Source organism: Rhododendron vialii, chromosome 13a, assembly GCF_030253575.1.
Source record: "Rhododendron vialii isolate Sample 1 chromosome 13a, ASM3025357v1".
Lineage (NCBI taxonomy): Eukaryota > Viridiplantae > Streptophyta > Magnoliopsida > Ericales > Ericaceae > Rhododendron > Rhododendron vialii.
This window is the reverse complement of record NC_080569.1, coordinates 5373778-5499933: the sequence shown is the minus strand read 5'-3', so window position 1 is coordinate 5499933 and position 126156 is coordinate 5373778. Positions and strand designations below refer to the sequence as shown.

The 126156-nt window shown below is 38.5% G+C and overlaps 7 protein-coding genes, 2 non-coding genes and 1 pseudogene across 25 annotated transcripts; 9 read left to right on the top strand and 1 right to left on the bottom strand.

The window, feature by feature from the left end:
* The first annotated feature begins 13952 nt into the window (after positions 1 to 13952).
* On the top strand, positions 13953 to 19542 carry LOC131312695 (xanthotoxin 5-hydroxylase CYP82C4-like). Its single transcript, XM_058340630.1, has 3 exons — positions 13953 to 14635; positions 17129 to 17542; positions 18741 to 19542. The coding sequence occupies exons 1-3, from the start codon at positions 14090 to 14092 to the stop codon at positions 19368 to 19370; spliced, it is 1590 nt and encodes a 529-aa protein (XP_058196613.1). The 5' UTR covers positions 13953 to 14089; the 3' UTR covers positions 19371 to 19542.
* A 9113-nt stretch (positions 19543 to 28655) lies between these two features.
* Positions 28656 to 30825, top strand: LOC131312694 (uncharacterized). Its single transcript, XM_058340629.1, has 2 exons — positions 28656 to 30433; positions 30551 to 30825. The coding sequence occupies exons 1-2, from the start codon at positions 29532 to 29534 to the stop codon at positions 30603 to 30605; spliced, it is 957 nt and encodes a 318-aa protein (XP_058196612.1). The 5' UTR covers positions 28656 to 29531; the 3' UTR covers positions 30606 to 30825.
* A 5431-nt stretch (positions 30826 to 36256) lies between these two features.
* Positions 36257 to 36364, top strand: LOC131315391 (small nucleolar RNA snoR100). Its single transcript, XR_009196725.1, has one exon. It is a non-coding gene; the product is annotated as a small nucleolar RNA snoR100 (small nucleolar RNA).
* A 7762-nt stretch (positions 36365 to 44126) lies between these two features.
* On the top strand, positions 44127 to 55501 carry LOC131312691 (U-box domain-containing protein 33-like; annotated as a pseudogene).
* On the top strand, positions 50931 to 51038 carry LOC131315457 (small nucleolar RNA snoR100). The gene has a single exon (XR_009196785.1). It is a non-coding gene; the product is annotated as a small nucleolar RNA snoR100 (small nucleolar RNA).
* A 3733-nt stretch (positions 55502 to 59234) lies between the features above and the next one.
* LOC131312693 (nuclear transport factor 2-like) lies at positions 59235 to 65929 on the top strand. The gene is made up of 10 exons (XM_058340628.1): positions 59235 to 59570; positions 59689 to 59759; positions 60199 to 60336; positions 60842 to 61130; positions 61223 to 61476; positions 61776 to 61953; positions 62088 to 62209; positions 62290 to 62352; positions 64672 to 64738; positions 65245 to 65929. Exons 2-10 carry the CDS (start codon positions 59721 to 59723, stop codon positions 65547 to 65549), a joined length of 1455 nt encoding a protein of 484 aa, XP_058196611.1. The 5' UTR covers positions 59235 to 59570; positions 59689 to 59720; the 3' UTR covers positions 65550 to 65929.
* A 2881-nt stretch (positions 65930 to 68810) lies between these two features.
* LOC131312690 (uncharacterized) lies at positions 68811 to 78216 on the bottom strand. 5 transcript variants are annotated; one of them, XM_058340623.1, is made up of 17 exons: positions 77925 to 78216; positions 76519 to 76637; positions 76153 to 76416; positions 75937 to 76034; positions 75478 to 75640; positions 75277 to 75387; positions 73738 to 74688; positions 73483 to 73638; positions 73292 to 73391; positions 73096 to 73190; positions 72034 to 72225; positions 71791 to 71847; positions 71637 to 71708; positions 71311 to 71409; positions 70141 to 70272; positions 69843 to 70016; positions 68811 to 69090 (listed from the first exon to the last, which is right to left on the bottom strand). In XM_058340623.1, the coding sequence occupies exons 1-17, from the start codon at positions 77932 to 77934 to the stop codon at positions 68929 to 68931; spliced, it is 2955 nt and encodes a 984-aa protein (XP_058196606.1). In that variant the 5' UTR covers positions 77935 to 78216; the 3' UTR covers positions 68811 to 68928. The 5 variants fall into 5 exon arrangements, with proteins under 5 accessions (XP_058196606.1, XP_058196607.1, XP_058196609.1 ...); XM_058340624.1 differs by having other exon boundaries at positions 73483 to 73635; XM_058340626.1 differs by lacking the exons at positions 76519 to 76637; positions 77925 to 78216 and having other exon boundaries at positions 75483 to 75629; positions 76153 to 76170.
* An 11584-nt stretch (positions 78217 to 89800) lies between these two features.
* Positions 89801 to 93910, top strand: LOC131312687 (uncharacterized). Of its 4 annotated transcripts, XM_058340615.1 has the most exons (4): positions 89801 to 90225; positions 90904 to 91075; positions 91396 to 91524; positions 92434 to 93910. In XM_058340615.1, exons 2-4 carry the CDS (start codon positions 91035 to 91037, stop codon positions 93671 to 93673), a joined length of 1410 nt encoding a protein of 469 aa, XP_058196598.1. In that variant the 5' UTR covers positions 89801 to 90225; positions 90904 to 91034; the 3' UTR covers positions 93674 to 93910. The 4 variants fall into 4 exon arrangements, with proteins under 4 accessions (XP_058196598.1, XP_058196595.1, XP_058196597.1 ...); XM_058340612.1 differs by lacking the exon at positions 89801 to 90225 and having other exon boundaries at positions 90794 to 91075; XM_058340614.1 differs by lacking the exon at positions 89801 to 90225 and having other exon boundaries at positions 90813 to 91075; positions 91402 to 91524.
* Positions 93911 to 95671: 1761 nt separating this feature from the next.
* LOC131312689 (uncharacterized) lies at positions 95672 to 114454 on the top strand. 7 transcript variants are annotated; one of them, XM_058340620.1, is made up of 7 exons: positions 106806 to 107022; positions 107295 to 107394; positions 108262 to 108443; positions 109208 to 110192; positions 111201 to 111304; positions 112219 to 112371; positions 113172 to 114454. In XM_058340620.1, the coding sequence occupies exons 5-7, from the start codon at positions 111231 to 111233 to the stop codon at positions 114121 to 114123; spliced, it is 1179 nt and encodes a 392-aa protein (XP_058196603.1). In that variant the 5' UTR covers positions 106806 to 107022; positions 107295 to 107394; positions 108262 to 108443; positions 109208 to 110192; positions 111201 to 111230; the 3' UTR covers positions 114124 to 114454. The 7 variants fall into 7 exon arrangements, with proteins under 7 accessions (XP_058196599.1, XP_058196601.1, XP_058196604.1 ...); XM_058340619.1 differs by having other exon boundaries at positions 108262 to 108452; XM_058340621.1 differs by lacking the exons at positions 106806 to 107022; positions 107295 to 107394 and adding an exon at positions 98350 to 98480 and having other exon boundaries at positions 108262 to 108452.
* A 7570-nt stretch (positions 114455 to 122024) lies between these two features.
* Positions 122025 to 125830, top strand: LOC131312686 (uncharacterized). Of its 4 annotated transcripts, none has more exons than XR_009195943.1 (4): positions 122025 to 122233; positions 122657 to 122790; positions 123660 to 123821; positions 124590 to 125830. XR_009195943.1 is itself a non-coding variant. In XM_058340611.1 (3 exons), the coding sequence occupies exons 2-3, from the start codon at positions 122717 to 122719 to the stop codon at positions 124861 to 124863; spliced, it is 348 nt and encodes a 115-aa protein (XP_058196594.1). In that variant the 5' UTR covers positions 122025 to 122233; positions 122657 to 122716; the 3' UTR covers positions 124864 to 125830. The 4 variants fall into 4 exon arrangements, 1 of the variants encoding a protein (XP_058196594.1); XR_009195942.1 differs by having other exon boundaries at positions 123660 to 124116; XR_009195944.1 differs by lacking the exon at positions 124590 to 125830 and having other exon boundaries at positions 123662 to 123792.
* Positions 125831 to 126156: the final 326 nt, after the last annotated feature.

Genomic DNA, 126156 nt, shown 5'->3' with positions numbered 1-126156 from the left:
TTTCGGATTAGAAATGGCTAACCTTAATCCTCTTACTGTGCGTCGATGGGAAATTCTCAACCCTACTGATACTCCCATGTGGGGTATGTTTACCAAAGTGACAGGCCTTTGTTAGTCTGCAATTCTACACCACACGAAAATTCCATGCACGTACGGAACATGTGAGAACCACATATGATTCATCGAAAAGAAAACATCGTTTACGCAATTGTCCCGAGGTTCTGTTGCTGTTAATAATGCAGAGAGACGTGTTGAAAAAAAAGAACACGTAACAAGAACAATTATGGATAAATATGAATTAGAGGTATTCCTTCTTCGAACACATAATTATGAGAAAATTTTTAATTTTTCATTAATCAATCATAAACAACTGATTTATCCTAAGGCTTACAACCTTATTTATAATAGAAGGAACCGTACATATTAGGAAATAAAAATAAGAAAACAATGAAATTAGAAACTAGCCATTCTTCTTGGCCAAGCAAAAATTAAAAAGAAACTAAATCTACTAGAGAATTAGGAAACTAATTACTCTAAGACACTTATTTTCCTAATTTGAATATTCCTAGCAAAATATTAAAAACTATCGTTCCATTTGCGCAACATATATGTATGACGAACATGTCTTAGTTTACGCGCACACAAAGAGAGAGAGAGAGAGAGAGAGAGAGAGAGAGACCAAACAGGATCCACATGAATTTTCCATGTATATGCATTGCGGCTGAGAGACCAAACAGGATCCACATGAATTTTCCATGTATATGCATTGCGGCTGAAAATGACAAAGGAAAACCACGTAAATCTAATTAATTCTTTTGAATTAGTAAAGAGTATCGTTCGTTTACGCAATTGTCGGCATGCACAGCTGGTTTTGTCGTTGTTTGTTTACTAGTATTACTACCTAATACTACTAATTGGATACCCATCACGATTTGCTAATCACTGTGGTTAAAACGAGGCGAATCATATTTTGTCACAAACCCGCCCCGGAGATATAAAATGGTGGAAGAAATTAATCATGCATGGATAAACTGATTAATAAATAAGCTTCACCCTTTGTGTATGATTGGATTTTTTCTTTGTCCGTTAATTCAAATTGCGGGTTGGAACTAAGGAAGATAAACACGATTACTATGAGTTTCACTTAATTGTCGTCTTTTCCTTTTCCAATAAATTCGAAACGCAAAGAGAGACTTAACAAACAAGGAAATTCACGCTACTCGCTCTCACTCTCTAGAACTTCCCAGCCCTAGCCGCCTCTCTCCTTCCCTCCCTCCCTCCCTCCCTCTAGGGTTTCCACCCGGCGGGAGGGGGCCGTTTTTCATTAATGTTTTCTCTGCCTCCCATTTTACATTTCTGTCTACTTCCTCTACCGTCCTCTTTTCACCTCCTCCTCTTCGTCTAGCCTCCCTCTAGCGCCGCCTCCATCACCGCCATTGAACACATCCTCGTGTGCGACTTGTTCCCTGACATCCCGAAGCTCCGAGATCGCCTCAACTGGCTTGAAGTCGTCCGCAGCTGGGACCCCATCCAGATCCAATCGCAACGCCGTGCTATAAATGTTTCGGCGACCAGAGGGTCGGGTTGCAGAGTTGACTGGAGTCAAGAGGTTAGAGAACATGGTCCGATCTGGAGTTGATTTAGATAAGGGAAGGTTGGGTTATCTGATTCGGCGCCACCGATGGCTTTTTTCTTTTTCTTTCTAGTTTTCTTCTGTGATGTCTCGCTTGCAGGTGTTTCTCCCCTCGGGAGTCTTCCTAACCCTTTTGGGTGTAGTGTGTTTTTTTTTTCTTTGATGTTGGTGGTTTGAGTTTTGTGTGAGGTATTGTACCTTGATGGCCTTCGTAAGGAGTTTGGGGTGTAAGTCTTTCCTCATCGGAGTTTATCCGCTTGGTTGGTTATTCTCTCCTTATCCAAGGAAGAATATGCTATTTGATGTATTCTCTTGACTATCAATGAAATTTCTAAACTTTTTGGAAAAAAAAAAAAGAAAAGGAAATTCAAGTGTCACGTCGCCACTGAAACAATTTCAAAAATGCAATATATATATTATATTAGAAATCAATTTTTGTTATCCCAAATTTATATATGCCTACTACTTAGATTTTTTTTTTCTTCCAATTCTGTAAGGACCAAATTCCAGTCTTAATTGTATTGGCAATTTCGTACAACAAAACACGCGTTGTGGGATTATTTGCTTGCATAGTTTTTGCTAATAGTTTTACTTGGTGATTCTCGCATTCATATTGTTACGTTGTAGAATTTTTATGTATTGGTTTGGAAAGGCCAAGTAGTCTGGCAATGTTGTGACAAATTAATCACGAAGACGAAAACCAAAAAACACAGAGTGAAACTACGTCGTCCATGGGCGATGAAGGACAGAGAAAATATAACTTAGAAAGATGTTAACACAATTAACTGGCACAAACAAATCTGCAATTTCTCATATGAAAACATCCCGAAATAATTAGTGCTGTATCTAGGAGCTCCTTGATACCCCTTGCCTATAGAAAACTCAAATAATTAACGAATTCGAATACGGGTCAAAAATAAACCCCCGTAATCACATGCGGATCGGACGTGGACATTGAAAGGGTCGTGCGGGTCGCAAACGGAGGTAATCATAATCCAAGATTTGTCGTGGTTTCTGATGAATAGCCACCAATTATGCACCACAAAGTACCGGGGATATTTTTTGCTTGGATAATCAAGATGTTCAGGTCAACTTACGCGCGCGAACCTCAACCACTCCCATCTCCGGTCTCTCGAAGGTCGGCTATCGAATCCATGTCGAGACAGACAAATTTAGAAGAAATTATTTTCTTATGACCTGACCTTAATAACCAAAAATTCTAGTTAATTGTATGGGGAGCAAATCCACCAATTAACCAACTAGACTAACCCTTCGAGCTAGTAACTAGCGATATGAAGTCCAATAAAGTAAAGTTTATTCTTGAACCACAACAATGGTGATTGGTGAGAAACATTTTGTTCTAACACACACATGGTACACGCGAATGATGCAACCCTCATGGTGTTAGTAATTTATTTTAATCAACGGGTATCTGTAATCTTAACGTGGGGAGATAAATGAGTATTTAATATCATGGAGCTCGTAATATAATTGAGATAAGGACGGGAGTACAATTATAATTCTGTAGTGGGGTGAATTATAATTAGTGAAATAAGAAATAGAATCCTGGTGGGATTAAGTTTTCTTATTTTCACTGGGAGCCCAGACTTATTACTCCTTAGGTCCCTATCGTAGCCCTATATATACACGTTATGCTCTTTAGGTTAGGATGGATGTTTTTCTATTATTCAGTAAATAGAGGCAGGCTTAGAGAGAGCAAACAGATCACGAAAGAGTCCACACTTGGTTCGTGTTCTAGACGTGCAGGGAATACGATAGAAGATCGTAAGGTACGGTCGAACAGTATTCGTGGTTTATAGCAAGATGTGCTATAACAAGTTCAACCAGCGTTCGTGTAGCAGGGAGTTGAGGTAGAACCCTAATTCCGCTTTATAGGGTTTTACAATTTTTGTTGTCTAATCTGTACGCGTCATTACTAGGTCTTGGGGATTCGGTTTCCCAACAGTGGTATCAAAGCAGGCTGTAATCACGCGTATGGATTAAACAAGCCATGTTGTCCGTAGGTTATAGAGGGTAGAACGTAGAACTGTGTTAACCCTTGTTTTGCAGCGTTCTTACCCAGCTATTATGGTCACATGATTTTTATTGGTTTTATGTGATTGGATCCCACGATAATTTTTTCGTGGTTATTGTTATTTATTGGGTACCACGATTATTTTTCGTGGTTGTAATAATTAACGTAGCATGTGTTATTTATTGGGTGCCACGATTATTTTTCGTGGTTGTAATAATTAACGTAGCATGTGAACTCCAATGGAGGCATAAGATCGATATTTGTATGTTTCTTCGATTGTAATAGCATTCGACGGTTATTCGGAGATCGAAGATGGTAGATACAAAAGATTCAAGTTATTTGGCTCGCAACAGTTTTTTTTCAGATTCGTAGGGTCTGATTGCAGGGCTATTTCGACCCAGTAAACATTGGAATCAGAAAATCTGTTCTTCACGAAAGTTGTAGATAATTGAATTTCGAATCCAACCCAATTTGAATCACTTCAATTGGAGGTCAGATGAAGAAGATACGGCCAAAATACTGAAGGCTGTGCAGTTTACGCGGGAATATGTTAAATCCGAAATTTCTTGCCTAAACACGGTTGGATTTTGGTTTTCTTGATTGATTCAAACTATCTAAATCTTCTACACAAGTATAGCCGAAGGATTTCAAGTTTGGAAGGACTCTTTATTGCTTAAGGATTTCAAGATTGGAAGGATTCCTTGTTGCTCAAGGATTGCATCTTTGACCATAATAGTTGGGATGCATATTTTATTATGTTTCCTAAATTATGTTTATGCATGTTTCTATGATTGTTTGCATATGTGATAGTTTACCATATTGGGACAACATGGTAATATATGGCTTTTGACCTAGATCACGTTTTTGCAAACTTAAAATTTTTGATAACCCTCACAAATTTTTTTTTAAATAACTAAGTGGGAGAGGGAGTTTATTTTTATAAATCCCACGGTCTCCATTACTAGTATGTAGATGATGTAATTAATTTTGTGTGATGGTTTTAGAACCTTCCCCCCCATCGGGCAAAATTAATTATGCCCTCATCGGTACAGACTTCCTTAAAGGATGGGTCTATGATGATTGTTGTGTGAATTACTACACCATCTGAGGTAATTCATAACGGAACAATGGGTCATGGGGCTAGGTAATGGTATACACTTAGCTGTAAATAATAGTATCCTCACCATCTGAGTCACTATTATTATTTATAGGACCGAAGTTATATTGGCTATTTAATTTTGCTTGGCACGGTATAGTGTCTAGATAGTAAAATTAAAAGGTTGTGCCTATCTACACGAATGATAAAGAGTAGAGACTTCCCATCGAGGCATGCTCTTCACGGTGTGTAGGGTTGCCAATGTTTTTCTTTTAACATGTGGTAGAGGGAACCAATATTAAAATGAAATTCAAAATTTTTATTGCCCTTCATAATTGATTGTTATGTTATTTGATTCTCAGATTCAAAAATGGGCTCTTTCAATCCACTTGTCATTATTCTCAAAGAAAATAAACTTACTGGACCAAATTATGTTGACTGGAAAAGAAACTTGAATATTGTGTTAACTGCTGAGGGCCACAAATATGTGCTTACTACGGCGTGCCCTCCTATACCTGAAGAAAATGCCATAGAACAGGAAGCAAAGCCTTATAAAGATTGGGTTAAGGCTGATGAGATGGCGCGGTGTTATATTTTGGCTTCTATGTCGAATATATTGCAACATCAGCATCAAGCTATGGAAACTGCTTCTGATATGATGCTGAACCTCAAAGAAATGTTTGGGGATCAGAATCGGGCAGCAAGGCTAGTTGCTATGAAAGAATTGGTGAGCATCACCCATGTTGAAGGGACCCCGGTTAGGGATCATGTTCTAAAGATGATAGCTCTTCTTAATGAACTAGAGATCCTTGGAGCTGAAATTGATGGGAAAACCCAGATCGATTTCGTTCTCAACTCACTGCAGTCTGAGAGTTTTAAGCAGTTTCGCCTGACTTATTCTATGAACAAAATGCATTTATCTTTGGCGGAACTTCTTAAGGAACTCCAAGCAGCTGAGGGTCTTTTGGTTGCGAAGAAACCACCATCAGTGCTAGTGGCTGAGAAGGTTTCTACTTCTAAGCCGAAAGGCAAGAAGAAGCAGAATAAGTCTCAGAAAAAGGTTGTGGAGGCAGTTCATGCGCCTCAAGGTGAAGTGAAAAAGCCTATGGGCAAGTGTTTTCACTGCAAGCAGAAAGGACACTGGAAGAAGGAATGTCCGGTTTTTCTCAATAAAGTGAACAAACAAGGTAAATCTTTTTCACTAGTTGTTGAATCATGTTTAGCAGTGTTATCTACCAGTACCTGGTGTGTAGATACGGGAGCCACTAATCATGTTTGCAATTCATTGCAGGGGTTCCAGGAAACCAGAAGACTCAATGATGGGGAGATTTATCTACATATGGGAAATGCTACGAGAGTGGCAGCAGTTGCAGTAGGAAATATTTTTTTAAATTTTTTTAGTAATAAGAGTTTAATTTTGAGAGATTGTCTTTATGTTCCTACTATTAGAAGAAACTTGGTTTCAGTTTCTAAGTTAATAAAGGATGGATATTTGGTTTATTTTAGTGACTCTGTGGTTATTAAGTTAAATAAACGTTTTATCTGTTCTGGTTCATTGGTGGATGATCTCTACATTATAAATCCTATATTTCCTAAAGTGCAATTGCATGAATTGAATAACACTAATAATTTACCATGCAAGAGAAAAGAGCCTTCGAAATTGAACCAAACGTATCTTTGGCACTTACGTCTTGGTCATATTAATCTGAATAGGATTTCTAGACTGGTTAGAGATGGACCTTTAGGTTCATTAGAAGTTAAGGAACTTCCAGTCTGTGAATCATGTTTGGAAGGTAAGATGACCAAAAGGCCTTTTTCAGCAAAAGGATATAGAGCCAAAGAGCCGTTAGAATTGGTTCACTCTGATTTGTGTGGGCCTATGAATATCCAAGCTAGAGGTGGTTTTGAGTACTTTGTCACTTTTATTGACGATTACTCAAGGTATGGATACATTTATTTGATGCACCGTAAGTCCGAATGCTTTGAGAAATTCAGGGAGTATAGGGCGGAAACGGAAAAGCGTTTGGGTAAATGTCTCAAGACACTACGATCTGATCGTGGTGGTGAATACCTCTTGGGAGAGTTTAGGGACTACTTGTCAGCTGAAGGGATTACATCCCAATTGTCAGCTCCAGGTATGCCACAACAAAATGGTGTAGCAGAGAGAAGGAATAGGACTCTTATGGATATGGTAAGATCAATGATGAGTTATTCAGATTTACCAATTTCGTTTTGGGGACATGCACTAGAAACAGCAGCGTATATTCTTAACTTGGTACCATCTAAGTCAGTACCATCTACACCCACAGAACTATGGATTGGGCGCAAACCTAGTCTCCAGCATGTTCGGGTTTGGGGTAGTCCAGCACATGTGCTGAATGGGAACGCAGATAAGTTGGAATCGAGAACAGAAGTTTGCTTGTTTGTGGGGTACCCTAGAGGAACGAGAGGTGGACTGTTTTATAGTCCTACGGATAAGAAAGTCATTGTTAGCACTAATGCCCGATTCTTAGAAGAGGACTATGTGATAGACCACAAACCCAGAAGTAAAATTGTTCTAGAAGAATTGAGAGGAGAGAGACCGGCACAAACTTCTTTACCACCAATAGTGCAGGAGGAAATGCCACAAGAGATATTTGTAGAGGCACCTATTGACACATCGGTACCTCGTCGTAGTGGGAGGGTTACTGTTCCACCCAGTCGGTATACGTTGTTGGGAGAGTTTTTTGAAATGATCCCTGATGATCAACATGCTGAACCCTGTAACTACAATGAGGCACTTCAAGATAAAGATGTGAAACTTTGGCAAAAGGCTATGAAATCAGAGATGGAGTCTATGTACTCTAATCGGGTCTGGGATCTTGTAGAACCACCTGAAGAGATTAAACCCATTGGGTGCAAGTGGATCTATAAGAAGAAGAGAGGGGCGGACGGGAAGGTGCATACCTTCAAAGCTAGGCTTGTTGCGAAAGGGTATACTCAGAAAGAAGGGATCGATTATGAGGAAACTTTTTCGCCAGTAGCCATGCTTAAGTCCATTCTGATTCTCTTATCCATTGCGGCTCATCTCGATTACGAGATTTGGCAAATGGATGTAAAGACCGCGTTCCTTAATGGAAATCTGGATGAGTGTATCTATATGGTGCAACCAGATGGATTCATAGCAAAAGGTCAGGAGCATATGTTGTGCAAGCTTAAGAAGTCTATTTATGGGCTTAAGCAGGCATCTAGATCTTGGAACATTCGTTTTGATCAAGCAATCAAGTCTTTTGGTTTTGGTCAATGTCCGGATGAGTCATGCGTGTACAAGAAGCGCAACGAAAAAGTTGTAGTGTTTTTAGTACTATATGTCGATGATATCCTGCTCATCGAAAACGATGTGGGAGTGTTATCTTCAGTGAAAGTGTGGTTATCCGGCCAATTCGAAATGAAGGACTTGGGAGAAGCTAGTCACATCCTAGGGATTAAGCTTATACGAGATCGCAAGAATAGGATGTTGGGCTTATCACAAGCTACTTATATCGATGTCATTCTAGCCCGTTTTAGCATGCAAGATTCCAAGAAAGGGTTCCTCCCTTTTAGACATGGAATCAATCTATCCAAGGATCAGTGTCCTAAAACACCTGAAGAGATGGAGAAAATGAAGGCAGTTCCTTATGCCTCGGCAGTAGGAAGCCTTATGTATGCTATGTTGTGTACTAGACCTGATATTTGCTTTGCCGTTGGCATGGTTAGCAGATTTCAGTCTAATTCAGGGCAAGAACATTGGACTGCAGTGAAACATATACTCAAGTATCTGAAAAGAACTAGAGATCATATGTTGGTGTTCCAGTCAGATAGTCTGGTACCTCATGGGTACACAGACTCAGACTTCATGTCAGATAGGGATTCCAGAAAGTCTACCTCAGGATATGTGTTTACCTTGGGAGGTGGAGCTATAAGTTGGAGGAGTATCAAACAATCTTGCATTGCTGATTCTACCATGGAGGCAGAGTATGTGGCAGCTTCTGAAGCAGCCAAGGAGGCTGTTTGGCTTAGAAACTTTTTGTTGGATCTGGAAGTGGTCCCTTCAGTGCAATCAGCCATTACACTCTATTGTGACAATAGCGGTGCAGTTGCTAATTCGAAGGAGCCAAGGACTCACAAGAAGGGCAAACACATTGAGCGTAAGTATCATCTGATTCGAGAGATCGTACAGAGAGGTGATGTTGCTGTGACCAAGATTGCATCAGCGAATAACCTGGCAGATCCTTTTACGAAGAGCTTACCAGCTAAGACTTTTGATAGTCACGTAGAAGGAATGGGAGTGAGATGCATGGCAGTATGGTTTTGAGTCTTAGTGGGAGTTTGTTAGGAGATTATGTAAAAGTTATGTTTTTATATGATGGATTAATATTTAATTATTAATCAGTTTTATCCATTTTTGATGAGAATCTTTTATGGGCAATATTTGCATGATACTTTTGTATGTTGTGCATGTGTGTCTTTTATTCTACATAGTAGATAATCCAGTGTGTAGAGTACGGTTTACATACACAAGATTGGATCATCGGTTCTTGTGGAATATAAGTTATGGTTCACAGTCTTAGATGGAATTTGACACACCATCGGTAGGACTGTAGCACAATATTTTAGTAGGTTTTTCTTGACTACAGGGAAGGGTGTTAATTCCAACTCATTGTGCTAGTATACTTTGTGTGTATTGAACGGGACCGTATTAAGGTAATTGTCTTTATACTAACTTTATAAGATAATTGAAATCTCATGGTTATTATGAATACTTATGCTCTTAATTCAAAGATAATTATTAGAAGTATATATTTAATGTTGTTGACTTTGATTCATTAAAGAGTGAGATCTTTGTACGGTCAATAGTCTCGGTGAATTGGGTAGCAACATTATGTATATGACAACTATTAATTATTAATGGAATCCACGTCCCGATAGGGATTGATGATACCCCTTGAGTAAGCTTATAAGTTTCGATTATGTCAAACCCTGCAGGTGGATATTTGTATCCGACATATCGAATAAGTTAAGCGGATAGTCTCAAGTTAAGATGTTGATTAAGTGGGAGATTGTTAGTAATTTATTTTAATCAACGGGTATCTGTAATCTTAACGTGGGGAGATAAATGAGTATTTAATATCATGGAGCTCGTAATATAATTGAGATAAGGACGGGAGTATAATTATAATTCTGTAGTGGGGTGAATTATAATTAGTGAAATAAGAAATAGAATCCTGGTGGGATTAAGTTTTCTTATTTTCACTGGGAGCCCAGACTTATTACTCCTTAGGTCCCTATCGTAGCCCTATATATACACGTTATGCTCTTTAGGTTAGGATGGATGTTTTTCTATTATTCAGTAAATAGAGGCAGGCTTAGAGAGAGCAAACAGATCACGAAAGAGTCCACACTTGGTTCGTGTTCTAGACGTGCAGGGAATACGATAGAAGATCGTAAGGTACGGTCGAGCAATATTCGTGGTTTATAGCAAGATGTGCTATAACAAGTTCAACCAGCGTTCGTGTAGCAGGGAGTTGAGGTAGAACCCTAATTCCGCTTTATAGGGTTTTACAATTTTTGTTGTCTAATCTGTACGCGCATTACTGGGTCTTGGGGATTCGGTTTCCCAACACATGGTACTCCAATAATGCCTTTTGTCTGTTTTAGCTCAAGGGACTTGCATGTGACCCACATATATTTGTTCGTTTCGGGGATTCAAAACTCAAGCGCACGGTCTATAGTAAATTTTTTCTATCTCTCTTTACTTATTATTCTTAAAAACCTCGCTCAAAACCCAAAACGAACAGGATCAGCTTCAAGAAAAAAAAAAATCGTTTACGCAATTGTCCCGGGTTTGCTTTGTGTAGTTGGATATATACTCACGTTTTATGAAACATGGACTAAAATCAACAATGGGCTCAATTGTGGAAAATAATAGTTCCCCTTGAGGTTGAATTCCTGGACCACAATTAAATGGAGTACCCTATAAAATACTAAAATTATGCGTGGACAACATATTTTCAGAAACTAACATCGAGATTTTATCAAATAAGATAAGAAACACAAAAAAACAAAAAGTTAATATTCGCCGGAACCAAGTAACTTATGGAGAGAGAGAGAGAGAGAGAACCGCAAAGCATGTTTTGTTTTAGCATTTTTGTTCTTATTATTCAAATTTGGTTTGTGTTTGTTAGTGTTGCGTCAAATTTTTGTGAATTATTGATTTGTCTCCACAAAACGAATTAAAAATTCACAAAAGTTCGTTGCAAAACTAACAAACCTGAAAAAAAATTGAATAAGAACAAAAACGAAAAAAGTCCTAAAATTTGTTAGTGGAACAGGGTCCGCCTAAATATGTTCTCGTTTCCACATGAATTCCGAAAGGTCATTTTTTTGGGTTTTATCTTGGATATTTTTAAAAATATTTAGGTAAAAGACATGATTTTTTTTTTTTTACTTTTTTGATTCGTCTTGACGAGATGAATCAATAATTTACAAATGTCGAGTGCAAAATTAACAAACGCGAAAAAAATTTGAATAGAAACAAAACAAGAGAAATCCCAAAAAACCCTTAGCGGAATAGCTTAGAAAGATGATACTGTAAAAAAAACTCCCTCTGTCTTGATTTATTTGTCCAATCTCGAGTTTTCAACTTATTAAAGGAACCATTTGATCCATTGATTTGAAAATTTAGATAATCTCATCTATTGATTTTGAAATTAGACAGTCAATTTGAAACATGTATAAGTCAAAAAAAGAACAAACAAATCGAAACGGAAGAAATAAACCCCCTGGTATGGCCGTAATAACATGCCGGTCGGACGCGGGCATTGAAAGCAGGGTCGGGTCGTGCGGGCCGGTCGCATGCAAGCGGAGGTAATCACAATCCAAGATTTGTGGTGCATGGTTTCTTCTCCTGATGAATTCTTTGTTTGTACGGAGTAGTAGTTGTTGGTGTGTCCCTTTCAATGTTGATGTACGATTTGCGGACAACCGCAGATTAATTCAAGGCTATATACATCTAATCTACCCTCTATTTTGCTCTTTCGCTACTAAAACATTGGAAGCTAGGGCTATATATCTACCTAGTAGACGGAGGTTCCGTTCCAGAACACCTTTTTAAAAAATAAGTATTTATTTTATATTTTCAAATTTAAAAATAATGTAAATGAAAAATAATTTTTCGATTTTTTTTGCACCGTATAAAAGATCTCATAAGATCTATCAAACAAGATCCAAATTGCTAGAAAAATTATTTGCGTAAACACATTATTTTCGAGTTTGAAATTGCCTTCTTAAAAATAAGTACTTATTTCATGTTCTGGAACGGGGCTGCATTCTCTTTCGAAAAACCTAGCACACAGATGGCATGCAATATTGGAAATAGTCATACGTGACAAAAGTTATACATCTCGTGGAATAAATTTTCGCCAATCATGCACCACAACAAAATAAAAAAAAGGAAAAGAAAGACAGCACGCACGTACGTACGTACCGAACACCTTATCGTTGAACGGCAAACATGGTGATTGAAATCGAAGGGGGTGTTTGGTTCCCTCATTATTGCATTTTTATTATCTCATTATCCTATTTTGGATATTTGGCAACTTAATTGTAGAAGCCATTTCCAGAAAATGGATTCATTGATTTTGTGTTCAGAGGCAAGAAGCCAAAAAGAGCCCAAGAGGTCCTTGAGAAACATGTTTATTCTAATTACGCACGCATGGTACACACCACTGCGAAATGAATAATTAATGGTGCAGCAGCCCTCCTGGTACTGTACGTCCTCCATTAATGAATGCCTTGAGTTGTCGGTCTGTTTTATGCTTTGCCCAAAAGAGAATGGACCGCTCGAATTTATTACAAATCAGTAAGAATCTGAGCTGTCCGTTTTTTTTTTTCATGGATATTTTCATGTATTTCTATATCATGTATCTTACCGAGTCTCGTACAAACAATGCTAGGGACAAGCAGATGTGTACGACTGCACACACAACAATCAAGAGACCCCTCCCTCAAAGTGCACTATTGTGTGTGTGGATCCCTCGGTTGTTATGAGTGTGTGTGAAACTCTTTGTGTAATATTATGTGTGTCTGACTCTTTAGCACAGAGCCGGTTCCGAGATAAGCTTTACAAGACCTCGGACCTGGGCAACCTCCACCATGGCACAACCAGTTTATTTTTTTGTAAACCCAGCAAAAAAATATTTATGAACTCAAGAAAAATTGGCCAACCCCACACTATGTGGCAAAAAAAACAGAGAGGTTATAAACATAGCAGAAAAAAGGTTATAAATTAAACGAAGAAAGCCCCTTCCAATTAAAGCTAGCAAAGAGAAACGGGAAACCCTTCCTTCGAAAATTTAATACGGTCCTATATATCATTCTAGTAACACTTTTTCTCTTACGGAATTCATGAATACCAAACAGGTTATTTCGGATTAAAAAAAAAAAAAAAACAGGTTATTTTCTCTGTTTAAGTAGTCTTAATGTTTTTGAACTTTATAAAGCAATCTTTGAAATTTTGTTTAACGAAAAATTCAAAAGTGAAGGAGCATTGCACTAAGCTAGAAGGTTTTTTTGGAACGCAACCAACATGGTGACATATATGGGAATGAGTTATTCCTAGAATTTAGTTATTTGAAAATATATAATATTGTCAAGAGAAGTGATAAATTAATCAATTAAGACCCGTGATTTTATAAATCCTAGTTGGGAATTAAGATGGTGGTTTCCGTGTGATATGGGTTGCATATCGAATTTCGTTGACTATATCCCTTACCGTAGCTTCAATACAACGTTGCTTCAATACAACTCAGATTTATGGAATGGAGAATTCATCAAGCTAGCTAGCTAGCTTCATAAATGAACGCATACAAACAAGTCAAGAAAATCAGGGAAAATTATTCAATACTTCCGTAGCACCACATGGCATGTCCTATGTAGTATTGCTCCCGGCCAATAATTTATCGCTACCCCATATTAAGTGGGTCAACCCTTGTCCCAAACCACCCAATAAAAAAGGATGACTATGTGTCACTTGTAAAATTTTACGCTACGTGATTGGTTAGAAGCATCACGTGGACATGCCACATGGTAATCCGGGACTATTGAATAATTGTTCGAAAATCAAAGCGTATTCTTGTGGGTTTTGGTCCCCACTTAGCAAAATTTGAATCCGGATATGAAACTTAAATGTGCAACATTCTTTACACTCTTATTGACTATTGTTACACGTTTTTTAATTTCCCTTCTATAAATTCATGCCAGTCTTCAGATAATTGTATCTCAAACCACTTCCACACGATCGAAGGCCATGGATTCTCTCACTCACTTCTTCTCAATTTTGGGGCTTCTAGCTCTCTTGCTCCACTTTTACTTCAAAAGAATCATACCTAAGAGTACTGAAGCAAGCAAGGGCAGGAGAGTTATAGCCCCTCAACCATCTGGGGCATTGCCCTTGATAGGCCACCTCCACCTTCTACGGGGAAAAGTCCCCCTTGCCCGTACGCTCGGAGCCATGGCCGACAAACACGGCCCCATCCTATCAGTCCGGCTCGGTAGCCACAGAGCCCTGTTGGTCAGCAGTTGGGAGTTCGTGAAGGAGTGCTTCACCACCAACGACGCAATCTTTGCGTCTCGGCCGGTTATGGCCGTGAGCAAGTACCTTGGGTATGACCAAGCTGTGTTTGCTCTGGTGCCGTATGGACCATATTGGCGTGAGGTTAGGAAGATTGTCACTCTGGAACTGTTGACGAACCGCAGGCTAGAGAAGCTGAAGCACGTCCGAGAATCGGAAGTGGATTTTTGCACTATGGATCTGCACTTACTATGCACGAAGAATGGAGACTCGCCCACCCGGGTAATGCACACATGTTCAAGTTTTTTTTGTGGATGCTTTAAAATCTTTCTGCCATTTCGGATAAAAATAAGAAGAATCTTTTAAAAAATGCTTTTCAAAAAGTAAAACAAACATGGCATTAATAATTGGCAAAGTTTTGAAGTTCTGAAATTGCAAATTGTTTCCTACCCATTGGCAAACAGAGTTTTGATTCAGCTTCGTTTGGTTGTGAGTTTAGTTTAATTTAGTTTTTGTGGTAGGTGGAGAGAGAAATAGGATAATGATTGGAGAGAAAAGTAATGATTAGAGAAAGATAGAAAAAGATGAGAAAATAATAATTAGAGAAATATGATAATGATTGAAGAAAGAAATAAAATAATGATTAAAATATAAATTAAAACTAAAAATGAAATGACAACCGAACAGTACCGAAGTTTTGGAATTCCACTAGTACTGACAAATAAATTTGAGTTGTCACCAGGGGCGGAGACAGTGAATGACCAGTGGGGTCACGTGCCCCTCCTGGATTTTTGTCACCTACTGTATTTGTTTTCAAAAATTTTAACTTCACACCCACTTATACACCCATATTCACAATAGAGGTGAGGCCCACACATACTGGATGTGTAGTGTGTGCGGGCTCTACCTCTATTGTAAGTGTACTACAAAAAAATTGGGATCTAACAACGGTCAAAAGTGTTACTAAAAAACACAAAAAACGTTGCTAAAAGCAATACCAACGGTTCACCAACCGTTGCCCAAACCGTTGCGAGATATCCGTTGGTGTAGACATATAGCAACGGTTTTGACGAGCGTTGGTACAGATTTTTTTTTAGTAACTGTTTCTTTAGCAACGGTTGCTAAAGGCAAATATTTTTTTTTTAAATCTGGGGTAAAATATGACATAGCAGCCACGTGGCGCTGACCTGTCGCCCACGTGGCGCTGACGTGGCCTCCCCTGTCGCCCATGTGGCCCCACCTATCGCCTGCGTGGCGCATGGAAGGCAACACAATAATTTTGCTTCTCCTGGGAATCGAACCCAGGATCTCGCGTATGCGCGCGCGAGTACGAACCAACTGGGCTAGCCCAGCACTTGTGTAATATTGAGGCCCTTTTAATATTTATACTATGCAAACCGGTTGGGCTAACTTATATCATTAGAGTTTTATCGATTTATTCTTAATCCAACTTTTTAAATTCGGTTTATACTATACAAACACCTACTTTTTTTTTCGATTGGAACCGTCTATTTTTTACATAGTAAAAATAGCTACGCTTGTTCGGATTATTTTTTGTCCTTATTCAAATTTTTTTTGCATTTGTTAGTTTCTCGTTAATTTTTTTTGGGATTATTGCTTCGTCATGACGAGAGGAATCTAAAAAGTAAAAAATTTCAATCAAAACTTAATTTTTTTGAATAAAAACAAAAAATAAGCCAATAAGCCAATTTTTTCGTCTTTATAGTCCGATTTTTTAGTAACGGTTATGAAAAACCTTTGCTAAGTCCGGTTTTTAGTAACGGTTATGGAAAACCGTCCGGTTTTTAGTAACGGTTATGGAAAACCGTTGCTATAGTTGGGTATTTAGTAACTGTTATGGAAAACCGTTGCTATAGTCCGGTTTTTAGTAACAGTTATGAAAAACCATTGCTAGAGTCTTGTAATCTAGTAACGGTGGCATGAAAACCATTGCTATAGTCCTGTTTCTAGTAACGTTTGGAAAACCGTTGCTAAACACCATCTATACCAACGGTTTTTTTAACCATTACTAAAAAACAGTTGGGAGATCCCAAAATTCTTGTGGTGGTGAGTGTGTAAATGAATGTATAAGTGGGTGTGGAAGTAGAATGATTGATTTGTTTTACACCTAGTACAGATTCACATTTCCACCTATCCAATACTAAACTCGTGTATGCTAAATGTCTTCATGGAGCAACGTTGTAGGGTGGAGGCTTGTATATTCCAGTAATGAGCCTACCATTGGCCCATACGTATTTAATTAGCTACAAGCCTAGTATTAGGGACAGATGCATACGTAGGAGTACATAGTAGCTACAAGCCTAGTTTTTTTTATGTATTATGAAACTCCTGTAACATAGTCACTACTTCGTTCGTCCGGATTTAATAATTCCTCGTTCAATTCTAACCAGATAAAAAATGAGTTATATTTTTAAATTGGTAATAAATTTAATATTCAATATGGATCTTGTTTGATAGATTTTAATTAGCTCTATAAAACAATGTTTTTAAAATTACATAAAATATTATAAATTACAATATATAATCGATAGAAAAATGGTACGAACTCCCAAAAAGAACAATTAAATCCGGACGGATGGAGTATTCATTAAAAATACTTGGTAACAGTTAAATACACATATAAAAAATAGTCCCATAAATCAATTTTGAATATATTTTAATAAAAATAGATTTTACCTTTATTTTTTTAGTTTACTTGTGAAAAGTGCCCCATCTGAATGGTATTTCTGGCTCTGCCACTAATTGTCAATGCAGGTAGCCATGAACGAGTGGTTTGAGTACTTGACGTGCAATATAATCATGAGAATGCTAGCCGGAAAGCGATTTTCCGCTAGCACTTGCGACAACAGTGACACGGAAGAGGGCCATCTGAAAGAAGCCATCAGGAAAGCGCTGTACCTGAGTGGAATCTTCGTCGTTTCGGATGCCATTCCGTGGCTTGAGTGGGCAGATATCGGTGGCCACGTGAAAGCTATGAAGCAAACTTACAAGGAAATTGATGCAGTTCTTGGGAGATGGCTCAAAGAACATGTTCAAAAGAGCATGGAGATCGGTGATAATATTAATGGTGGTGAAGCCGATTTCATAGATGTTATGCTATCAGTCCTTGCAGAGGACACCCCAATGTTCGGCCACGAGCGGGATACCGTCATCAAGGCAACCACCCTGGTATAAGTCAAATTCAGAAACCTAAATTTATATGTGTTCAAATTGAATTTATCAGCTTAATTTCATGGTTCTCTCTTCCCTCCATATCCGTAGATATGCTAATATGCAAAGTATCAAAATGACCATTTATGTGCCTAGAATAGACAAGGTCTAGACAAACCTGAAGTGGTGGTCCATTTGTCGGGCGCATAAGGTGTTGGGTGGATAAGGAAGAACAATGGATAAGAGTTGGATATGTTATAAGGGATTAATTAATTAAGGAGGGGATTAGCTTATACAACAATGCTACAACTACACACAAATACACAAACACTTAAACACTCACAATAACGGTGGGCTTCACACACATTGAACACCTCCAGTGTGTGTGGGTCTCACCCTTATTGTGAGTGTATGAGTAAGTTTTTGTGTGTAGTTCTAAATTTATTGTTAGCCTATATTTGGTTTGACTAGTAGCTAATACGAGTGGATAAGCATGGATGATATAATTAAAAATTACTTAGTTGCTCTTATTAAATTATTATACTAAGAATACAACAATAACAACAAAAATTTGAGGGGCAATTTGGTCTTTCTCCCCACCTGAATTAGCTTATCTTGGGATGGGGTTCCTCCAAGGGGATAAGCTCTCCCCCCTCCTTTATTCCCTTTCCTTCTCCTACTACCAAACACCACCTTCTTTCTCCAACCCTCTCCCTTATCCCCCTACCTTCCCTATTCTCCTCCTAGACCCCCGTAAACATGCCGTAGGGGAGGGGAGACCTAGCCCCCCTCCCATACTTCACTCCTCAGGTTGGGAGGTGGGGCTAACTTAACTCACTCCCAAGGAGCACAACTTAACTCACTCCTAAGGGACCATGACCCGATTCATTTATCGAAAAGGAAAACAACTCTCTGAACACCACCGTAACGCCGATGAATAACCGTCTCATAGATTTTCATGTCATGGGAGGACGCCTGGCGGTTGAGCACGACGAGTGACCTCTAATGGCATCAGCACAAGTATATATAGGTTAACGAAGAGTGCGACGTAGGTAACTTCTTCAAGAGCCTTGAGCTTGAATCTACCAAACAAGAGTCGGACATCATTAACCACGCAGTAATCCGTTTACCATTTTAAACTATATATGTTTAGCTTGTATGATTTCTACTATTTGCCTTGCTGCCTATTCACAATTCACTTGACCATTCTTGCCAGATCCTAATCTTGACCGGGTCAGAAAGCACAGCAGAGACACTGACATGGGCTCTCTCCCTACTTCTCAACAACAAACACGTACTGAAAGCTGCACAAGACGAGCTCGACACCCAAGTTGGACGGGACAAATTGGTGCAAGAATCCGATATCAAGAACCTAATATACCTCCAAGCCATTGTCAAGGAAACGCTCCGTCTCTACCCTCCGGGCCCCCTATCGGGACCCCGCGAGGCCATGGAAGACTGCACCGTCGGCGGCTACCACGTCCCGAAGGGAACCCGTTTGATCGTGAACCTGTGGAAGTTGCAGAGGGACCCGCGGATGTGGCCAGAGCCCGACGAGTTCAAACCGGAGAGGTTTCTGAGTGAGCGTGCTGATGTCGGGTTCAGAGGACAGCAGTTCGAGTACATTCCGTTCAGCTCGGGCAGAAGGATGTGCCCCGGTGTTACGTTCGGGTTGCAAGTGGTTCACTTGGCACTTGCTCGTTTGATCCACGGGTTTGATTTGACGACACCGCTGGGTGATCCGGTGGACATGAGCGAGGGATTGGGCATTGCATTGCCTAAGATACATCCGCTTGAAGTCCTGGTTAAACCGCGACTTCCTACCCGGGTCTACTATGGATGTTGAAACGTTGGAAACAATTGTAGTACCGATGTTTATTGGTATTGTCAACATGGTACCCCTTTATTATGAGTAGAAAAAGGAGAATAATCCGTCGTTTGAGGACAATACATAATTGGCATGGCATGTGTAATACAAATCTTTAGCTATCAACGATCGGAGAGATTTTGCGTACGAATATACTCTTTTGTTTGTCTTTTTGACTTTAATATGTTCCAAATTATTTGTCCAAATAGAACTTGACTAGGAAAAATTTTCTTAATGCTCTTTCAGTACTTTTCAAAAAATCATGTATTGAAAAATGTGCACTCTCATTAATTGTTTAAGGGTATTTTTGGAAACTAAAAACATTTTGAGTGTAAGCATTATACTTCCTTAATAAGTTGGAATTCCAAAATTGGGAAAATAAATTGGGACAGAAGAAGTACGCAACTGCATTTATTGTTGACTTGTGGCTTTCCTCCTCCTGTTCAAGCACAGTAAAGTTGCCAATTGGTGTGGACAGCCAACCACCCCAGTCCTCTTCAGCCAGCCAAGAAGTAAATGGGTTGTCTGGCATCAAGAAGTAAACGGAGAGAGATAGAAGAGAAAATGTAACGCCCCGATTTTTCAAGGGATTTCAAAAACATTAATCCTAAAATACACTGAATTTTATAAACTATTAGGCCATTATTTATCCTTATACAAAAATTACAATTTCAAAATAATACAAAAATTTATGTATATTTATTTAACAAAAGCAACTCCAGAGCGACTCTAGTTTTGACACGAATTCCAAGCAACGTTGGCCCAGACTCCGTTCCAGGGAGTCTCACCTGTATCAACTGCTCCACTGTGAAATCCTGCACACTCTGGCAAATTGAACGCCGAAGCAAATGATTTGCCAGGATACAAACGTATCCTGAGTGATAATTCACTAAGTAGAAATCCTAAAACCCAATACCACAATATGCAGATCAACAATATAATAATTAATAATACACAAAAGGTATAGAATAATAACACATCGTCTTTTTCTTTACTATCCATCATCTTACATGTAATCTAAGGATTCTCTCCGCGAGATCCTTTCTTTCCACATCCACTAACTACAATCGTCTCATGGGTCCACCATTCCTCTTGCTTGTCCTGCACCAGGGTCCTAGGTGAGCCCACCTAAGTTATGTACCGAGCATGTTCTCACTTAAGACCATAACAGGAGGATCGAGTCATCCCATGACGTATCGTACATTAGGGTCGAACATCCACTACCCCACGCTAACTATAACCGTCTCATGGGACCCATTCTCTTTCTCAAAGAGAAACTTCTCATGACGTGTCATACATTAACGTCTCACTAACTATAACCGTCTCATGGGACCCATTCTCTTCCTCGAAGAGAAACTTCCCATGACGTATCATACGTTAGCGTCTCACTAATTATAACCGTCTCATGGGACCCATTCTCTTCCTCAAAGAGAAACTTTCCATGACGTATCATACGTTAGTGTCACAACACTGGGCCCCGCAGGTAACCCATTTCAACACAGGGCCCCATAGGTTACACTTGCCATCGCCATGGCTCAATTCACAATTTACACAGTACTCACACTTTCAACATTTTACCATTTTCCATTTATTTATCATCGTCTACATGATTCACTACTCGTAACCACCCCGGGAACCTATTTGTCCAATCTACAGCCACAACAAAATATCACACGGTTTAACATTTCAACTAAAAGTACTAACAATACATAACCATGCGATAAAATTAATCATGTCATAGAATTAATCATGCGAGTAACAAAAAAATATTCAGTCAAACAATTAATTACTACACTTAAAATTAAGTCTATTTCTCTCGTTTAGAAATTTTATAAAATATTTATACTATTTAAACATTTTCTTTAACTCTCATATTATTTATTGATTTTACAAACTAATTTTTTATTGAAAAATACTTATTGCTAAATTTAGTATTTACTAACTATATTAAATATTAATATGAGATTTTTATAACAACAAAATTATGAGAGGCTATTCTAGTTAATATTTATTAGAGTTAAAGATTAACTAATATATAATCTAAAATATTTCTTGTTTACAATCTAAATAAATTTTTACTAGTAAAATATTCTTGTGAATATTTCATAAACATTTATTTACCACAATAATTTATTAAACACGTAAACGTCCACTCAAATACAAATTAACAATGCATCATCAATAATAATTTCACAATCAAACACTTGTTAAACGATCATAAATTTTCACAGGGTATAACACTAATCATTCCAACACAATCGGACTGAATTTTAATATAAACAGAACTAAAAATAAATTAACAATTTAATAGCAGATCATCATCTTCAATAAACTTTAAATCTAAGTAGTCCATTAAAATGCAGATAAAGGTTTCAGGTTTCCGAAAAACTACCTCAAACGCAATTCTAAGTCCGGATAAGTGTTGTACGGTGTCCGTAGATCGCTGTGGCGGTTTTGAAATCTCGAGGCAGCATCCGGCGGCACTCCGACAGGGCCCGCAGCGGCGGTGTGCCCACGAGACTCATGGTGTGCACACACCTACGGTCACAACTCTCTCTCTCTCTCGTCTGGACTCAACAATAGAATTGGAAATGAAATAATATACTGGTGTTCAATTTTCGGATTTATGTGGGTATGTATAATAAAAGAGAATAAGATAGCAAGAAGGTGAGAGGATAAGTGTAAAAGTGGTAGAATGAGAAAGGAGAGTGATACTGATAACGATAAAAAGATAGAGGACAAGTGCCACATTTGGGGGGGGGGTTTTAATTCTAATGTATGTGGACGCATGTATGTACATGGTGAGAATGTATCTGGACGCTTTTATGTATAAGATGAGAGAGAGAAGTGGAGAGTTAGTTTGAATAGAATTCTACTTAGGGTTTAGATAAAAAAGATAAGAGATGAATATGAATCCCTGATTCCCTATATATCTAAAGTTTAAATACATATCTTATACAATAGTGTAAATAATATCAATTGTACACATAATAATATATTTTAATTATTCAATCTAATTAATTATTGAATTAGGAATTTAACAGAGTAAATTTGTATTAAAAAAAAATTGGGTCAAAAATTCGGATCGTTACAGAAAATGAGATTAATAATTAAAGAAAATTTTATGGGAGACCATGAGCAGAGAGAGAAATTAGGTTTTGAAATCCAGAACGAACACATTCTTAAGCATTTAAATGTCTAAATAACACCCAATGCAAAATATAATTCTTAACAAATAAAAAATAACTAATATTAATATTAAAATAAGGAAAAAATAAAATAAAAAACTCGAAACAACACGGGGGCCGCACCCACGAGTAGCTCCGTCATTGATTTATTGCCAATCATAGGATTGAGTCTCGAATTGAGCAGATGATTGTTCTTTGCATGTTTGTTTCCTTACTCCTATTAGTCTTGTAACAATTTCAAAATTAATGAAATTTTTATTGCCTTTCATAAAAAACGATGAAGGAGTAGGGCTCAAGCTTTGCCTATAAGTTGAGCCTTCTGCTGTTGGGTTTCATATCTCTTGGGTTTGAGACATGTGAGTAGTAGCAATGTAAAGCACAGAGTGATGTGAGAGTGTGGTGAGGTGAAAGACCTCACTTGTAATTCTCGTCCATAGACAAAGCGTGATTGTTCCAATTTTTCACTCTGTAGAGTACCCGATTTTGGGCACAACATTTATAAGCATATATACATATATATATACTGATCAGAATTTCGCCAACGTACAGCTTCATTTCAGGTTTGCTGGTTTTGTGCGACTGCAGTCTCCTCTCACCTGGTTTCTGTACCGAGAAGAAAAAGATTTAAGAAACATGAATGAATTCCCTAAACAACTGATAGGCTAAAGTAAGGTTCTATCTTCAACTATAGATGCCTCATTCATCAACAGCAGTTTCGCCCTAACAACAACAGTTTCGCCCTACGAATCTAAAAAAAAAAAATACTTACCAATATCCGATGAATCTGATTTTTTATAGAGCCTTATAAAAACATATTTAAAGAATTTATGGTAAAACCCTGCGATAAGGGTAGCACAGCAGTAAAATAAATGGCAAATCATTGGCATCTTTTATACATTGATTTTTGTCCAAATATGGAAGATAAGAACGTCATGCATTAACATGAGTCACATGACAGACAAATCAAGGGATAGATAAGCTCGAACAATAGCTGCGTTTTTAATACCTACTAGATTTGTAGTATTTTTTTTTTATCGACAAACGGTACAAGTATATACGTTCCCCCACCCAACAGTACTATTAAAAGTCCAAAGCCAGACGAACCAATAATTTTGTGAAAAATAATATTAGTTTTAAAAGCATATATATATAATACTACTAGTTTTGGTAGTTTTTTCTAACTTACAATGGCAAGTTAATATTGCTTTTGATATGTTCTAATTTTTTTTCATGCTCACCCTTCCAACCTTAAAATTCTGCGTCTATCCCCGTCAAAATACTACTACGACTAAAATTCCTTTAGTTGGTCTTTTTTCCAAAACTGGCCTTTCACTCTCCATTTTTATCCCCATGCACTCATTTCTTTGTCATTCTTTCATGAAATTACTGAACTGTCCTTTTTTCTACATTCACATTTACATGTGAGTGACAATTTGAAGTACCAGATATAAGAAATAGTAAATTTTCTTTACATCTTCTTCCCCCCCCCCTTTTTTTTTTGTCAGATGACATGCATCAACAGAAATTAGCAAGGTGTTAGTAGAGAGTAATTTAGGAAAAATAGGGTGGTCTAGTATTTGTTAGATCATGAGTACGTCCTCTGGAAGGGTAGGTGTGAACAGGAAAAAGGTACATACGTACATACATGAATCCATATAGTATATTAGCCGTACTTATACATATGCATAAGGAATAAATATAATGTACACAAACATCCACTTATGTGCACACACATAAGTTACGAATACGAAATTTACAATGTCACATTTAAAAAAAAATGCAATGACATAAAATGAGATTCATCGAATTAAAATGTTACCTAAAAAATTTGGACCGTTACAGTTAATTTGTGAACTTTTATTATTTTTAGTCACTTATTTTGGAGTCAAGAACATATTTTCCTAATATGTGAAAAAATAAAATAGGAGCGGGGCCGGGCGGGCTGGGTAAATCTGGCACCCTAATGGTGCAGAACGGGGGTACCCATGCATTATTCCCGCAAGGGCAGTGGTAGGGCTAATTTCGGGTCGGTGCACATCTTTAAGTCCAATCGTCAGATGCCCGAAATTTAGAGTTGCATCTCCGGTATCTGTAACGGGTAAATCACCACTATTTCCCACCTGTAAATTACTAGTACCTTCAAAGGGTCGTAGGTTTTGAAGTTCGATCACTTGAGTCTCCAGTCAGGTGCTTGGCGGCTCAAGTATCAATTGTACACTCAAAAATAGGAACATCTGCTGAAGTAGAAGACACTGGATGTTGCGAGTCACCGTTAGCATCAGACCTCATCCGTAACACAAAGTCAGGATTTGGCATCTCCTCCTTGCCATACATTGATTTTTCCGGGGCGGGACGATTGGTGCCGGAATTGAGTATTCGCCATCCACAAATCCCATCATCTCTTGACTCTCTAGAGGACTTTCCATCTGTGTCCTGCATAACAAAAAGTTTCTGTGGGTCAATCTTTAAGAAAAAAAAAAACAGGGATAACTATCAGACAAGTGCTAGCCTTGATCCTACTCCAGATATCTTCCATTGACAATAGTAAGTTGTAGCAATTATACTTGCGGGGATTTAGCATGTTTCCCAAACAATCAGAAACCGTAGTAAACTAGGATTATAGTATGATATACGAGATCCTGTTGTGAAATCTTAATGTATTCGCAAGCGTACAAATCGTATCAAAATATAATTATGTAAGTGCGAGATCGAACCTCCAGGGACTTTTGATTTTGATTTTTATTTTATAGAAAAACTAAACAATCCAAAGTGCTTCAACCCTAACCTAGCAAAAGGGTGATTGATTTGTAAACTAGAAATTAAATAAATAATGACAAAAGAAAACAATTAAACTTTCAAGGCAATAGTAATGGACATTACAGTAGAGAAAAATAACTAAGGTTTTAGAAACCACACTCGTAGACATTTATTAATTAATCTTATGCAACAATTTTTCTATGATATCTATGCAATGATTTAGATTTTAGAGGCTAATAATAACTATTATGGATAATATGTCGTTTAGCCCTTTTTATTCATAACAAAAGTATGTTTCGCCTCTAGGTCAAGGCCAGTTTAAATCAAAATTATCAACTGTATTCATGTGAACAAATTATAGTAGATGTTCCGTACTTAAATATTAACTTCGATAAACAAAACAATTCGATTAATTAGTGAGTCAAGAACAAGTACTAATAAACAACGTTCAATGAAAGCAACATGGCCAATCTACTACATGGCCGCGTATAATTACTGTTGGCCTCACAAAATGTTGAAAGCGTGATCACTGTATACGATTCTTGTATTTTACATACCTTTTAGCTGCGGAAAATTATACTTGGCCGCGTATAATTACCCTTGGACACTTGAAATTACATTTGGCTGCGTATAATTACCCTTGGATGCACAAAATGTTGAAAGCGTGATCGATGTGCACGATTATTGTGTTTTACATGCCTCATGGACGCAGTAAATTACACATGGCAGCTTATAATTACCCTTGGCCGCTTGAAATTACATTTGGCCGCACGAAATGTTGAAAGCGTGATTGCTGTGCACGATTGTTGTTTTTACATGCCTCATGGCCGCGGGAAATTACAATTGGACGCTTATAATTACCCTTGGCCGCTTGAAATTACATTTGGCCGCACAAAATGTTGAAAGCGTGATCGTTGTGCACGATTGTTGTGTTTTACATGACTCATGGCCGCGGAAAATTACACTTGGCCGCTTATAATTACCCTTGGCCGCTTTAAATTGCATCTGGCCGCTTGAAATGTTTAAAGCGTGATCACTGTGCACGATTCTTTTGTTTTACATGCCTCATAGCCGCGGAAAATTACACTTGGCCGCGTGTAATTACCATTGGCCGCTTGAAATTACATATGGCCGCACAAAATGTTGAAAGCGTGAGTGATGATCTCGCGTTTAGGAGTTGATGAAGTTGGTGGGCCGGGTCTTGCGTGCGTGAATTGGGCGTTCCACGTGATTTGGGCCTTTGGAGGCTATTAATACGGGCTTAACCATATATTCTTGCTATCATGTTGGATCCATTCGACAAGTCCTTTTTTTTCCTAATAAAATTCTTTTAGGTTTTTCGAATCGAAATTAATTCTTTTACTCCAGTTGTTAATTCTGTTTTTGTTCTTTGTCCTAATTAGTTTAACTTTTTATTTTATTTCATATATTTCAAATATTAACTGGAGAAAAAAAAAATCTTCGTATTTCTTTTTTTTTCCTCAACAAAATTAAACAAATCAAATAACTGAACTTTTTCTACAGTTTTGTCAAAATTAATGTTTGCCCACCTACTACAAATAGGAATAGTAGTAGTAGTTCTTTGCTCGATCTTGTGTTGTAGTATTTCCCAGCCGCGAAGGATTGCTCCTAATATCCGTCTGTACATAGTAGATCGAGTATTAGTAATTCTTTACATACGTACGTGGTTCGATCCCTTAGCAAATTTAAACCCTATTGTCCTTAATTAATTTATATAGACAATTAAACGTCCCAATTAATTAATTAATGTTTCCTTGGGAAAAAAGGATCGAATCCCTTAATTATTATTTTGTCCTAAATCTCTTATGACTCGGCTTTTGCATGTTTTCTTACCACAAAATGCAATAATACCACTTCTAATATTCTAAAGTTCACTAATTACCTTTTAATTACTCCCTCCGTTCCAAAATGAATGACCTTTTTGGGATTTCGTGTCATTTTAAAATGCTTATATCTTCCGATTTATGAAATTTTATGTTATTTTGAAAACTTTGTTTAATAGAACTAATTAAAATCTATCAAACAATATCCAAATTGCATATTTTTTAACACTCACATTGAAAAATATAAGCAATTGAAAATGACACGCTTTCACAAAAAGGTCTCTCATTTTGGAATGGAGGGAGTACTTGGTAATACTACTAATTATCGCCCTGCTGTTCAAAAAATAAAATAAAATAAATACTCCTACTAATTATCGATCGCCCCATTAGCACCCAAAGGCAACGTACAAATCTTTAGGTATAGAGGAACTAGGTGGGCGGCACGAGTACCATGCCCATCACTAGAGATTAAAAGACTCTTTTTAAAACGAGTAGGTACGGTGATATTATAATTTACGCGCGTCAATGCACATTAAGAGGAAAATGTGTACAATAACGTACACAGGAAAATATGTTGTCTGTACGTAGATACACGCTGAATTGTGGTCACATAGTATTATTCTTGTTTTTTATTTCGTGTCTCCACGGTCAAGAGTGTCAATCTGGGACAGTTGACGCTCATTTCGACTATTCCCCTGGTCTGAATTGTGGCTGAACACATGGTCTTATTCGTTTAACACAGTACAAGCAAAAACAAGAACCCGAAGGGCGGAGTACGTATATTAATTCGAGAATGACGAAGTCTTATGCCTCCAGAGTTGAGTACGTATTTGTAACATGAACAACAAAACGTCAAATGCCTCCAGAGATGCAAGAACTTGATCTTGCAAAACGTAGTGATTCACTCCCTTATGTTTAATCATAATCTCTTTCTTTCTTTCTTTTTTTGACATTTTTCAAGTAAATTCGTAAGATTATCCTTACTTATATGCACTTTTTTACACTTGAAAGGTCAATGTTGTAAAGGGCTGTTTATAATTCTACCAACTTTTGAAAGCGTCTTTTAATCATGTCTCAAACAACAAAATTTTCGAGAACGAAGATTGAGGTGCGAGCGCAATGCAACGATTGAAAGCAAAAGGACAGGGCATTTTGAAGTAGAAGAGGAGACAAATTAAGTATCTTTTGATTTCTTGGACTTATTTCTACACCAATTCTAAGTTCCAATTGTTTAGGTAATTTGATTTTCGAAATCTTTCTAACATGTTTAACCTCTCCGCTTTGAGACAGGGGATCGGAAAACAGGACAAACGGCCTAAGTAGCATTTATGCATGTAGAATTTTGCCAAATTGGCAGGATGCAACAGAAACATCATCCGTTGGCTCAAAATGTAAGCTTTATATAACTCCAAGTTATGATTTTTTTCTTTTCTGTGTGTTCGATGTGTTGGTTTAATTTAATATTTTACATTAAAGTGGTCAGCTAATATATTATTTACCTCTCTGGAGTGCCATTCATGATGGGCAAGTTAGAAATATCTAGGATTGGTTAGTTGATAACCAATTTGACTTGGTCTCCTATTTTTTCTCCTAAAAATTAGAACACTAACGTTACTGCCTATAGCTGAACGTTTTTCTCAGTTGACATAAACCAGAGATACACTTGACTTCCTATTTATTCTCCATGTTATTAGCATGAACGTGGAGTTCATAACAAATTCTGATAGATATCTAATCTCTATAAATAAGTTACTGATTTTTCCTTGAAAACAACTACACTCCTGAAAAACTACTTCTCTACTCAGTTTTGGTTGTTTACACGATAGACAATAAAATTCTTCTCTTCTTCCGATCGGTGTACTCTTTCACAAATACAAAAGCTTTTCCTGTTTCTTTTACTTCATACATTTATTTAGAGTGTCGGGAAACTATCGGTTCGTGAGTTTGATTCGCTGCACCGAAGAGAACTTGAAAGTCGTTGTATCTTGGGGAAAGAACGCCATCCAACCCCGTGCAGAAGGGGGTGTATCATTCCTTAGGAGGGCGTCATCACGTGCCTCGACCACCCCACAAGCTATTCTTATCTTTTCTCTAATAATATTGAATTGCCTTACTTGGTTGATTATTTGTTCTTGTTTAGGCATTTAATTTCTAGCAGAAATTTCCTAATCTTATAATTTTCCCAACAATCTAAGGAATGACATTTGTTAGGATTTTCTGTTAGGGTTACACTTGTTGTAGTATTGTTGAGCGGCTTTGTTTTGAAAAAAAAAAAAATGGCATTTGACGATTCGAGTTCTTGAAAGCCCGAGAAGTTCAATGGTCAAAATTTCAAAAGTTGGCAACAACAAATGAAATTTTGGCTCACCACTTTGGGTTTATATTCTGTGATTCACAAGGGTTTGGTTTCAAAAGGAAAAGAAAAATCATCGGAAAAAAATGGAACTTCTAAGGCTGTTGAAATTGTTGAAACTGGCAAGGATTCGATCCCGTCGAAAAAATCTACTGACGATGATGGTTTCGATGAGAAAGATTATTTGTGTCATGGTAGGATTTTGAGTGCATTATCTGCTAGTATCTATAATATTTTTTGCACTGCTAAGACTGCCTTTGAGTTGTGGGAAGCATTAGAATTTAAATATGGGGCCGAAGATGCCGGTCTTAAACGGTATTATGCGGAAAAAATTTTAGACTTCCAAATGGTTGATGGAAGGTCAGTGATGGAACAGGCCCATGAATTTCAAAATATACTCTATGACCTTAAGAGAAAAGGCATGGATTTAACTGATACTTTTCTAGTTGCTTCTCTCATTAAAAAATTGCCTCCCTCGTGGTCTAAATTTGCTAGAGAACAAAAGCAAAAGCACGATGACTATACTTTTGATGAACTTTTAGTGTCTCTAAATATTGAAGAGAAGCATCGTGAAAAACTAGTTGAACCTGCTTCTGATTTTTTGGCTAAGGTTCTCATTGTAGAAAATCTTCATAAGCCTACGCATCAAAGTTTTAAGAAAACCAACTCTACTAAACAGTTTGTGAGCCATAGCAATAATAATAATAATAAACAAAAAGGCGGCAATATTATTCAGGAAAAGGTAGTGGCTTGTTGGGTGTGTGGAAATACTAATCACAAAGCCAAGGATTGTTACTATCGTAAAGGCCAACCTCCTAAGCCTCGTGAGAATAATGTAGCTCCTAGACCACTAGCTAATGTCGTCACTGTGGAGGCCAACTCCTCTATCCCTGCTAACAGGTATTTTGTTAGTAGCCCTGAGTTAAATGCTGTTTCAAATCAAATGTTTGGTTTATAGACTCAGGTGCTAACGTTCATGTGTGCGCTGATAAAAATATTTTTCCATCTTATTATCAGGAATCAGGCACAAGAACTAAAAGCATGGGAAATGGGAGCATGGTCAGGGTACTAGGAGAAGGAAATGTTAGTTTGAAGTTGACCTCGAGCAAAGTTTTCACCTTAGATCGAGTCTTGCATGTTCCAGACATTAATAAAAATCTAGTCAGCACTTCTTTATTAGTTTGTCATGGTTTTAAGATTGTTTTAGAGTCGAATAAAGTTGTCATTACTAAGAATGGTAGTTTTGTTAGTAAATGTTGTTTAGTTGATGGTTTGTTTAGTCTTAATGTTGTGAAGTTCTTGGCCTATAAGTTCTTCAGTTTCTAATGTTGAATGTTGTGGTATTTGGCATGGCAGACTTGGGCATGTAAATACGAAAATTTATATTCGGCTTGTCACATTTTGAATAAAGTGTTTTACAAAGATTGTGATAAAACTCCTTTTGAACTTTGGAAAAATCAAAAGCTTAGCTAAAAATATTTCAAAGTGTGGGGGTGTTTGGATTTCTTTGAATTGGTTGGGCTGGTATGCACGTAGTGCTTGAGAAAAGGAATGTCGAGATTTTATTTTTGGTGAAATTACACGAACACCCCCTCATCTATCTGGTTTGGACACGGACACCCCCTAACCTTTAAAAATGCCCATACATACCCCATCATCTACAGAAAAGGAAAAAAAACCTCAACGCCGTTAACAGAATGAACGAAATGTCAAATATACCCTTGGTAAAATTACACGGACACCCCCTCATCTATCTGGTTTGGACATGGACACTCCATAACCTTTAAAAACGCCCATACACACCCCCTCATCTACTGAAAAGGAAAAAAAAAACCTCAATGCCGTTAACGGAATGAACGAAATGTCAAATACACCATTTGTTATGAAATGGAGCAACAAGCATACGCCACACTTCACTTGATAAGAAAATTCTCTCCACCCTACTCGATCATGGCGCCTCTGTCTCTCTTCCTCTCCCTCTTTAACTTGCATTGTAGGTCATGGCTAACCCTAGATCGTGAAGAAAACCTAAGTTTTGAAGAACATCGGATCGTATACACTGTAGAAAAGCTGTAGATCGTGGCAAACCCTACTTTGGAAGATATATTTTATATGTAAAAAAATCCTAGATTTTCTTATTAAATGACGCAAATGTAGATGTATATGTTCATATTATATGATATATGAATACATTAGAGTTTTTGTTTGGGAATAGTAGGGTTTTTTAAAAGGTGTTGTACAGTGGTGACTTCGATAACCTTTAAAAATTGGGTTTGCATTTGCTTGTCATCCATTTTGTATTTGAAATCCTCAAGGGGGCTTTTTCTCCACAACGGCAGTAGGAATCAACCCAATTTTGGGTTTGGTTGGAGTTGTAACTCTAACTGCAGCTATTAAATCTGTTGTTGGCCGGTGTGGCTATGGTGGCTACTATAAGTACTTAGTTTTGGTTGTTTACACGATAGACAATAAAATTCTTCTCTTCTTCCAATCGGTGTACTCTTTCACAAATAAAAAAACTTTTCCTGTTTCTTTTACTTCATACATTCGTCGATTATTTAGAGTGTTGGGAAACTATCGGTTCGTGAGTTTGATTCGCTGCACCAAAGAGAACTTGAAGGTCGTTGTATCTTGGGGAAAGAACGCCATCCAACCCCGTGCAGAAGGGGGTGTATCATTCCTTAGGAGGGCGTCATCACGTGCCTCGACCACCCCACAGGCTATTCTTATCTTTTCTCTAATAATATTGAATTGCCTTACTTGGTTGATTATTTGTTCTTGTTTAGGCATTTAATTTCTAGCAGAAATTTCCTAATCTTATAATTTTCCCAACACGATGAAATTCGATTTGATAACTAGCTTACTCATCGAATTCATTGTCAGATGTGCATTGGCTAAAATAACAAACAATCCACCATCACCTGAACACCCTATTCACAATCTGAATATCTTTTTCTTTCCAGAGTTAGCTAAGCCAACAAGAAATTTCCTTCTTATTTCCTACGTAAATCAAGAATTTACTGCATGAGAACCTGTCAACAAATTTCATTCCATGACTGTTCTTTCCTCCAATTTCCGCCATCATTCCCCAATTCTGCAGCTGTTTTTTTCACAATATACAGCAATGTGCAAAAGAAAACTTCTTCCTCTTGCAGCCGGCTCCATTTGTGCTATCATCCAAATTCATATCAGCTAATGCGTTTACGATATTTCTGATACCCTCCTCTCCAATACCCTCAATGCTTGCACTAGTCCCCAATCGACTCGGACGACTTGTAGAAGCCTCACTGCCGCGTTCACTCAAACTTGCAATAAGAAAGTGTCGCGAGTCCAAAGGCTGGACAGGCTTGTAAAACATAACCAGGTTGCACAGCCCATCCCGTCACATACTCCTCCCAACCTTCTACAACCATGTAGGTTTCAAAATAGAAAATCAGTTTCATGCCCCACTCCTTGTTTAGCGCATCCGTAAAATAAAGGTTCTTCTCAGTATGAGTGTCACAAGGGATCCTAACTGCCTTAAAATGGTTTCTCACTTCTTGCGTAGGAAAAATAAGCCTTCCGTACTCGATGTGGGTAGCAGTCACTTCCAGCTGGAACAGGAAATTATGTTGCTTGAATTCAGGAAAGATCTTAATCTTGTCAGCTATCTGTTCCCTTTCTCGCAGATATTCAATCAGGTAATGCCTACTAACCGAACCGAAGTTGATGGATTCAGGCGGAGGATTTTTCTCTTTGACGTGCGGTTACTCCTCGCGATGTTCACCAGGGGAGGCTCTTCATCCCTCTGGAAATAGCGGTAGACTATTTTCCTCTCTTACCCAGACGCCATCAAAGAACTTATGAGGAGAACATAAAAATAACCGATGCCCAAGACCGTGATTGGTTCATCTCAAATCATGCATTTCAGAGAACGACTTCCACTCGCTGTTTAACAGGAAGGCACATCCGTTGGTATTGTACTTGAGTGTCATGAACCAATCACGGCCTTGGGCATCGGTTATTTTTATGTTCTCCTCATAAGTTCTTCGATGGCGTCTGGGTAAGGGAGGGAAATAGTCTACCGCTATTTCTAGAGGAATGAAGAGCCACTCCTTGTGAACATCGCGAGGAGTCAACTGCACGTCAAAGAGAAAAATCCTCCACCTAAATCCATCAACTTCAATTCGGTTAGTAGGCAACTAACTGGTCATCACTTTCTTGTATAATCTCCTTGCCCGGTTTCCTAGAAGGTTCTCTAAAAAGGGAAAGAACACAAGTAATTAGTTATTCTTAATCGGATACTGAAAATTGGCAAGAACGGGGAAGAAAACCCATTGTACCGTAGTCTTATGTAGTGACAAACCTGCATGGTTCTTATTTTCATGGAAAATGTGTTTGTAAAACTAGGGGTTGTGCATATAAAAACATCCATTAACAGAAACAAGCTAAAGACCAAAAAAACTTTTCAAGAAAGAAAACCTTGAAAATCTCAGATGCTTGGAGATAAAAACCGAAAAAAGAAGTTACGCACCCCGGTTCTGATTAGATGAAGAAAAAGTAGCCCCCGGGTGTCGTATGTGGATGTATTTCATCTTCTTCTGACCCCTCGGGAACGGTAGCAGCTGCTTCCGGAAACGAGTAACTCCTGCACAGAAACACAGGAACTCTAGTGTTACTACACTACACCACAAATCTGAAATCGTAATATATATGTATTTTTTGAGAAAGGGAAAGAATTCAAGCAAAGCAACACAATCTTCTATGTATGCTTACATGGAAATCATCTGTTTGGGAGGCAAGAAAATGGCAAGAATTGAAAAGAAAAACACGCAAGGATTAAGACCAAGAAACTAAACATGTTCTTTGCTGGCAAGTACAAACATATCAGTATGTATTGCATAAGAAACTAAACATGTTCTTAGATGTCATCAATTTTCTTGGTGAAGAACTAGTAATGGGTACTTACCCCAATTCCAATTCTTCTTCAGGTAATTGTGTACCAGTATCAACTGATTCAGAGAAGATATTGCAGCCTCTGGGTGTCATATGTGGATGTATTTCATCTTCTTCAGACCCCTCGGGAACAGTAGCAGCTGCCCCCAGAAACAAGGAACTCCTGCACAGAAACTCTAGTGTTAGGCTATCTTATTAGGCTCAATGATTCGGGAGTTACTGCACCACAAATCTAGTGTTGTAATATGTATATATTTTCGAAAAAGCGCAAGAATTCAAGCAAAGCAACACGTTAGTATATGCTTACATGAAAAGAATTCAAGCAAAGCAACAAGAATTCAAGCAAAGCGCAATAATTCATGAATTCAATCTTCTGTGTATGCTTTCATGGAAATTATTAACCAATCTTCTGCATCTTCTTTTCCAAAAGGCTCCAAAATCTTCTTGTCAGACCCCTCCGGGAGGGTAGCAGCTGCCTTCGGCAGACTTATCAATGTTTCCCTGGTAAGAAAAGAAACACAAGTATTAAGTCAACAAAATCATGATAAATGAATACAAAAAAAAAAACAAAACACAGAAAAGCGTAGGAATTCAAGCAAAGCAACACGTTAGTATATGCTTACATGGAAAGAATTCAAGCAAAGCGCAATAATTCATGAATTCAATCTTCTATGTATGCTTACATGGAAATCATTTAACCAATTTCCACTTTTGTTATTTACGAGAAGCAAACATGTTAGTATATGTGGTTACAAAAAAAACTGTGGTAAAGAAACAATCAAACAAGTAAAGTATTCAGAAAGGAAATTCAAAAAACAATGATTCTAGGGAGAAAAAGAGGTAGTTACTCCAATGTCGGTTCCGAGATATCAGCATGGCCTTGTTTCGATTGTAAATTTTCTGCATCTTCTTCTCCAGAAGGCTCCAGAATCTTCTTTTCAGATCCCTTCGGGACGGTAGCAGCCTCTGGCAGACTTATCGATGATTCTCTGGTAAGAAAAGAAACACAAGTATTAAGTCAACGAAATCATGATAAGTGAATACAAAAGAAAACACAAGAACTCTTAGAGAAAAGAGAGAGGTAGTCACTTTTTCGCGATATCCTCATGGCCTTGTACTTTTATAGATAAATTTTCTGCATCTGCATCTAAAAAAGGTTCCAGAATCATCTTGTCCGGCCCCTCTATAACCACAGCATCCTCCGCCACCCATCGTTAACTCCACCACTCTGGTGGAGGATGTTGTGGTTATAGAGAGGCCGAAGAATATGATTTTGAAACCTTCTTTAGATGCAGAACTCTGGCAGAGGATGCTGTGGTTATAGAGGTGCTGGACAAGATGATTCTGGAACCTTCTTTAGATGCAGATGCAAAAATTTACCTATAAAAGTACAAGGCCATGAGGATATCTCGGAAAAAGTGACTACCTCTCTCATTTCTCTAAGAGTTCTTGTGTTTTCTTTTGTATTCACTTATCATGATTTCGTTGACTTAATACTTGTGTTTCTTTTCTTACCAGGGAATCATTGATAAGTCTGCCAGAGGCTGCTACCGTCCTGGAGGGATCTGACAAGAAGATTCTGGAGCCTTCTGAAGAAGAAGATGCAGAAAATTTACCATCGAAACAAGGCCATGCTGATATCTCGGAACCGACATTGGAGTAACTACCTCTTTTTCTCCCAAGAATCATTGTTTTTTGAACTTCCTTTCTGAATACTTCACTTGTTTCTTTGCCACAGTTTTGTTTGTAACCACATAATCAACATATACTAACATGTTTTTGGACTATCAATGAAGGATATATGGTAATGTGTACATAAATTGAATTGGGTCTCTAAGCCTACCCTTTCTGATGTCATTCGGCTTTGATTTGAGGGCATGATTCCGCAGCAAAAAAGGTATAGGGAGCTACTGTTTCAGTAGTATTTTAAGAGCAATCACTTTGTGCATATTGCCAAAAGTTAGATCTGTCTCCAATTCTCCCCCGCCCATACTCCCAATGATTGGGAATTACAGGGGTTCTGTTGTTATTGTTGTATCTGGTAAGGGGAAAAACACCACTATGGAGTCAATCTGAACATGAAAATTAGCATAAATCGAATTTTGTCTCAACTGCCAAGTCATGATCATTGGAATAATGAACGAAATGTTCACCGTATGATCTCTAAGCAGATGTGCATGAGTTCTTCCAAGAAAACCGAAACCCAAGATCTCTGTTGTTAGGCTATCTAATTATATTTACAGCAAGTTCAAAAACTATCTTCTTTCTAGAATATCTCCTAAAAAACACAAGAACTCTTGAGAAAAGAGAGAGGTAGTCACTCAAATAAACATGTAATGAGATATAATTGTTACCATCATGGTGGTAGCTCAGTTGGCACAGGTGATGGGGCTTAAGTGCCTCTCCCTCCATGTGCACTCGGGTTCGAGCCCCTCCAGTTGCAAAAAAAATATATGAGCTGGAGGGACGCATGGAGGGCCCTGTGCCAGCTGTGCGCCTAGGTGGTGCTGTGGTGACGGTCTGTCTTCCCGGACAGTAGCTATGGCTCTAACCGGACATTCCACAGCGGGTTGGGAGCCCTTATGGTCACGCCCAAGGAGGTTACTACGCCGGTCGCCCCCCTACCCTTTTTGATTATCAAAAAAAAAAAAGAAAAAAGATATAATTGTTGATGAGAGAGAGAGCGCAACTTTAGAAGGCAGGCGACGGTTATTTCAGTTATAAGCACTAGCACCTATCTACTTGACTTGGGGGCTTGTAAACTGGGGTAAATCCGGATAAAAATAAAATGGGGTAAATCCGAAAAAAAACTGGGGTAAATAAAAGAAAATATGGGTTTTGAACTAGGGCGGCAAACGAGCCGAGCCGAGCTTTACTGTGTTCAAACTTGTTTATTAAGTTTTACACGAACACGAGCTCAGTAAAAACTTAACGAGTTGAGCTCGAGCCGAGCAGACCTTGGCTTGACTCGAGCTCGAGCTTGTTCACGAGCCTTAACGAACCAACGGAAAATGTATATATATCCTCGCATAAGCCCAATACAACCAAAAATATTTTGATTGTGAAGGTATATATATTTCATTTTTCCTATGGAGCGGGGGTGTACTGGTGTGCGTGTGCTCCCGCTTCTCTTGATTGACTAGAAAGTGAAAACGGAAAAAACAAATTATGAAATAACAATAAAAATCCTAAACTTATGTATATATACCCGACTCGCGAGCCGAATCGAGCCGAGCTTATCCTAGTTCAAGCTCGACTTGTTTACAAAACGAGTTGAAAAAATCGGCTCAAGCTCGTTCGTTTAACTTCCGAGCCGAGCTTGAACGAGCCACTAACGAGCCGAGCTGACTCGGTTCATTTGGAGCCCTATTTTCAACCACCACAAAAAAGGACCAAATTTGTCAATTTTCTACCTTTTAACCTCTTCTCAATTGTCAATCCACATGTCGTAGATTCTTCTTTTCGATGTGGGTGCTTTCTCCTGGAATTCATCAATTTGGTTTTCCTCTTCTTCTTCCCTCGTCTGTTTTTGCTTCTGGCATTTGGAAAGATCCAGATCCTCTTCTTCGCCGTCGTGTTGAGTTCCGCAGCAGACCGAAGGCTATACATAGTGACTTCGATTGCCTAAAACCCTAATCTCGCAATTGGGATTTTCAACTTCGTATGCCTTTTGGCTGGACTCAACTCACTCAAGGGGTTTTGTACTGCCTTGCAAATGGAATGGGACTATGGGAAGGGTTGTAGTGCACCGCACCACACTGTTTAATGCAGATGATCTGACCGTCCATCTTGACACAAATGGTTCGGATTTAATCTGACATCCTACAAATCTGAACCAGATTGATTACACATGTAGTGGAGGTGCACTACAATACAACACCTAAGGGTTGGTCCATTTCAAGTGGAGATGGCAATTCAACCCGACCCTACTGTGCACCGCACTGCTTCAGCGGTTCGGGTAGATAGATATTAGTATCCCCTTCTGGCTTCTGATACCCGCTTGGAATTTTTATTTATTTATTCTTTTTGTTTGATAAATTATTTTAACAACTCATGATCCAAATTCAACCTAAAGTTATGATTCGGTGTAAATTGGACGTCCATTCAATTTGATGAAGAACTTAAGCAATATGGGGAAATTACCCCATGATATCCCTGCGTATTGCAATAGAGAAATGCTAGGTCAAAGTTGTCAATACCGTACCGGCCAGCGTACCGTTTTCACTACTGGAATGGTACGTACCGGTACCGGGCTGTATCCCGGTACCGTTCCGGATTTACCGCAATTAATATTTTATATATATATTTAATATATATCTACCATATTTAAGTATAAACATAAATAAAATGTAAAAAAAAAAAAAAAAGAGGGTAATTTTGTACCGGCCGGAACACCGGAATATGTCCGGAACAGGCCGGTATTGTCCGGTACACCCGGTATTAGCCGGAACAGGCCGGTATTTCAACCGGAACGGAACATGACTTTTTGTGTTCCGTTTACGCACCGGTACGGTACGTACCGGCCGGTACGGAACGGATTTGACAACTTTGGTCGTATCCGCCAGCGCTAATTATCTCCATTGTTGCGTCAACCTGCCCTATTAAAAATAGAGTTGGCAATGGGGCGGGTAGAGGGTGGATACTACTATCCCCGAATCTAAATCCATCCCCATCCCCTCCCCGATCTCCACTGGAAAATTATTTTTACCCTTCATCCCCTCCCCAAACGGGGAACGGGGATTCCCGTGGAGAATCGGGGATCCAACTGGAATCACAGGCAAAATCGATATTCTTAATCCGGTATCCCTCCTGCAACAAGACGCCAAGAACAAACAACACACGCAAAGCTCTTTAAAGCTTCGTTTCTTAGTCTCTCAACACGACATTATTTCATGAGTTTCCGACGTGAATAATATTTATCAGACGTGAACAATATTTATCTGATTAGAACTATCGATTTGAGCTCTTTTTTCTACTAATCTTCTATCCGTGATAAGTAAATTCAATTACTTCTATGTTAATTGACAGTGAGATTTAGTTTCTTTCTTTCTTCCTCACTTTTATATATATATATATATATATATATAATACTCCTATATAATTTTCATTTATGTATATAACTTATTTATTTTATATATATATATATATATATACATATACATATACACACACAAACAGGGCGGGGCAGGACGGGGCGGGGATGGGACGGGAACAGACTCATACCCATCCCCTACCCGTTCCCCATTCTAAAAAAAAAATTATCTCTATCCTCTATCCGATCCCCGAAAAATCTCCGAATCCCCAATCCATTTGGGGCGGGGCGGGGCGGCCGGAATTGCCATCCCTAATTAAAAATGTGTAAGAATCGCGGATAAAAAAAATAAAAAATACGTGTAAGAATCTAGAGAATATGCTACATTTGCTTATCATCCTCTATGTTTGGGCGTTGGTTATGCTACATTTGCTTTATTATCCTCTATGTTTGGGTGTTGGTATTCTTCATCTTGCCGCCGTTCATTTTTCATATCAAGCGGTAGGAGAATTATGTTTTACATTGATAGAGTTATATTGACGGACACTATATTAATTATGCGAACTGCAATAACTAAATCAAGTCTAATATAAAATAGCCCAAGAAAAAGTTTCATACAAAAATATAAAAGATTATTAAAAATGAGATTTAAGAATTTGGCAAGAAGTGACAATTGACCTCTGAGTATACAAGGCGTGAGTTCATGTAAATTTTTTTTTTTCATTTTGTGTATTTTGTTTGTCGTTTTTGAATTTTTTTTAAAATAATCATTATATTTTTTTGGATTAATCTCCCGTCTCAACGAAAGGAGTTTGAAAAGTAAAAATTATAACCAAAATAAAAAAAAAAAGTTCATTAAAGAAGAAAAATAATCAAACAATAGCTCTCTATTTTTTTGTCTAAAGTGTTGTCTCATTACAAATTTTTCCAACATTGGTCCATATTTTTATAATTTTTTGATTTGTCTCGTCGAGACAAACAATTAACCCTAAATATTATAATAAAAAACTAAACAAAAAGTTACGAAAAGTACCGACATAAGTTACGGACTTAAAGCACTTATTTCACATAGTTTTTTTTTTTTTTTTTTGTGATTTTTGATTTTTGTCCTTAATCAAACTTTTTCACATTTGTTATTTTTGCATCAAACTTTTATGGATTATTAGTTAGTCTTTACGAGAGTAATCAAAAAGGTAAAAATTTATGAATTTTACTCAAACGTTTTGGGAATTATCCAAGATAAAGCCTAAAAATTTCAAAAATTGCCAACTTTTGGGTTTTAACTTCAATATTTTCAAGAATATCTAGGTAGAAGTCATAATTTTTTACTTTTCCAACTTCACTCAATGAGACAAACTAATAACCCACGAAAATTTGACGCAAAACTAACAATTACAAAAGAAATTAAATAAAGACCAAAAAAAAAACCCCAAAAAGCTAGGTGAAACATGAGCTAAACTGAAGAGTTAAGCCAATTGAATATTTCAGTAAGAACTTCATTGAATACGTGTCTACTGCAATTGTTTTCTTTGATTAGATTAGATTAGATGTAGTCAAATTCGCACATAATGGCTTCCACTTTGGGTAAAAACCAAAGTTGTCAATACCGTACCGGCCAGCGTACCGTTTTCACTACTGGAATGGTACGTACCGGTACCGGGCTGTATCCCGGTACCGTTCCGGATTTACCGCAATTAATATTTTATATATATATTTAATATATATCTACCATATTTAAGTATAAACATAAATAAAATGTAAAAAAAAAAAAAAAGAGAGGGTAATTTTGTACCGGCCGGAACACCGGAATATGTCCGGAACAGGCCGGTATTGTCCGGTACACCCGGTATTGGCCGGAACAGGCCGGTATTTCAACCGGAACGGAACATGACTTTTTGTGTTCCGTTTACGCACCGGTACGGTACGTACCGGCCGGTACCGGCCGGTACGGAACGGATTTGACAACTTTGTGCTAGGTACAAAGAAAATTTATCCCGAAAGTACCCCGAAAACAGCAATCAATGATTGAGAATCACTTTGATAATTGTGTCACACACATCAAAGTGAATCTCAACCACTAGTTGATCTTTTCGGAGTAATTTCGGGGTAATTTTTCTTTGTCCTTAGCATTTCTGATTGCAATATAAGTGTCTCGTGATCAATCACAAGTTGTAAAAGGAGATCTCCAGATTAAGAAGACAAATCTCTCTTCTCTTAATTAAAGACGAAGTTATGCAGCAGTGGTCATCGAGTTAATATTGACGGTGAATTATAATTAAAGAAAATATATTATTGTGCATGCATTTGAATTATCAAAAATCAAAATCGAACAAAACTCTCACTATCTTGTATACATAATCATTCATGAAGTGGGTGGATGAATGAATACACAAAAATGACCTTCGCTTGTCGGAGAAATTTTTCATCAAAATAAGACTATGTCCGAGCAACATCATCATATAGAAGCATGAAATCGTGAACTTGATAACCATTTTTCATCAAAAGAATGCCATGGATCCTTTACTTTCATGGTTCGAAATGAATCTAGACCATTTCTTTACTTTCATGGTTCGAATGCCATGGATCGTATCATTTATGGAGAATAACTTTTAGATGAGATGACATAGAAAAAGTTGAGGTACTCTAGAAACATATTTGTCCCACAAACTTCAAACCTTCGTGATGGCTCCTCCCCTTGTGGTTTTACAATCCTTTATTTCACTTATTTGCTCATTCAGTAAGGAATCCTTCTAATAATTTTCTTCATAGCTTACAATTTGAAATTTTGGTTCCACATGATTGTTCTACTTCCTATTTGCTTTATTTTCCTTTTTTGTTTAAATTTTTATTTATTTTATTTTATCTCTTGCCCCTTCCAACTCAAAATGCTCGTTCCACTCCTAAAAGGCATCCAATGAGTATTGAGGCACCACGGGCTCAAAAATCAGTGATGGTAAGGCCTTATTCATGAAAATACTAAGGGAAAATGACGGCCCAAGACGTGTTTTGATAACCAATTCAACTATCCGTTAACGCGCCCATTTAAGCGACCAACTGTAGATTAACTAAACTGAACCAAACATGTAGGTTAACTAAACTGAACCAAACATATACGATAAAACTTCACGAATAGTATTACCTAAGTGCTCTACAAATCTTGCATCATACACATCATTTAACACTCGACCAGCTTTGCTAGAGGCACATACACATAGGTACATATATTGTGAACATACGCGTTTTTGACCTATCTTGGTCTCCAAAAAAAATTGATCTGATCTGCTCATTTTGTTCAAAATGGGTTGTTTCGGGCTCCTATAAAAAAATAAACTTTTTCCGAAATCGGTAAAGCATATACGAAACAACTAGCTTTCTTCGTAAACTAGGCCTCGATTATGAAGCAAAGTTAAATGTTTTGTAAATATTTTTACTGATATTGGATTGAATTTATTTTTTACAAAAACCTTGAGCTCTTTTTTTTTCTTCGTAATTAGATTAGCCCGTACGTAATCTTACATTCCCAGGAAGTAGTGGAGAGGTATGATATTCCTCTTCTATTCAGGAATTTGATTGCTCCTGAGTTGAGAAATCGACAAAGGAAAAGTTTAAAACCTAACACCCTATGTCTTCCATAATCAAATACTCAGCCATACAAAGAAGCAAATATCGCTTGTGATACGTTCTAATTTTTTTTGATGCTCACCCTCTCGATCTTAAAATTCTGCGTCCGTCCCCTTCAAAAAGACTACTACCGGCCTCCTACGCTTACTCAAAGGTGAGAAGAAAAGACAAAGTAAAATATGAAAGAGAAATGATTTTTTCACTCTCCATTTTTATCCTCATGCACTCATTTCTTTGTCATTCTTTCATGAAATTACTGAATTATCCTTTTTTCTACATTCGCATTGACAAGCCAGGGACATTTGATAATTTCACGTGAATAAAAAAACAGAGACAAGTATTAAAGCACAGAGTGGATAAAAAAAAACTAATTCACAGAGGCTCCGTAAACTAAATTTTACAGCACCCAATCTCACGCGTTCAAAAGTGTTTTGGACGATCCAAATTTTAAAAGAATTCTTCTAAGGTTCCCTGAAAGAGTTCTTTTAAAATCCGGACGATTAATTGCCGAGATGGACGGGTAAGATTGTGCGCTGCTGTAAATAATTTATTCACGGAGGAGCCGTGAATGAATTATTCTCATGTGAATATCATCTAATGTATAGATGGTGCATTTTAGAGATGTTACATATACTATATAGTTACCCTATATTTTATGTGGAACTTACCACGGGTCTTAAAAAATATAGAAAAATATTCATAAATTTTAAAATATTATTTTATAAGATCCCGTAGAAAATTAGTTTCAAATATGAAAAATTCTAAAATCAGTCCAATGGGCTGACACTAATAAGTGTGTGAATGTGTATTAAAGAGTGTAAAAAATACACAAAATTACGTATTTTTCTTGTTTTTAGTGAACTTATTGTCAGTCCAGTGCCGTTCAAATATTTTGATAAATGTTTTTTCTGAATGAATAGGAGTAAAACAGGACCCGAAGAGGGCCCACATGTAGTGTAAAACTATACTACTATATTCCATTTTTTTCCCTGAACGAGCAGTAAAGTAACGAAAGAACGGGCATGTATACGCAGAGCCAGAGCACTCGGGAACACTGCTGAGAGTAGTTCATACTCGCGTCCCAATAATCCTACGAGACCTTTCAAGTGCCTGCTCTTTTGCGCGATCTTTACTAGTAGATCACCGCGTGTCGGCCGATTCCGAATCCGAGTTTTTGTTGGAAGGTTAGTGTTTTTGTATGCCTTTTTTTCGTTGCTTGCGGTACAGTTATGTAGTTTTCTGGATGTTTCTGTAGGGTTTTGATTCGTGTTTGGAGATCGATCAGTCATGGCGGCGGCGGCGGCGGCGGCGCAACAACCGGTCTCTGCTCAAGTTGTATGTATCCTTCCTTTACTGTGCTTGTGACCTTTTCATTGGATAGAGCGTGTTTGCTTTTAAAAAGTTAAAACCGCATCTTTGTTTCTTCTTTTTTACCAGTATTGTTTTTGTTTTTGATACATTGAAAAATGTGACCAATGAGAATCTGAAAAAAAAAAAAAGTTGCTCTTTTAAGCGCATGAGGCTGAGTTCTTCTAAACTCAACTTACGGAGTATTTTTTTTTGGATTTCTTTTTAGATTAATCAAATGAGAGGAGTTTAAAAAGTATAAAATTATGTCCAAAAGGAAGAAAAAGTTCACTAAAATTACGTTGAAAAATTAAACAAAGAGTAAAAAATACTTAAATAAGTTCCAAATTTATAAGTTTAGAAGAACACAGGTACTGTGATTTTATTGTCGAGGTTTAAGTCTAACAGCTTATGATATTTTCCTTACGAGCTTAAAACAAGTTGGAAAAAAGTTTGATTTTTAAAAAGTTCCGTTCTTGTGCTTAATTTCTGCTTTTCGAGTAATTAGCTGCAACAAATACTTGCATAGACTGCTGAACTAAGTTGATTTTTTAATATGTTTTATGTGCACCGTGTTAGGTTGGAAATGCATTTGTTCAACAATACTACCGCATACAGCACCAATCGCCGGCGCTTGTCCATCAATTTTATCAGGACATTAGTAAGCTTGGTCGTCCTGAAGGTGATGGGGCTATGAGCACCACGACGACGATGCAGGTGAGCTCCCCTTGAACTAGGTAGAATCACATTCAAATTCAAGCTTTTCAGGATTGGTGGTTGTGATCCGTTTTTGCACTTCATTTGGTTGACGAGATGCCCAAAGAAACACGTTTGGTTTTAATTCTTTGTTCCAACACGTTTTTTAGGCCCTGTTTCCGAAAGGAAATAAGTACTTGTTTTTTAAGAAAGGCAATTTCAAGTTCAAAAATTATTTGCGTAAAAAATTATGTGCTTACGCAAATAATTTTTCTGTCAATATGAATTTTGTTTGATATATATCTCATTGAGATCTTTAATATGGTGCAAAAAAAATTGAAAAATTATTTTTTATTTATATTATTCTTGAGTTTGAAAATGTGAAATAAATACTTATTTTTTTAAAAAGTGTTCTGGAACGGGGCCTTCTTGGGAAGGATTCTGAAGAAAGACGATAAGGGTAGGGAAGGGAAGTAAAAAGAGGACGAGAAAAGGACATATGCAAGAAAGTTCTGATCTTTCATGCTGTTTTTCTAAATTTCGTTGATGCTTTATTACTCTATGAGCATGTTTGGTTTTTCTTGCCCTTTCTTTTAAGTTTGTAAGAACTGTCTTTGTCCTCCAAATTTTGTTTTCCTCTCAATTTTCCAATTCAGCCAAACAAAGACAAGTAAGATATATATTCTTTTTTTCTTTCCACACTGTAGTACGCCTTTTAGGTAAGGCGTACCCAAAAGAGGGAATTTTTCTATTCTAAGTCTCATCCTTGGCTGAATCTCAATTTGCAGGCCATTAAAAAGAAGATTCGTTCACTTAAGTATGGTGAATTCAGGGCAGAAATTGAATCGGTTGATGCACAAGAGTCTTACAATGGGGGAGTCCATGTGCTTGTTACGGGGTATCTGTTGGGGAAGGACAACATGATTCAGAACTTCACTCAGACTTTCTTCCTTGCGCCACAAGAAAAGGGGTACTTTGTTTTGAATGACATCTTTCGATACATGGAAGTTTTCAAACATGCTAATGGAAACCAGAGTTCTGGTACTGACATTGAGGCCCCTCTCACCCCAGAGCAGGGTAATGGATATGCTCCAATCTCAATGAATGCATTGATCTCTTTCTGTATCATTGATTGTGAAAAGCTTCTTCTTCTTCTTTTTTTTCTTGCGTTGGCAGATCCGTCTCCAGTGGTGGAGAATCATGTTTCTGAACAAATGGTGGTTCCTGCAGAGGTCAATGGGGATGTAGGACTCAATCCCTTGGAGTGCAATGTGATAAAAATAAAATAAAATCTTATAAAACTGATGGTGCAATGTTGCACTTTTAAGTTTGTACCTGTATGTTAGATTAGGTTATAGGCAGTGATATTGGTGAGTGGGTATAGTAGATGTTCCTGAATCTGTTTTTGGACCTTTGGTGCTGTCAATTTACAGATGCATTCACATGGAAATTTGTCATCCATAACTTTCTTTTGTTGTTACAGGTGATGGTTATGAAGGAGAGTGCTATGCCGTTGTCTTCTCCCGCACCTGTTCCTCGGAGATCTCCCGTGAACAGCCAAGCACAACATGTGAACAATACTCAGGCATCAGCATCAGTTGCTGAGACACCAGTTTCCGGTTCAGATGCTGCAGATAATGGGAATAATCAAGAGGGAGAAGGTACGCAGTTTTTCATCATTGTTGGGTTGGTGCTACTAGTCCCTTTCATTTAAGTCCGTAGCTGACTTGTGGTATATATTGGATGAATCTGTTTACTGAAGTCATATGCTTGCTTGTCTCTCTTGTTGACAGCTGATGGTTATACCATATATTTAAAGGGTCTGCCTATGAATGCCACAGCTTCTCTACTTGAAGATGAATTCAAGAAGTTTGGGACTATAAAGGCTGGCGGTGTTCAAGTTAGGAGTAACAAAGTATGTGCCAAGTTTTCTCACCGTTATAGCCACTTCTGATTTTGTTTCCCTTTGCTACTTATGGTCTTCTTTTGCCGCAGCAAGGGTTTTGTTTTGGCTTTGTGGAATTTGAGGTGGAAAGTGCTGTGCAAAAAGCCATTGAGGTACATTAGCTATTTGTATGAGATTTATTGTTGACATTCTTGTATGATTAGCTTTTGGTAATTTCGCTATGACTGTGTTGAGTTGAGTCCTATTAGAATTTAGCTTAGATTTTTTCTGAAAATTCTATTCTTTCTGCAAACTGAATGTGATATCTAGTCCACGAAATCGTTTTTTTCCTGCTCCGCTCATAGGGAAACCGGAAATGACGTGGTACTGTTATGTGATATGGCAGTGGACCAGTGGGGGATGTAATGTTGGGAGGTTGGTGAAAATAAAATGCCTGAATTGGTTTTTGCAGTGATTGCTTTGGTTTAGAGTCACAGCTGTAAAATGACTTTCTTGTGATCTATGTTTCGATTAACAATGGCAATAAGTATGTGTCTTGGTGGTGGTAGTGTTGAAGTAGGGTACTTAGAAAGACATAGCAGCTGCTATAGTTGTGCAAAAGTGGTGGCAGCTGCGATGGTTGCTGTGCAGTGATTTTCTGAATTTTCTCCCCCTTTAGGTTTATTTAAGCTTTTGAATTGCATTCCTCGATTCGTTTGTAATTTATGTCCTGACTACTTATCGGAGAATCGTAACCTGCCGCATTGTTTCAACTTTCATAGATTGGGTGGTCCAAATCCTTGAAGCACAAACGCTTGAAGCAAAATACAGTTTGACTAGCCATTCTTTTTATAAGTCCTCTGAAACCGAACCTAGATGTATTAGTTTCCACTTTAGTCGATCACAAAATGATGTCTATGATGTGGAAGTCAAAGCAATATCCTTTCGCTTCCATGTGTTGCACCTTAAAACGAAATTTTGTTATCAATGCCACCAGTGCAAATCAAGTGTTAAATTTCCCGCGGACATTTTTCCAAGAGTAATCTGAAAGTGATGCCTTGGTTAGGGACCTGATCTCTTTTATCATAATTTCAGGCGATCTTTGCGTAATCTTTTGTATTTTTATGTGAAATTTGCCTTTTCTTCATGAGTTCATCGCTTATTAAGCAAGATTGCTCTTTAATTGATGAGGGAAGCGTAGGCTGTTAGCTGGTAGCTGAAGCTATTGCATACCATGGCATCGTCATTTTGCTCTAGCCACTCTTACCCCTGCTTGATGTGTAAACTTCCCACATACATATTAAATGCAGTATTTGATGCCTTCACAATTCTAGAAAGCTTATAGTTTGAATTAATATGGGGAATGTCTTTATCTCCTTATGGGTTAAGATTTCCTGAATCAAATACCATACATTCATGGGAGTCTAGTTAACAGTATGTGATATTATTCCCTCTACCTGACTACCTCTCAATTTTAATGTGCCTGAAGGGGTCATATCCTTTTTCACCTGCATTCACGCTTGGAGGTGAATTTTGTAGCACATTCCGATCACTGATTGCTGACATGCGCGTCCCTTACCCCTTCTTATCTTACTGTTCGTCCAAACTTGTGTTTCACTCTGTTTCATTTTTATAATTGCGCCATACTTAGCATACTAGGAGATTCATGTGTATATGTTTCCTTTGAATATATACGAAGTTGAGATGTGCCATTATCTTTGATGGTAATTTTATAAGTCAGCTGCAGCCTGCATTTGGTGTGAAGTGATCAGAAATAAGATTCTTCCTTTAATTTCAGTTAGCCAAATCATCTGTTTGAGAAACAAGTATTTGTTATCTGTACTGCCTTACTGAGGAGCCAAAGTTTATGTTGCTTTGTGGTATGAGTACTGGCACTAGCATAACAGCTGCAGGGGTGGACGTGTGTATGCAATCGGGTCTGCCAATTCTTGTCCTTTCCATGGGTCCTGAGTTGATCATCCTTCACTGTGTTTTTGATGTGCAATCTATTCTAACATAGAAAGAGAGAACCCTAATCGGCGTTAACAAAATTTTAAAGATGTGTCACAAAAGTGAGTTCCAATTTTACCCTAATAGAAAATAAAATTTTACAACTAGTTGTAAAATCATTCTACCTCAACTAACCCACTCCCTGACTTGCACACCCCAGGTATTCTCACAAGTCACAACCTCTAGTTATATTGTCAAGTGTCACCTGCGAAATGTTGCTTTATTATCCTTATTTAGTCGGATTTTTGCTATCTGCCAATTTTTTGGTCCAAGTTAATCCTGTTTGTGGTTTGCACTATATTCCCTTTATCTTTCAGGCTTCTCCTGTTTCTGTTGGTGGATGCCAAGTGTATGTTGAGGAAAAGAGATCTACCAATTCTCGAGGCAAGTTGGGTTTCTGTTTCTAGTTTACTCTATAGTGATAGGGAACCTCAAAAGGGCGTCTTTTGCATTTTTGAGAAACAAAGAGGAATTAAAAAAATCGCGGTATCTGCAACATGGGACGAGGAACAAAATGCTGTCTAATTTCATATGAGACAGGAATATGAAATGTCCCTGTTTTTCCACTTGCTCAGTAATGGTGAAGGACTATGCGTTTTCAACTAAGTTGCTTGTTGGTTTAGAGAAGGAAACATTACCTGGAATTGCTTATTGCGTAGAAGCTAATGTGGAGGCAATTGAGTTACTGGTGTTAGCTGGTGGTGGAATGGGATTAGTTGGTGCTACCAACTTGGTGATTTCTAACATGAAAATTCTCTTTTATGATGCGTTTTAATTTCAGTTCTTGGTCAAATCCAATCCCACTTTCTTTTCTATAACTATGGCTTTTCTTTCATTACAGGGAATAATAGGAGGCGGTTCGTAAATGGAATGGGATCTGGATTCCGGATGAAGGGGGTAAGAGGGCGTGGAAACTATGGAGGAAGCGGTGAGGATACAACCGTGGTGATTTCAATGGTAGGACGGAATTTGGTAATAATAGGAGCAGTAATCGTGGTGGATTTTCAAACCATGGAGGTGATGGATATCAGAGGGCTGATAACCATAGGGGCAGTGGTGGGTGTCAATAGAATGGCCAAGACTCTCCCACCAGAATTCCTAATTTAGATGAAGATCAATGAGGGATTGATGTAGGAATTTTTTTTTTTAAACTTGAAAGATGAAGTTGACTTAAAGTGGATAGCGCATCAAGTGGGCAGATTCTTATCCTTTGGGGCAATTTTTTTATAGTTAGTTATTTCTTTTTGAGCCTCACCAAACCCCCCCCCCCCCCCATTTTTCTTTCTAATGTTGGGTGGTTTATAAGTTTATTATAGTAGAGTTCTCAATTACCTTTTGTTTTCTATTGTTGTAGTGTCCAAAAGCCCAAGAAGACCTCTATTCATTTTCCTTTACTAGCTTGTGATTTTGAGTAAACTTTGCATCACACCAAACATGTCCTTTAGTTAATCTCTAGTAGCCTACCCATCCTCTTTTGTAGTCATGGCAGCTTAAACTAATGTTTTTATCGGTATGAGCTGATGTTGCAATTTCCAGGGATTTTATAAACTTCTTTTTCTTCTTCTTGTAGCTTGTGACATGGCTGATGATTCAGCAATTGTGAGAACAGATGCAGGATTAGAGTCGAGTGAATTGCAAGTCTACGAGGGTGATTCTTGTCAGCATTCATCTCCTTCAACTTCACTGGTATGTCTTAAACAAGAAACACTACATGTCCCTAATTTCCATCCCGGGCCTTTGTTTCATGTCATTGTTTAGTAGATGCTTATACTCAATGTTTTGAAAAATTCAAAACAAAGTGAATCATATTTTCTCACGTATGTAATGGAGCAAAATCATATTTTCTTGTGCATACCAATGCTCTAGACTATCAATGAAGGAAGCACGGTAATGTGCACAGAAATTGAATTGGGTCTATAGGCTTGCCCTCGCTGATGCCATTTGGCTTTGATTTGGGGGCATGGTCGGCAGCAAAACAGGTAAAGGGGGGCCACTGTTTCAGTGGTATTCTAAGAGCAGCCACTTTGTGCATATTGCCAAAGGTTAGATCTGTCTTCAATCCTTCCCCGCCCATACCCCCAATGTTTGGGGACTACATGGGTTCTGTGGTTATAATTGTATGTAATGGAGCAAAATTGTGACAAGAATCGATTATAGTCTTTGTATTTTTCTAGCTTTGCTGAACCACTCATTGCAGTATTAAATTTAGCAGGAAAGAGGAGGAGGTGGGCCGAACTATGAACTTTATGATCAGCTTGAAAAAGCCATGGCAGAGGAAGATAAGTCCCTGCGAGAGGCCTTTGAAGAATCCATGAGGCGTAGGGATGCTTTAAAAGATGTCATTGACGCTGTCCGCATGGTATTTTGTTATTTTGGTTGAATCTTTTGTTCTAGTGTCTTTGCTATTTATTTATTTATGGATAATTTCCTAAGGTTTGCCCCTAATACTACAATAAAGTCTATGGGGTTCTGAAAATTAGATTCCCCCCTTTATTGACCCTGCGCTGAAGTTATTGATGTTGGGGGGAGTTGAACTCCAGCGTCCGTGTGTGCACAGGTTCATCAGTCCGCTCACCAAAGACCCAAACCAAAAGGGAGAGTCAACAAGCCAAAAATCGCACCAAATGTTCAATACACATTGTTTGGAACTCAACTAATTTTATTTTCCCAACAATGTGGGACTCTTAAGTCTTTACTTCACACATATTATTAACATTTAAGTCAAGAAACCTTTAGAGGCATACATTTGAGTGATCTTATATCGCGTGGTTTGAAGACTCTAGGATCCTTGATCCCAAACCAGTGAATAGTTTCTCCCCTCATTTTTTTTTTTTGATCAGCTAGTTTCTCCCCTCATTGAGAATAAAATTTTCTAACATCAACAATTGCATTCTTTTTCTTTCAATGAAAACTGTTAAAAGATCCAGTGATGGGTAGTCTCTATGTTTTCTGATAGATTATAATTGAATATCGAGTGTATGTTTATGGGAAATTTGAACATGAACTTGAATAGATTTCAACATGCAGCTCCATATTTTGTTTGGTGAGAGACAAAATTTGCTTAGTTTATAAATTAAGAATCGGAGAAAAAAATTTGTCAGCATATCCATCAACAATCCTTTCTTTCTTGTCTACCCATCACAGGAAACTAATTGTAAAGTCTTTGACTAACTTACAGAGAGAAAGGAAAGATTTTGAGGAAGCACTAGCAAGGAAAGCAAAAGAAGTTGAGAACATGAGTCAGCAGGTCGACAAAATCACGACCGTTCTCTGCACTGCCTTGGACGAGAGATTATCTCTACGGATCAAGATCGCAAACTGCAACCAGATGGTGCAAGAGTCTGAGAAGAACATGCTCTTTGCTGTGGAACAGTTGGAAAAGTATAAGATGGAACGCGACGATCTGCAGGAGCAGGCCTCCAACACGATCATGCCTCTGTCTTTCTCCCTTCACGAGATCGAAGGAGCAACTGGCAACTTTGACCCGTCGATGAAGATTGGGCAAGGGGGTTATGGACCTGTTTACAGAGGTTTCCTTCGTCACACTCAAGTGGCTATAAAGACTTTGATCTCTCAAAGCATGCAAGGCCGCTCAGAATTTCAACAAGAGGTATGCTGGGTTTTTTAGACTATTTGATTTTTGTTGAAAATTGTAAGTTCGAATGGAAGAGCTGAATAGATTTTGTTGTCATGCAAGCAGGAGTTGGATTCTAACTAGTTATCCGTATGCTTATATGCACAAATTTATTATCCACTGATAGGGGTGTTGAGTGTACTCCCCCCCCCCCTAGATACCAGGTAATTACCGGCCTATGCCCAAGATAGCCTCAAGTTCCTTTGAGCCCAGGACATCCTCATGCTATCACATTCTCTTCCTACATGTCCATTCCACACATACTGGATAATTACCGGCCTAATCCCTAGGTAGCTTCAAGGGGCATGTGAAATGGAATATTTGCCCATTGGTCCACTACTTAGTTTCGAGCTATGTCTTCCCATACTATTGCATTTTGCAGGTATTGATATTTTGTTGCCTGCAAAATATTATGCTATTTTGTTGATGTCATACCAGAATCGAACTGGTATGGTATATGGTTCTGGTGCATTAGGCAACGACCTTATTTGTTATGGTTTGGACCATTGTCTCAATAAAGGGCATGGAACAATTAATTGTTGGGGTGTCATTTAATGGGTTTTTGTGTCTTTGTTTATTCACTGTAAACACATCAAAAAAAGGACTTGTTTTGATGCACCAAACTGTAAACAAAATTTACCATCACATTACTTAGTATATTCGACCTACATGTTTGCACGTTGTAGTCGTCTCAATTCTTCTGTAGTTATTTTTTATCACAAGGGAACCATATGATTTTGTGGCTTTTCTTCGTTTATTCAGGTCCATACTCTGAGTAAGTTGAGGCATCCAAACCTTGTCACGCTCATTGGAAGCTGCCCAGATGCTTGTATTATCATCTATGAGTATCTCCCAAATGGAAGCCTTGAAGACAGACTCAGCTGCAGAGACAACTCAACCCCCCTATCCTGGAAAACTCGAATTCGTATTGCAGCGGAGCTCTGTTCTGTTCTCATCTTCCTTCATTCTGACAGCATAGTACATGGTGATCTAAAACCTGATAATATCCTTCTAGATGCCAACTATGTGTGCAAACTCAGTGACTTCGGGAAATGTTGTGTGGTAAATCGAAACGGGGAATCTAGCAACACGACACGGTGCTACGTGAATGTCCCAAAGGGCACTTTTGGATACAAAGATCCTGACTTCGCTGAAACAGGAGAGCCTACCCAGTCATCAGATGTCTATTCATTTGGAGTCATTTTGTTACGGTTATTGACTGGAAATAAACCAGTGGTGGGGTTGCCAGAAGAAATGCAAATGGCACTAGATGGGGGAAGATTGAAAGATATTCTAGATCCTACAGTGGAGGACTGGCCTTTTGTGCAAGCCCAGCAGCTGGCTCACTTAGCAATGAGGTGCTGCAGTAGGAATCGTAGTCGCCGGCCAGACCTTGCCTCGAAGGTGTGGAGGTTGCTTGAGCCGATGAGAGCTTCATGTGATATCTCATCGTTCCACGTGAGTTCCGATGAGAGTCACCGGACTCCGCCTTATTTTATTTGTCCTATCCTTCAGGTTGGTCCATTGGTTCTCATCTCAATTTCTTAGTAATTTGTATTGACCAATTTTTGCTAAATTCTCCCATATTCCTTTGGCAAAATAAGTGATTCTTTGTGGTCTTTATAACCAGCTTTATGATGCCAATTGTTTGCATTGATTCCCCCGCCGCCAAGCGTAGCTTAATAGTTTTAGTCTATGAAGCATTGACACACCTACCCACACAATGTTCTGATACTTTCCAGTTAGCAAATGAACTTTCCAAATGGAATTGCCTAATTTTCCTGCTGCTTATATTTCTTCATCATTTTAGTGTATAGTATTCTACTTTGCTTTGCGATTGGGATTGGGATTTGTCCACCCAATTAGGATACATGTGGAACCATATATATGATGAGTTTTCTTTTCTACATTTATTTGGTTTGGGGTTGTGGAGTTCACTAGAATACAGTATGTTGAAAGTTTCAATGATGTTGTTTGGGATTGAGATTCGAGAGTCTTGGGATGGAACCGTAAAGTGAGATGGAGACTATAGGGAAAAATAGAGACGTGAGGGTGAGAGGAATGCCAAGGTGCTTGGGACTCAGGAGACCATGGTGGGCACGGACCCAATTACCTTTCAGCAAGGGGCTCAGGTAGCGTTGTTGGTTTGCGTATTTTTCCATCTCACAGGGCACTCTCTTTCATTCATAATGTGTTTATTATCTCTCCCTCATGGATTTAGGAAATTTGGATCAAACCGCGTAAAAATGGAGTTTTTCTGTTGTGTATAAGCATGTTTAGTTATTTTATGGGTGATTCCGCTGGTAAATGTAAAAAAAAGTCCCTACATTAGCTAAGCTACGAGTTCAAATTGATGTTTATTCGGAAAACTCCTCATGTAAACCAAACCTGTTGTTCTCTGGGCCAACATTGTTCATCTTGTGGTGGCTTAAACTTGCAGGACATCATGCTAGATCCACATGTAGCTGCTGATGGCTATACTTATGAACTGGAGGCTCTGAGAGGATGGCTCGACGGGGGCCACAGTACGTCGCCCATGACCAACCTCCAGCTGCCACACTGCAATGTTGTCCCGAATCACCCTCTCCGCTCTACAATTCAGGAGTGGCAGCAACTGCAGCGGCGATGAGTAGTTTCAACTTTTGTTAGTCTGGTTTTCTTCTTGTTGATTTGTTGGATCTTCATACTTTTGCATCAGCATCATATCCAGTCCACATGTTTATATGAGAATAGGTATACTTGTTATATGTGTATCATAAATGTTACCAAATTATGAGATTCACTGTTGGCCAGAGACAGATTTTATAACCTGTGACTACATTAATGTCCCTTATAGCGAGTAGGCGTTCCGGTAGAGAATCAACAAATTCAAGTAATTTAAGCTGGGGTATTGGTTTTTGGTTGTAGATTGGTATGTAACTATTGGCAGATGTTGAATTTTTTCTTGGTTCATTTCGTAAGTTCCAAAGTAGGCCAAGGTGGCTGTATAAGGTTAGTGTTACACTTTGATCTTGAATTTGTGAATGGAAAGGAAAGTAGAAGATAAATAAAAGTACTAGTCCGGCCACCTTAGAGCCTAACCCTCAACAAAGGACAATTTTATGTGGTTGTGGTCGGTTGGTTGTGTACAATTCAGTACTCCTTATATACTGTATGTTTTTATAAAGATGCTTCTAGGCCATGTTTGATAACTTATTACTAGGGTTAAGTGGGGATTTATAATTAGTAGGGATTAAGATTGGGATTGATAATTGACTAGAGATTAGTAATGAAGGTGTTAGTCCACTTTCTTGTTTGATTTGCATTAGACTAGCTAATGGGATTGTTAAATGTGACAACCCATCCTGTAAAATACTACTAATAATCGTAATAACAACTATAATTAATTCGCAAAAGTAGTCGATCGTTTGCCTCATAGTTTCATTAAATGAATTTTAATGTACTTCAACTGCAAATTGTGTTGATCCGCTAGTTGTGGATCGGGGACTTGCGGCAGCGCCTCCTGACCCGCGTTCAAAGTAGTTGTTGCGTCTTGTAAAATCGGAAAAACCGAGGCAAAGAGCTCGGATGCCATTGGATAACTCTCATTTCTTTTTTCACTCTGCTTTCAAGCTGAGCTAGCAAGAAGACTTTTTTTAAGTGGCCGATTAGGTTGAACTAACCAAGAAATACATGGGAGTGAAGGGGCATTTAGCGAGTCTGACATTGGGATGGCCCTTTTGTATTAATCATAATAATATGATGCTATCTGTCTTTCACTGTTGGTTCTGGTGAACAGACATACCTTCGGTAATTTTTCGGTTGGAGTGGTGCCCAGGGTATTGCATGGTCTTTTCAGTTAAGGTCTATGTTGTGGATACGGCTATAAACGAATCGAGCAGCTCGCGAGCTCGGCTCGGCTTGTTCGACTAAAGCTCGGCTCGTTAAGGGTGTCTCGGCTCGATTAAAGAGGCTTGTTTAGTAAATGACTTAGCTCGATTTGATAAGGCTCGGCTCGTTAAGGCTCGAGCCGAGCTTGGCTCGTTTACAGCCCTAACTTGTGGAACATGACAAAGTGCATAACATATTTACCCTCAAAAGAGAAAGCAAAACAACACACGCAATTCTTCTTCTTTTCTCTCGTGAAATATTCAGAGAAGTGGGGAAGCAGTGTTTGGTCTTCCTAAATTCTTGGGTCCGTGTTTGTGCATATTGGGTATTGACATTCTCAACGAGGAAATACTCTGTTCTGTTTCATTTCGTCTTTGGGATGGTTTTCGTTTGTTTGTTTGTTTGATCGTGTAGGTGGTTGTTGAAGCGGAATGTTGTTTACAACAATCTCTTCAGCTTTAGTTAAAACTAGACAGGTCAAGTATTTTCAGTTTCGGGTCTGAATCGGGCCCTCTTTGATGGGTCAGTATCGTTCATAACATAGAGTTCATCAAAACACACGACTTTAAACGCTTTGTTTGAGCAAAATTATTGTCTCTTATCATCAACAAATTAGGGAGACTAGATCACAATGGCATTAGGAGATGTGTTAACAGAGAATTGCGTATGGACGCAGAAATTGGCAGCCATATAAAAACAACCACAGAAAGTGTGGCGGCGGCCGTGTTTCGATCTTAAACGAACTGTAGCAATAACGAAAGGATGATCAAACGTACTGCGGAGTTCTGCAGAACAAACTAAGAATCAGAAAGTAGGAACCTTGCGTAATACTGCAGCGGAGGAAGAATATGTATCTCGAACCTAGCATGCAAATTTCCGAAAAAAGACCAGCGGAAATTTTTAAGAACAACAAATATTAGGGACCCACGTTAAAGATTTTAAAATTATAGGAAAACAGAATGGTTTTTTCTATTTGAAAGATCACCTCACGTTAAATTTATAGCCATAGGATCATTTCTTTTTTAAAAGAAAGAGATACAGAGAAATTTTTTCTAATAAATTTATCCCTCTCTATACTCACCTTTTAGGCAATGTATATCTATGTAAAATAATGTTTGTCTTTTTATAATCAAATAGAAAAATATCTCAAAATGGTTTGTGGAGATTACAATTATTTCGTAGAGCAATCAGATAGTACGAGCAATTTTATTTAAATTGAGACTATGATACATTCAGGCATCCGCTAGTTTACAATAAAATACAAAGAATCGGGAAGATTCCAATTTATCCAACTGGGATGATGAATACGCAAGCCCCTCTCTCTCTCTCTCTCTCTCTCGGATGATGAATCGCAAGCCCCTCTCTCTCTCTCTCTCTCTCTCTCTCTCTATGAATACGCAAGCCCCTCTTTCTCTCTCGGATGATGAATATGCAAGCCCCTCTCTCTCTCTTCTTTCTTTTTTTTCTTTTGTCAAATGATAGGACGTTAGAGAGGTTAGCTGTTAGATGTTATAAACGGGAATCGAGCACCTCCTCTGTGAGCCCTTGAACTCAGAATCTTTCGCTTAAAAAAGATAGTAATGAACCAACCACACTTAAAAGGGAGTGTTTTCACTAACCAATAAGTTGTGGATCATAACTTTTTTGTTTTGTCATTATTTAATTTTTTTCGTATTTGTGAGTTTTGTGCCAAATTTTTATGTAATATTTGTTTGTCTCGATGAGAGGTATCGGAAAAGTTAAAAATTATATTTTTGACACAAGGTTTTTTTTGCAAATATCCAAGAAAAAGTCCAAAACCTCACTTTTCAAGTTTTTCCTTGAATATTTTCCAAAGGGAATTGATATTCATACTCCCTTTTTTATTATTGACACTTTTTTTTTTCAGCTTTGAAAGTGTATGCATTTTTTTGCTGAAAGACAAAAAAAAGAATACGAATATCAATTCTCTTTTTAAAAATACTTGTGCAAAAGTTAGGGAATTGATTTCTACATTCCTCTTTTTACCATATAAACTCCTCTCTTTTTTTGTCCTTGTCAATGTGAATTTACCTATTTACCCTTTCATAGGTTAATTTCTTCACACTTTTAAGAGATAATAAAGTAAATTCACACCAAATATAAAAACAAAAAATGGAATGCATATGATAAAAAAGAGAATGGTAGAAATAAATTCCCAAAAGTTAATACTCCGTACTACTAATTTTTTGCTTCTGCGATTATTGCTGTGTTCATCACTCCTTTTACTTTCTGAATGAACGAGCATTAAAGGTGGAAAAGTACGAACTTATTACCACTAGTACTGTTTGGCGTAAATGAGAGTGGGAAGATACTTTACTACTGTACAATACATACGCAGAGAGCCCTTGGGAACCCTGTTCTTTGTTTGAGATGTACTCTTGCTACTTATTTAGTTATTTAACTCACCAATTAATTACAGTCATTCAAAAGTGTTTTTGATGGTTTGAATTTTAATAAAAAAATTACTGGAAAATTTTTTAACTTTTTTTTGAATTTTTTTATTAATATTCCGATCACACGATTGAGTGCCGTAAACAAGATTTTTCTCTTTTTGTTTATTTAATTTCTTTTTTTTTGATCCTTTGTTTATTTATGTTTCAAAACACCCAATAAAAACATGGGCAGTACAAAACCAAACACTTCTCATAGTCTCTCGCCTCCCAATAATCCCACGAGAGGAGAGACCTTTCAGTTCCAAAGTACCTGCTGCTGTAACTACTACGGAGTACTATATAAATCTCACAAACCCTTTTCTCTCTCCTCCCCCTTCCTTCCCTCGCGCCTCTCTCTCCAACAAGATCTCCACACCCGCCTCCTCTCCCCCTGCCCTAGCTCTACACGCTCCCACCAGCAGCAGCACAGAGACAGACAGACAGACAGAGAGAGAGACAGCAGACAGAGAGAGAGAGAGAGAGCAGACAAGGCAAAGCCTTTCTCTCGCTTCACTCCCTCCGCGGGCCCTCTCCGATCCCGACCCAACTCTCAGGTACTCCAATCGCACTCGATCTGTGTGTTTTGCGCGATCTTTACTAGATCATCGCGTCTTGTCCGAATCCAACTTTGTTGGAAACTTAGGGCTTTTGTATGACTGGATGTTTCTGTAGGGTTTTGATTGCTGTTTGGAGATCGGTCAGTGATGGCGGCGGCGGCGCAACAACCTGTCTCTCCTCAAGTTGTATGTGTTCTTTCTTTACTGTGCTTGTGACCTTTTCATTGGATGTAGCGTGTTTGGTTTAAAAGTTGTCTTCTTTTTTTTTTTTGGAAATATCAAAAAATGTGACAGCTGACAATCTGGAAAAAGTTGCGTTTTAAGCGCAACTGAGTATGTTTTTGCCTTATTACGAGCTAAAAACAGCGTGAAAAAGTTATTTGTTTTTCGAAAGATTCCGTTTTGTCTGTTTTGTTTTTTTATTCTATGTATCGACGAACAAAAATCTGAAAAGGTGGAGGTTTAAGTGCGACAGCTTATATTTTTTCCTTACCAGCTTAAAACAAATTGGAAAAATTGATTTTTTCTTAATTTCTGCGTTTTGAGTAAATAGCTGCAACAAATACCTCGCATAGACTGCTGAACTAAGTTGATTTTTAAGTAAGTTTTATGTGTACAATGTTAGGTTGGGAATGCGTTTGTTCAACAATACTACCACATACAGCACCAATCGCCGGAGCTTGTCCATCGGTTTTATCAGGACATTAGTAAGCTTGGTCGTCCTGATGGTGATGGAACTATAAGCACCACGACGACGATGCAGGTGAGCTCCCCTTGAACTAGGTAGAATCACATTCAGGATTGGTTGTTGTGATCCGTTTTGCACTTCATTGGGTTGACGAGATGCCCAAAGAAACATGTTTCGTTTTGATTATTTGTTCCAATACGTTTCTTATTCTTGGGGATATTCACTGAGGATCCATCTGGTAATTAGAACTGGTGGAAAAAGACAAGGGTAGGGAAGCGAAGTAAAAAGAGGAGGAGAAAAGGACATATGGATGAAATTACTGATCTCTCATGCTGTTTTTCAAAATTTGGTTGATGCTTTATTACTCTGAGCATACTTGGTTTTTTTCCTAAGTTGTAAGAACTGTCTGTCCTCCAAATTTTGTTTTCCTCTCAATTTTCCAATTCAGCCAAACAAAGAAAAGTAAGATATCTAATCTCTTTTCCTTTCCACACTGCATTACACCATCTAGATGAGGCTTACCCAACAGAGGGTATCTTGCAATTCTAAGTCTCATACTTGGCTGAATCTCAATTCGCAGGCCATTAATGAGAAGATACTTTCACTCAACTATGGTGAATTCAGGGCGGAGATTAAATCGGTTGATGCACAAGAGTCTTACAACGGGGGAGTCCATGTGCTTGTTACTGGATATCTGTCGGGGAAGGACAACATGATTCAGAACTTCACTCAGACTTTCTTCCTTGCGCCACAAGAAAAGGGGTACTTTGTTTTGAATGACATCTTTCGATATGTGGAAGATATCAAACATGCTAATGGAAACCAGAGTTCTGGTACTGACATCGAGGCCCCTCTCACTCCGGAGCAGGGTAATGGATATGCTCCAATCCCAATGGTTGGATTGATCTCTTTCTGTGTCATTGATCGTGAAAATCTTTGTTTTTTGTTTTTGGGTTGGCAGATCCGTCTCCAGCTGAGGTGAATCATGTTTCTGAACAAACAGTGGTTCCTGCAGAGGTCCATGAGGATGAAGAACTCAATCCCTTGGACAATGGAGATGTTTCAGTTGAGGAAGAGGAGGTTCCCGTGGCTGAGGTTGTTGATGAAGAGGTTCCAGTGGCCGAGGTTGTTGATGAAGCACCTGATGATTCTCAGGTGGTCAGTGAATCTGTCTCCAAACTTGAGGAAGTGCCGAAGAAGTCTTATGCTTCTATTGTGAGTTGTCATTTATCACGTGTCCTATGATTGAAATGTCTTCCTCCTTTTTTAGATTTTGAGTACCTAACTAATAGTCTAATGTGCCATCTGATAAAAATAATAATAAGTACAATAAAACTTATAGTGCCACGCTGCACTTTTAAGTTTGTACGTGTATGTCAGATTAGGTTATAGTTAGTGATATTGGTGATTGGGTATCGTAGATGTTCCCACTGTTTTGGACCTTTTGTGCTGTCAATTTGCAGACACATTCAGATGGAAAATTTGTCATCTGTAACTTTCTTTTGTTTTTCCAGGTGATGGTTATGAAGGAGAGTGCTGCGCCATTGTTTTCTCCTGCACCTGTTCCTCGGAAATCTCCAGTGAAGAGCCTAGCACCACAGGTGAATCATGCTCAGGTATCAGCAGCAATTACTGACGCACCAGTTTCCGGTTCAGATGCTGCAGAGAATGGGAATAATCAAGAGGGAGAAGGTATGCAGTCTTTCATCATTGTTGGGTTGGTGCTACTGGTTTGGATATTATTTCAGTGCATATCTGACTTGTGGTATATACTGGATGAATCTGTTTACTGAAGTCATCTGTTTGCTTCTCTCTCTTGTTGACAGCTGATGGCTATTCCATATATATAAAGGGACTGCCTATGAATGCCACAGCTCCTCTACTTGAAGAGGAATTCAAGAAGTTTGGGACTATAAAGGCTGGCGGTGTTCAAGTTAGGAGTAACAAAGTATGTGCCAAGTTTTCTTACCATTATAGCCACTTCTGATTTTGTTTCTCTTTGCTACTTATGGTCTTCTATTGCTGCAGCAAGGGTTTTGTTTCGGCTTTGTGGAATTTGAGGTGGAAAGTGCTGTGCAAAAAGCAATTGAGGTACATTAGCTATTTGTCTAAGATGTCTTCTTAGACATTCTCATATGATTGGATATATTAGTGTATCATAGTACATTCCCTAAGTTCACATTCAAGGGATGGCTCATAAAAAGCTCCAGGGTATTCAAGTTTTGGTAATTTCACTATGGCTGTTATACTTGGCAGTTGGCATGTAATTGAATTACGAGATCACATGTTTCGAAGGTGGAGTACGAGTTGAGTCCTATTAGAGAACAATTATATTTTTTCTGCAAACTGAATTATTTTTTTGAACAGCAAAGAACGAACTGAATTTGATATCTAGTCTATGAAATCAATTTTTTTGTATGTGCAATTTATGCCTGTCCTAGTGATATTGGCATGATGGTGAATATTAATAGAGGTGATGTTTATGCCCATAGATTTCTGCTCCGCTCGTTGGGAAATAACATGGTACTGTTATGTGATATGGCAGCGGTGGATGTTATGTGTTATGCTTAAATTGGTTTTTGCAGTGATAGAGTTGGTTTACAGTCACAGCTGTAAAATGACTTTATGGTGGTCTCTGTTTCAATTAACGATGCCAATAAGCACTATGTGTCTCAGTGGTGGTAGTGTTGAAGTAGGATACTTAGAAAGACGTCACAGCTGCTATAGTTAGAAAAAGTGGTGGCACTTGCGATGGCTGCTGTGCAGTAGTTTTTCTGAAATTTTCTCCCCCTTTAGGTTTATTTAAGGTTTTGAATTGCATTACCCAATTTGTTTGTAATTTATGTCCTGACTGCTAATTGGAGAGTCCTAACGCGCATAGTTTCATAGATTGGGTGGTCCAAATCCTTGAAGCACATATGCTTGAAGCAAAATAACAGTTTTGAGTAGCCATTCTTTTTATAACTCCTCTGAACGTGAACCTGGATGTCTTAGTTTCCACTTTTATTGTTCACAAAATGATGTCTATGATGTTCACAAAATGATGTCTATGACTTGGAAGTCAAAGCAATATCCTTTCGCTTCCATGGGTCACACCTTAAAAACAAAATTTTGTTATAATGTCATCAGTGCAAATCAAGTGTCAAATTTTTGGCGGACATTTTTCCTAAAGTGATGCCTGGGTTAGGTACCTGACATCTTGTATCACGAGTTCGGGCATTCTTTATGTAATCTTCTGTATTTTTATGTGAGATTTATCTTTTCTTCATATTCATCGCTGATTGGGCAAGGTTGCTATTTAATCGGTGAGGGAAGGATAGCTGAAGTTTTTGCATACCATCCACTTAGCTCTAGCCACTGTTACCCCTGTTTTATGGGTAAACTTCCCACATACATATTGAATGAAGTATTTGACGCTTTAACAATTCTAGAAAGCTGATTCCTGGGGAATATCTTCATCTCCTTATGAGTTACGATTTCCTGAATTAAATACCATTCATTCATGGGAGTCTAGGTTGCAGTATGTGATATTATTCTCTCTTTCTAACTACCTCTCAATTGGGATATATCCTTTTTTCACCTGCATTCACATGGAGTTGAATTTCGTGGCATTTGTAGCACATTTCGATCACTGATTGCTGACATGCACCTACATTATTGATGTCCCTTACACCATCTTATCATCCTGTTTGGCCAAATTTGTTTTTCACTGTTTCATATTTGTAATGGTGCCATACTTATCATACTAGGAGATACGTTTGTATATTTTCCTTTGAATATATATGAAGTTGAGATGTTCCATTCTCTTTGATGGTAATTTTATGTCAGCTGCATTTGGTGTGAAGTGATTGGAAAAAGATTCTCCCCTTTTTTTCAGTTAGCCAAATCATTTGCTTGAGCAGCAAGTATTTGTTACCTGTACTAATCCTTTGCGAGGAGCCAAAGTTTATGTTGCTTTGTGATATGAGTACCAGCACTAGCATAGCATCTGCAAGGGACGTGTGTGTGCAATCGAGTCAGCCAATTCTTGTCCTTTCCATAGGGCAGAGTTGATCATCCTTCACTGAGTTTGTGATGTGCAATCTATTCTAATATACACAGGGAGAATCCGTGTGAACAAAATTTTGAAGATATGTCACACAATTGAGTTCCAATATTACCCTAATAGAAAATAAAAATTGTGCAAATACTTTTACTCTGATATGAATTTAGGGCAAAGTACAATCATTCGACATCAACTTCCCCCACTTGCACAACCTTGTATTCACACAACCTCTATTATTAAGTGTCACCAGTGAAATGTTGCTTTTATCATCCTTGTTTTGTTGGATTTTTGCTATCTGCCAATTGTTTGGTCCAAGTTTAATCAATCCTGTTTGTGGTTTGGATTATATTCCCTTTATCTTTCAGGCTTCTCCTGTTTCTATTGGTGGACGCCCGGCGTATGTGGAGGAAAAGAGGTCTACCAATTCTCGAGGCAAGTTGGGTTTATGTTCCTAGTTACTCTGTAGTGATAGAGAACCTCAAAAGGGTGTTTTTTGCATTTTGAGAAATGAAGAGGAATTTTAAAAATGGCAGTATCTGCGACATGGGATGAGGAACAAAATGCTGTCTGACTAAATATTTTCCATTTGCTCAATAATGGCGAAGGGCCACGCATTTCAACTAAATTGCATGTTGGTTTTGAAAAGGACACCATATCAACATGGGATGAGGAACAAAATGCTGTCTGACTAAATATTTTCCATTTGCTCAATAATGGCGAAGGACCACGCATTTCAACTAAATTGCATGTTGGTTTTGAAAAGGACACCATATCTGGAATTGCTTATTGCGTAGAAGCTAAAGTGGAAGTACTGGTGTTAGCTGAACTTGGTGATTTCTTACATGAAAATTCTCTTTTATGACGCATTTTAATTTCTGTTCTTGGTCAAATCCAATCGGCCTTTCTTATCTATAACTATGGCTGTTCTTCCATTACAGGGAATAATAGGGGCCGGTTTGTAAATGGGAGGGGATCTGGTTTCCGGAATGAGGGGGTAAGAGGGCGTGGAAACTATGGAGGAAGCGGTGGCAGAGGCTACAACCGCGGCGATTTCAATGGCAGGACCGAGTTTAGTAATAATAGGAGCAGTAATCGAGGTGGATTTTCAAACCGTGGAGGTGATGGATATCAGAGGGCTGATAACAATGGTGGCAGTGGTGGAGGCCGTGCAAACCGCGGTGGGGGGATGGGTGTCAATGGAACGGCCAAGACTCTCCCACCACGGGTGTCTGCTACTGCTTGAGGATTCCTAGTTTAGATGAAGATCATTGAGGGATTGATGTAGGATTATTTTTTTTTAATTTAAAAGATGAAGTTGACTTCAAGTGGTCGATAGCATTTGGTGGGCAGATTCTTAGACTTTGGGGCATTTTTTTTCCTAGTTAATGAACTCTTTTTGCACCTTTTCCCCCCGTTTTTCTTCCTAATGTTGGGTGGTTTATAGGTTTATAGTAGAGTTCTAAATTACCTTTGTTGTGTAGTGTTGTAGTGTCCAAAAGCCCAAGAAGACCTCTATTCATTTTGCGGGCTTTGCGTATTCGGTGAATTATTTTTCGGAGCATTGTCGCTCGTGGTACCTGGAATTAACATGTTTGCAGCTATAGCAATGTGTTCTTTTCGTTACATCTTCGTATAGCTCCGGTTTGATGGAGATGATGGTTTCTTTTGATTAGATCTTGAATGTGTTCTAACATATTCTTTTTGTATTTCAGCCTCGTTTTTTTCCAGGAAAGTATTTCAGTCTTGTTTCTTCTATTTCCTCGGACCTTTGCTGTTGAGCGGTCGCTTGAATACGTACGAGCAATAATCAAGCTGGGGGAAGTAAAAACAGCTGCAATCAAACTACAATCCCTGTCTTGACAAGAATATTGTAGTTTGAGAAGCTTGAGAAACTTACCATTTCAAATTTGTAGGTTTGACTCTCTTCGTGAGCCAAGAAATTTTTCGACCGCTTGAGATTTATTCAGTCAATATTTTTAGGGCCTTGTGATTAGTGAGGTGCGTGCTAATTGTGTTTGGATGACAACTTTGAAAATTTTGAAAAGAATTTTTGAGGTAATGATGGAAAGAGAAAGTAGGGTAATAATTAGAAATAGAGGTAAAAAAATGGAGATATATAGAGAAAGAAATGATAGTAATGATTAGAAGTAGGAGTAATTAGTATTTTTTGAGTTGGGAATTTTTTTTCTAGTAATGATCCAAACAAGGAAATTTACAAAAAAAAAAAAAGATTTAAGAAAAATGTTACTACCAAACATGTAGTCTATGAAAAAATGCATCCATAATCACTTTCATAATGGCTTCTCTAAAATCTGATTACTGAAAATAAACCGTCCTCTATGTTGAGACTTTGGGTTAAAATATTAGTGTGGGAGGGTGACATATCATAACGAATTAATTAAGCAGGTAACCAATTGGGTAATATATTAGTTCATTTAAAAACAAGAAAAGAAAAAACACTTCCCCTGCTAACCGTTTTAACGGTTTTCTACTTTTCTTGCTTCTTGAAAGCTATATAGTATCTCTCATCACTAACGTCACTTGAAACGAACAAAGCTCTCTCTCTCTCTCTCTCTCTCTCTCTCTGAAATCACTCAACCATCAAGAAAAAAGCAAGAAAAAAATGTCTGGAAACAGAGACCTTGGTGTTGATGCAGGGGATTCGGCTATTCAAGATCAACAAGAAAAACCAGGGTAGGTTCCTGCCACTTGTTGTACCATCATTACGCCATAAAATCATTGATTGATTGAATTTTTTTTTTTCCCCTTTCTAGGTAAATTATCTGGAGTCCATGTAACGGTGCAAAAACTAGAGTAAGGGTAATGCCTCAATGAAAAGGATAAGCTGTGATGCTAAATAAATATAAATAAATAAATAAATAAAAAGAATAAAGAAAAGGAAAGACTAAATTGTGCAGAAGATACTTTTTGATTCATTGGATGAAATTCTCATGATTTCCCACAAAGGCAAAACTGTTCTTGGCTTTTCTTAAATAGAACTGATTGTTTTGTATCGATATACACGCGATGCAAATGTATCATATATTTGTGTGTGTGCGCGTAGATACGTAAATAGAAGTGGAAGAATTGTGCTTGTTCAGAATGTGTCTGGATTATTGTTTTATGGAGTGAATTCTACAAGGAGAGAATAAGGAAAAAAAATAAGCTAAGTTTATTTCCCTTGCTATAACTCTCCACAAATCCATGATCCAAAAACAGCTTCAGTACATCAGTTTTCAATGTATCTCATCTTTTCTGCATTCCTCTCCGCGGTCAATTGCATTATTAGCTAATGTTTTCTTCCCCAATGCAGAGAATTATCCATCGATGAAAGGGCTGATCGATTTCTTCTGTTTGAGGTTCATATGATTCAGAGAGATGATAAAATGGGCAGGCTGTTAATTCCGAAGGAACTAGCATTAGACCATTTCCCTCCTCTAGCCAATCGCCGTAACAGTTACACGGCGCGCATAAAAATCACCACTCCTCAAGATTTCAGTTCTATTGTGACGGTGAGCTTCAATGTTACAGAAAATGCCTTTGCGATAGAAAGCAAGTGGTGGCGGGAGTATGTGAATAGACGTAACGATTTGAGGTCTATGGATGTGATTGGCTTCTACAGACCTGTCCCGGCTGCTCACAAATTCCATTACCTGGTTGATTTTGTTAGAAGAGCAAATCAGCAGATTACGAGCATGCCTGAATTCAAGCCTCAAAATTTCCTATTTCAGCTGAACTTCACCAATACTGCCAACAAAACGAGAACGATCTTCATTCCTAGAGAAATAGAAGTACGAAATCATTTCCCGGTTATTGGAATCCCTGCCGACAATTTTGGTTTAGTGAGGTTGCATTTTACTGATGCTCGAAACAATGATTGGCCCGTAAAAATGATGGTCGCTGCTCCTACTTGTACAGCTCAGCTATACATGCTGAAATTTTCAGAGAGATTTGTGATGGAGAACAATTTGGAAGATGGGGATTTGATTAGGTTTTACATCCCTGTCCGGCCTTTACACTCGCGACACTTCCTTATTGAATTTGTGAAAGGTAGTGGTGAGATGTTGGAATTGAGCCAAGTATCGGGGACTGCAGGAAACGATGGCAATGGGAACGAAGGCAGAAACAGAAAAGATAAAGACGAGGTAACAAGTGGAAGCGACAACAGACAAGGTGATGGAGGATGCCAGGATTCACAGTGTGGCCTCCCCAAGGAGAAGAAAACTGGCTCGTTGAGAACGCTGTATGGCAGGAAAAGAAAGCGGTAGAAGTGGTGATTTAGCTTCCTAGGAGAAATTCAGCATTGGGGAAAAAATATGGATCAATAATATCAAAATTGGGTCAAAAGAAGTGGAATATTTTATGGTCTATTGTCCTCACCCAGAAGAAAGACAGCAAGCTTACCCAAATGCATTTTATCATTCCAAAAAACAAGATCGAATTTCGTAAATGATTTTAAGGTCTCAAGGGCCAAATGCTGCTGCACAAAAACTACACTTCCCACTGACAATGAACTCAAATATTCTCATAAAATAATGCATGCTAAAAGCCTAAAATTTGTATTAGGATTCTGTACAAGATGTAACAGCGTACAAGTAGTAAGGTGACTTTAGTCAATTTGTTCAAACAGCATAAGCTTTCCCCATCTTAGAAGAGAGAGTTTCAGACCCAGGCGCAGTGATCAAGTTGCCATTATAGGACATGTAGAAGTAGTTATGGTTTATTCTAGTTACCAAATCTGCCAAATGTGGAAAGTGCCCGACATTGAGCTTGAAAGATAGAACCTGCACAGAGAAAACAATGAAGGAAATTCACATGCCCGTGTCTATGCAATCACATATGCTTTCATGTATGTTTTCTGATGGGTCTGTACAAGACTTTTTGGCTCATGAGTTGAGTCGGTAGCGACCTCAAAGATTGAAATATCATTTTGCTATGTGGTCTCGGTTAGCTAGGAAAACGCACGTATGAAGCAGGAACATCATGGAAATGTCAAAACGAATTGGGAATGTATGAGAAGGTGATTGCTGAATATCTATAATAGGTGCTGAAACAACTTGATGAAACAAGAGGTTTTGCAGAATTCTGACCTATTTCGGTGCATTCCAGTATGTTTCACTGGAAACTTTGAAAATTGTGTAATCGCCTAATACATATTGCCGTCCAGAAAAAAGAAACATAAAAGTTTCGGGCGTTTCAATGGAAAGAAATTTCGTTCTTGAGCAGCCTATATTACATGGACTCAGATACAGGTAGGGGGTCGGGTACAGGTATATGTCTCAGACGAGCCAAAATACTCATTCCTAAGTATATTATCTATCCTATTCTAGGATATATGGTGCTTAGAAGGTGCATAGGAGTTCTATGCATTTTTCATGATAAATGTCAAAAACAAGATAAGTTTTTCTAGGTGAATGTCCAAAATGCGAATCACATACCCTTATCCTAATGTCAAGTATCCGACCATGCTTACACTATTCATTTGCTAGATTCGATAGAACAAGTACTGAAAAAAAAAGGGCGGATAGAAGATTACTCTGAGAAGAAAAGCAATGCAATCATCAAACTGTTTCTCTATCCGAGCCACTTCCATTTCACATCTAGCCTTGATGGCAGAAACTGCTCCACCACTAGTGAGTGTCTGCTGCACAGAATAGAAGTCCAGAGCTAATCCCAGAATACTGTTGATCCGGCTCGCAATCAATGCCCACTGAGAGCAAACAAGACAATTTAACAGTGGTCGGATTCATTTTAACAAGAGATACGCCATCCAAAGAATCAAGCTATAAACTCATGCTGCAAGTCAAAAAAAGACAAAAGGAGATAGAACTAACCAGCTTATCTGGAACAACAAAGCATTGGCGCTGAATTGACAATAAGTAGGCCTCATGTACTTCTATGACTTCATCCAAAGATGCAGCGGAGGCCATACCCTCACAGAGTTCGCGCCATGCACTATGATATACCTACTTAGCAAATGCAGGTCAGAGATCAAATAGAGTATGAGGCTCGTCTCATATACATTCTGCTGAAAGTTACCCACAAAAACCCAAAACAAGAAGGAAAAAAGCAATACTTGAAAAGCAAAACCCATATTCTGTGAACGCTCCATCTTCCAAGGGATGTGCCTATCATAAATATTTATGTGGGGCCACAACCAGTCTACCTTACATCAAAACCAGATGATGCAGGGGCATAATGATGCTAATCTGGAAACAAAGGGTTATCTTAATTATTTCAAAATGTCTTTTTGGTTTCTAGTCGAAGCGTCTGTCAATTTTTTAGTCAAAGTATTCAGTACATGTTTGTAATTAGCTACAGTCTAGTAAGTTGTGTCTTTGCTTTAATAGTGATCTAGGTATTTGGGAGGTCATGTTGGAAATTGTCTATACTTTATTTAGTCTTGGAAGCATAATCTTTGTAATGCCTATAAATAGGTGATCTAATGAAATGAGAAAGGGAGTTGAGTTGATTATTGAATGATTTGCGAGTGGGTCTTGCTTGGAGTGAGTGATTTCTCCTACAATCAAGCAAGTGGCTTGGTTGCGTCGAGTGACATCCGTGCTTAGTAGCGTCGAGTGGCATCCCGGGACTATCCTAACCTCATAGGTTTCGGCTTGCATCACTTGACAGATTTTAACACATTGAATTTTCTATGGAAACTAGTTTCCTTTATTAGACCAGGAAAATCTGAAATCCTAGAGTGGATGCAGCCAAAAGAAAAGATGCTAGAAACAGATTTTGGTAATATCACTCGAATGTTACTTGTTAACTGCATTAGTTACTTTTCTTAATCATTGAACGTAAATGTATTTGCTAAAAAGAGGATCCTTTAAAGACATGAGGGGCTTATTTAGCTCCTAAGAAATGAGGCAAATCCAGTAAATTTTGGTGATTTTAGCTCCTATGTAATGTCTAAACACAACTTTTATGAGCTCACACAGCAATTGTAAATAGCAGCCATCATAGAACAAGACCTGTATCAGGAGCTAGAAGGATCTTACTCTGTCCATCACATATTGGTGAAAAGCATCTACAAAATGTAGAAGTTTTTGCTCCACTAACCAGTGACGCTTACGATTGATTGTAGCAGTGCCTCTACCCTGAAGAACAAAAATAAGTTAAGCAACAGAAATCACAGTTTTGAAATACCAAACTAAAGCTGACCCTTCATTTCCACGTCACATTGTAGTGGTATATAAGAAGAACTGACACATTTGAAGCCAAAAATAATTTGAAGCCAAAAAGAACAGACGCGCACACACACGCAAGAGAGAGAGAGAGAGAGAGAGAGAGAGAGAGAGAGAGAGAGAGAGAGAGAGAGAGAGACCTTCCACATCCATCTCCGAGTTTTATCAAGCACAAATTTTGCACGCTTGACCTTCAACAAGAAACTCATGACCTGCATCAAGCACAGAGCATTTACACTCAAGTGGAGATGCAATATAGGCATTTCAAATACCAATTGAAGCAAAAACAGCTACCTGGTTATATTTTTTTATTGCTTCCATATTAAAAATGAGCTCAAGTGGCCAAGAAACCTGTAACATTCACAAGCATCACACAGTAAGTAGTAAGATCTGAAAGAGAGTGACCATGCATTTAAAAAAAATAGACTAAAGCATCAATAATGCACTACAGTTATAATAAGCATGGAGAGAGAGAGAGAGAGAGAGAGAGAGAGAGAGAGAGAGAGAGAGAGAGTCATGCTTAGCCAGAAAGTGGACCTTGTATGCGAAATTCAGTAAATCAAGACCATCAATTCCAAAGCTCTTCCCACGACTTTTACGGGGGGTTGAGACAAGGGTAGCTGCATTCGTCTCCTCATCAGCACTTAAACCATGATTTTTGCTGATAGACACAACTAAGGAATCTGGAGCACTCAGTAGCATGCCATCAGCAGAATTCGCAATTGATTCCTGGTGTCAGATTAGCACGGTTCATTACTCTGATCCACACAGCAAGCAAAACGTAACAGCTCGAAAGGAAAACAGCAGATGACATCATGGATATAGCCAGCAATACATTATCCCAATAAATCAAACTCAAATATTCTAAAGACCACATAGCACTCTCATTGATTGCTTATGTTAGCTTTACATGTTTTTTTCCCCCATGTAGTGCAATGCTGTTACACTTCAAAAACACCTGTCTTTGGCTGGAGCAATGAGGAAGTTTGAATCAGGATTGGGGGAAAAATAACAGAGAATAGTATATATTCTGAGAAGAAAGAGTAAGGACAGAAGGAAAACAACAAAGAAACTTGTAAGAGAAAAAGAGGTGGTGATATAGATTATCATGACATCAACATTCTGCAATCTGCAATTCATGACATACATAGAAGGAAAAATACTGCCCCATTGTACATCAATACATGACAATGATACATTCTGCTCAAACTGTAACCATCTCTCATTCACAAAAATAGTATCCAACTAATCGACTCCTTTTCTGAGATGAATATGAGCAGCAATTGCAGTCAGGCAATCATCACTCCTAAAGTCAAAAGTTAGGGAAACTAACAAGTAACACTAGATCATTCTCTTGCAAAAAATAATGGAACACTACAGAAATTTTGTAAGCACTAAGTATAGAAATACGTATCCATGGTCTTATGTTGCAATCTGGCTCATGGTCACTGGCCCACTGTACTTTTCATGACCTTAGTCAAACCCAAACATGCTACTGCAGACTAGGACGAAGATATGGCTCCTACAGAATAGATACAAAAAGAGGTATCAAACTAGCCTACCAAACCATAGGAGTATGGCATTCACACGAGCATTTACCTGTAATAACATGTTCAACTCAAAATCATCATCCCACGATTCTCCCTTATCCAGCTTGTCAAAAATCACAGTCAAGAAATGCTGCAGCAGATCACCTGGATGGGGAAAGTGCAATGTCAAATTTAAGAAATTGAGAATGTCAACAAACAAATATCCAAAGCACCAAAATCCAAAAATCCAGGAATCCGGAAGATACCTGATCCTAACAGGTATATAGCACGTAATACACCCAGCTCATCCATCAGTCTCCATTCGTTAAGTAACTTTGACAAAATATTCCTGCCAACGTAGTCAACCTGAATTTGTCGAAAGAAAAACATTTTGGATTTGTAAACAGTACGTATGAAAACAGAAACTTTGGTTATGCAAAGAAAAACAACCACTTACCTGCTTCTTGATGTAGATAACAAGGCATTCCTGTAGAATAACCACAGGTAGTGGAGTAGCTTTTGGCTCAACACGTTGAATCCAGTTGAGAACTCTTGATGGAAGACTACTATTTTTCTGGAAAGGTAAGAACTCGGAAATATAAAGCTCCTCCTGCTTCATAATTTCAAGTAAGTCTTGGAATAGAAGGAACTTCAATAAACATTTTAACCAATTAAGTATCAAACTTCTCTGACAACATTAATCCAGCAGTACCTGAAGAGGAGGAAGAAGAGTAGGAAATGGAAATAATACTTCTAACATTTTTGTGTCATCCTGTGAGCGAAGATGGCCAGATTCTCCAAACTGAAAACCAGAAGTATAATTTGTTCCTTTTGCTGCACAAAAAGGTTCCCCTTTCCCACCAAAAATAGTATTTCTTAAGCCCTCATCATTAAGAGGTGGAAGATAGAAATTACTAGACAAATTCAATGCACTCCAGGCATCCTTGTTCTCATCAAGAGAATTTTGGCACACGGTGATGACTGGATTTTCAGGACAGAATGATTTTTTGAAAGAAAATGTATCCACCTCACCCGCATCAGAGCTCTTGTCCTTCATATCAACCAAGAACTTATACCAAACCTTCTCTGAGCATGTTGTGGCTGGCAAATTCTCACCATTCTCTCCTTCAAGTTTCTCTATGTCCACAAAGGGTCGAATCAGAGGGGCAATTTTGGAGTTGAATGGTTCTTCTTGCAAAAAGTACTTAGAGATATGATCACCATGCCCAATAAGACCTGTTAATGATAAACAAAAGACCTCTGATAAGGTTAACCCAGTCTTGCTCGGAACATTATTGGAACTAACGCTTCTGCAGTTTCCAACTTCATCATTAGCCCCTCTGCCAGACCCCCGCAAAAACATCATAGGAGCGTGTTGAATTAGCTGCAACGATTTTCCAGCAGAAACAATTTCCGTTGCTATTTCCTTAATAAACAAAGGACATACTTGAATTTCTCTATTGTTCTGGTCTTTTCCTTTTATAGGGCTAGACACAGAGATGGATTCTCTTCCTGCCACTTCCTTCTTGTCATCCGTTAAAGGTATGCATGTAGGGGTACCAGAAACTTTAAGTATTTCATAACGTCTCTGTCTCAACAGATAGCTCTTCTCCCAAAAATCAGCCTCCTTGACAGAAACTGCTTTGTTAGCATAAAAGAACATCTGAAAAGAAGAATATAGAGGTGGTCTGAGAACGAAAAACATTCAAATAAACACAGAATTCTAGGAGTAGAACTGCTGACGGTACTTGTTTGAGAGCAAAACGCAGATTCAGATAAAAATAGATGCTAATGATGCAGAGACATAAAATTCCTGTACTCAGTTTAGCATGGATAAATTACCATAAAAGGATTTCCGGAATCCCCCCAAAACAAAAGTGTTACTTCAATCATATCTATTAGACTGTTAACCAGCAACTCATCTAAAAGTTAAGTTGTTAGAGAGAGTGGTAAAATAATATTTATGCTATCAACACATCCCCTCAAGTGTAGCCAATCTTTCCTTTGTAAGCGGGCTAAACATGTGCAAATATTTGATAAATTAGGTAGGTGGTGAGGTTCAAACACAAGATCTATTACCTGCTCTGATACTGTATTAGATTGTTAACCACCAACTGATCTAAAAAGCTTAAGCTGTTAGAGAGAGTGATGACATTATTATTGATGTTATCAACAGTATCATTGGGTGGACAAACCATGAAAGTAAGGTGCTTCAAACCCTCAAATAATGTACAAAACTTGCAATGACTACCTCTTCAAAGGGATCATCAAGTGTTCCTTCAAAAAGCCAGGAATCAAGACCCTCGATATATGGCAATAGACTTCCAACAAATATATAAAGTAGCATCCGGTATGCATCCTCCTGAAATGAGCAGATATGAACCACAATTTAACCAAAACATGCACAGAAAAGTAAGAACGGTAAGACATGCAGACTGGGAAGTTTCACGACCTCACCCCCTTGCACAGGACAAATTTCATTGAGCTTCTTGTAAAGATGGTCAAGAATATGAACAGCAATTTCAGTAGCTGGAACAGAAGAACCAGTCTCCAAATACACTTTAGGAATGGCTCCATGCACTATTTGCTGTAAAAAGTCTGCACCTGAGCAAAGACTAGTAAAAACCAAGTACCATCAGATGTCTCCATAACAAAGATTGACAAGCCAGACAGGTTCAGGCCCTTAAATACTATACAAAATCTCAGCTGCCACAACGAATGAAAACAAAAACAAAAAGGTATACAGAAAAACAAAATACAAAATCAGGAGATCCTTGCTACATGAAAAAGAAAATGCACAAAATGAGAAGACAAAAATATCTTCTCTCTACCCCTCAACCATGGATGGCTCCTTGGCCAATATTATAATTTCTCAAAACGCTAAAAAAATTTACTAGCTAGCTGCACAAACCTTGATAAAGAACTAGCCAAACCCAAGAGAGTTGGAGAAGTTACACCGTCGAAGTTGCTTATATTTACTTCCTCCTTCAAAGCTACATCTCGTAATCTCTGCTCCAAAAACAAGAAAGTTCCCAAAGAGAGAACAAAGATCATGCTAAAGCAATGAAAAGGGGGAATAACTGAAAATTATTAAACAACGATCCAACAATGAGCGTCAAGTATATACCTTAAGCCAAGCCGAAACAGAGCATGAAAATGCCCTCAAAGTAGGTGACGGTAACCTGACAGATTTCTCCACTTTATTGACTACCACTTCTACCAGTCTTAAACATGTTGCAGCATACATGAATTGATTGAGAATGACATGTAGACTTTTCTGCGAAAGGTGAGTAACATATATCCCAGTTTTGGCAAGGTAAGTCAGTCTAACATCGTCCCAATAAAATAAAGAACTGGATAAACCTTGTAATATGTGCAGTACACCTCGCACCTGAAATAATAAAATCAAAGAATGAAACTAGAATGTGGAAGCAACATGGATACAGTAATACAAAAGTATTTTATGGCTAGATGTACTAACAAATGAGCATACCAAGTCAACTTCGCATGTTCTCAAAAAGGAGATTGGTGCTGCAAAATGTACACCATCAGAGAAGGCACCATAGATCTTGTTGATTAAACTTACAGAAGGTTTCACCTCCGCCCCATGCACTGAATAAAGGAAACACAACGATATGAGAGCCAAACAAAGTATGTAGCAAAGTTGAATGAGTTCCAAATGGATAATGGAGAGTATCACAGACACCAAAAGCCAAGTTTACACACGATGGGTAAGTTTCCAAGGCCTCTTTTGGTACAACAGCCTCAAGAAGCAGCAGGTGTAGTGATAAGCCCAATGCCATAAGGGTGAAAACACCCACCAAACTCTCTAGCAGGATTTTGTTTCAGTAGTAGTACCTTCTATAACCAATTAAGAAATCTACCAAGGCAAGTGTGCAAACAGATACTTGTAACACAGAAGCTAAATCTCAAAGAGTGCAAGGAGTAGAGGAATTATTGACTTTGGAAGTTTCAACCTTCGCATGCATACTATTGTGAATCTGTAATAAAGCGGGAATGTATGAACTCGAAGGCTAGTAAGATGGCAGTGATAGCACCAAATCCATAAGAAACACCGTTAATGTGCAAAACTTCCCCAGCACTAAAGTCATACTCCCAATAGGTTAAATATAGGAACTTCCAGAAAAATGATTCTCCATTGTGTGGTGCCGCTGCGCTTCTTCCCAACCACATGCGAGAGATGTCCCTTCTTTATGCACATCCATATACATTTCAAAGACTGTGATTCAAACCCGAATTAGGCTAAGTGACAAGACGGAAATTTGGTGAGAAACCACAAACCTTTCTTTTCTGTTTTTTTATCACAATCCAAAGGGCCTATTAGGGCAGCCGTTCCCAGTTTGAGATCCACATAGGGCCTGCTTATTCGACAGAACTAATAGTAAAGGTTGATATGCAATCCCATGGCGTTAATGCCCCCAGATTAATAGTACCACACCCCATAGTACTTTATATCCTACACTTTGTGAGATTACATATTCAGGGTGTTCAATCCAGGTCATAAAATTCAACGAAACACCGGATATGCAATCCCTCGTGCATAAAATCCTATCTGAACGAACCCATCAAGTAAGAAGAAGAAAATCTAGTGTGAACCCATTAAGACAATGTTTATTATTCCCTCCATGTAGTTCAAACTGAACCCCAACAATCGTCGAAAATCACATATAATTTCTCACAACTCTGGTTGTTGAAAGAATCGCGAGTATAACTGCTAGGGCACAAGCAATCAATCGCCCATGCGACACTCCTCCAACAGCATATATACGTATAAACACGTGTGCAACTTTATGTACCTACTGATATGCGTACACGAATTCGAATGTATGCACATGTTACTGAGTGTGTGTGAGAGCGCGCGCGCGCTCAAAAACTTACCAATATCCATGAGAACAGAGGGGGTTGCGAGTGTCTACGCGCTCCGATTGAGTGGATCAGCATCTGAACCTCGACATTGTCGCATCGCCATCAAGAGGATGCAAAGATTTGAATTTTTAGAGAGAGAGAGAAGCAGAGATGGGTGAAGTTTCTGTCTTGTGCTCAGTGAGATTTCGGGAAAGATTGTTTACTTCTCCGTACGTCGTTTCTCCGGAGATGGTGAGAAGACGGCCGGCCGCTCTCGATCTTGCTCATATGTCTGTGAGCAACGGCAGAAAAAGAGACCCGTATAAAGTTTGGGGAAATATCACTTTGACCCCACGTACTTCGATCGAAACTCACTTGGATCCCCTGAATTACTGTATTTCCTTTACGATGGGCACATGGTTCTCTCAGTCAGGCTAACTAATTAGTAAAATCCCTTATAATTATACTAGCAGTTATTATAATTTTTTAATAACCAAGTGTCTCGGCCAGTTTACGCGTACCTTGACTAATTAAGGAGTATCAATTTTTGGAACTAAAACGGTGTAGCATGGGGCACTGCTGCATCCAAGGGGCAGCAGGCCCTGACCAACAACTTAGAATTTTTTTTGGACAAACGCATTATTTTTAAATTCTCATTTTGCGGACATAACAATCTTTTTAGGATAGATATAGTACAATTTATTTACATGCCTACTGATACCGATCAAACTAAAAGGGTGCTGCTAAATATAACTGCGAATTTACTACATATAGCTAATTCATAAAAGGGAAACTAAAAAGATGATTTGATGTCCCATTTATCAATCACAACAGTTGAAAACTTGCCAACTCCCCAATTCAACGATAATTGTTTAATTATTCTATCACGAGTCTCGTCTCTATGATTAGGAACAAACAACACAAAAATTCAAAATTTTTGATTCTCCTCAATGTTCAGTTAGACGCACGTAATTCAAATTCTGGATCCAAATCCAAATGTCCATAGTAATACAGAAACTTTGAACTTTGAATTATTCTCTCGAACACGTTTTTTATCTTACCCACACACAAATTAAATGAAGATTCCTAAATCAGGATGTGAAGGCCTAAAGCACACAAATGAAATCAAATATGATAGTTACATATACAACACAGATGTGCACGAGCCTTCGTGCTTTGAATGAATCGATTGATAGGAAAAACGAAATCGTGAATTGAGCCATTGTGCTTTAAGCATCGGGGAGAGAGAAAGAGAGATGCGTTGTAGTATTTTGGTGAGAGAGACAGTGAAGGAGAGAATGAGAGAAAGCTGTATTTTGTTTAGGAAAATCTGGGAAAAAAATGTATTGTGCTTAATTTTTCAGTTTAGTTGCATTGCCAAATTGTCATCGGCCCATGGCCTTATAATGTTATATTTTTTCATATTTGGGCGTTGGAGCCAACTTGCACTTGCAGCTCAATTAGTTCGAGGTCGTTGAAATTAATGATCAGGTAAAACTCCCACAAGTGTTTTTGTCTTGCATTAGAATTAAAAGCGTTTCCCTCCCCTCAGGGGTGACGCTGTGCACATTCGGACCGTTGATCTCGGCAATCAATAGTTCGGATTGCACGGTGCTGTGCGTGTTGATTGCCGCAATCAAAAGTCCAGATGTGCATAGTACCATGCACAAAATTGTGGTGTCACACACTACATAGGAAAATGTTGTGAAATATTGATGATATATAAAAGATTCTCTAAAATGCTTCTTTATGTTGAGTTTTTGTTGTTAAATAATATTGCAACCAATTGTTTATAAAACCGTCTGTACTGAACATAAAACTTTTGATGAATTATTCAATCAATTGGGTAATTTACTCAAAAGATCACTTTTCAGTATAACCGTTTTAACTGCAAGTTTCAACTAGAATTACCCTGTTCTAATTTCTTGATTCTTGAAAGCTTCACAGAAAACAGAAGCTATATATATATATATCTCTCGGCAGTCATCACTCTCATGATTTCATTCCCCCCACCTGAAACGAGCAAAGCCTCTCTCTCTCTCTCTCTCTCTCTCTCTCTCTCTCTCTCTCTCTCTCTCTCTCTAAACTACTCAACCATATTCAAGAAAGAAACAAAAAAAATGTCTGAATACTTAGACATTGGTGCTTATGCAGGGGATTTGAATGTTCAGCAACAAGAAGAAGATGTAGCAGCAGCAGAGTAAGTTACTTCCACTTGTTCTTCGCCAAGAAAACTCACGATGTTAGGATTTCTTCAAGTATTGATCTTTTTCGTTTGTGGGTACCCGATACATGCATTCACATTTCCGCAAGTTTGTACTGATTTCCCAACTTGATGCAAAGAACCATATACCCGAGTTACGATCGTGCAGAAATTAATACAGGGTATGATGCGGGCGTTCTACTTCTACCTTTCATTCTTGAATTACATCGCCACCCAAAAATAGATTCAAGGGTCTTCGTTTCTAATTAAGTGAACTTTGTAGTTGGATCATTACACCCATTGGAATCGTAAACTCAGCGATTAATCTTTGTTGAATGTTAATGATGTTTCGTGTGTTAACTCTACATGCAAAAGCAGATACCTTCTATTTCTTTGAATTAAACTCTTATGATTGCCCAAAGAGAGGACTAATCGTAGAACAATTTTTCTTGGGTAATCTTGGATAGAACTGATTCTTTAGTGATGCTACTTTAGGGTGTGTTTGGATTATGGATTTGTATAAAGTAATTTACGGAGGAAAAGAATGCGAGAAAACGAAAAAAAAAAGATGTTCAAGTAAAGATGCTGATTTCATTCTGATATCTATATTTCACGAACACCTTATCATGTGTTCCTCTCCAATGCAGAGAACATCCTGCCAATGAAGGGGCTGAACGAGTATTTCTGTTTGAGGTTTATCTGATTCAGGGAGACGACGAAATGGAAGCGCTCTTAATTCCAAGGGAACTGGCATCACACCATTTCCCCCCTCTACTGAATCGTGGATACACTTATGTGGAGCATATTCAAATCACCGAACCTGATGGCCTAAGTTCTGACGTCACAGTGGGGTTTCTTGGCGTGGAAAGTGCCTTCGTGATAGCAAACGATTGGTGGAAGGAGTATGTTAACCGTAACGATTTGAGACCTTTGGATGTAATTCACTTCTCCAGACATGTCCCGGCTGCACACAACAACCATTTCCTGGTTGATTTTGTCAGAAGAGGAAATCAGCAGAATATGATCGTGCCTGAATTCAGGACTCAAAATTTACTGTTTCAGCTGAGCTTCACCCATTGGGCCAATACAACGCGGTTGCTTTCCATTTCTACAGAAGAAGTAAGACGTCATTTCCCTGCTATTGGTGAAAGTGTTGGAAAAGCGAGATTGCATTTTACTGGTGCCCGAAACAATGAGTGGCCCATAACCTTCTTGATCCTTGTTCCTACTCCTACCACCATGATGACATTGTCTGACAAGTTTGTGACCGAGAACAATTTGAAAGTTGGGGATTTGATCGGGTTTTACAAACCTGTCCAGCCTTTGCACTCTCGACACTTCCTTATCAAAGTTGTGCAAGGAGCTGGCCAGATGTTGGAGCTGGGCCAAGGATCGGGGTCTGCATCAAAAGACGGCAATGGGGATAATGATGGAGATGGAACAGGCGGAGGCGGCAACAGAAAAGGCAATGAGAAGGGAATAAGAGGATGCGACAAGCGACAAGGTGATGGTGGTAGCAGTGGGGGCCACCCCAAGAGGCAGAAAACTCGCTCGGTGAGAGAAATTTATGGCGCTGAGTTGAAAGTTGCAGCAGTGGTGATTTAGCTCCCTTGTAAACTCTTGAAGTAGTATTTAGGAAGAAAGGGTAGTACTGGAATCGGCTATTGGGGACGCAACCATCTGAACATGAATTCGATATATACATCGGTATATTGAACAGTGGTTATTGGTTTCTCTGTCAAGTGTCTATATGGTATGAATGGGCTAACTAATGGAAGGACCTAAACAAATGAACTAAGCACCAGTTAGATAAGTTAAAGCAAAACAGGCATGATCAGATTTTTCATTAGGGTTTTTTTTTGGCCTTGAACATGATGGAATTACTGAAGTCGGTCATAATTTTAAGCGCGGGTGGAAGATTAAGTCGAAAATGAAGTTACCAGTTGCCAATTTGAATAGGAATAAGGACTGCAAAAAACAGTTCTTTGTAAAAAGCATAGGTTAAAGTTGAGTTCAAGTTTGCAAAGAATGTCAAGTCCATGAAATAGCAGTCCCACGTCTCTCTTTAGTGATCTCTGGCTTTGCATTTCAGGTAAATGAGGTAGAAGAATGTCAAGTGATTAGAGATATATGTGTGCTGTAGGTTTAACATATAGCATCGGGCGATACTACTCCTGTAGCCATCAACCACCATCAAACTTGAGATTTCATCTCGGCTCTCGTAGATCTGAGTCTTCCATTGCCGAGATATCTAAAACCTTTGATTGCTAAAATGGACGGCTTGGATCGTGAGGGTCCCTGGTTCCGGTCGTCAAACTTTATTAGTTATTGTGCCTAACTGTCACTGATTCAAGGCCTTATAACTGCTTGCTTGTGTTTTTAAGTAAATGGATTGCTAACTAGCTCTTTTATTCATTTATGAACTAAGTTGAATTTTGAAACAAAGGAGAGTAGGTCTGCAGAAATATAAAATTTATTGTTAGGACAAGTATAGTGTAGTCATATATAATGACATGTACGATGCTCGATCGGTTCGTATTATCGTATAGGCATATAGGGCTTGCTACTCATTGGTTTATTTGAACTTTTTAAGTTTGTGTTTTTCTAATTTGAAGAATAGTGCTCATGACCTGAAAATATGACAGAAATGTGCATGACATGCGCACTCAAAAGAATTATACTCTCATGCACAATACTCGGGTTCAACCCTGACTAAAACTAATAACTACTAACACTTGTTGCCCTTCCAAATTAAAAAAAAAAAAAAAAAACACTCTTGTATTTAAGTAGCAATTCCATTAAAAGCGAGGAACAAAATGGTGGATTATTGTTATGAACGAGCTAACTGACTAATGAAGGACCTAAAACCAAGGAACAAAGTACCAGTTAGATAAGCCAAATCAGAACATGCATCATCAGATGGTAGGTTTCTTGATCGTGAAACAGAAGTAGTGAAATTGGTCATAAGTTTTAAGAGCAGGTGAAATATAAGGTCAATGATGAAGGCTCAGTAGCCAAATTGACTGGAACTGAGGTCTGAGGCCTAGTTTGTCAAAAAAGTCCGGGCTTTTTTCTGTTTCGTCATTATTCAATTTTTTCCGCATTTGTTAGTTTTGTGTCTTTTTTTTTTTTTTTGTAGATTATTGGTTCGTATTGACAAGAGGAAAAGGTGGGCTAAAAGGGCTAAATTTTGGATATTTTTTTAAAAGTCATAATTTTGAAATCCAAATACATGATCTCCAAAAAAGAAAAAAATCTGACATTTTTTTTGCTACTTAAAAGGGAATGGAGGTTGCGGCTAGGCAGGGCTAAAATGAGACTAATCAAACTAATTATTACCATTTCAAAAAGATTGTTTGGTTCTTAAAATAAGAACTTAAAAATGACAGAATTTGGTCAAAAAAATTCAATTTTTTAAAATAAAAGGACTCATAAATATTTAGTAACCTATTGAAAAAACAAATTTGAATTAGTTTTTGGCAAAATAATATTTTTCTTAAAGTTCTTGTTATGCCAACGGATAATCTTTTTGAGACAGAAGGAGTGATCATTCATCATCATGTTTTGAGTCTTGATGGTATTTAATCTACTTTTGACTGAAAAAAAAATTATAATTTGCAGGTTGCAGCCAATAATATTTCCATAACAAAAGTAGCAACAAAAAAAAAATGGCAAACTTCTTCTGAATTTTCATAGAATAAACTACAATAAACCACCCTCAACTATGTCTCATTTTCACTTTGCCCCCCTAAAACACTTATCGCTGCAAGCCCGAGATCGGGAATGGGACCAAGATTTCCTTCGCACGGGTGCCGAACTATAAAGAACAAGATTTTGAAATTTCAAGGTTCGGGAATCAGATAGTTTTTTCGGTTTGGATTTTGAAGAAAGTTTTCTGGGTAATGAGTGAGATGGATAAAAAGAGAAATTAGACTAATAATTAAAAGGAAAGCTTACGAGAAACCGAGCGGAGAGAGAGGTTGGGTTTTAGGACCCTAAATGGACACATTCTAAAGCATTTAAATGTTTAAATAACACCCAATACAAAATACAATAATCTATGTGTTCGAGCAAAATACAACTAATATTAATATAAAAATTTGAAGAAAAAAAAAACCCCGACACTACGCGGGGCCTAAGCGAAGCATAGATCGGTCTCTGCAGGAGATGGTGCCTTAAAATAGCTCAAAATTTGAATGAATCGATTGATAGGAAAAAGGAAATCGTGAATTGAGCCATTGTGCATTAAGCATTGGGGAGAGAGAGAGAGAGAGAGAGAGAGAGAGAGAGAGAGAGAGAGAGAGAGAGAGAGAGAGAAATGCGTTATATTTTGGTGAGAGAGACAGCGAGGGAGAGAATAAGAGAAAGCTGTATTTTGTTTAGGAAAATCTGGGAAAAAATGTATTGTCTTAAATTTTCAGTTTAGTTACATTGCCAAATTGTCATCGACTCATGACCTTATAATGTTTTTTTTTCATACCTGGGCGTCGGAGCCAATTTGCACTCGCAACTCAATTAGTTCGAGGTCCTTGAGATTAATGATCAGGTAAAACTCCAACTAGTGTTTTTGCCTTGCATTAGAATTTAAAGTGTTTCCCTCCCCTCGATCGGGAGTGATGCCGTGCACATCCGGACCGTTAGTTTCGGCAATCAATGTGTCCGGATTGCACAATGTTGTGCGTGTTGATTGCTGCAATCAACGGCCCGGATGTGCACAATACCGTGCACAGCACGGTAGTGTCATACACTACATAGGAAAATGTTGTGAAATATTGATGATAAAAGATCCTCTAAAATGCTTCTTTATGTTGAGTTTTTGTTATTAAATAATATTACAACCAATTGTTTATAAAACCTTCTGTACTGAACACAAACTTTTGATGAATTATTCAATCAATTGGGTAATTTACTCAAAAGATCACTTTTCAGTATAACCGTTTTAACTGCAACTTTCAACTAGAATTACCGTTATAACCGTTCTAATTTCTTGATTCTTGAAAGCTTCACAGAAAACAAAAGCTATATATATATATATATATATATATATCTCGGCAGTCATCACTCTCATGATTTCATTCCCCACCTGAAACAAACAAAGCCTCTCTCTCTCTCTCTCTCTCTCTCTCTCTCTCTCTAAACTACTCAACCATATTCAAGAAAGAAACAAGAAAAATGGCTGAAAACATAGACATTGGTGCTGATGCAGGGGATTTGAATGTTCAGCAACAACAAGAAGCAGCAGCAGAGTAAGTTACTTCCACTTGTTCTTCGCCAAGAAAACTCACGATGTTAGAATTTCTTCAACTATTGATCTTTTTTGTTTGTGGGTATCCGATACATGCATTCACATTTACGCCAGTTTGTACTGATTTCCCAACTTGATGCAAAGAACCATATACCCGAGTTACGATCATGCAGAAATTAATACAGGGCATAATGCGGGCGTTCTTCTACCTTTCATTCTTGAACTACATGATCGCCACCCGAAAATAGATTCAAGGGTCTTCGTTTCTAATTAAGTGAACTTTGTAGTTGGATCATTACACTCATTGGAATTGTAAACTCAGCGATTGATCTTTGTTGAATGTTAATGATGTTTCGTGTGTTAACTCTGCATGCAAAAGCAGATACCTTCTATTTCTTTAAATAAAACTCTTATGATTGCCCAAAGAGAAGACTAATCGTAGAACAATTTTTCTTGGGTAATCTTCGATAGAACTGATTCTTTAGTGATGCTACTTTAGGGTGTGTTTGGATTATGGATTTGTATAAAGTAATTTACGGAGGAAAAGAATTCAAGAAAACGAAAAAAAGATGTTCAAGTAAAGATGCTGATTTCATTCTGATATCTATATTTCGCGAACACCTTATCATGTGTTCCTCTCCAATGCAGGGAACATCCTGCCAATGAAGGAGCTGAACGAGTATTTCTGTTTGAGGTTTATCTGATTCAGAGAGACGAGGAAATGGACGCGCTCTTAATTCCAAGGGAACTGGCATCACACCATTTCCCCCCTCTGCTGAATCATCGATACAATACTTATTTGGAGCGTATTCAAATCACCGAACCTGATGGCCTGAGTTCTGACGTCACAGTGGGGTTTCTTGGCCTGGAAAGTGCCTTCGTGATAGCAAACGATTGGTGGAAGGAGTATGTTAACCGTAACGGTTTGAGACCTTTGGATGCAGTTCGCTTCTTCAGACCTGTCCCGGCTGCACCCATCCACCATTTCCTGGTTGATTTTGAGAGTAGAGCATATCAGCAGAATATGATCGTGCCAGAATTCAGGGCTCAAAATCTACTGTTTCAGCTGAACTTCACCAATAGGGCCAATAAAGGGCGGTTGCTTTCTATTCCTACTGAAGAAGTAAGAAGTCATTTCCCTGCTATTGGAATCCCTTCTGAAAGTGTTGGAAAAGCGAGATTGCATTTTACTGGTGCTCGAAACAATGAGTGGCCTGTAACCATCACGATCCTTCCTACTCCTACCACCGTGCATCACATGATGACATTGTCTGACAAATTTGTGACTGAGAACAATTTGAAAGTTGGGGATTTGATTGAGTTTTACAACCCTGTCCGGCCTTTGCACTCACGACACTTCCTTGTCAAAGTTGTGAACGGAGCTGGTCAGATGTTGGAGCCGGGCCAAGGATCGGGGTCTGCATCAAAAGACGGCAATGGGGATAATGATGGAGATGGAACAGGCGGAGGCGGCAACAGAAAAGGCAATGAGAAGGGAATAAGAGGACGCGGCAAGCGACAAGGTGATCGTGGTAGCAGTGGGGGCCGCCCCAAGAGGCAGAAAACTCGCTCGGTGAGAGATTTATGAATTAGAAAGTTGCAGCAGTGGTGATTTAGGTCCCTTGTAAACTCTTGAAGTAGTAATTAGGAAGAAAGGGTAGTACTGGTATCGGCTATTGGGGACGCAACCATCTGAACATGAATTCGATATATACATCGTTATATTGAACAGTGGTTATTGGTTTCTCTGTCAAGTGTCTATATGGTATGAATGGGCTAACTAATGGAAGGACCTAAACAAATGAACTAAGCACCAGTTAGATAAGTTAAAGCAAAACAGGCATGATCAGATTTTTCATTAGGGGTTTTTATTTTGGCCTTGAACATGATGGAATTACTGAAGTCGGTCATAATTTTAAGTGCGGGTGAAAGATTAAGTCGAAAATGAAGTTACCAGTTGCCAATTTGAATAGGAATAAGGACTGCAAAAAACAGTTCTTTGTAAAAAGCATAGGTTAAAGTTGAGTTCAAGTTTGCAAAGAATGTCAAGTCCATGAAATAGCAGTCCCACGTCTCTCTTTAGTGATCTCTGGCTTTGCATTTCTGGTAAATGAGGTAGAAGAATGTCAAGTGATTAGAGATATATGTGTGCTGTAGGTTTAACATATAGCATCGGGCGATACTACTCCTGCAGTCCTCAACCACCATCAAACTTGAGATTTCATTTTGGCTCTCGCAGATCTGAGCCTTCCATTGCCGAGATATCTAAAACCTTTGATTGCTAAAACTAACGGCTCGAATCGTGAGGGTCCCTGGTTCCGGTCGTCAAACTTCATTAGTTACTGTGCCTAACTGTCACTGATTCAAGGCCTTATAACTGCTTGCTTGTGTTTTTAAGTAAATGGATTGCTAGCTAGCTCTTTTATTCATTCTTGAACAAAGTTGAATTTTGAAACAAAGGAGAATAGGTCTGCAGAAACACAAAATTTATTGTTAGGACAAGTATAGTGTAGTCATATATAATGACATGTACGATGCTCGATCGGTTCGTATTATCGTGTAGGCATATAGGGCTTGCTACTCATTGGTTTATTTGGACTTTTTAAGTTTGTGTTTTTCTAATTTGAAGAATAGTGTTCATGACCTGAAAATATATGACAGAAATGTGCATGACATGCGTACTCAAAAGAATTATACTCTCATGCACAATACTCGGGTTCAACCCTGACTAAAACTAACAACTACTAACACTTCTTGCCCTTCCAAATTTAAAAAAAAAAAAAAAAAAACACTCTTGTACTTATGTAGCAATTCCATTAAAGTGAGGAACAAAATGGTGGATTATTGTTATGAACGAGCTAACTGACTAATGAAGGACCTAAAACCAAGGAACAAAGTACCAGTTAGATAAGCCAAATCAGAACATGCATCATCAGATGGTAGGTTTCTTGATCGTGAAACAGAAGTAGTGAAATTGGTCATTAGTTTTAAGAGCAAGTGAAATAATAGGTCTATGATGAAGGCCCAGTAGCCAAATTGACTGGAACTGAGGACTGAGGTCTAGTTTGTCAAAAAAGTCCGGGCATTTTTCTGTTTCGTCATTATTCAAAAATTTTCGTATTTGTTAGTTTTGCGTTATTGTTTTTTAGATTATTGATTCGTATTGACAAGAGGAGTAGGTGGGCTAAAAGGGCTAAATTTTGGATTTTTTTTTATAAATGGGTAAAAGTCATAATTTTGAAATCCGAATACATGATCCCAAAAAAGAAAAAAATCTGACATTTTTTTTGCTACTTGAAAGGTAATGGAGGTGGCGGCCAGGCAGGGCTAAAATGAGACTATCAAACTAATTATTACCATTTCAAAAAGATTGTTTGGTTCTTAAAATAAGAACTTAAAAATGACAGAATTTGGTAAAAAAAAAAATTCAATTTTTTAAAATAAAAGAACTCATAAATATTTAGTACCCTGTTGAAAAAACAAATTTGAATTAGTTTTTGGCAAAATAATAATTTTTTTTTAAAATTCTCGTTACGCCAACGGACAATCTTTTTGGGACAGAAGGAGTGATTATTCATCATCATGTTTTGAGTCTTGATGGTATTTAATCTACTTTTGACCGTAAAAAAAATTATAATTTGCAGGTTGCAGCCAATAATATTTCCATAACAAAAGTAGCAAAAAAAAAATAAAAAATGGGAGCGACTATTTGCAGTCCTGTATTTTCTCTCTTAACCCACTACATTTCGGTAAATAGTTGTTAAAAATCATACATAACATTTCGGTAAATAACTGTTGAAAACAAGATTATATTTCGGTATCTACATGTCAAAAATATGTTCAACCTTCGGTAAACAACTGCCAAACATACATTTTCGGTAAATAGCTGTTGAAAAAAATATTATGTTTCGGTAATTATATGCTGAAAATATATCTCAATCGGTAACTAATTGTCGAGTATAATTGAAAATTTTTAACGGGTTGAGAGAGAAAATACGGGACTGCGAATAATCGAAAAAAATGACACAAACTACTTCTGAATTTTCATAGAATAAACTACCACTATGTCTCATTTTCACTTTGCCACCCTGAAATTCTTATCGCCGCAAGCAGGAGATCGGGAACGGGACCAGGATTTCCTAAGCGCTGGGCCTAACTATAAAGAATAAGTAGATTTTGAAATTTTAAGGTTGGGAAATCTAATAGTTTTTTCGGTGGGCTTTGAGAAAAATTTTCTGGGTAATGAGTGAGATGGATAAAAAGAGAAATGAGACTAATAATTAAAAAAAAAACTTACGAGAAACCGAGCGGAGAAAGAGTTTGGATTTTGAGACCATAAATGAACACATTCTAAAGCATTTAAATGTCTAAATAACATCTAATGCAAAATACAATATCTATGCATTTGAGCAAAATATAACTAATATTAATATCGAAATTTGAAGGAAAAAAAACCCCGACACTGCGCGGGGCCTTGGCCCCCATGAGGCAAAGCCTAGATCCGTCTCTGCAGGAGATGGGAGATGGTGCCTTAAAATAGCTCAAAATTTCTGATCATGGCACTTCGTGACTGTAGGAATCTCTCTCTCTCAGCGAATTCGTGCTACGAACTTCGAAAAACCCATAGCAAAGTTACTCACAGAGCTTCGATCGTCGCTCTAATCTCACAGCATATAAATTAGGGCTTAGGGTTTTTTTCACGAGGCAAAATGTCATCGCGCCAGCCGCCGCCGACGGAGGCGCAAGGATGGTTGCGGCGCCGGAGAGTGCAACGGCTGAGAAGCGGTCTAATCGACAGAAGAGAAAAAAAAAGAGAGGAAGAAATTTAATGGGAAAACACTCCCAGTGGAGAAGATTCAATTCCTAGGGTGTAATAGGTGAAAAAGGTTTGTGATTTTACATAACCATTCCCAGGTCCAGTGATCTGAATTATGTTAATTGCACATTACTCGTTGAGTAATGAAATTGATTGCGAACACAATTTTATTTTGATTCGAAGGGTGTGAGTTGACGCGCACCTCAACTAACCGCTCAAAAGCAAGTTATTCCTGCGAGACTAAAGTATTCATAAAGAATTACTTTGTTGCTTGCTTTCCACGCGAGACTCGAAAATTTATAAAAAGAAAAAAATTACTTTTCTGTGTTTTGACCTCAAAAATTAAGTCCGATCACCACCCATCAACCGGATTAACGCTTGCTTCAATTTTGTTTTCTCTTTTGAGGACATGTGGTGGTTCCAGAAAAAGAAAAAAGAAAAAAATTGGATACGTCGTAAAAAATGATCATTTTTATACTCTCCTTTTTCCAATATATATATATTTTTTGAAACAATGGAAACATGATCTAGCTAGCCGCCAAGTAGATAAGTGCTCCTACTTATAACCGTACAATCCCTTATTACCCTGCCTTCTGTTAGTCTTTAGCAATCAAAATCTATTATCTTTTCTGTAACTAAAGATACACCCCACCTCCAAACAAGATCCAAACAAGAAACCCATCTCTGATCTCTCTCATCCTTTAACTCGTCACACATTCAAGAAAGCTTAAAAAAAAAATGTCTGCAGGCTCAGGGCTGAAACATATAGAAGGGAGGCAGAATGACCCAGAAGATGACGAAGAAGGCGATGATCTAGGAGATTTCTCATTAGAAGGAGTTGAATTGTATTCATCTCCAACAGAGTTTGCTACTGCCAAGATGGCTGAGAAGCAATCCGGAAAAGAAGAAGCAGAACCAGGGTAAGCAATCCTGACACTTGTTCTTTACCAAGAAAACTCACCATCATTAGGGTTTCATTTGATTATTATCTTGTGGGTATCTTCATACGCATGCGCGTTTGGCGTTTGTACATACAGTACACACTGTTCTTTTTACTTGATGCAAAAAGAAATAGTAGTTGGCTATCATATAGGAATACCTGATATACTATGGGGGGTTTTGTTTAATGACCTCACTCCTTACCACCATTATAGAAATTCAAGGGTATTGATTACTGATTTCTTGAACTTGTTATCCGATTTTTTTACGCCTATTTACTGGTTGATGTCGTTTTGTGTAGTAGAAGAGATCCAAAAGGGAAAAGAACAGCGGATTCAGATGTTCAACACGAGCAGAAGCAAGAAGGAACAGGGGAGATTGTTGAAGAGATCACATTAGAAGGGTGTTCTGGAAAGAAAAAACAGACAGGGTAAGTACCTGACACTAGTTCTTCGCCAAGAAAAGTCATTGTGACGTTTGGGTTTATTGACTAATTCGTTTGAGATATTAATATATGGCTGCACATTTGAATGTGAATATATGTAATAATGCTGATTTTTACTTTTACATAAGAACATTAGCACTTGGTTTGGAATTGTGATACACAAGTGCAGGGTGTCTGTAGGGTTTTCCATTTCTATTTTTGAATTTTCTCGCCAACCAAACAGAGTTTCTAGGGTTTCTTCCTCTTTTAAAATGTGTGACCCTTTAATTTCAACTAATTGGTTCAAGGTTTGGATTTCGTTTGTTAGGTCTGAAAATTCATGAGATCTTTGGGGCCTACATTTGGCCTTTCCCATAAACACCATACACGCAGGCCAATCTGGCGGTTAGAATGCCAAATTCGGTTGATACTTTTATATCAGTGAGAGATAACAGTAACAACAACTAGATAGAAGCTTATTGCTGCAACATTTTTCTTGGATTTTCTTGGAAAGGACTAATTCTATCATCTACACAGGCATGTAACAACTCGTGTATATGTTGGCGTAGATAGTTAGGGGTGTTGGATAGTTAAAGGTGTGCTTTGATCATGTATTTGTGGAGGAATCTTGTAGAGGGAAAAGAAATGATAGGGAAACCAAAGATCAGTTTCATCCTTTTCATTTCCCTTTATAAATTCTTCCAGAAATTAGTTATCCAAACATAGCCTTATTTTCATGTGAAGAGAAATTTTCATGGAGAGATCATGGATTTGTTTTTGATTATCTTTTTCTCAATGGAAAGATTAATACAACTTTTGAATACATCAATAGTCAAATGATTACGACTAAATGTCTTTCATCTAACTCCTATTTTGTGTCAATTAGCCTTTATTTCTTAATTCTTCCCTTTGCAGAGAATCCTCCACGGCTAGTGATAGTGCTGATCCATTGCTTGCTAAGCCAACCCAAATTGGTGAAAAGATGGGAATTTTTGTTTTTGAGATGAGGTTGGCTCAAAGCAATGTCGAAGAGGACAGGCTATTAATTCTAGAGGAGCCAGCATTTGAGCATTTCTATCCTATACTCAAACGTCGAAGGGCTTTATCGATGAATCTAAGACTAATTGACCCAGAAAACCTCAGTTGTCCGGTAACACTGTTATTTGATCCTGTGAAAAGCTACTTCAAGATAGAAGGCGGTTGGTGGCAGTTGTTTGTTAAGAGGTATAGTTTGGAAGCTATGGATGTGATTCGCTTTTACAAACATGTCCAACCTTCTGAAGAAACTGATGTCCTGGTTAATTTTGTTAAATCAAGAAATCAGGAGACTATGAGCTCTACCCCAACCCAAGTTAGTGAAAACATGGGGATTTTCCTGTTTGAGATGAGGTTGACTCAGCGCGATTTTGAACAGGGGAGGCTTGTAATTCCGTTAGATTTGATATTACCCTACTTCCCTCCTCTAGCCAATGCTGCCAACCGTCGAAACAACTATTCGAGGACCATACAAGTTACTGACCCTGAAAATACCCATTTGAACTTATTAATGAGGTTTGATGTTTCAGAAAGCGCCTTGGTGCATGAAAGCGATTTGTGGAAGGAGACTTTTCAGATGTTCAAAACGGAAGCTACTGATATGATTCGTTTCTACAGACCTGTCCCGATGGCACACCCATACCATTTCCTTGTCAATTTTGGCAGCAGTACTCCAGAATTCAAGCCTGAGAATTTCTTGTTTCAGCTAGAATTGAACCATTATGGCATCGCGTTCAGGAGGCTTGTTGTTCCAACGGAAGAAGTGAGGAAGCATTTCCCCCATGTAACTCGGGATGAGATGATACTGCGATTTACGGATACTCAGAACAAGAGTTGGCTCAAGAAAATCCTTTTCGTTAGTCATACCTACATGCTGGTACTGGAGGAGGATTTTGTGATTGACAAAAATTTAAAAGATGGGGATGTGATTAGGTTTTATAAACCCGTCCGGCCTTTACACACGCTGCACTTCCTTATCGAGTTGGTGAGAAAAGCGGCGGCTTCTACGACTGATCCGACCCAGTCGAGGAATCCCAAAAAACAAGGTGGTGGAGGTGGGAAACACAGCGGTGGCCGCAAGGCGAGGAAATTTCCTCTTGGAGATTGCTGTGTGTCATGAAGAAAAGAGATCCAGGAAAGAGCAGCAAAGAGCAAGAAATTGATTGATTGAGCTCCCTTGTAAAATTTTGAGGTAAATAGGAAGAAAGCAAGGTCCTAGTATTAGCTGTGGGTAGACATATTTCTGATTTTTTGATTTCATAAATGGATTGGCATTGTGAACATTGATCACTCTGTTCCTGCAAGGCGTCTATTTGGTGGAATATTAGTCTGAAATTGAGTAGGCAGCTTAACTAAATGATGGTTCCATTTGCCTTGAGTTTTGATATTTTTGCCTGGAGTTGGTAAAGCAATGAGCTGCTAGACACAATTTGGTTCTAATGGATGGACCTAAACTAAGAAACTGAGCACCAGTTAGATAAGCCAAAGCACACTAGACACAATTTGGTTCTAGGTTTGTTGACCCATGCAATTAGTAGAATGATGGATTTGATCTTTAAAAAAACTTGTAAAGTCATTATTGAAGGTCTTATTGTCAAATGGTAGCGAAGAGGGATGAAACTAAACCATCCCTTCAAGTTAAATAGTACTCTTATGAAATGCATTGAGTCCCACATCAATGATTTTAGCCGTTTCTATTAAAGGGCTTGTTGATAAGGTTACTTTTGCTAAAAATTAGACTCGTCCGAGATTGTCAACAGAAAAAAAATTAAAATTAGACTCGTTGAACAGTAGAGAACTTAGGGCAGTTACTGTTTCTCAGCAGTTTTAGAACTCTCTCTCTCTCTCTCAAGTTTTCAAACCAAGATTAATTGAACATACTTTTCAAAACTGGTTTAATTTTCGAGTCAAACTTGCAAAACCCACTACTCAGCTCGACTAGTATACATCCCCACTAACGTCATTCGTTCAAGCATCTACTCGGACCTACCAATGTTAGCCGATCCTCAAAGTAAAATATCACAGTCCGCATCCTTTAAAACTAAACCACACAAGTCAAAAACTGAAAACAAACTCGAAACCCGGGAAAAGGAAATTAAGGAATTAAGCAGCCATTTTATATGCATGGTCATCATTTCTCATTATAGATAAAGAACCCTTGACAAACCAGACCCAAAAAAATATTAATAAAGACATTTCAATAGATATACAAACTAGAAACAAAAATTCATAACCATGTTGCACTGTGGGTGCTTTTCTTTGTTTCGTGACCAGGGTGTCTAGTTACGTCCAGATTATACGCACCTTAACTAATTTTGGGAGCCCTCAAGTGGAAAGTCCAAAAGCTAGCTCCAAACTTCTAGTTGATCAACACACAAGCGGCGAGTACTCCATCCTCAAGCCGGCGAGTAATAAAAACAACGTCGTCGTCAAGGTTGTTGAGTATCTCGGGTCTGATTCAGTGTGGCCAATCGCAACAATATAAGCCTAGATCCCTTCTAATTCCTTCCGATGAGATACTTCTTCGCATTTTATCATCACCAATTTTCACTGGAACAAACATTCCAATGAGTTATACAATATGAATGATTTAGATTCCACAAATTTTCGATTGATTGCTAAGAATCTAACTATGCATCTTAAACCTGCGAAGTCCCTGAAAAATATTAAACGGCAGCGTATTGATCTCGCGGTCCTTTGGGTTCGTGTATCGGAAACGTCGTCGTCATCAAGGTCGTCTAGCACTCTGGGTCTTCTGACTCGGTGTGTGATCGTGTTATTTGGATTTGACTCAATGTAACCTAACCCATCATTATAAATGCAAAAGCTTAATTTTACTTCTTCGTTTCTGAATACAATGAATTTCACTAGGTTTAGGGTTCTTGATAATTTGTATAACATGAACCATTCAGATTGTTTAAATAAACCTGATATAGCTTCATAGTTGATTACTAAATGTTGAATGACTGTCTCAAACACACTTCGCAGGTTCCTACGAAGTACGAATAGACAAAACTCGCGCTTTGCAAACGCGACCATACTTGGGCATATAAACCCGAGTTATTCGAGCTACGATTCTCTCTCTCTGTAGTGCCCAGTGCCCACCATTAGAAATTGACGATATTAGGGTTTTCGTTGGAAGCAAAATGTCACCGGGTAGACCGCCGACCGCCGCCGAAATAGGCCAGCTTGTGGCGCCGGAGAGGCTTCTCCCTACTGTGAAATTCAACACGACGGTAAAGAAGAAGCGCCAGAAGAGAAAAACAGAAAAAAGAAAAAAAGCGAACTGATGAGAAGTGAAAAGGTTGGATTTCCAATTTTATTTCTTAATTGAGGGATTAATGGGTAATTAAATGGATTTCGTGATACATTGGATTTTTGTTTTTTGTGGTGCTTATAGGGGGAAAAAAAAGCTTTTTTTTTTTTTTGGATTTTCCAATTTGTCTGCCTTTAGCACAATGAGTGGATATACATATGATCCTGTATCTTATTGTCCCGGTTAGGATATACCCATTTGCAAGGAGATATACAGGATATCCTAGTATTATCCCCGTTTAAAAGTAACGGTTTGTGGTTGTTTGGGAAAGATGATAAAAGCCCCCCAGTAGATAAGTGCTACTACTTATAACTGCAATAACCGTTATTTAGCCTGGGTTCTAAAGTCTCATACTCCACTAACACCTATATACCCAACCCACTCCAAGAACAAAGCTCCGTCTCTCTCCCTCCCTCCCTCCCTCCTCTCTCTCTCTCTAGAACTACTTAGCATATTCAAGAAAGCATCAAGAAAAATGTCTGACATCAGAGATATTGATACAAGCAGAGAAGGGAAGGAGCACTTAGAAGGACATGCATTGTCTTCATCTCTATCGTTGGGGAAGGACATGCATCGTCTTCAGCGTACAGGAAGGCTTGACATTTCGAATGTGGAGGAACCCGAAGAAGAATTAGAGTTGAGGTAAGCACCGGATAGTTCTTTTCCAAGAAAACTCATGGTGTTTAAGGTTTTATACCTCAACGGACACATTGATATGCATATGTGCCATACCTATGTTATGTTTTTACTTGCTTGCAAAGAGCATGGATAGTTTATCGGTGTTATCAGTGGGGTTTTTTCTTTTCAATTCTTCTGTTTTCTTGCCTCCCATATAGATTCTAGGGTTCTTAAGTTCTCAACCTTCTATTTTCACCTGTATTCTACCATCTATGACTGTGGAACAATACAATTCATTAATTGAGTTTGTTGCACGTTTAAGGGCTAGAGTGCATGTACTAGCCCAGGAAAATCAGATGATTTTGTGTGGGTAGTGGTGGGTATTTTTCCTTTTCTTTTTTCTCAATTCGTATTTCTTCTATTTTCTTGCATCTTTGACATTGGAATGGTAAAATTCCCCAGTTCATCAGTTTGCTCAATGTTCAAGGGCTACAGTGCATGTACTAGCTCAAGAAAATCAGGTGCTTTTGTGTGCGTGGATTCACTGATTGAAATCATTGAGAGCCCTAGAGAAGCTTTATCACAGCTACATTAATCTTGGGTTTTCTTGGAAAGAACAGATTGTTTTGTTTCATGGACATAGACAACATGTGCTACGATTGGAGTGAAACAAAAAGGAAAAAGATGATGAAGTCAAGAAGCTAAATTTGTTTCTTTGGTTTCTTGACCAATTTGCTTTCCCTTGTTAAAATCCCTCCACATATCCACAATCCCAACAGTTGGTTATGTCGAGAAAAAACGAACAAATAAAGCGTGAAGGATCATAGATCTTCTTTACAAATCTTTCTTTTTCTGTCTAGTGAATGTTTCATGGTTTCTGTACAAGCAGAGAAGGGAAGGTCCGGAAGGAGCCCTTAGAAGGACATGCATCGCCTTCATCTCAAACGTTGGCGAAGGACATGCATCGTCTTCAGCGTACAGGAAGGCTTGACATTTCGAATGTGGAGGAACCCGAAGAAGAATTAGAGTTGGGGTAAGCACCGGATTCTAGTTCTTTCCCAAGAAAACTGATGGTATTTGAGGTTTTATACATCCACAAACACTTTGATACGCAAATATGCCATACATATGTTATGTTTTTGCTTGCTTGCAAAGAGCATGTGTGGTTTATTGGTGTTATCCGTGGGATTTTTTCTTTTCAATTCTTCTGTTTTCTTTCCTCCCATACAGATTCTAGGGTTCTCAAGCTTTTGTTTTTACCTGTATTCTACCATCTTTGATTCTTTGCCAGTGGAATAATAGACGTCATTAATTGAGTTCAAGGGCTACATGTATTAGCTCAGGAAAATCAGGTGATTTTGTGTGCGTGTGGATTCACTGATTGAAATCATTAAGAAATCCCTAGATAAGTTCAAGGGCTACATGTATTAGCTCAGGAAAATCAGGTGCTTTTGTGTGCGTGGATTCACTGATTGATATCATTGAGAAAGCCCTAGAGAAGCTTTATCACAGCTACATTAATCTTGGGTTTTCTTGGAAAGAACAGATTGTTTTGTTTCGTGGACATAGACGACATGTGCTACGATTGGAGTGAAACAAAAAGGAAACCGATAATGAAGTCAAGAAGCTAAATTTGTTTCTTTGGTTTCTTCACCATTTTGCTTTCCCTTGGTAAAATCCCTCCACATATCCACGATCCCAACAGTTGGTCATGTCGAGAAAAAACGAACAAATAAAGCGTGAAGGATCATTGATCTTCTTTCCAAATCATTCTTTTTCTGTCTAGTGAATGTTTCATGGTTTCTGTACTCACTTAATTTTGACCTTTGTCTGACAACAGAGACATTGGTACAAGCGGAGAAGGGAAGGAGCCCTTAGAAGGACATGCATCGCCTTCATCTCAAACGTTGGGGAAGGACATGCATCGTCTTCAGCGTACAGGAAGGCTTGACATTTCGAATATGGAGGAACCTGAAGAAGAATTAGAGTTGGGGTGAGCACCTTATTCTAGTTCTTTCCCAAGAAAACTGATGGTATTTGAGGTTTTATACATCCACAGACACTTTGATATGCAAATATGCCATACCTATGTTATGTTTTTACTTGCTTGCAAATAGCATGTGTGGTTTATTGGTGTTATCCGTGAGATTTTTTCTTTTCAATTCTTCTGTTTTCTTTCCTCACATACAGATTCTTAGGTTCTCAAGCTTTTTTTTTACCTGTATTCTACCATCTTTGATTCTTTGCCAGTGGAATGATAGACGTCATTAATTGAGTTCAAGGGCTACATGTATTAGCTCAGGAAAATCAGGTGATTTTGTGTGTGTGTGGATTCACTGATTGAAATCATTAAGAAATCCCTAGATAAGTTCAAGGCTACATGTATTAGCTCAGGAAAATCAGGTGATTTTGTGTGTGTGTGGATTCACTGATTGAAATCATTAAGAAATCCCTAGATAAGTTTAATCACAGCTACATTAATCTTCAGTTTGCTTGGAAAGAACTTATTGTTTTGTTTCATGGACATAGACAACATGTGCTACGTTTGGAGTGAAAGAAAAAGGAAAGAAGACAATGAAGTAAAGAAGCTAAAATTATTTCTTTGTTTGCCTTTCCCTTGGTAAAATCTCTCCACATATCAATCATTCCAACAGTTGGTCATGTTGAGAAAAAACAAATAAAGCTTGAAGGATCATAGATCTTTCTTTCCAAATCTTTCTTTTTTCTCAATGGAGATCAGTAGGTCTAGTCATTGTTTCATGGTTTCTATGCTCACTTAACTTTGACCTTGATGTGTTTTAAGCTATTGTTTTGCCAATTTTCATGGTCAATGAGCTTATTCACTATGTTCTTCTCTTATGCAGATCTAGAACTGCTATGATTTCTGGCTTACCAACCAAAGTTGGTGAAAATATGGGAATTTTTCTCTTTGAAGTGTTATTGACTCTGAGTAATCGTTATCGAGGCAGGCTCCTAATTCCTGTGGAAGCAGCTTTGAAATATTTCCCTTCTCCAGCCAATCGTCAGGAAACTTACGAGGAGAAGATAGAGATCACAGACACTCAAAACAGAGATTGGTCTATGACACTGAAATATCTTAGGTCGGAGTGTTTCTTCGTCATGGATAGCAATTGGCAGAGTTTTCTTTTGCGGAACCATTTTGATGGTATGGATGTGATTCGTTTCTACAAACCTTTACCGGTTTGCTACAATAACTGTTACCTGGTTGAACTTGCCAAACGAAGGTATCCGGGGATCATCCATGAATTGAACCCTGAAAATTTCCTGTTTGAGCTGCCATTGACTGATGTGGACATCCTGTGCAAAAGTCTCTTCATTCCCACGAAAGAAGTAAAGAGTCATTTCCCCGCAGTAGGAATCCCAGCTAAAACACATCATATGGAGAGGCTTTACTTAACTGATGAGCAGAACAGTGAATGGCGCATGAAAATTGCATGCTTTCGAGGTCTTTTCCGGCTTATGATGGAGGAATTCATCACTGAGCGCAATTTGGTAGAAGGGGATACAATTAGGTTTTACAAAGCTGACCAGCCTTCTTTAAACTCGCATCACTTCCTTATTGGATTTGTCAAAGAACGTGGTGATCCGACTGAATCAAGGTCTGCAGCAGTAAATGATAGCACGGATCGAGGCAGTGACAGGGAGGGCGATGGTGGAGGGGGAGGAGCAGACAGAGGCGGCAACAGACAGGGTGATGGAGGAGGAGGGAGTAGCAGTGGGGGCCGCACGAGGTGGAAATTTGGTTTTGGAGATTGCTGTATGGCGCTGAAAAGCAATGCAAGGACAGAGGAGTCATGAACAAGAAAGTAGCAACAGTGGCGATTTTGACCAAGTAGGTAAGGATAGTCATTCAACGAAATTTTGATTCCAGATTCTCCTTGTAAATTCCTGTGGTAGATGGAACGATGAAATGGTAGTTTCTAGTAGTAGCTAGCTCTGTAGAAGATAGCGACCAGTGTTTGCCGATGATACTCTGATTGTTGATTGTGATAACATCGAAGCATTTCTCTGTCCTTTTTGAATGGGTAAAAACTCAATCATAATCGACGACTACTGTTTGGAGTTTTGGTTTCTTTCTTCTTCTTTCTTTTTCCTGAACTTATTCTTTTCTGATGGACCCCGAAATTATAAGCTAATGCAATGAGTTTTGGAGGGCAAATTTGGCTCCACTGTTTTGTGTGTGTGTGTGTGTGTGTGTGTGTTGGTTTTGGACTGCAATCGAAGTTATGAGTTGATAATTTAAACGGCAAAGATCAAAACAGTAAGCCGATCAAAACAATATTTCACCAGCAGTTTGTTTCTCTTTGTTTCTTTGTTGCTCCTTGTAGGAGCTTTGTTTTCTCTTTTGTGTAAGGACTGAGTCCTTCTTGTTCATGGAGTTTTGGTAAATAAAATTGACATTTACCAAAAAAAAAAATTCACCAGCTTCTTCTAATCCTTTTTTCTTACTACCTTGTTTAATTAGCTCTTTGATAATGAGTTACAATTGAAGTCGAAGCCTTGGTGACATGATTTTCCGGTGAATTTTGCTCTCAATTGTCGCTTTATGCTTTGATTTTAACTTTCGAACTCTTTTACTATTGGTGAACTTTTTTTGTCTTACGCGCAATAGGTGACTTATTGGGCCTCAACAAATACAATTCCATAAATTCCTCAAAATTGAAAAGAAATGGCCTATGCCTATGAATTTAATTCTTCTGTACTAAGATTTGCCAATACTCATGTTAGAATTCTAATATTTTCATGTGATTCCAAAATTCAATTTTCTCTCACCTGTAAGGAATGGATACGTACAGGATCCTGTATCCTACAATCCCAAGTGGATAAGTTCTACAACTTATAACTGCAATAACCGTTATTAGCCTGCCTTATAAAGGCTCATACTGACACCTACATATTCACCCCCACCTCCACAGAACAAAGCCCTCTCTCTCTCTCTCTCTCTCTCTCTCTCTCTCTCTCTCTCTCTCTCTCTCTCTCTCTCTCTCCGGATATTCAAGAAAGCATCAAGAAAGCGTCAAGAAAAATGTCTGAAAACAGAGGCATTGGTACACGCAGAGAAGGAAAGGAGCCCTTAGAAGAACATGCATCGTCCGGCATTGGTACACCCAGAGAAGGAAAGGAGCCCTTAGAAGAACATGCATCGTCCTCATCTAAACCAACAGTTTCTGCACATGGAAAGGCGCCTGAAATTTCTACTACGGAGGAACCCGGAATAGAAATAGAGTTGGGGTAAGTGCCTGACATAGTGACACTTTGTTATTTTCCAAGAAAACTCATTGTATTTAAGGGTTAATACATCCACGCACACTTTGATATATGCATATATGCCTACATAATGATATGCTTTACTTGCATGCAAATAGCTTGTGTAGTTTGATGGTGTCATCAGAAGGGTTTCTCTTTTCAATCCTTCTGTTTTCTTGTAATGTGTTCTACCATCTCTGACAGTGGAATCATTAGTTGGGTTTGTTGCACGTTCGAGGGTTTGTTCGATGTTCAGGGGCTAGAGTACATATATATTAGCTCTGGAAAATCAGGTGCTTTTGTGTGCGCGGGTGGATTCAGTGATTGAAATCGTTAAGAAACCTCTAAAGAACGTTATCACAGCTACATTACCATTGGGTTTTCTTGGAAAGAACAGATTATTTTTGCCTCTTTTGGATGGAACGCAAAGGAAAGAAGACGATGAAGTAAAGAAGCTAAATTTGGAGTCAGCGATTGAATTTATTAAGAAACCCCTAGAGAAGCTACATTGTTCTTGCGTTCTCTTAGGAAGAACAGATTGTTTTGTTTCGTGTACATGGACAACTGGTGCTAGATAGATTTCCATGATCCCAATTGTTAGTCACATCGAGAAGAGAGTATAAATAAAGCTTGAAAGATCATTGATCTTCTTTCCGAATCTTTATTTCTTCTCCATGAAGATCAGTAGACAGGAGGTCTAGTGAATATTTCATGGTTTCTGTCATCACTTAAATTTAGCCTGGATGTGTTTTAAGCTAAGCTGCATTGTTCTGCCGATTACCATGGTCAATGGGCTCACTCGCTTTTCTTCTTCTCTTATGCAGATCTTTATTGTTTTCTGGCTCACCAACCAAAGTCGGTGATAAGATGGTATTTTTTATCTTTGAAGTGTTGGTGACTCAGGGCGATGTTACTCGAGGCAGGCTCCTAATTCCTGTGGAAGCAGCATTGCAATATTTCCCTTCTCTAGCCGGTCGTCAAACTTACAAGGAGAAGATACGTATGCAGCATATCTCAGACCCAGCTCGAATCACCGATTGGCTTATGTTTCTGACCTATGATAAGTCTGAGTGTTGCTTCGTCGTGGATGGCATTTGGCAGATGTTTGTTACGTTGTACCATTTGGAAGTTGGGGATGTGATTCGTTTCTACAAACCTTCCCCGGTTTGTGATAACGACCGTTTCCTGTTTGAAATTGTCAAAAGAAGCTATGCTGAGATCATCCATGAATTCAATCCTGAGAATTTGCTGTTTCAGCTGCCGTTGACCAATGAGGGCATCCAGCGCAAAAGTCTCTTCATTCCAGCGGAAGAAGTCAGCAATCATTTCCCTGCAGTTGGAATCCCAGCAGCTGAAACACATCACATGGAGAGGCTTTATTTTACTGATGATCGAAACCGTCAGCATTGCGTTAAGATTGTGTGCTGTCGAGGTATTTTCCGGCTTATGATGGAGGAATTCATCACTGAGGGTATTTTCCAGCTTATGATGGAGGAATTCATCACTGAGCGCAATTTGGGAGAAGGAGATACAATTGGGTTTTACAAAGCTGACCTGCAGCCTTCTATGAACTCGCGTCACTTTCTCATTGGATTCGTGACAGAACGTGGTGATCCGACTGAATCAGGGACTGCAGCAGTAAATGATAACACAGATCGAGGCGGTTACAACAGAGAGGGTGATGGAGCAGATAGAAGCGGCAACGGACAGGGTCATGTTGAAGGAGGGCGTCGCAGCGGTGGCCGCAAGTGGTGGAAATTTGGTCTTGGAGGTTGCTGTATGGCATTGAAGAAAAGCAATGCAAGGACGGAGGAATCATGATCAAGAAAGTATCAGGAGCAGCAGTGGTGACTTCGATCAAGTAGTTAAGGAATTAATAATAGTCATTGAATGAGACTGTCTGAAGCCAGTAGGAATTAGAATGAACATTACACACTAGCTAGCTAGCTTCCTTGCCCATTCAATGATAATGATCAATGATTTCTGTTGTGGGTTTTGGTTTATTTCTTCTTCTTTTTAAACTTTTTGTTTCTGAAATTTAGTAGACAACACTGAAATTATAAAAGCTAATGCAATGAGTTTTAGGGGTCTCAAAATGCCAAATTTGAGTCCAATGTCTTATGACTGGAAGGCGTGAATGCACCAACAAGACTTATCGAGCTTTTATAAGTTGATAATTTAAACGGAAAGTATAGAGACGCTAAATAAGTTGCTAACCAATACTTCCTCCATCTCATTTTCTTTGTCCTCTTTTTCGTTACCCGTGCAGTTCTCACCGCAAGTATAATTTTTTTTCAAGTCACCAACCACCGTCCGCCACCCAACCCTCCACCACCATGTTACAGCCTATTGCGAGATTTGATTTTAGTAAAGTATGAAGTATTAATGGAGTACTAAAAATTAATTTCTCTAACTTTTTTTTTTCTTTTTGATCCGCACTCTGAACTCACTCTAAGCCGACCCCAATTGATTGGGACATAAGGTTGGTTTGGTCCGGTTACTCTAAACTCACTCTTGTTACAGCCTATTGCGAGATTTGATTTTAAAGGGTTTTGTTGGTATCACAATGCCATCGAGCAGGATGTCGACCGCTGCATACATACGGATTCTTCTGGCGCTGAAATTGAATCACCTCATGTTCAGTAATCTGAAATTTTTTCATACGTGCTGTTTAACCTGTATTTACGAAGTGAGGGATTTCAGGGAAAATTAATAAATTCCATCACAAATTCGCCATTTTTTAGTGGTGGTTCAAAACCTAGGAAGAAAACTATTTTTTTTAACCCATTTTTAGGATTTACAACAGTTTGTGGTTGTTTGCGAAACATTTACAAGCCCCAAAGAATAGAGAAATTTTTGGGTGCCGGGTGGGTACACATCACCCGGCCGATGTGGTACCCGAGCAACACATTCGGGCCGTCCAAAAGTGTATTGAATGGCCCAGATTGAAACACTCTCTCTCCTCTTGCTCTCTCTAAATCTGAGCGGTCCAAAATCGAAATAGACGGCTCGGATACAGGCACCACGTGGTACCCGCTCGGCACTAAACATGATAAAGAATTGGATCAAGGCTAGGACTATCTGATAGCTATAGTTGTCCTTTAATCTCCTTTTGTATATATTTGTGCTTTTGTACCATTGTATAAAAGCAATACAATCTCTCCATATTCGTGAGAGAGAATTTTACTCTAAAATACTTGCCTTCGATTCATTTTTCTTTTGCACCTATGGCATCCCTCTCCACCTTTGTGGATGGCGAGTACTCGGTTCCTGCACCAATCATCTCTGCACCGGAGAAATCAACGGATGGTGGCAAGGAGGAGATGCCGAATCCTGACTTTGTGTTATGGAGGACGTCTGATCGATTGATTCGTGGCTGGATTGCCGGATCTATCTCAGAGGAAGTTCTTGGCACGGTGGTGGGTTTAAGCAGCTCCGCAGAGGTACGGGTTACTTTAGAGAATTTTTTTGCCCGAAACTCACAAGAAACTCAACAATGCCAAATGCCAAAAAGGCAAGATTTCTCTTCACTCAATGACTATTTGAGCAAGTTCAAAAGCTTTTGTTGTGATGACTTATGTGCAATAGGCTGTCCGGCAAATGATAGAACCAAGAGTTTTTGGTTACTTCAAGGTCTTGGGCCACCTCGATACGAGTCTTTCACAACCACAATGTTGAAACCTCCAATGCCATCGTTCAATGTTCTGATTCCACTCCTTCCAAGCTATGAGACTCAAACGGGTCTCTACGATTCTGATATTCAAGTTGAGGCTCAGCAAAATATAGCCTTTTCCAGACAGAAAAATAATGCCAAAAACAAGACCAATTTTTTTTTCAGGGCCAAGATTTTTTCAGTTCCAAAGGCAAAGGTTTTGCAAAGTCCAGACAAAACGGCCGCAATGCCAACGGCCACTCACAACATCGACAAGGTGGAAGAGGAAATAATTCCAGTTATGACAGTGACAGTTGCGGCAAACATTCAGTCATCTGCCAAACTAGACCCAAAAAAAAGAACGAGTAATGATAATGCCAAAATAGTTTTAAAAAAAATCATATTACTCCAAAATCAAGAATGAAACATTCACCATGCCCAACAACCCACATCACCAAATGTCACGAAGAACTAAAAAAAAGGGAAATAGGAATCAAGCAGCCATTTAATTTGTCACCATTTTATAGATATACAAACTACTATTAGAAACAAAAATTCATAACCATGTTGCAGTGCGGGTGCTTTTCTTTGTTTCGTAACCTGGGCGTCTGGTTACGCCTATATTACATATACTTTAACTAATCCCGAGAGCCCTCGGGTGGAAAGTCCAAAAACTCCAAACTTCTTGTCGATCACAACACGCGTCGAGTGTTCCATCCTCGAGCCAGCGAGTAATAAAAACAACATCGTCGTGAAGGTCGTCGAGTATCTCGGGTCTGATTCAGTGTGGCCAATCTCAAGAATATAAGCCTAGATCCCTTCTAATTCCTCCTGATGAGATACTTGTTTGCATTTTATCACCACCAATTTTCACTAGAACAAACATTCCAATGATTTACACAATGTGAATGATTTAGATCATGGAAAAAACGAAATAGATTTCACAAATTTTTGATTGACTACTGAGAATCTAATTTCGCATCTTGAAGTGGTGTATTGGACATCATCATTAAGGACTTAAGGTCATTGGTCTTCTGACTCCGTGTGTGATCGTTTATTTTGGATTTTGGATTTGGTTCAATGTAACCTAACCCATCATTATAAACGTAATAGCTTTATTTTACTTCGCGATGAGATACTTCTTCGTTTCCTAATACAATTAATTTCACCATGTTTAGAGTTCTTGGTAAGTTTTACAACATGAACGATTCAGATCGTTTAAATAAACCTGAAACAAGTTCATATTTGATTACCAATGTTGCATGACTGTGTTAAACACACTTCGCACGTTCAAATTGTGAAGTGTGAGTAGCCAAGAACTCGCGCTTTGCAAACGCGACCATACTTTGGCATATAAAACCCGAGTTATTCGAGCTACGATTCTCTCTCTCTCTCTAGTGCCCAACGTTCGAAATTGACGATATTAGGGTTTTCGTTGGAAGCAAAATGTCACCGGGTAGACTGCCGACCGTCGCCGAAATAGGCCAGCTTGTGGCGCCGGAGAGGCTTCTCCCTACTGTGGAATTCAACACGACGGTAAAGAAGAAGGGCTTTATGTGCCAGAAGAGAAAAGCAACAAAAAGAAGAAGAAGCGAACTGATGAAGAATTGAAAAGGTTTGGATTATTTACAGTCCGCCTTCGTTCCTGAATTGAGGGATTTATGGGAGATTAAATAGATTTCGTCATAGACTGGGCTTTTCTTTTTTTTGGTGCTTATAGAAAAAAAAAAAAAAAAAAAACCCGGTTAGGATATACCCAACCCACTCCAAAGAACAAAGCCCTCTCTCTCTCTCTCTCTCTCTCTCTCTCTCTCTCTCTACTTAATTAGCTTATTCAAGAAAGCATCAAGAAAAAATGTCTGACATCAGAGGCATTGCTACATGCAGAGAAGGGAAGGAGTCTTTAGAAGGACATGCATCGTATTCATCGTACAGGAAGGCTTGACATTTTGAATGTGGAGGAATCTGAAGAAGAATTAGAGTTGGGGTAAGCACCGGATAGTTCTTTTCCAAGAAAACTCATGGTATTTGAGGTTTTATACATCCACGGACACTTTGATAATTGATATGCATATATGTCGTACCAATGTTATGTTTTTACTTGCTTGGAAAGTGCATTGGTAGTTTATTGGCGTTATCAGTGGGTTTTTCTTTTCAATTCTTCTGTTTTCTTGCGGCCATATAGATTCTAGGGTTCTCAAGTTCTCAACCTTCTATTTCTACCTGTATTCTACCATCTATGACAGTGGAATGATAGAATTCATTGATTGAGTTTGTTGCACGTTCACGGGTTAGAATGCATGTACGGGTGGTGGTGGGTATTTTTCCTTTTCTTTTTTCTCAATTCTTATTTCTTCTATTTTCTTGCATCTTTGACATTGGAATGGTAAAATTCCTCAGTTCATTGGTTTGCTCAATGTTCGAGGGCTACAGGGCATGTACTAGCTCAGGAAAATCAGGTGTTTTGTGTGCGTGGATTCACTGATTGAAATCATTGAGAAAGCCCTAGAGAAGCTTTATCACAGCTACATTAATCTTGGTGTTTTCTTGGAAAGAACAGATTGTTTTGTTTCATGGATATATACAACATGTGCTACGATTGGAGTGAAACAAAAAGGAAAAAGATAATGAAGTCAAGAAGCTAAATTTATTTCTTTGGTTTCTTGATCATTTTGCTTTCCCTTGGTAAAATCCCTCCACATTTCCACGATCCCAACAGTTGGTCATGTCGAGAAAAAATGAACAAATAACGCATGACGGATCATAGATCTTCTTTCCAAATCTTTCTTTTTCTGTCTAGTGAATGTTTCATTGTTTCTGTACTCACTTAATTTTGACCTTTGTCTGACAACAGAGACATTGGTACAAGCAGAGAAGGGAAGGAGCCCTTAGAAGGACATGCATCGTCTCCATCTCAAACGTTGGGGAAGGACATGCATTGTCTTCAGCGTAAAGGAAGGCTTGACATTTCGAATGTTGGAGGAACAAGAGATGGGATAAGCATCGGATTCTAGTTCTTTACCAAGAAAACTCGTGGTATTTGAGGTTTCATACATCCACAGACTCTTTGATATGCATATATGCCATACCTATGTTATGTTTTTACTTGGGTGCAAAGAGCATGTGTAGTTTATTGGTGTTATCCATGGGGTTTTTTCTTTTCAATTCTTCCGTTTTCTTGCCTCCCATACAGATTCTAGGGTTCTCAACCTTTTGTTTTTACCTGTATTCATCTTTGATTCTTCGACCGTGGAATGAAAGACATCATTAATTGAGTTTGTTGCACGTTCAAGGGCTACAGTGCATGTATTAGCTCTGGAAAATCAGGTACTTTTGTGTGCGTGGATTCAATGATTGAAATCATTAAGAAATCCCTAGAGAAGTTTAATCACAGCTACATGCCTACATTAATCTTCGGTTTTCATGGAAATAACAGATTGTTTTGTTTCATGGACATAGACAACATGTGCTACGTTTGGAGTGAAAGAAAAAGGAAATAAGACAATGAAGTAAAGAAGCTAAAACTATTTCTTTGTTTTCCTTTCCCTTGGTAAAATCCCTCCACATATCAATTATTCCATCACTTGGGCATATTGAGAAAAAACAAATAAAGCTTGAAGGATCATAGATCTTCTTTCGAAATCTTTCTTTTGTCTTGATGGAGATCAGTAGGTCTAGTGAATGTTTCATGGTTTCTATACTCACTTAATTTTGACCTTGATGTGTTTTAAGCTAAGCTGTTTTGTTTTGCCAATTTCCATGGTGAATTGGCTTATTCACTATGTTCTTCTCTTATGCAGATCTGGAACTGCTATGATTTCTGGCTTACCAACCAAAGTCGGTGAAAATATTGGAAATTTTCTCTTTGAACTGTTCGTGACTCCGCGTAATGTTTATCTAGGCAGGCTCCTAATTCCTGTGGTAGCAGCTTTGAAATATTTCCCTCCTCTAGCCAATCGTGAGGAAACTTACGAGGAGAAGATAGAGATCACAGCCACTCTAAACAGAGATTGGCCTATGACAGTGAAATATCTTAGGTGGGAGAGTTTCTTCGTTACGGTTAGCAATTGGTAGAGTTTTCTTTTGCGGAACCCTTTGGATGGTATGGATGTGATTCGTTTCTACAAACCTTACCGGTTTGTTACAATAACTGTGACCTGGTTGAACTTGCCAAATGAAGGTTTCCGGGAATCATCCATGAATTGAACCCTGAAAATTTCCTGTTTGAGCTGCCGTTGACTGATGTGGACATTCTGTGTAAAAGTCTCTTCATTCCCACGAAAGAAGTAAAGAGTCATTTCCCCGCAGTTCGAATTCCAGCTAAAACACATCACATGGAGAGGCTTTACTTTACTGATGAGCGGAATGGTGAATGGCGCATGCAAATTGCATGTTTTCGAGGTCTTTTCCGGCTTATGATGGAGGAATTCATCACTGAGCGCCATTTGATAGAAGGGGATACAATTAGGTTTTACAAAGCTGACCAGCCTTCTTTAAACTTGCATCACTTCCTTATTGGATTTGTGAAAGGACATGGTGATCCGACTGAATCAAGGACTGCAACAGTAGATGATAGCATGGATCGAGGTGGTGACAGGGAGGGTGATGGTGTAGGAGGAGCAGACAGAGGCGGCAACAGACAGGGTTATGGTGGAGGGAGTAGCTGTGCGGGCCACACGAGGTAGAAATTTGGTTTTGGAGATTGCTGTATGGCGTTGAAAAGCAATGCAAGGACAGAGGAGTCATGAACAAGAAGTAGCAACAGTGCCGATTTCGACCAAGTAGGTAAGTATAGTCATTCAACGGAATTTTGATTCCAGATTCTCCTTGTAAATTCCTGAGGTAGACGGAAGGACTAAATGGTAGTTTCTAGTAGCTAGCTCTGCAGAAGATAGTGAACAGTGTTTGCCGATGACACTCTGATTGTTGATTGTGATAACATCGAAGCTTTTCCCTGTCCCTTTTGAATTGTTAAAAACTCAATCATAATGGACGACTACTGTTTGGAGTCTAGGTTTCTTTCTTCTTCTTTGTTTTTTCTGAACTTTTTCTTTTTGGATGGACCCAGAAATTATAAGCTAATGCAATGAGTTTTGGAGGGCAAATTTTTCTCCACTGTTTTTTTTTTTTTTGGGTTTTGGACTCCGATGTCCTTTTTTCTTTTTCTTTTTTTTTTTTGGACTCCAATGTCAAATAAATGGAAGGTTCGCTTTAAGCTCCAGAAGAGAAAAACAGAAAAAGAAAAAAGCGAACTGATGAAGAAATGAAAAGGTTTGGATCTCCGATTTTATTTCTTAATTGAGGGATTTCTGGGAAATTAAATGGATTTCGTGATACATTGGGTTTTTGTTTTTTGTGGTGCTTATAGCAAAAAAAACAAAAAGAGACTGTATTTTTGGATTTTCCAATTTGTCTGCCTTTAGCACAATGACAGGATATACATATGGTATGATCCTGTATCTTATTGTCCCAGTTAGGATATACCCATTTGCAAGGATATGTATTGGATCATCCAGTATCCTAGTATTATCCCAGTTTAATTGTAACGGTTTGTGGTTGTTTGGGAAAGATGATAAAGCCTCCAAGTTTATAAGTGCTACGACTTATAACTGCAATAACCGTTATTTAGCCTGCATTCTAAAGTCTCATTCTAACACCTATATACCCAACCGACTCCAAAGAACAAAGCCTCTCTCTCTCTCACACACACACACACGCACACACACACTACTTAATTAGCATAGTCAAGAAAGCATCAAGAAAAAATGTCTGACATCAGAGGCATTGGTACAGGCAGAGAAGGGAAGGAGTCCTTAGAAGGACATGCATCGTCTTCATTGTACAGGAAGGCTTGACATTTCGAATGTGGAGGAATCCGAAGAAGAATTGGTGTTGGGGTAAGCACCGGATAGTTCTTTTCCAAGAAAACTCATGGTATTTGAGGTTTTATACAATCCACGGACACTTTGATATGCACATATGTGATATGTCATACACCAATGTTATATTTTTACTTGCTTGCAAAGAGCATTGGTAGTTTATTGATGTTATCAGTGGGGTTTTTTCTTTGCAATTCTTCTGTTTTCTTGCCTCCCATATTGATTCTAGGGTTCTCAAGTTCTCAACCTCCTATTTTTACCTGTATTCTACCATCTATGACAGTGGAATGATAGAATTCATTGATTGAGTTTGTTGAACGTTCAAGGGCTAGAGTGCATGTACTACTAGCTCAGGAAAATCAGGTGATATTGTGTGGGCGGTGGTGGATATTTTCCTTCTTTCTTTTTTTCAATTCTTATTTCTTCTATTTTCATGCATCTTTATCTTGGAATGGTAAAATTTCAAAGTTCGTCGGTTTGTTCAATGTTCAAGGGCTAGAGTGCATGTACTAGCGCAGGAAATCAGGTGCTTTTGTGTGCATGGATTCACTGAGTGAAATCATTGAGAAAGCCCTAGAGAAGCTTTATCACAGCAAACATTAATCTTGGGTTCCTAGGAAAGAACAGATTGTTTTGTTTCATGGACATAGACAACATGTGCTACGATTGGAGTGAAACAAAAAGGAAAAAGACTATGAACTCAAGAAACTAAATTTGTTTCTTTGGTTTCTTGACTATTTTGCTTTTCCTTGGTAAAATCCCTCCACCTAGCCATGATCCCAACAGTTGGTCATGTTGAGAAAAAACCAAACAAATAAAGCGTGAAGGATCATAGATCTTCTTTCCAAATCTTTTTTTTTTTTTTTTTGTGTGTCTTGTGAATGTTTCATGGTTTCTGTACTCACTTAATTTTGACATTTGTCTGACAACAGAGGCATTGGTACAAGCAGAGAAGGGAAGGAGCCCTTAGAAGGACATGCATCGCCTTCATCTCAAACGTTGGGGAAGGACATGCATCGTCTTCAGCATATAGGAACGCTTGACATTTCGAATGTGGAGGAACCTGAAGAAGAATTAGAGTTGGGGTAAGCACCGGATTCTAGTTCTTTCCCAAGAAAACTCATGGTATTTGAGGTTTTATACATCCACAGACACTTCGATATGCATATATGCCATACCTATGTTATGTTTTTACTTGCTTGCAAAGAGCATGTGTGGTTTATTGGTGTTATCCGTGGGGTTTTTTCTTTTCAATTCTTCTGTTTTCTTTCCTCCCATACAGATTCTAGGGTTCTCAAGCTTTTGTTTTTACCTATATTCTACCATCTTTGATTCTTTGCCAGTGGAATGATAGACGTCATTAATTGAGTTTGTTGCACGTTCAAGGGCTACAGTGCATGTATTAGCTCTGGAAAATAAGGTGCTTTTGTGTGTGTGGATTCACTGATTGAAATCATTGAGAAATCCCTAGATAAGTTTTATCACAACTACATTAATCTTCAGTTTGCTTGGAAAGAACAGATTGTTTTGTTTCATGGACATAGACAACATGTGCTACGTTTGGAGTGAAAGAAAAAGGAAAGAAGACAATGAAGTAAAGAAGCTAAAATTATTTCTTTGTTTTCCTTTTCCTTGGTAAAATCCCTTCACATATCAATTATTCCAACACTTGGTCTTGTTGAGAAAAAACAAATAAAACTTGAAGGATCATAGATCTTCTTTGCAAATCTTTCTTTTTTCTCGATGGAGATCAGTAGGTCTAGTGAATGTTTCATGGTACATATACTCACTTAATTTTGACCTTGATGTGTTTTAGGCTAAGCTGTATTGTTTTGCCAATTTCCATGGTCAATGAGCTTATTCACTATGTTCTTCTCTTATGCAGATCTAGAACTGCTATGATTTCTGGCTTACCAACCAAAGTTGGTGAAAATATGAGAAGTTTTCTCTTTGAAGTGTTAGTGAGTCCGCGTATTGTTTATCTAGGCAGGCTCCTAATTCCTGTGGAAGCAGCTTTGAAATATTTCCCCTCTCTAGCCAATCGTCAGGAAACTTACGAGGAGAAGATGGAGATCACAGACACTCAAAACAGAGATTCGCCTATGACACTGAAATATCTTGGGTCGGAGTGTTTCTTTGTCATGGATAGCAATTGGCAGAGTTTTCTTTTGCGGAACCCGTTGGATGGTATGGATGTGATTCATTTCTACAAACCTTTACCAGTTTGTTACAATAACTGTTACTTGGTTGAACTTGCGAAACAAAGGTATCCAGGGATCATCCATGAATTGAACCCTGAAAATTTCCTGTTTGAGCTGCTGTTGACTGATGTGGACATCCTGTGCAAAAGTCTCTTCATTCCCACGAAAGTAGTAAAGAGTCATTTCCCCGCAGTTCGAATCCCAGCTAAAACACATCACATGGAGAGGCTTTACGTTACTGATGAGCGGAACGGTGAATGGCGCATGAAAAAAGGATGCTTTCAGGGTCTTTTCCGGCTTATGATGGAGGAATTCATCACTGAGTGCCATTTGGTAGAAGGGGATACAATTAGGTTTTACAAAGCTGACCAGCTTTCTTTGAACTTGCATCACTTCCTTGTTGGATTTGTGAAAGGACGTGCTGATCTGACTGAATCAAGGACTGCAGCAGTAGATGATAGCAAGGATCGAGGGGGTGACAGGGAGGGTGATGATGGAGGAGGAGCAGACAGAGGCGGCAACAGACAGGGTGATGGCGGAGGAGGGAGTAGCAGTGGGGGCCTCACGAGGTGGAAATTTGGTTTTGGAGATTGCTGTATGGCGTTGAAAAGCAATGCAAGGACAGAGGAGTCATGAACAAGAAAGTAGCAACAGTGGCGATTTTGACCAAGTAGGAAAGGATAATCATTCAACGAAATTTTGATTACAGATTCTCCTTGTAAATTCCTGAGGTAGACGGAAGGACGAAATGGTAGTTTCTAGTAGTAGCTAGCTCTGTAGAAGATAGTGAACAGTGTTTGCAGATGATTGCCGATGACACTCTGATTGTTGATTGTAATAATATCGAAGCATTTCTCTGTCCTGTTTGAATGGGTAAAAACTCAATCATAATCGGCGACTGCTGTTTGGAGTTTTGGTTTCTTTCTTCTTCTTTATTTTTTCTGAACTTTTTCTTTTCTGATGGACCCAGAAATCATAATCGACTACTAGTCTACTACTGTTTTTTTTTGTCTGGGGGGTTTTGGACTCCAATGGAAGATGCGAATGCACCAACTAAACTTATGGGAGCTATTCGAAGTTATGAGTTGATAATTTAAACGGCAAAGATCAAAACAGTATGCCGATCAAAACAATATTTCACCAGCAGTTTGATTCCTGATGTTGGGCTAGCTATTTGTTGTTTCTCTTTGTTTCTGTGTTGCTCCTTGTAGGAGCTTTGTTTTCTCTTTTGTGCAAGGAAAGAGTCCTTCTTGTTCATGGAGTTTTGGTGAATAAAATTGACATTTACCAAAAAAAAAAAATTCACCAGATTCTTCTAATCCTTTATTCTTACTACCTTGTTTAATTAGCTCTTTGATAAGGAGTTACAATTGAAGTCGGAGCCTAGGTGACATGATTTTCCGGTGAATTTTTTCGCTCTCAATTGTCGCTTTATGCTTTGCTTTTAACTTTCGAACTCTTTTACTATAGGTGACTTATTAGGCCTCAACAAATACAATTCCATAAATTCCTCAAAATTGAAAAGAAATGGCCTATACCTAAGAATTTAATTCTTCTGTACTCAGATTTGCCAATACTCATTTTAGAATTCTAATATTTTCATGTGATTCTAAAATTCAATTTTCTCTCACCTGTAAGGAATGGATACGTACAGGATCCTGTAGTCTATAATCCCAAGTGGATAAGTGCTACAACTTATAACTGCAATAACCGTTATTAGCCTGCCTTATAAAGGCTCATACTGACACCTACATATTCACCTCCACCTCCACAGAACAAAGCCCTCTCTCTCTCTCTCTCTCTCTCTCTCTCTCTCTCTCTCTCTCTCTCTCTCTCTCTCTCCGGATATTCAAGAAAGCATCAAGAAAAATGTCTGAAAACAGAGGCATTCGTACACATAGAGAAGGAAAGGAGCCCTTAGAAGAACATGCATCGTCCGGCATTGGTACACCCAGAAAAGGGAAGGAGCCCTCAGAAGAACATGCATCGTCCTCATCTAAACCAACAGTTTCCGCACATGGAAAGGCGCCTGAAATTTCGACTACGGAGGAACCCGGAATAGAAATAGAGTTGGGGTAAGTGCCTGACATAGTGACACTTTGTTATTTTCCAAGAAAACTCATTGTATTTAAGGGTTAATACATCCACGCACACTTTGGTATATGCATATATGCCTACATAATGATATGCTTTACTTGCATGCAAATAGCATGTGTAGTTTGATGGTGTCATCAGTAGGGTTGCTCTTTTCAATCCTTCTGTTTTCTTGTAATGTGTTCTACCATCTCTGACAGTGGAATCATTAGTTGGGTTTGTTGCACGTTCAAGGGTTTGAGTGGGTGTATTGTCTAGTTCTTCACCAAGAAAACTGATGATATTAAGAACATGTTTAGTTTGATAAGCATATATGCAGTACATACTGATATGTTTCTACTTGCATGCAAAGAACATGATTAGATTCTTGGTGTTGATCTCTGCGTGTTTTTCTCTTCAATTCTTGCCATTTTCTTGCCTCCCAAACAGATATTCTAGAAAGAAGATAATGAAGTAAAGACGATAGATTTTGTTCTTTGCTTCCCCAACCAATTTCCTTCTCGTTGATAATATCCCTCCACTTATCGTTTACTGTCTTAGTCATGCCCAGAAAAGAGAATTCAAGATTGAGATTATAAATCTTCTTTCCGAATACCCCTTCTTTCTTCTTTCTTCTTTCTGTGTTTCTCGATTATAATTTGTTGGTCTAGTGAATGTTCAATGATTTCGATACCCTTTTTGTTGGTCTGTGTTTCTCGATTATGATTGTTGGTCTAGTGAATGTTCAATGATTTCTGAAAACAGAGGCATTGGTACACATAGAGAAGGAAAGGAGCCCTTAGAAGAACATGCATCGTCCGGCATTGGTACACCCAGAGAAGGAAAGGAGCCCTTAAAAGAACATGCATCGTCCTCATCTCAACCACCAGTTTCCACACATGGAAAGGAGCCTGAAACTTCGACTACGGAGGAACCCGGCGTAGAAATAGAGTTGGGGTAAGTACCTGACGTAGCGACACTTGTTATTTTCCAAGAAAACTCATCGTATTTAAGGGTTTATACATCCACGCACACTTTGATAGATGTATATATGCCATACATAATGATATGCTTTACTTGCATGCAAATAGCATGTGTAGTTTGATGGTGTCATCAGTAGGGTATCTTTTTTCAATCCTTCTGTTTCTTGTAATGTGTTCTACCATCTCTGACAGTGGAATAATTAGTTGGGTTTGTTGCACGTTCAAGGGTTTGAGTGGGTGTATTGGCTCAGGAGAATCAGGTGATTTCGAGCGGGTGGTAGTGGTGGTTTTTTTTCTCTCTCTCTCTCTCTTTTGGGGGTGGGGTGTTGTTCTGACATGATAAATGTCGTTAGGTCATTGGTTTGTTCAATGTTCAGGGGCTAGAGTACATATATATTAGCTCTAGAAAATCAGGTGCTTTTGTGTGCGCTGTGTGCGCAGGTGGATTCAGTGATTGAAATCATTAAGAAACCCCTAAAGAACATTATCACAGCTACATTACCATTGGGTTTTCTTGGAAGAACAGATTATTTTGCATCTTTTGGATGGAACGCAAAGGAAAGAAGACAATGAAGTAAAGAAGCTAAATTAGGAGTCAGCGATTGAAGTTATTAAGAAACCCCTAGAGAAAGAAGCTACATTGTTCTTGCGTTCTCTTGGGAAGAACATATTGTTTTGTTTCGTGTACATGGACAACTTGTGCTAAATAGATTTCCATGAACCCAACTGTTAGTCACATCGAGAAGAGTAAATAAAGATTGAAAGATCATTGATCTTTCTTTCTGAATCTTTATTTCTTCTCCATGAAGATCAGTAGACAGGAGGTTTGGTGAATAATTCATGGCTTCTGTCGTCACTTGAATTTAGTCAGATGTGTTTTAAGCTAAGCTGTATTGTTCTGCCAATTACCATGGTCAATGGGCTCACTCGCTTTTCTTCTTCACTTATGCAGACCTTTTTTGTTTTCTGCCTCATCAACCAAAGTCGGTGACGAGATGGTAATTTTTCTCTTTGAAGTGTTGGTGACTCGGGGCGATGTTACTCGAGGCAGGCTCCTAATTCCTGTGGAAGCAGCATTGCAATATTTCCCTTCTCTAGCCGATCTTCAAACTGACAGGGAGAACATAAATATGCAGCTTATCTCAGACCCAGCTCCAATCAACGATTGGCCTATGTTTCTGAGCTATGATGAGTCTGAGTGTTGCTTCGTTGTGAATAGCGTTTGGCAGACGTTTGTTTCATACTACCATTTGGTAGTTGGGGATGTGATTCGTTTCTACAAGCCTTCCCCGGTTCGTGATAACAACCGTTTCCTGTTTGAAATTGTCATCAGAAAATATGCTGTGATCATGCCTGAGAAGTTGCTTTTTCAGCTGCCGTTGACCAATGAGGGCATCCAGTGCAAAAGTCTCTTCATTCCAGCGGAAGAAGTCAGAAATCATTTCCCTGCAGTTGGAATCCCTGCAGCTGAAACACATCACATGGAGAGGCTTTATTTTACTGATGATCGATACCGTCAACATTGCGTTAAGATTGTGTGCTGTCGAGGTATTTTCCAGCTTATGATCGAGGATTTCATCAATGATTTCAATTTGGGAGAAGGAGATACAATTAAGTTTTACAAAGCTGCCCTGCAGCCTTCTATGAATTCGCGTCACTTTCTCATTGGATTCGTGAAAGGGCGTGGTGATCCGACTGAATCAGGGACTGATCGAGGCGTTGACGACATAGAGGGTGATGGTGGAGGAGGAGCAGATAGAGGCGGCAACGTACAGGGTCATGGTAGAAGAGGGCGTCGCAGCGGGGGCCGCAAGTGGTGGAAATTTGGTCTTGGAGGTTGCTGTATGGCATTGAAGAAAAGCAATGCAAGGACGGAGGAGTCATGATAAAGAAAGTAGCAGCAGCAGCAGTGGTGACTTTGATCGAGTAGTTAAGGAATAGTCATTGAATGAGACTGTCTGAAGCCAGTAGGAATTAGATTGAACATTACACACTAAACTCACTCTTGTTACAGCCTATTTCGAGATTTGATTTTAAATGGTTTGAAATCACCTCATGTTCAGTAATCTGAAATTTTTTCATACGCGTTGTTTAGCCTGTATTTTCAAAGTGAGGGATTTTAGGGAAAATTAATAAATTCCATCACAAATTCGCCATTTTTTAGCAGTGGTGACTTTGATCAAGTAGTTAAGGAATTAATAATAGTCATTGAATGAGACTGTCTGAAGCCCGTAGGAATTAGAATGAACATTACACACTAGCTAGCTAGCTTCCTTGCCCATTCAATGATAATAATAATCAACGATTTCTGTTGTGAGTTTTGGTTTATTTCTTCTTGTTTTTAAACTTTTTGGTTTTTTGGTTCTGAAATTTAGTAGACAACCCTGAAATTATAAAAGCTAATGCAATGAGTTTTAGGGGTCAATATGTCAAATTTGAGTCCAATGTCTTATGACTGGAAGGTGTGAATGCACCAACCAGACTTATGGAAAGTCTAGAGACGCTAAATAAGTTACTAACTAATACTCCATCTTATTTTCTTTGTCCTCTTTTTCGTTACTCGTGCGGTTCTTATTGCAAGTACAAAGTATTTTTTTTTTCAGGTCACCAACAAATACAGAGTAATTTTTTTTTTTTCAAGTCACCAACAAATCATCATCACTAACAGCCGTCCACCACCCAACCTCCACCACCATGTTATAGCCCATTGCGAGATTTGATTATAGTAAAGTACGAAGTATTAATGGAGTACTAAAAATTAATTTACTCTAATTTTTTTCTTTTTGATCCGCACTCTAAACTCACTCTTAGCCGACCCTAATTGATTGGGACATAAGGATTGATTTGGTTTGGTTACTCTAAACTCACTCTTGTTACAGCCTATTGCGAGATTTGATTTTAAAGGGTTTTGTTGGTATCACAATGCCATCGAGTAGGATGTCGACCGCTGCGTACATACGGATTCTTCTGGCGCTGAAATTGAAAAATTCACCTCATGTTCAGTAATCTGAATTTTTTTCATACGTGATGTTTAACCTGTATTTACGAAGTGAGGGATTTCAGGGAAAATTAATAAATTCCATCACAAATTCGCCATTTTTTAGTGGTGGTTAAAAACCTAGGAAGAAAACTATTTTGTTTTAACCCCTTTTTAGGATTTACAACAGTTTGTGGTTGTTTGTGAAACATGATCAAGCCCCAAAGAATTTAGAAATTTTTGGGTGCCGGGTGGGTACCACGTCACCCGGCTGACGTGGTGCCCGAGCAATATATCGGGCCGTCTAAAAGTGTATTGGACAGCCCAGATTGAAACACTCTCTCTCCTCTCATCCCTACACTCTCTCTCCTCTTTCTCTTTCTAAATCTGAGCCGTCCAAAATCAAAATGGGAGGCTCGGATACAGGCACCACGTGGTACCCTCTCGGCACTAAACATGATAAAGAATTGGATCAAGGCTAGGACTTTCGATAGCTATCTGATAGCTATAGTTGTCCTTCAATCTCCTTTTGTATATACTTGTGCTTTTGTAACATTGTATAAAAGCAATACAATCTCTCCATATTCGTGTGAGAGAATTTTACTCTAAAATACTTGCCTTCGATTCATTTTTCTTTTGCACCTATGGCATCCCTCTCCACCTTTGTGGATGGCGAATACTCGGTTCCTGCACCAATCATCTCCGCCCCGGAGAAATCAACGGATGGTGGCAAGGAAAAGATGCCGAATCCTGACTTTGTGTTATGGAGGAGGTCTGATCGATTGGTTCGTGGCTGGATCGCCGGATCTATCTCAGAGGAAGTTCTTGGCACGGTGGTGGGTTTAAGCAGCTCCGCAGAGGAACTGGATACTTTAGAGAATTTTTTCGCCCGAAACTCACAAGAAACTCACAATGCCAAACTCGCAAGATTTTTCTTCACTGACTAAGTTCAAAAGCTTGTGTTGTGATGACTTATGTGCAATAGGCTGTCCAGCAAATGATAGAACCAAGAGTTTTTGGTTACTTCAAGTTCTTGGGCCGCACATATTCAAAAAAAAAAAGAAGTTCTTGGGCCGCCTCGATACGAGTCTTTCACAACCACAATATTGTTGAAACCTCCAATGCCATCCTTCAATGTTTTGATTCCACTCCTTCCAAGCTATGAGACTTGAACGGGTCTCTACGATTCTGATAATCAAGTTGGGGCTCAGCAAAATATAGCCTTTTCCGGACAGAAAAATAATGCCAAAAACAGGACCAAAATTTTTTTTTTTCAGTTCCAAAGGCCAAAAATTCAGTCATCCGCCAAACCAGACCCCCAAAAAAAGAAAGGTTTTTGTTGGTGTCAAAACTGCAATGCACAAAAATCTTGAAAATTGCACATGATATAAGCTTTTTGTGCACTAGAGTTTTGGTGCCAACAAAAACAACAATTTTGATATTATCATTTTCCAAAAGGAGAAAATCATAGTACTTCAAAATCAAGATTGAAAGATGCACCATGCCCAACAACCCACATCAACAACAGATGTCACGAAGAACTCAAAAAAAGAAAAAGAAAAAAGGGAAATAGTAATCAAGCAGCCATTTAATTTGTCACCATTTTGTAGATATACAAACTACTATTAGAAACAGAAATTCATAATCATGGTGCAGTGTGGGTGCTTTTCTATGTTTCGTAATCAAGGCATCTGATTACGCCCAAATTACACGCACCTTAACTAATTTCGGGAGCTTTTGGGTGGAAAGTCCAAAAGCTCCAAACTTCTTGTCGATCACAACACAAGCGTTGAGTATTCCATCCTCAAGCCAGCAAGTAATAAAAACGTCGTCATCGTGAAGGTCGTGGAGTATCCCAGGTCTGATTCAGTGTGGCTAATCTCAAGAATATAAGCCTAGATCCCTTCTAAATCCTCCCGATGAGATACTTCTTCGCATTTTATCACCACCAATTTTCACTGGAACAAACATTCCAATGATTTATACAATGTGAATGATTCAGATCATGGAAAAAACGAAATAGATTCCACAAAATTTTGATTGGCGACTGAGAATCTAACTTCGCGTCTTGAACCTGCGAAGTTTCTGAAAATATCAAACGGTGGCATATTGGACATCATCGTTAAGGTCATCTGGGTCTTCTGACTCCGTGTGTGATCGTTTATTTTGGATTTGGCTCAATGTAACCTAACCCATCATTATAAACGTAATAGCTTTATTTTACTTCACGATGAGATACTTCTTCGTTTCCTAATACAATTAATTTCACCATGTTTAGGGTTCTTGGTTAGTTTTACAACATGAACAATTCAGATCGTTTAAATAAACCTGAAACAAGTTCATATTTGATTACCAATGTTGCATACTGTGTTAAATACAGTTCGCACGTTCAAATTGTGAAGTGTGAGTAGACAAGAACTCGCGCTTTGCAAACGCGACCATACTTTGGCTTATCAAACCCGAGTTATTCGAGCTCCGATTCTCTCTCTCTCTCTAGTGCCCAACGTTCGAAATTGACGATATTAGGGTTTTCGTTGGAAGCAAAATGTCACCGGGTAGGCTGCCGACCGTCGCCGAAATAGGCCAGCTGGTGGCGCCGGAGAGGCTTCTCCCTACTGTGGAATTCAACACGACGGTAAAGAAGAAGCGCTTTATGTGCCAGAAGAGAAAAGCAACAAAAAAAAAAAAAGCGAACTGATGAAGAATTGAAAAGGTTTGGATTATTTACAATCCGCCTTCGTTTCTGAATTGAGGGATTTATGGGAGATTAAACAGATTACGTCATAGACTGGGTTTTTGTTTTTTTTGGTGCTTATAGAAAAAAAATCTTTTTTTTTTTTCTTGATTTTCCTGTATCCTAGTATTATCCCAATTTAATAGTAATGGTTTTTGGTTTTGGAAAATTCTAACACCACATCCCACCCCACCCTTATTGTGAGTGTGGGTGTGTGAATAGGTGTGGTGGTAGAATGATTGGTTGGTTTTTAGGGAAACATGATAATGTCCTCAAGTAGACAAGTGCTACGACTTATAACTGCAATAACCGTTCTTTAGCCTGCCTTCTAAAGGCTCATAAAGCTTATTCAAGAAAGCATCAAGAAAAAATGTCTGACATCAGAGGCATTGGTACATGCAGAGAAGGGAAGGAATCTTTGGAAGGACATGCATCGTCTTCATCTCAAACGGTGGGAAGGACATGCATCGTCTTCATCGTACAGGGAGGCTTGACATTTCGAATGTGGAGGAATCTGAAGAAGAATTAGAGTTGGGGTAAGCAACGGATGGTTCTTTTCCAAGAAAACTCATGGTGTTTGAGGTTTTATACGTCCACGGACACTTTGATAATTGATATGCATATATGTCATACCAATGTTATGTTTTTACTTGCTTGCAAAGAGCATGGGTAGTTTATTGGCGTTATCGGTGGGTTTTTCTTTTCAATTCTTCTGTTTTCTTGCCTCCCATATAGATTCTAGGGTTCTCAAGTTCTCAACCTTCTATTTTTACCTGTATTCTACCATCTATGACAGTGGAATGATAGAGTTCATTGATTGTGTTTGTTGCACGTTCAAGGGCTAGAATGCATGTACGGGTGGTGGTGGGTATTTTTCCTTTTCTTTTTTCTCAATTCTTACTTCTTCTATTTTCTTGCATCTTTGACATTGGAATGGTAAAATTCCTCAGTTCATTGGTTTGCTCAATGTTCAAGGGCTATAGGGCATGTACTAGCTCAGGAAAATCAGGTGCTTTTGTGTGCATGGATTCACTGATTGAAATTATTGAGAAAGCCCTAGAGAAGCTTTATCATAGCTACATTAATCTTGGGGTTTTCTTGGAAAGAACAGATTGTTTTGTTTCATGGATATATACAACATGTGCTATGATTGGAGTGAAACAAAAAGGAAAAAGATAATGAAGTCAAGAAGCTAAATTTGTTTCTTTGGTTTCCTGACCATTTTGCTTTCCCTTGGTAAAATCCCTCCACATTTCCACGATCCCAACAGTTGGTCATGTCGAGAAAAAATGAACAAATAAAGCATGATGGATCATAGATCTTCTTTCCAAATCTTTATTTTTCTGTCTAGTGAATGTTTCATTGTTTCTGTGCTCACTTAATTTTGACCTTTGTCTGACAACAGAGGCATTGGTACAAGCAGAGAAGGGAAGGAGCCCTTAGAAGGACATGCATCGTCTCCATCTCAAACGTTGGGGAAGGACATGCATCGTCTTCAGCGTACAGGAAGGCTTGACATTTCGAATGTGGAGGAACAAATTCTGGTTCTTTCCCAAGAAAACTCGTGGTATTTGAGGTTTTATACATCCACAAACACTTTGATATGCATATATGCCATACCTATGTTATGTTTTTACTTGCGTGCAAAGAGCATGTGTAGTTTATTGGTGTTATCCATGGGGTTTTTTCTTTTCAATTCTTCCGTTTTCTTGCCTCCCATACAGATTCTAGGGTTCTCAACCTTATGTTTTTACCTGTATTCTACCGTCTTTGATTCTTTGACAGTGGAATGAAAGACGTCATTAATTGAGTTTGTTGCACGTTCAAGGGGTACAATGCATGTTTTAGCTCTGGAAAATCAGGTACTTTTGTGTGCGTGGATTCAATGATTGAAATCATTAAGAAATCCCTAGAGAAGTTTAATCACAGCTACATGCCTACATTAATCTTCGGTTTTCATGGAAAGAACAGATTGTTTTGTTTCATGGACATAGACACCATGTGCTACATTTGGAGTGAAAGAAAAAGGAAAGAAGACAATGAAGTAAAGAAGCTAAAACTATTTCTTTGTTTTCCTTTCCCTTGTTAAAATCCCTCCACATATCAATTATTCCAACACTTGGGCATATTGAGAAAAAACAAATAAAGCTTGAAGGATCATAGATCTTCTTTCCAAATCTTTCTTTTGTCTTGATGGAGATCAGTAGGTCTAGTGAATGTTTCATGGTTTCTATACTCACTTAATTTTGACCTTGATGTGTTTTAAGCTAAGCTGTATTGTTTTGCCAATTTCCATGGTGAATTAGCTTATTCACTAAGTTCTTCTCTTATGCAGATCTAGAACTGCTATGATTTCTGGCTTACCAACCAAAGTTGGTGAAAATATTGGAAATTTTCTCTTTGAAGTGTTAGTGACTCCGCGTAATGTTTATCCAGGCAGGCTCCTAATTTCTGTGGAAGCAGCTTTGAAATATTTCCCTTCTCTAGCCAATCGTCAGGAAACTTACGAGGAGAAGATTGAGATCACAGACACTCAAAACAGAGATTGGCCTATGACAGTGAAATATCTTAGGTTGGAGAGTTTCTTCGTTATGGATAGCAATTGGTAGAGTTTTCTTTTGCGGAATCGTTTGGATGGTATGGATGTGATTCGTTTCTACATACCTTTACCGGTTTGTTACAATAACTGTTACCTGGTTGAACTTGCCAAACGAAGGTATCCAGGGATCATCCATAAATTGAACCCTGAAAATTACCTGGTTGAGCTGCCATTGACTGATGCGGACAGCTTGTGCAAAAGTCTCTTCATTCCCACGAAAGAAGTAAAGAGTCATTTCCCCGCAGTTGGAATTCCCAGCTAAAACACATCACATGGAGACTCTTTACTTTACTGATGAGCGGAACGGTGAATGGCGCATGAAAATTGCATGCTTTCGTGCTCTTTTCCGGCTTATGATGGAGGAATTCATCCTTGAGCGCAATTTGGTAGAAGGGGATACAATTAGGTTTCACAAAGCTGACCAGCCTTCTTTAAACACGGATCACTTTCTTATTGGATTTGTCAAAGGATGTGGTGTTCCGACTGAATTAAGGACTGCTGCAGTAAATGATTGCACGGATCGAGGCAGTGACAGGGAGGGTGATGGTGGAGGAGGAGGAGCAGACAGAGGCAGCAACAGACAGGGTGATGGCAGAGGAGGGAGTAGCAGTGGGGGCCGCATGATGTTGAAATTTGGTTTTGGAGATTGCTGTATGGCGTTGAAAAGCAATGCAAGGACAGAGGAGTCATGAACAAGAAAGTAGCAACAGTGGCGATTTTGACCAAGTAGGTAAGGATAGTCATTCGACGAAATTTTGATTCCAGATTCTCCTTGTAAATTCCTGAGGTAGATGGAACGACGAAATGGTAGTTTCTAGTAGTAGCTAGCTCTGTAAAAGATAGTGAACAGTGTTTGCTGATGATTGCCGATGACACTCTGATTATTGATTGTGATAACATCGAGGCATTTCTCTGTCCTTTTTGAATTGGTAAAAACTCAATCATAATGGGCAACTACTGTTTGGAGTTTTGGTTTCCTTCCTCTTCTTTCTTTTTTCTGAGTTTTGGAGGGCAAATTTGGCTTAAATATCTTTGTTGTTTTTTTTGGACTCCAATGTTTTTTTTTTGGGACTCCAATGACAAATAAATGGAAGGTGCGAACGCACCAACTAAACTTGTCGGAGCTCTTCGAAGTTATTAGTCGATAATTTGAACAGCAAAGATCAAAACAATATTTCACCAGCTTCTAATAAACCTTTTTTCGTTCTACCTTGTTTAATTAGGTCTCCGATTAGGAGTTACTATTGAATTCGGAGCCTAGGTGACATGATTTTCCGGTGAAGTTTTTTGCTCTCAATAGTCG

What these genes read in the sequence shown, in the direction of transcription:
- LOC131312694 (XM_058340629.1), top strand. Translation starts at nt 29,532, where the DNA reads ATGAAATTTTGGCTCACCACTTTGGGTTTATATTCTGTGATTCACAAG. An exon ending in TCCTCTATCCCTGCTAACAG is followed by an intron (nt 30,434 to 30,550) that starts GTATTTTGTTAG and finishes TCTTATTATCAG; the next exon opens with GAATCAGGCACAAGAACTAA.
- LOC131312693 (XM_058340628.1), top strand. Translation starts at nt 59,721, where the DNA reads ATGGCGGCGGCGGCGCAACAACCTGTCTCTCCTCAAGTT. An exon ending in GCACCACGACGACGATGCAG is followed by an intron (nt 60,337 to 60,841) that starts GTGAGCTCCCCT and finishes CTCAATTCGCAG; the next exon opens with GCCATTAATGAGAAGATACT. An exon ending in CCCTCTCACTCCGGAGCAGG is followed by an intron (nt 61,131 to 61,222) that starts GTAATGGATATG and finishes TTGGGTTGGCAG; the next exon opens with ATCCGTCTCCAGCTGAGGTG.
- LOC131312687 (XM_058340612.1), top strand. Translation starts at nt 90,894, where the DNA reads ATGTCTGCAGGCTCAGGGCTGAAACATATAGAAGGGAGGCAGAATGAC. An exon ending in AAAGAAGAAGCAGAACCAGG is followed by an intron (nt 91,076 to 91,395) that starts GTAAGCAATCCT and finishes CGTTTTGTGTAG; the next exon opens with TAGAAGAGATCCAAAAGGGA. An exon ending in GGAAAGAAAAAACAGACAGG is followed by an intron (nt 91,525 to 92,433) that starts GTAAGTACCTGA and finishes TTCCCTTTGCAG; the next exon opens with AGAATCCTCCACGGCTAGTG.
- LOC131312686 (XM_058340611.1), top strand. Translation starts at nt 122,717, where the DNA reads ATGCATCGTCTTCATCGTACAGGGAGGCTTGACATTTCGAATGTGGAG. An exon ending in GAAGAAGAATTAGAGTTGGG is followed by an intron (nt 122,791 to 124,589) that starts GTAAGCAACGGA and finishes TCTCTTATGCAG; the next exon opens with ATCTAGAACTGCTATGATTT.
- LOC131312690 (XM_058340623.1), bottom strand. An exon ending in GAACATGCGAAGTTGACTTG is followed by an intron (nt 76,417 to 76,518) that starts GTATGCTCATTT and finishes TTATTATTTCAG; the next exon opens with GTGCGAGGTGTACTGCACAT. An exon ending in TTATCTACATCAAGAAGCAG is followed by an intron (nt 73,392 to 73,482) that starts GTAAGTGGTTGT and finishes CGACAAATTCAG; the next exon opens with GTTGACTACGTTGGCAGGAA.
- LOC131312695 (XM_058340630.1), top strand. Translation starts at nt 14,090, where the DNA reads ATGGATTCTCTCACTCACTTCTTCTCAATTTTGGGGCTTCTAGCTCTC. An exon ending in ATGGAGACTCGCCCACCCGG is followed by an intron (nt 14,636 to 17,128) that starts GTAATGCACACA and finishes TTGTCAATGCAG; the next exon opens with GTAGCCATGAACGAGTGGTT. An exon ending in TCATCAAGGCAACCACCCTG is followed by an intron (nt 17,543 to 18,740) that starts GTATAAGTCAAA and finishes CATTCTTGCCAG; the next exon opens with ATCCTAATCTTGACCGGGTC.
- LOC131312689 (XM_058340616.1), top strand. Translation starts at nt 97,447, where the DNA reads ATGCATCGTCTTCAGCGTACAGGAAGGCTTGACATTTCGAATGTGGAG. An exon ending in GAAGAAGAATTAGAGTTGGG is followed by an intron (nt 97,521 to 98,327) that starts GTAAGCACCGGA and finishes GTCTGACAACAG; the next exon opens with AGACATTGGTACAAGCGGAG. An exon ending in GAAGAAGAATTAGAGTTGGG is followed by an intron (nt 112,372 to 113,171) that starts GTAAGCACCGGA and finishes TCTCTTATGCAG; the next exon opens with ATCTAGAACTGCTATGATTT.